The following is a 119,085-nucleotide window of genomic DNA, read 5'->3' as shown; positions in this document are numbered from 1 at the left end:
TAAATACATGTTAATCAGCATCTTGTATGGTATAATCAAAATAAATTATTAAATATAAATAAAATAACATTTTGTTAAAAATAATAATTAAGATATGAGTTGTGATTTTGCATCCAGTTTGTTATTTATGAAATGTTCTGTATAAAATAATAGAAATGCTTGTAAGATGCTAAAACCGACCAAAATAGGATTCATGTGCCTTCTAGTGTATGATATAAGCTAAATTGTTCATATACAGATACGCAAGTCACATATTTAACATTAAATTTAGAGATATTCTATTTTTACTGTAAATCTGATATAATTTTTTTAAGATCTTACTTTTTTCAAATGACTATTTCATAAATATCTTAAATTTATAATGAAAAAACTAAAGTTACTCTCATAAATTAATTACTGTTGTTTAAGAACCATATTTAAAATTGTATAAACTCAACTTCACCCTATAAATACTAAAAAGGAAAAATAATTAGTACACCCTAAACCCAAATATTATAATATTTTCCCTTGAAAATAATATAAAAAGTGGTATATAAATTATGGTAATGCAAGTAAATTTTCAATGAACTTGATATTATTTTTTAATTTGTTTTTAATTTTGTATTAAGTTTCTTAAGATATTCTGTATATATAAATTTTACTAATTTGGTCAGAATATTTACAAAAATTTCATGGTTTTGTTTTCTGTAAGTTTGGAACATAAAAATATTTTCCCTCATCTACATACAATTTGTGTTATGATAAAATCTTTATAATTCTGAATTAACGTACTGAAGATAGGGAATGTGGTTTTTTGACCAAAGGAGAATGGAGTTTGGTCTTCTACGTTGTTGTATTCGGTTTACCTCTTATGGAAGTAAATTTTTTTGATGGTGTTTTTAGCACACTAATTTTCCTGCATTGTTTTAAATTAGTTTTTAGGATATGTTATATAATTTTAATGAGTATTGAACTTCTATATATTAGAGATTGATGAATGTGATTAACATGGTTATTATCGGGCTTAACTGCTCAATAATTGTCTAAATACAGTTTTTATTCATCTCGTATTTAAAAAATGATCAAAGCTTCATTATCACTGTATGTATATATTTTTAGTTTTAAGTGTTTGTTCGCTTAGATGTATATTCATTAAAGAAATCAAAATCACATACCATGTGAATAGCTTGGAAATAATTTCAGTTTGTTTTTATTCAATTTATTTTGTTGTATTAGCTTGTTTAAGCTTTATTTTAAGTGTAATTATATTTTTTTTACTATTAATGTAAGACCATCTCTAATGACTCTTTTTTTTCTTCTTCAAAATATAATAAGTCTATAATAGAATTGGCTTCTACTTCAAATAGAGTGGAAAAACATTCTCTAAACACTCAACTACTTCTCATCTGTAACACATGTATTCATTAACAAATGATGAATCTAAGAAATAGGTCAGTGCCTAACCATGATATGTCAGTCAACACAAATGCATGCAACTACTAATTCAAGAAACGGGTCTGTAATAGACACCACAAAATTTGCAAGAGAATGCTACTACTCCTCTCTCAAATCATAATCTAAAATATATGACATTTACTTAAATTTATCTCTCACTGCAAGTGTAATCGCTGGAGTCTTTGTAAATCCCTCCAGGAAACTTCTACGATGTCGCTGCATACTAGCACATTTTTTTTAAAACATCATCAGCTCATGTAGATTTGTATAGAAGAACCTTTCATGATTAAGGAAGAAGAAACTAACCTCAGATGGGGAAATACGACCTTGAAATTTTTTGATAAGTTCATGCTTTCCAGATGTGAAAGTAGAATAAATAAATAAATAAAAAGGTAGATGAAACAAACTGAGTCATAAGAAAGAACAGACAGGTGTTGATCTCAAATATCGTTTCTCACACCTTAAGATTCTACCCATTTGAGTTGCAAGTTGTTGCAGTTTTGAGGAAAGTGCTAAACAGACACATGTGAGACATGCTCACAGATCAATTACTCGAAACAGCTTCTGGATCCGGTTTAGCAAGAAGTCCCCTTGCTTGATTGTTGCCTTGTAAAGTGCATTCTTTGCATCAGGACGATTTGTCTCCAAAACACCGGCAACCTTGCCTATCTTGCAGTGAAGCTTCCCAGCTGCAATGAAGCGTGACAGCTCCCTGGATTATAAAAGAAGGAAACATGTCAAGTCAGGTTCTAACTTTGTATGATCATATATATTCTTACAGAATGTAATTGAGCGTTTTTTAGTATGCTTACTGATCGATGAAATCCACGGAAACACCAAAGGCATTTGCCATCGCATCCACCATTACGCTCTTGTAAGACTCCACAAACTGAGAGTACACCACCGTTCTCACTTCTCTCATGTAGAACCGGAAATGTGGGTTCAAATAACGGTCAAACTTAATCTGCTCCGCCATTCCAGCTTTGAAAATAGAAAAACAATGAATCTATTATTAACACATAGACAAAGCAAGCAAAACGCATACACAATTAACAAAGTTCAGTAAGCTAATTAGGTCACTATATTGAACTCACCAAATGCTGAGAAAAACGCCTTGTACTGGCACTCGTATAGTGAGTTCAGGAACTCGGAAAGGAATGGTATCTTCCCAAGCACGGTTAAGATCTCAGGTGCGTCAACAACCTGTCAAATTAGTAGTATAGCACTTTAGCATTTTATTCAAAAAGATTCACATCCTCATGGAGGAACTACACCCAAAAAAACAGATTCACATCACTTTAGTACTGACCAAACAAACTGAATGTTATCATCCGTGACGGGATTTAGAACACTCAAAAGTAGAGGACCTGGGAGATCGACAAATACCTTTTGCTTAAGAGAAACTCTATCCAGAGTTATGATGCTGCTAAGCACGGTGTAGAAAATGAAGGTCTCGTAGAGAAGGATCTCATACATCGTGAAGGTCGATATAGAATCCACAAATAAGCTGGCAGCCTTCTTAAAATTTCTGGTGGAGAATGTGAACGTGTACACCCTCTCCATGGACAGAAAAATCAAAATCTCACCTCTCTGCTTTGCGACTGTTAAGTTTGGATTTCGAAGCAGATGATGATTCGGAACATTTGTAGTACTTCATCTTCCCCATATTTCTACAAAGATATATATGATCAATCTCTGTATTATGATACTGAAACACTAAATCAAAAAAATAAACATTAGTGCACATGGAACTTGAATCTCAAGAGTCAAACTTTTCTCTTCTTATTCCTCTGTTTCTGAACAGAGAATTTTCAAAATTGAAAACTTTACTCACCAGAAGCGGAGTCTAAGAAGTTCCCATCCTGTAAGAAACTTGAACCGACAGGCTTATGATTTCTCCAGCTGCAGAGGAGGTTCAAATCTCCATACGATATCTTACGTCCATTGTAACATTGTCAAAAAAATCATAGCTAAGCAGAGAAGGAAAACACACATTAAACAGGGTAATGACTTTTTTGATTAGTTAAGAATCTAAAGTATGCTCGCTGAGTCATAAGTAAAAAGACACTATTAAGCTCACACTTGCGTAATCTGTAGTATGTCAGCAATTTTCAAATTACACATCAACAATGAAAATGATCTACGACACATAGAACATAAATTTTCAATCTTTGTGAACTAAATATGAAAACAAACGACTAAGGAGATCCATACCTCTAGGGGAAGCGTTGATTTCCTGGTATGATATTTGCCGGTGGAGAGTTGAGTTTTCCGGTCGATTTTACGGCCACGGCGATAGCTGCTGAAAATCAGGTTTTTGATTTAGGTGTACATAGATTTTTATATAAATGAAGGATTAAGGGGGGAGTAGCAACAAAACATTAAATAATAGCTTTAACATCATCATTGATTGAGAAGATAACGGAAAAAAGCAGAAACTGAAGAAGATGAAGTGGAAGAGTCAACTGCGGGAGGGGGGGAGAGGAGGGACTCTCGACGCGTGAAGATAAAAATGAATTATTTCTCGCCATGGGTTCTTGTGGGCCGACTGATAATTGAATTGAGCCCATACGAAACTTCACTCTATTTCAGCTATGGTGACGTGTCAAAAAGAAAGTGTCTTATTGGCCTGAATTAATTTGCTGAGGTGGACACTCTCGTTGTTGAGATTATCTCCCTTTTAGTATAGTATATATATACTAGGTGATACCCGCGCCCTGCGCGGTGCGAATGGACTATAAAAATTATAACTTTTACTCTATAGATATTAGAAAACTAAAAATATAGTAACAAATATTAACTTTTTCATATATTATAAGATTATATTTATATGTTTAGACAAATGATATATGTTAATATAATATTATCCTGACAAAAAAACAACTAACAAAAAGAACATGTATAAATAAGATTATATATGTGTTTAGAAAAATGATATATATATATATATATATATTAAAAACCATCAAGTAACAAAATTTTCTAAGTCATTCAATGTAAAAAAAAAAAAAAACAAAATTTTCTAATTGTATATCGTAATGAAAATGATACCATTTGTTATAAGTAACAAATACCCTTAATTCTAAACCCGTAGATTTCAAATGTTACATATACTATAATCATTATCTTGTTTTATTGTCCAAGTAAGTAATGAAAATTTGGTTATAAACACATGAAGTAAATGTTTCTTTCAAAAAGGTCTCCTCAAATAATAAAAAAAAAGATACCAGCTTCAACACCTTCAAATTTAAAATTAGTACAATACATTATCTACTCTCTAATTAATTTCCATTGTAACACACATAGTATAACATATGTATCTAAGCATATTACATTAAACATAGCTAAAATTGTAGAAACTCACATTAGAATCAACGAAAACCATTTCAATGATGATTTGAGAAGTAGAGAGTGTGGTGTGGAGATGTTCTTTCGGCACCGTATTTATATACGTCATGGAAGAAAGTTTAGGGTTAATCAGCTTCGTGAAATCGCCATAATTTTTTGTTTAAAAATTAATATTACATAACTTGCGCTCTAATTTTTGGCTAAAACTTGCCTAAACTATCGAATGCTAATAAACCAAGGCAAACGAAAATAAATTCCCAATGTACCTTTCTTTTTATATGAACCTAATTGACAAAAATTACTTGATACATTTAAAAATCAATAAATGAAGATTATGAATTGATTCAAAAATTGACACCTAAATTGATTCCACAATTTAATACCTGAATTTATTACCAAGATTTCAAATTGATTCAGAAAATCAATCAACCACTAATCAATCAAATTTTTTGACTCCATGTAATAATCATTTGTTGTTTACGGCCAAATGTAAACATATGATATAGTTTCGTATGTAATATAGAAAATATATACATAGGCATAGATATAGATTTCTGAAGGCAAAATTTTTAGCAAACAACAAATATATTTCATGTTTGAATATACAAACATTTATTTCAATGACGAAAACATATTCTAAAAATTTTGACTCCATAAAATAATCAATTTTTTCGTTCTCTATTAATGTTAACTCCAAAAAAATATTATATCAAGGATGTTTATGTTTGTTCTCTAATAATGTTGCAGTAAAATAAAAAACCGAAACACATTTTTCTTTGTTATTTTGTTCTTCACAGAACCTAAGTAATCATGAAATCTCAAATTAATATGCTTGGAACATATGTGATAAACAAAAAAAAATCGTTTTATATTGTAAACACAATTATAAGAAAACCAGATGGGATATATGCTGTTTTATTACAATAACAAAATCATTTATAATATATGTTTTATCATATTATGTTGACGGGATGTATATGTAATTAGGGAGCATTTAGTTTTGTTATCTAATAATTAGAAAGCATATATTATATTATGTGAAGCTACAATTTAATGATCAATGGCACTATATGTAATTAGTCTAGTAAAAAGATGGTTTTTAATAAAAGGGTGTGAGAATGATTATGGTGTTGCCACATAGGAAATGACACACTTGTAATAAACACATGAACTAAAGGTTTCTTCTAAAATGGTCTCCTCAAATAATAGAAAGAAGATATATTGATTACCGGATAACAATAATATTGTTAACCTTTTAAGTGTTTGTGTATGTGTTGAGTCTAATAGCATATTGCAATTATTTGTAGTTGTAACCGGACAACAATATTGGTAACCTGTTAAGTGTTTGTGTCTGTGGAGTGGGATTGCCTCGATTACACCCAACAAGTCCACCAGGAAAATTCACGTGAAGAGTTGGAAAATGTCATGATGTTTTGGGATGCTGTTATTGAAGAAGGTTTCGAAACTAATGGAGAATTCCAGATTAATAATCAAGGTGTGAATGTTCTTGGAGCATCACCTATAAAAGAGGTAAAGATTACTACGACTCACACTTTCAGCTAATGTTGTTGGTGTTGGACATGAGGGAGGGGGAAGGGGTCATCTACAGGGAGTAACACTGTATAAAGCTCACTCTTAGATCATGAAGTGGACTTCTTTGGGAATGTGTAAGTGTCAAGGCAGTGGGGTGCAAGTTTTTTTTGGGATGTTAAACTTTTTTGTAACCGTGTATGGAAAAGTTTATCCATCTATACTATTATTTGCGAAGTGATTTTTTGCGATGGAGCTCTCACGTTAAAAGTTAGAGCGGTTAATGTCGTTGTTACCCTTAATGATTTTATATATAATTTATTATATAATTAAAAACGAAATTTACATTAATAATATTATATTTATATGTTATATTAGATTATAACTTAATATTTTCAAAAATATAAAGATAATTCTTATATATATTGCGTTGTTATCTGAAAATAATATTTCTTAAATTATAAATGTTAAAAATTAAAATATAAAACAATTTACAGTTAGATATTATACAATCAAAAACATTTGTATAAATTTATTTTCTACAGTATCTATACTATTATTTGCGAAGTGATTTTTCGCGACGGAGCTCTTACGTTAAAAGTTAGACTGACTAATATCGATGCTACCCTTAATGAATAAAATCTATAAATTACTTAAAACATATAAATACGAATTTAAATGATTTTATTAGATAAATGATCAAAATTGATAATTAATAATAAGAATTATCCAAAATCTAAAATATATTTTTTAAATAAAACGTAATGATCATATATAAATATTGTGATTATCCGAAAGATATCTTTTAATAAAAACTTAAAAATTAAAAAACAGAAATCCGTAACTAAATAATAATCAATTAATATTATTATTTTTTATACTGTAATTGAAAAGATAATATTGAGTGATTTCTAATTTATTTATTAATAATGAATATAGTATATATAAGAATTTTCAAGAAAAAAATAAAATTATTATTTTTATTTAATTGAAAAATAATATTGAGTGGTTTCTAAAATTTATTTATTAATAATGAATATAATATACATAATAATTTCCAAGAAAAAAAAATCATAATACATAAGAAGATTCAAATGAAAAAATACGGATTTACCATTATAATCTTTTAATTAATAAATTATGTATTAATAAGTAACTATAAAATGTAAATGCCCGCATATGCAGCTAAACAGCTAGTATACTATTATTTGCGAAGTAATTTTTCGCAACGGAGCTCTCACGTTAAAAGTTAGAGTGGTTAATATCAATACTACCCTTAATAAATATTATATAAAATCTGTTATTATATAATTTTTAAGAGCCATATTAACAACATAATTTTATATATGTATTATTAGATATTATACACGAGAACAAATCAAAGTATCAGGTTTTTGGTTCTCCACATACGTATTCAGGTAATGTTTATACAATAAACTATAGTTTATCAAATATATTTTATTAGATATGATAAGCTATTGCTATTGTAGTTATCGTATTTATACCTTATACATGTAACTTTGCTTATGAAAACTAAAAACAGACTTAAACGTATAATAAAACTTTGTAAATATTTCTATAAGTAATTAAATTTATTTACTACATTAGATTATTAATTATAATATAATATAATAAAATTTATCCAAAAATAGAAACGAGTATAAAACTTATTACATCAGAATATCATATAATTCATTAAAACTGATATAGTAAAAATGTATTTTAAAATAAAAAGATAATTCCTATATATATTGTGTTATTATCCAAAAATATTTTTAATGTATTTAAAAATAATTTATTTATATATATTTTTGTTATCCAAAAGAATATATTTTATTAATAAAAACACAAAAATAGAAACAGAAAACACATAATTAAAATATCTATTATACATGAGAGTTTTCAAAAAATATTAACACAGTAATGAGCATATTCATATATATTGATGATTAATTTTTTATATATAAATAATTTGATATACGGTACAAAACTTTTCAAAAACATAAATAATAACTTATCAAAATATTTTTTGAATTAGCAATACATGTATTGATAAATCATTGTAAAACGATTATGCATGTTGGCAATACACATTTGTAAAGTTATTTTTCTCAACGGAGCTCTCACATTAAAAGTAAGAGCGGTTAAAATCGTTTATACTTTAATCAATAAAATATTAAAATTATACACAAAATAAAAATAAATTTTAGTTTTCGTTAGATAATTTCTTAAAATTCATAATAGTTAGAATTATTGAAAATATAAAATATATATTAACATAAAAATATATTTATGTATTATTGTGTTGTTATCTGAAAAAATATTTTAATAAATAGCTAAAATTTAAAAAAAAACATATTTTAAAATAAAAATATAATTCCTAAATATATCGTAGTGTACAAAGAAAATTTTTTAAAAAATTATTAGACATAAGAATTTTATACTATTATTTGAGAAGTATATTTGCTTATGTGTCATGCTCTCCATAGTTTTAGGTTATTTCACTTATTAGTCAACTTTTCCATAAATAATTTTATTAATTTATTTGATAATTTATCATTATCATTTTTAAATAATTTTGGTGATTTATCTGATAATTTATTATTATCTCAAAATAAATATAAAATTTAACGATAATATCAAATTTATATTTATATTATATTTAATTAAGAATTATATATGTATTTGTTTTATATTTGGTTTAATAATATTAAACCAAATTTATTTTATATATATCTATACTATTTGATAAGTAATTTTGCTTATGTGTCACTGTCATGCTTTCCATAGTTTTAGGTTATTTTACTTATTAGTCAAATTCTCCATAAATAATTTTAGTAATTTATTTGATAATTTATCATTATCATCTTTAAATAATTTTAGTGATTTATCTGATAATTTATTATTATCTCAAAAAAAAAAAAAACGATAATTTCAAATTTATATTTATATTATATTTAATTAAATATTATATGTGTATTTATTTTATATTTGGTTTAATAATATTAAACCAAATTTATTTTAAATATATATTTATATCACATAATTAGATCGAATAGTCTATATTTTAAAATAAATTTCTTAAAACAATCAAAATCTCTCTCATCTATACTATTATTTGAAAAGTAAATTTGCTTACGTCTAATGCTCTCCATAGTTTAGGTTATTTTGCTTATTAGTCAAATTCTACATAAATAATTTTAGTAAGTTAGTTGATAATTTACCATTATCATCTTTAAATAATTTAGTGATTTATCTGTTAATTTATTATTATCTAAAAATAAATAAAAAAGTTTAACGATAATATCAAATTTATATTATATTTAATTAAGTAATATTAAAATATTATATATGTATTTATTTATATTTTTAAAATAATATCAAACCAAATTTATTATATATATATATATCACATAATTAGATCGAGTCATCTATATTTTAAAATAAATTTCTTAAAACAATCAAAATCACTCTCATCTATACTGTTATTTGAGAAGTAAATTTGCTTATGTGTCATACTCTCCATAGTTTTAAGTTATTTTGCTTATTAGTCAAATTCTCCATAAATAATTTTAGTAATTTTTTGATAATTTGTCATTATCATCATTAGTCAAATTCTCCATAAATAATTTTAGTTATTTTTTGATAATTTGTCATTATCATCTTTAAATAACTTAAGTTATTTATCTGATAATTTATTATTATTTCAAAATGAATAAAAGAATTTAACCATAATATAAAATTTATATTTATATTATATTTAGTTAAGTAATATTAAAATATTATATATGTATTTATTTATATTTGGTTTAATAACAGCAAACCAAAATTATTTTAAATGTATATATATATATATATATACACTCGAATTATCTATTTTAATATTAATTATATGGACAGCAAATTATCTTATTGTAAACCAACAAAATATTGTCATTATCTCAGTTTGTTTTAAAAACGGTTTTCCCATTTTGTGTGTTTTAGTGTTTTTTGGTAGTTTAATATATGCTTCTGGTTCAAAAATACAAAGTAGATTAAGAGAGACCGAAATTTCACATTTTACTTTACTCTATTGTGTGAAATATTTTTGTTATGTAATTATGCTCTCATGATCTCATTGTTTTATAGTATTTGTTTGTGTTAAGAAGATGTAGACCGAAAAAAACTAAAATGATTAAGAATATAAAAAATAAGTTGTCATGATATTTAAATCATAATACATATGTTAATAAGTATTAGTAAAATTATTAAGCCCGCGGGTGCGGGCAAAACACCTAGTAATTGTTATATTTCTGGGGCGTCAAACTTTTTTATAACCGTATATGTTATCTTGAGTATTGTAATGGAGGTTTTTTTAAGTGGTTATATGATAGTTTATCTAAGGGCTAAGGTCTTGTTAAACTAATTTGTAACCGTTGATGTAATATAAAAGTTTCTTAATTAGGAAATGATTTTGTCAAAATATTATTCACTAACCGTTGATGATAATTTAAAATCGCCAGCCCTAAATTCTTACCAAATCATACCTTAAACCCTAAACCAAAATCGTATAATCCTTAAACCCTAAACAAATCATAAATCCTAATCAAATAATAAACCCTAACCCCTAAGCTCTACCCTAAACCCTGAACACTATACCTAAAATCGTAAACCTTAAATCCTAACCCTAACCAAATCATAAACCCTAACCCCTAAGCTCTACCCTAAACCTTAAAGCTTAAGCACTAAACACAAAATCTTAAATCTTAAAAATCATAAACCCCAACCAAATAATAAACCCTAACTCCTAAGCCATAAACTCTAAACCCTAAATCAATACCATAATCCTTAAACCCAATAGCAACATATTAGACCCTAAACCACTGATCATAATTGACACTATAATATGATACACAATTAAACCGATACACAATTAGAGCCTAAAATGTATATACACTTTCATTAAGCGTAATACCTGATAGATGGAGAGGAAATATAAATCAATTATTAGGTGTTTATTTTTCTTTGTGGATAGCTACCAAAGTTTTTGGATGGCTAACAAAATTTATGAATAGGTCAATAATAAGATTAGCTATAAGTTATCATATCCTTACAATCTATAGTTTTCACCATAAATTGAAACCCCTGAACCCTAGACTGTCCATGATGTAAGATTTCTTGTTAAGTTTGTAGTTGGATGTGTAACTAGTTTGATAGCTTGTTAACAGTAATGAGAAACCGAATTTTCAATTATCCAAAGGTCATTGTTATGGTACACTAAGCGCATCACAGAACCAGAGCAGTCTCGACGGTCTTCACATAGGGGCCGTCTTTCAAATCTGAGAGGAGAAGGCGAGAGGTGTCTATTGAAGATTCGAGGGTTCAAAGGTAAATCAGGAAATGGAATCATGCGACAGTATTTATAGTTGTAGGATATCTCCGTTACCATGGAAGTGTAGTAGAGCTATTGAATGCGGAGTTGTGGGGGTAATGGTAAAAACGATGTCAATGCGATCACTATAGGGGCAATTTAATGATAGCGCAAGGCGTTACTTAGTCGTGCTCTGTTAAGACATGTGGTGTAACTCTACAGTCACGGTGGCTGCTTTGTTCCGGCCACAACAATGTAGAAGAAAGGAATATGACCGATATGTTAACAGATGGGCTTCTATATTCAATTTATTTACACGTAAGCCCAACCAAGTCTAATAATCAAACATCCAATTTTGTTGTGGATCCATTCAAACGTATATTGTCAAAGGGTCAGATAAAGCCTGCTCGTAATAACTCGCGCATATTAATTGATTTAGTTTATGTTTTATAATAATTGTAAGTTTTTGAAATAGAAATTTTTTATATAAATATTTTTGTGAAGATATGTTTAAAATGTGATTTCTTAATTTTTAGTTTATGTTTGTTTATCAAATTATGCCTTTTAAAATAATTACGCATTAGCTATTTATTGTTTGAATTAACAATGTATAAATTATATTTATAAATGTATTATAATGTTTATAATGTTTCTAACTATTATATTTTTTAATATTATGTAAATTTCTCAATGCATAAAAACTGGTAATACACTATTGTAAATATTTTTATCATACATTTTACCTATCATGTTGCTCAATTAATATAACCGCAAGTGTAGTTGCTTTTTATCATACATTTTATTATTTTTATCATACATTTTAATCAAACATTTAAATTACCTATCATGATACTTGATTAATATCGATAAAATGTACGGTTAAAAATTATCAATACATTGTTGAATTTATTATTGTGTATTATAATATAAATGACAATATTTACATAAAATAATTATACATTTTACATATCTTTTTATTTGATAAATTGATTATCATCTCTATATATTATATTATTATATTGATAAATACATATTCACCATTATTCCTATTGTTTTTAAATTTTCATTTCATACTTGAATCTCTTGTTGGTATTCTATATAAATTTTATCTAAAATGGATCTAACTTATTAACGTGTGTCTTTAGACATTTAAAAAATATATATATATATATATATTATAAACATTATTCTCTAAATATATTTATTCAACAGAACTCGTATAAGATCATTTTAGTTTTATGTATTATATGATTTTATCCGTGAATCGGGTTATAGATTTATAAGAAGTTATGTTTGTTTTTTTATTTTAACGACCTTAATATTTTTAAAAAGTGAAAAATAATATTTTCTATGTTTGTTTACAATATTTGATAATATTTTTTTTCTTTTCAAAATATTGTTTGGAAATTTTTATATTTTAAAATTATAGATTTTTTGATATTAAGTAGCTTCAAATTTTAAGATATATGTGTTTAAATTTAATAGCTTTGATTTTTTAATTTTTATTGTTTTAAAAAATATTATTTATATGTTAAATTTCAAAATTAGTATATATTAAGTTGATACTTTTAATGAGTTCTTACATTATTTTAATTTTTATGGAATTCTTTTATTTTGAAGTAACAATTTTTGGAAATTTTGACGTTTTAGAAAAATAGTCAAATTTTGTAATGATTGGTCATTTGACTCGTGGTTTTAAATATCTTGTGGAAACTTCTATGTACCTTTTAATATTACTAGATTTTTTAACCGCGCTACGCGCGGTTTATGTATTCTAAATTATAAGTATGAAATTTTTTTTTGAAAACTAAGTTTTATTTAATTTTATTGAAAACTACACGTTAATTTACATTTATGTAAATTGACTAAACTATAAATATGATTATCTAAATTATAATAATATATTGTCATGTAGTTTTTTAAATATTTAAAAGCTAAATGAAAATAAGCTTTTATTTATTTACGTTTTATAACAATACCATTGATATGTATACATAATATATTACTAATAGATGTCTTACTCATAAAAAATAAAACACGAAGCATTTCTATTTCGTCCTATCTTTCATTGTTCTCAACTTTTTTATATCTACTTGTTCCTCTAATTTTGTTTTCTGGTTAATTTTCTTCTAACTAAATATACACTGGTTTTAGATTCCTTTGCTTCCTAAACCATAAAGCTACTGATAAAATAGTCAGAATATATAATGATAGCAAAAGGAAAACAATAAAAGTTGCACAGTAAAAAAAAATCAAAATCAAGTCTCTTCATAATCTAAATCAGAGTATAACAAAATTAAATTATAAGATATTGACTTGAGATAGAAGGCTAGATAGATCATATGAATGAGGAGTAGAATTATGCTTGCAAGGTGTGTAAATTCTCTGTTTATATAGATTTCGTAACTTTGTAAAAAATGGGGATTAAAAACGTTTTAGATCTAAGCCATATTTTCAAATATGTAGAGTTCATGGAATATTGGTAGAAATTATTTTCAATTGATAAACATGAATAGAAGTAGAAATATATTTGTGGTGTAATAGAGAAAACTCCAAAAAAAATTAAAATTATTTGTCTCGTTTTTGACTTATTTTAGGTTGACGTACAGTTGTGGGTTTTGCTGGTAAATTTATTTTCTGAGACTTAATATCCAACTTTAGGCTTCCGTTTACGGAAATTTGTGTTTGCAGATTTTAATTTTTTTTGTTGGTCTTAATTCCTAAGTAGAGCTTTAGGATCTTTGGAATCCTAATAATAAATTTAGATGTCAAATGATTTGAACATGCATAAATCCCCATTAATTATAACGTCAATTTTTAACACCAAATTTGGCTACAATTTTACTTATGCACACCTTGTCATATGATTTTTTTGTAACTTGGCATCACCTTGTCATATGATTGATACACACATTCGTTTTTATTTGTCAACATACACACATTCGTTTAAACCTGGATATCAGACCAGTTTGAAATTTAATCAGGCAACACGAGTGCAGGTTCTTATATTTCAAGAACTAATTTTTGACATACATTTGAAGAACTAATTTTTTTTTTGATTAAACAAAAAAAGAACTATTTTTATACATACATTTCCTTTGGATGTTTTAGTTCCTTAAAACCTATATAAATGACTTTGGTTTGCAGTGTTGATATATCCAGCTAATAATATAATGGTAATGTACTCTCACGTATTGATTTTAGAATACGATAGTTACCTAATAATATAAGCAAATTATTTTTTGATGTGAACAATAAATAGATTTTAGTATATTACATTACAGGTACTGCTGTGGGATAGAGTTAGAGTAAATTAAAGTAGGTGACAATTATTTTTAGTTTATTTACTCTAATTTCAGCCCATCAAATAAAAAATTATTCTGTCTCATTTATTCTAAAATTGAGAAAACAATAAAAACAGAGTACATCTATTTTTTTGTCAACAAAACAGAGTATATAAATCAAATTTAATGAAATGAATTTATTTTTCCAAATTTATTTATATTATCCCTCTCATTTTCACCATATTTTCCACCGTTTTGCTCCGTTATCTAACCACACTGTACAAATGTTCTGAAATCTATATTGTACTGTTTTCACATGGAAACTGATGACTTCTTGTGTTTATTTATTGCTTTTATCTGACTCCGATAACAACATCAACATAGAAAACATAGTTAACAATCTTATCTTTATTATCTGAATTTCTCTGTCGCAATTGAACATGTTAGATGACATCATAATTTGTTTACATGGTTTTGACCAACTCATGTTTACAGAAAACCGGTATCACTAAAGTTTATTAAATATTTGGCAAACAACGCATTTGTGTATTTACCATTATTGCACTTCAAAAACCGCTGCATCTTACACTTAAAGGAGTGATGGAACCAGCATGTATTCTAATGAAAAGAAACATTACCTGAAACAAAGTAACATCCTTCTGAGTGTTACCTTGAGAGGGAGTAGAAGTAAAAACGTCTCAATGAGTTACTGCAGTGTAACAAAATCTCCTAAGAGGGTCTTAGAAACATTACATGGAACTGCTTACTAATGGTTAATAAGCCGAGCTATAATCCCTTTATTTGTAGCATCAACGACTGCTTCCTCACTGATATTGAACAGCTGCAACACAAATCCTTCAATTGGTTAGAAGAGAGAAATACATAACAGTGGAGATAAATGGGAAATAGTCTCAACTCATATAGCATTCTTTCCTTCTCTCAGGTCTGCAATAGTAAGTCTCACCTATTCCAGTCTGTATTTAAGAATCTGAAACAAAATATTGTTTCTCATCATTCTCTCTCTATAAAAAACAGACAAAACCCACATTCATAGATAATTCTTCCTGCAGAAAGGCCCCATCCATGTATTCCAGATCTACAAAAGAAGACCCGATAAATTTCTGTTCTCTGTGGCATGAAAATACATGTAGATTGAAATCTCTTTAAAACATCAGAGAATACTTGCCTGCAGTGTATACTTGGAGAGAGAGCTTATTCTTGTTTTGGTAACTTGAGTGTGGGAAACCATGTTCATTGCTGCAAGTTTCAGTCAAATGAAACCGACCAACCCGGTTGCTTGTCCCTTGGATTGAAGAGGCAGGAAACCGAGCAAGAATTAGATAGCAGAGAAGGAAGAAAATATAAGAAAAGCAACGCAGCTCTTAAGACAGGGTGAGATTCATTTCATGGCATGGAATAAAAGACAACAACCTCGGTGCTATGAAGGCTGTACCATGTGGTCTTGCTTGAGAGCTTGTTGCAGCTTTAGTACCTCGTACTGTTGTTATGGCACAAGGATAACTACTTGCTGGAGCAATGTTGGACAGAACATCCGGGTAGAGAAGTGCCTAGAGAAAAGATAATCAAACACGGAGGAAATATAATAGATTTAATTAAGCTTCTAAATTATATGATCAATCTGAAGAGAAGCACTTTGAACAAATTGAAGAGACTAATCCTAGACAAAACACAGACATAGAAAATATTGTATTGATATTACTATATCAAGTATACTTCTTCCTAATTGTCAGAAGTATTTTAAACTAATTAGGTCCACAGATAACAGAAGGAGATGCCATGGTGATTTACGCCATAGACTTTTGTCAAGAGAACTAATAAAGAGCTTATCTCTGCCTTAGGTGAAACCGTGAAAGTCTAGTGATCTCGTGCAACAAATTCCTGTTACCATCAAATTCTCTGCAAGACAATATAAATATGTCAATCGTCAGTTAACGTGCTGGAATAAAAAAAAAAAGGCCGAGGTCGTCATAAGCTGGAGATCTAACAGGAGTAAGCCTGCATATATATATATATATATATATATATCCAAATAGTATAATTTAGTAGGTAAGATCAGAAAATTCAAACCTGTGATAGCGCATCCTACACCAAAATCAATAACTGAGCCAACGAATTTTCATTTTATCTGAGTTACAACCAATAAGTCTTTTTTAAACAACAAATCAGTCTTTTTGTGGTCTTAATAATCACAAGTTAACAAAAAAAAATTAAAAATCATTCTTTGATCCATAAAGCACACAACTTTTTTATGTACAGAACAACCAAAAATAGTAGAGAGTAACATTACCAAAGTCATCGAGCATAGAAGGTAACACCAGCCTCTCCCAAAATCTCTGTTCAAGAACAAAATTAAAAAAAAAAGTTTATTTTTGAAACATGAGTTGCAAACTTGGCAGATAGAACACAAATAATGTCGGAAAAAAATAAGAACACAAATAAATGAAAGCGCGACATTAAGATTTATATGTAGTAGTGGTGGAGGTGATGGAAAAAAGAAGCCAAGGAGGAACCTAGATCATGGGTTTGCCGATGATTTGCATGTACGTTGCTTATGAATCGAGAGGAAGCGTAACAGAGAGTGATGTTTCCAATGAATCAGGCTCCGGATTTTCTTGGATCGAGTCAAGTATGTAGTTGCGTAAATCAAAGCGGCATTAGACGAAGAACTTCGTCCTCTGAGGATGAAAAGAACACACAAATTAATCGGCCTTTTCAATTTTTTTTTCAGATGACGCTTGAGAGAGAGAGAGAGAGAAAGAGTGTACCAGTGACATTGAGAACATCCAAAATGATAATAATCAAAATTCTCTTCTCAGATACACTATCCCGATTCCTTTGGAATATGAAAGGAACTATATCAGTTTCAACTCTCTGGAGTAGAGATAGGTTCAATCTAATTATTTGCTTCTGAGTTCCATGATCTATTTGATTCCTGGTGGTAGCTTTAAAGCTACATCAGTACCGGGTGAAAGAGGAGAAGTCGAAGAGGAAATCATTAGGTTATTTTTGTTGTTACGAAGAGGAGAATAATAGCTGCAGTTAGTGTCTGATCAAGCAAGCATATTAATGGAAAAAGAAGAGACGACAACTATAAAACTGGAGGAAATAATAGCTGGGCCAAGATAGCAAAGTAATTTAAACCCAAACGTAAAGCCCACCTTTCATCATTATCGATATTAGCTAAACAGACGTGGCAAAAAAGCTCTCTACCATTGGTCGATTTAATTAAATGACGTGGACATGCTGAGACTTGATCTTATTTAGCTTTTAGTATAGTATAGATGTAGTTTCAAATTTTAAGAAAAATACCTGTTTAGAATACTAATAGCACTAAAGTTTATTAATATTTTAATTTAATGTTAAATTTTAAAATTAGTATATATATTTATCAATTTAATTTATTTTTAATCGGTTTTCTTATTTTATTTTACTTAAATTATATGTAATTCTATTTCATTTTGAAAGAATTGTTTCTAGAAATTTTGACATCTCGGAAAATAGTAAAAAAAAAATTAATGATTTGACATTTGTAAATTTTGAGATTTTAAAAAATATTAAACATTTTGAAATGTTTGATATTTGGAAATTTTGTAAAATATTTTTTTGTATTAATTGGACATGTTTTGATTGGTGGTTTTATATATAATAAATTATTTATAGTCACACAAATACTTTATGTAATTTAAATGATATTAGGAACTTTCTTGTTTTATACATTTAATTGTTTTTATATGTTTTTCTTTTTAACTATTTTAAAATTAATTTACTATTTTATTTTTGGCATAAAATGTATTTTGAATTTATTATACGAAATCTCGAATGTTGTAATATTTTTTTAATATTACTATTTTTTTGTCAAATGTCCATCTATGCTAGATCAAGTGGAGGATAGACGAGCAGATTCTCGGATGAGCATTTCCATCTGTCCGGATATGATCTATATGGGAAAATGTGTAGCTTCTGATTCTTACTTCTTTTGCTAAAGCGTCTGCTCGACTATTCCCACTCTAAAGAATATAAAACATGCTCAGATTTTTTTAATATTATACTCACTCTATATCATTATAAGTGGTTTTTAAGGTTTTTGCACATAGATTAGGGAAATACAAACTTCTATACAATTTATCTTGATTATATAAAAAATCATTAAATAAAACTATTTTGACCAATAATAAAAAAACACAGTATTTTATAATTGGTTGAAAAATTCAAATGTTATTAAATTCTACCTAGAACATCGAGAACATCAACTATTTTGGAACAAAAAAATTCCTCTAAACACCTCTTAATGTGATACGGAGGGAGTACTATTTTGCTTTTAAATTTTTCTGTTTTATTATAAAAGTTACAATTTTTAAGTAACTTGTCAAATGATAATACTTATTTTATTAGTTTAATGATATATAATATACTAATTTCTTTTTTATTAATAACATTTTTAAAATAACAAATTTCATATTTTGATTGGTCAATTTAGTTCATATGTGGAGGTTATCAATGGCTTATACTATCAACTTTTATATAGTATTGATATAACATAGAAATGGAAATTTTGACATGTTTTGATTGATGATTTTTAATCAATATGTAGACAAACTAAATGGCTTATATATTATAAATTATTTAATGATATTATAAAATTTTGACAATTACTTATAATCACACTAATAACTTATGTAATTTAAACGATATTAGTTTTTTTCATACATTGTAAATGTTTTCAGATGTTTTTGTTACTTTAACTATTTTAACATTGATTTGCTGTTTTATTTTGGCATAAAATGTACTTTGGATTTATTATACTAAATAGCTAATGTAATATTTTTGTTAATATTAATATTTTTATTTTTATTTTATTTTATTATAAATTTAGTATTTTTTAAGAAACTTTTATAATGTTAATATTTATTTTAGTTTAATTATATATAACATTAATTTCGTTTTAGTTTTAATTTTATGGAAATATTAATATTTTGAAAAATAATAAAATTATAATGATGAATTGTCATATTTTAATTGGTTTATTAATTAGTTTAATATTAATTCCACTTTAATAATTTATTAGTTTGTCTTATTTGATGTTGAATTCCATTTTGTATGGAATAATATTTTTTTTTTTGTAAAATTGCAGTCTAAACATTTATATAGAATATATATTGGATTTGGAAATCAATTTTTCTAGACTTTTATATTTAGTGATGTTAAAAATTATTGATATAAATCTACAACAATAGTGTCTATAATTATTGAAATAATATGTTGAAATCCTACCACAAAGTTGGATCTTTAGTTTAGCCAAACATTATTTTTTTTTGTACGGAGTTTCAATATCAGATCAAGAATTAGAAAATTCGCAAAACAGATAGACAATAGAATTCATATACCGAGTGAAGAAATCACATTATTTTCCATCCAAGTCTAATATTTTTTCACTCGATTGTATAGTGTTTTATTTTAATTACCAAATTTTTTATGATAAATTACACATTATTGGTTATGCACTACATCAATTTTGCAACATTTCCAACAATATTGACACGACGCCAAACCATTTTTATTGGTACTCTTAAAATATGGTCCAATAATTATGTATGTTAAATAAGCCCATAATATTTATTTTACATTTATTTTGTTTTGCTTTATATTAGTAGAAGAGCTTAGATAGATATAGAAGTTTAATTACAGTATTTTAGATACCAAAAATATCTAAATTACAATTATATACTTAAATATATTAATTATTTTAAATTTTATATCTATTAGATATTTGAAAATATGAAAATATCTAAAAATGGTCAATATAGTCACAAATAAATATCTTAAAATAACAGAAAATGTTCAAAATACAGAAAATGTTTTTTTCCATCCAAATATTTAAATTAAAATAATTTTTATGTTAATTTAAATATTTAGTCTTACAATATTCAAAAATTTATGTTTTATATTAGTTTATTATCGTATTTGAAGGATCCGAACTTGAATCCGAACCGAACCCGCAATGTCTGAACCAAATCAAAACCAAAATTTATAAATATCTAAATAATATTTAAATTTCTAACTCTAAAAATTCCGAGTAGATCAACTAAATTTGATCGGATACATGAATGTTCGTCCATAACAAAAAGCTATACGATAAGTACAATATACAATAAATTATTTAATAAACTATTTCATTCCGCGCACAAACGCTGATTACTATCTAGTATTATATAAAAACCTCACAATGTAAGATGTACTGGGGAAATTGATCATCTACCTAATTAGTGTTTTTTCACCGTTATACATCCCAATTTTCCTTAAGTTAAAATGTAAATCACTTTTTACAAGAAACACAAAATTTGCATTTTTCATCAGACATAAATAACAAACTGGGGACACAACTGAAAGTTTTTTTTTTCTTTTTAAAACAAAATAAAAACAATAGTTTAACAAATAAACAATTATGTAAAAGCAAACAAAACAAACGATCAAACTAGTATCCTCTATTTTAATTTTATCATTCAGTATTATAACCATATTTTTTTGTAAGCACTGTCACAACTTGTTTGCTTCAACTGGATCATAAAATAACAAAGCTAGAAAAATATTTAAAAGTTCGACAAATAATGAGATCCAATTTGATTTGATTGACATATTTTGCTAGAAACTGCAAAAGCAGTCGAATGGTTTTTGTTGTTATCAATGGTGTCTTGGCTGAGTCCTACCTGAACAGTTTTTAATAATATTTCATGAGGTTCAAATTCGAATTTCGTGGTAGCTAAAGATACTGTTTACAATTTCAAGTCCACTTCTATTACAAGGAGAACTAAGGAACAATCCAAAATAAAGAAAAGAAGAAAGAAATTAGAGGTAGGTCCACATTTATATGAAGTATAGTTGTTTTATGGTGTGCTTAAGTTTTGACTGAGAGGCTTCACAAATCACAACTCAACTCCATTAACACATTAGTGAGATATAAATTAACTGCGGATTAATTACCGTTTGACTCAACTTAATATGCATGTCACTGTCATTATCGTTTGCTAATTTATTCATAGCTTGGGATATTTTGGAAGTTGAAAGCGTATACATATGTTCAATCTCAGAATGCTGAAACTTTAGTTTCCTGGTAAACATTTACTTTCATGGGTGTTTCAATGATTGAAACAGAAAAGAAGTCACTCAGCTTTTTAAGTACTTCAGCTGTGTACGACAGAGTTCCCACTCCCGTTCTCTGGAGCACAAAACTAATACATGATTTGTACGAAATCACCAACTAAATAGTACAACTAACTAATGATCGAATTTATAAATAAGACGTACAAAATGCATAAAATTAATTTTATCTTATTTCTAATTACTTGATAGAAAAGGGACAGTATAGTATTAATACCTAATCGCGTACATGTGATTGTTTAATGAATAAAGAAAGTAGAAAGCGAAATGACTTGAGAAAATAGAATTCGCCTGTGGGGATGAAAGGTGCTATGTCCACTTACTCATACAGCCTGCAACAATTATTACCCTTTATAGATTAAAATTCTAACTTTTTGAGACGTAGAAACAAGCTAGAGGTGTGCATTTGAAACAAAAACAATTGTGATTTTTCTTTATAAAAGATTGCGACTTTTGTCAGCTACCATTTGTGCTCATTTACCATTCACGTGACAGTTGTTATTGTGGCCAATGATACACGCGGGAAGGATAGAGAAGATTTTATTTTCTTTGAAGTATGGCTATGATTTTAAACACCTAACTTTTATAATCTTTTTTTTTTGTAACACAACTTTTATAATCTTAACATGTCTATGATCGTGGGTTTTGTGGTGCGGAGTGATTTTTTTTTGTTTGATAAAGGAAAAAGATTTTTACATGGACCTATCCTAAATAGAACCCAATATTTTTAGTGGTGAATATTTGAATATGGGGAACCATTGAAGTTAGTATTCAACCTTTTCATGGTTTCTGGAATTTAGGTTTAGAGTGAAGTATCAGTGTTTATAGGTAAGTAAACTAAATCTATTTTTTATAATTAAACAGTCATCTTGTTAAGTACTGTTTCAGCAATTCCCACATTTTTTGGGTCAGATCTTTTATATAGTAAGTTAGATCTACACCCAAGTATATATCTTAGATACATTGTTGGAATATTAGGTTTAGTATTGTGAATCATGATGGACAGTTTAGTATTCGAGTTGAAAACCAAACATTGGTTTTAGTGAAGTTAGTACTTAGTAGCAACATGTGTGTTTGTCGAAAAGGAGAGAATCGAAAAACAGTTTGAGGTTGTAAAGGGGCAAAAAGAGTACGAGGAATGAGAACAAAATCTATTGAGGACTTCAAAATAGATCAACAAACTCATTTGTCGATTTTTTTATTTTTTTTGTTTCATCCTCGCTAGTTCCGATCAAATGCATTTTTAACGGATTATTCTTTCTTAAAAAAAATATTTATATACAATTACTGAAATTATATATATAAAAACACATTCCATGAACAAGAATAACGGACAAATTATGAAAAGACAATAAACTTTAAAAGTGTTGTTGCCTTCACCAATCACCACTTTCTTGATTATCTTCTTGTTGAGCTCAACATGTACGTCATGTGAATTTTCACCATATTATTTAATAGTTATGGATGGATCCCTTTTAAAAAAATTGTGTTTTGTCATAAACTAGGTATTTAAGTTTTTTTCTTAAATCGGGTATTTAAGATATTACTATGGCTGTAACTAGTAGACTAATATAGAATTAGTGGAATAAAAATAAATGAAATAGGATAAATACAACAAAAAAATAGAATATAATTCTTTACATATAGAATAGTTCTCTTTGGTTGCAATTAAATTTCCCTATTTGAAATATGCTGAATAATAGGAATGATTTTTGTGGAATAGAAAAAAAAAGAATGATGGATGAAGTTAAAAAAAACTGACATTACTAAATTCCATGTATTTCATTGATCCAGGATGGTTTCAACTCCTGAACGAAAGGAATAAGTCTTACAAAAGATTTTTTTTATTTCATTCCAAAAATAGAATATGTGAAATTACATTTAACAATCTTTCATTGTAATTGGTGATTTTTTTTGTTTTGAAATTCTATGAAATCATACACTCCAAATAGATTTGTATTTTATCTATTTATTTGTAGAATTGATGAAATGATTCTATTTCATTCATAATAAGTGGTAAAAAATATATGTGGAAATAATGAAATCAACTATTTCACATTATTTTATTCCAAAAATTTATAATCTAGTAGTACTCCAAAATCTGTTTTTTTTTTGTATGAAACTCTCAAAATTTTAGGTTTTGGTCAATAGTTTTTTCTTGGTATTCGGGAGGAACCATCTAGACACTCTCAGATAGACAACTACCATTAAACTACCATGACACCACTTAGTGTATTAAAACTTTAAACTTCCATTTTTAGTATTCTGATAAATTGGGAGTTCGATGAGTATGGAAAATTACATTTATCTTAACTGAAAGTTAATGCTAAAAAAAGGTTAATGCTTAATTTATATTAATACTTAAATTCATATATTAATCAGAAGTTATAGATTCGTCCCCATTCTGCTTTTTACTATTTTTACTCTATTGTAGATCCTACCAATAATACATGTAGACTTGCAGAATAACTTAATAATCAATATATATATATATATATAACTTAATAATCAATATATATAATGCTTAATGTGTTCTCTTTAATTAATAAATTAGATTTTAATTAACGTTTCCAAAACATAAAATTATTTTCTTTTGAAAAATTTGATAAATTTGGAAAATTATATGTTTCCATAAGAAAAAAAAATTGTAAATAATATTATTTACTTTTTCTCTCAACGGTAAAAACTTGTGTAAATAATATTATTTACTTTTCCCTCAACGGTAAAGTTCGAAGATAAAATGATTAAAATGTTTGGATGTATTACAAATCTTTACTTTTCTGCATAATTAAAGTATACAAAAAAAATCAAATGCTATAAAACTGAGAAAAAGTAATAGTAGTAGACACATAGGCATTTATTTATTTTAAAAAATGAAATTAAAAAGGAAGAAATAAAAATTGTTTTTGTGCAAAGGAAGAAATAATAATAAAATGAAAGAAATGTCACTTTAAAAGATGCTCTTTCCCTCCTCACAACCTCCCATGAGCTCTCTCAGTTCTCTTACCACACAAAGAGAGAGAAAGATTCAGTTTTTTTTTTCAGACACATTTACACAGTTACATATATAGTTAATGGATTTGCATGAAACTGGATCAAGAACACAAGTTATGACCAAAGATTGCGATGATGATGATTACATAGACTTGGAGATCAATCTCTCTTCTTCTTCATATTCTTCTACATCTCACTCCTCAAGCTTCATCAGCTTCGACGTCACCTCCTCGCCACCGCAAAGCAGAGAGTTCGAGTTTCAAATGTGCTCCTCCGCCGTAGCTTCCGGCGAATCCACCACGTGTCCTGCCGACGATCTCTTTTACAAAGGTCAACTCCTCCCTCTCCACCTCCCTCCTCGTCTCCAAATGGTCCAAAAGCTACTCGCGTCCTCCTCCTCCTCCACCGCTGCAAAAGCCACTCCGGCTTCCCCACGCGCCGCCGCATTTTTGCCGGGGAGATTCAGTAGCAGCGAGATCGAAGTAAGAGTCCAAGACGAGCTCAACGAGAATCTTGGAAATAGCAAAAAGATCAAACAGTCATCATCGATAACTCAAAAGCTCAAGGCCTCACGTGCTTACATAAGATCTCTTTTCTCTAGACAAGATTCATCAGAGATGGGCATGAAGAACTCTAAAACCTCGAAAAACAAGAACCCATTAGGGAAACAAGAAGCCTCTCCATTGAGTCACAGGAGATCGTTCTCTGGTGTAATACAGAGGCATTCTCCAGCAAAGTGTTCTTCCTTGTCTTCTTCCTCGAGGTCGTCTCTTTCGTCTTCGTTTAGTTTTGGATCAAACGGGTCTTTGGATCTGCAGACGCTGATGAGAAGCAGCAATGCGAGCTTGGAGGTTGACAACTCCATCGAAGGAGCTATTAAGCATTGTAAGCAATGTGGCTGAATCTGAGCTCTCTTCTTCAACAACGTCTGTTTCTACTTGCGGCGACATTGGGAAAGGTTGAGACTTTCCGACCGATCTGTTATGCTCTCTCATTCTTATTTCCGAACAAACAAAAAAAATGACATAAAGTTAAAAAAAAAAAAAAAAACTTGTTTTTTCTTCTTCTCTTGTTTTTCTTTTTGTATTTTAGATTGTTTTATGTTTTTTTTTTTTGAAGTTTCTGAATTTGAGGCTTCTTTCTGTGTTACAATTACTAATTAGTTTTCCTTGAGATAAATCATGTAATAAATATGTATATATATGAAAAATGAATAGTTACAATTACAGGTTTATTTATTTTCTTTTAAGCATTCTATTCGAAGAAAGCATTTAAATATACATAATTTGTTTTGACTTTTTCCTAGTATAGATTTTATTCCGTCAATGCCTTTATGGCACATGACATATAGTGGAAGCTATTAGTAAACGTCAATCAACATACAATACATGGTTTGTATCATCTATATTATTAAAAAAGAAGTACTCATATAAAATAACTCTTAGTTTTCAGTTTTATTTACACTTCCATGCCACTGACATTAAATATTATTTTCTATTTTAATTCTGTCTTTTCCACTTTGATTAATGTGTTTTCCAAAATTAAATTTGAATTAAATACACAATTAAATAATACTTCCTATTTTAATGCTTTGTCTTTTCCACTTACATTAATGTGTTTTTTTAAATTAAATTTGAATTAAATACACTTCATATTAAATCAGTGTCAAATTCAAAAAAAAATATTTTTATTGGACAAACAACTCATGGAAATTATAATATCAACTCTTCATTGAACAAATCTAAACGAAAAAAATATTACCAAATTTGAACCGAAACTAGATAATATCCAAACAGATTTACCATTTTTGTATCTAGAGAACCATAACTAAACCTTATCCGAACGAAATATTTCAGATATTCGAATGTATTTAAATCATATTTATATACTTCAATATGTTAGCTATTTTTCGAGTTAATATCCAAAATATAAGCTATTTTAAGCTGTTTAAAATATTTGAAATATAAAAATAGTCAAAAGTAAACATCTAAAGTAGATAAACAATAATCAAAACACCAAAAAAACTTAAAATATATATTTATTCTTCATCCAAATATTCAAGTTAAACCTATTTTAACTTTTAATTTACGTACTTTAGCTTACATTACTCAAATTTACATGTTATATATTTTTTTAGATTTAACGATATTTAAATATATATAAATTTAAAAAATTTAAAAATAGTTTAAACGGGTTATCAAACCCGCAAAGATCCAAATCAGATCGGAACCAAAGCTTATACATACCCGAATAGAGCTAGAGTTTTTAAACTCAAAAATCTCAAACCCGAATAGATTTTAACCGAATTCGAGTAGATACATAAATACTCATCCCTAGCTTAGTCAATATAAAATGATCAAATATTATAAATATACTATTTAGTATAAATAAATAAAAACTAAAACTGAAAATTAATACCCGTGCGGTCGCACGGATCAAGATCTAGTTATCATTATTATACCACCATCATAATTTAAAATTGGTAAGATAAATATTGTTGACTGAAACAAAAACAGTCACCAAAGTAATTTGTCTATATGTATGTATGTATGTAACTATACATTTACAACCAATTGATGATATTAGTCATGTGCAACTGGCCATAAAATTTGCAAATTTGGTAAATTAACTTATAAGATCATCTCCAATAAATTTCCTTATTTTTCTTCTGTAATAGAAAAACTCTATAATAGAGTTGAGTTTTTCTCCAATATATTATTCTATTTCTTCCTCTAAAAATAAATATTCTTAAAAGATTATATTATTATTTTACAACTAATATCTTCTATTTATACATGTTGAAAATTCACCCAATCATTGTAATTTTTTATTTTTCATAAAATTGCAATTTTATTTAAAATAAACATTGTATTACAAAAAGCTATCATATATAATAAAATAAGACAAAATAGACATTATCTAACCATCAATATTACCATATTTTAACAGAAATTATTTGTTAATGCATTTCGAAATGAGAAATGAGTATTCATTAATATTAGGTTGAGCTTAAATATTTTTATTAATATGTTAAAGCTATGTAAAAAATTTAATAGTTAAATTTTAGTTTTAGTTTTTAGTTGAATATAAAACATTAACTATCATTTGTTTACTTTTTAATTTTGAATAAATTAATAGTATTTTATTTATGATTATTTATAATTGTGAAAATTTTAAAACTATTATGTAAACAAAAACAGTGATATTATATGTAAAAGGAATTATATTTGTCCATAACATGTATTTTAATTATAATCTCAAAAATAAAAAACCATTTTGCAAATAAAAAAGTATGTCTCTATTATAAAGAAATGCTATTTTTTTTTCTTAAATATAGTGGTAAAAATAGTAATCTCTATTTTAAGAGAAAAAATAAAGATAAGTTAGAGTAGATTTTACTTTATTATAAAGTATAGAAGCAAATATAGCATAGGATTGAAGATGCTCTAATATATCAAATTTGCAATTTAAGATGATCAGTGATAATAACTATATAGTTATATATGTATATATATAGTTATTATCACTGATCATCTTAAATTGCAAATTTGCTATCTTATAAGTTAATTTATATGTTATTTCAGTCACTGCTCAAACATTTCAAACAAGTTTTATTTCCCACCCCCCAAAATCTTACGTACTATCAAATTTATGGCTTTGAATCTATCAAATGGATCAATGGGACCATATCACTTGTAGTGATAAACTTCAAGTAGCTCACAATCATTGAAATCTTTATATAGTATATTTTGCTGGATAAATCTTTATAATTGGAAATAAATTTATTAAAAGATACTTTGAACTATTCCTTTTCTTGTGGGGTTACATTTAAGATTTATATGAATGTAAAGTTGGACCCGAAAAAATGGGCCTCCTTCTATCTGTACTGTACGTGGCAGACAATTTTAAACAAAAGATTATATTATATGATAATGTCTAGACATATATAGATATATAGAGTGAAACCTTTATAAACTAATAATATTGGAATTATACTAAAACTATATTTTTTAGTAATTTATAGAAATTATTATTTATCGATATACTAATTGAACCAAAAATTTAATTTAAAACTATAAATTATATTATTTTATAGAGGTTTTTAGAAAGATTTTTGTATATATTAATTTATAGAGTATTAATTTAAATAGGTTATATGCTACTATTTATTTTGCGTGGTATCTTTATGATTTATGATTACAACAAATTTACTGCGAAATATATGCATTTTTTTAGGGTTGACATCAAATAATACAACCTTTTCTGGCCAAATCAAATACAACAGCCTATATTTTTTAAAAGATATATGTAAAGAAACACCTCAGAGAGAGATGCTAAGATAGAGAGAGGATCCTCAGTGTTTGCTGTAAAGTCACTTTTATTCAGTTTGCTTCCTCCTTTTCCTTCGGAGTCCACTGAAAATTCCTATAGATTAATCCAAAATAAAAATAAAATCTCATCCAGCTCAACGTTAAAATTTTGATGTAATTTGTTATATAATGACGTTTTATCATTATTAGAGTAAAGGATATTTTAAATTTCAATAGTGCCGACTATAAGACCTTTTATGATATGGTTTTTTGGTTAGCCAGAGCTTTCTGTGCCGTTTAAGGACAAGATTTGGGTTCACCTTTTATGGGTGAACCTTCAAATTCATCACCTTCTTAATAACCAATTAAAGTGTCAGTTAGATTAATGATTAAAAATATTAAATATTTTTTTCAAAAATCAAAAAGAAAAAAAAATATTGTCAATTTTAATAATGGTAATGTCACTATCTAATCCATAAACTCAAACTCTATACCCTAAATCTAAATTCTAAACTCTAAATTCTAAATTATAAATCCAAACTCTATACCCTAAACCCAAATTCTATATCCTAAACCCAAACCATAAATCATAAACCCAAAAATTTGAACTCTAAACCCAAACCTATACCCTAAATCTAAATCCTAGACTCTAAACCCAAAACGTAAATACAAAACCCAAACCCTATACCCTAAATATTTGGATTAATATTGATGTTGTTCTTTTGAAATTGGTTAAGAATTAAATTTTGGATTTAGAGTTCATGGTTTGGGTTACGATCTAGGGTTTGGGTTTATGGTCTACGGTTTGGGTTTAGGGTTTATGGTTTGGTTTTAGAGTATAGGATTTGGGTTTAGGGTCTATGGTTTGAGTTTAGGGTATAATTTTGGGTTTAAAGTTTAGATTTCTTGGTTTATAATTTATGGTTTGGGTTTAGGGTTAAGATCTGGGTTTAGGGTATAGAGTTTGGGTTTAGAGTATAGAGTTTGAGTTTATAATTTAAAACTAGATCTTGACCCGTGCGACCGCACGGGTATTAGTTTTCAATTTTAGTTTCTATTTATATATACTAAATGATGTATTTGTAATACTTGATCATTTTACATTGACTACGTTAGGAATGTGTATTTGGATACTCATTGTTCGGTTAAAATCTATTGGGTTTGAGATTCTCGAGTTTAAAGATTTCAGCAACATTCAAATATTTATAAATTTTGGTTTCAGTTTGATTCGAGTATTTGCGGGTTCGGTACGGATACAGATAACCCGTTTGAATTATTTTAAAATTTTCAAAATTTATATATACTTTAAATTTCTCAAAACATATAAATTTCAGTAATGTAAGCCAAAATACCTAAATTAAAAATTAAAAAACAGGTTGAACTTCAATATTTGGATGGAGAATAAATATATATTTTAAATATTTTTGGTGTTTGATTATTGTTTATCTAATTTATATGTTTACTTTTGACTATTTTTTTTTTTAAATAGTTTAGACAACTTTAAATTGACAAAAAGACAACTTTAAAATATCATTAATTGTTGAAGAATAAAAAAATACTTTAATCTAACTAAAAAGACAAACATTAAAATATGAAAGAAAAAACACATTAATTTAACTGAAAAAGACAATCATTAAAATAAGAAAGAAAAAGAAACACATTAATCTAACTGAAAAAGACAAGTATTTAAATAGGAAACTCAATTTAATTATCAGTGGCATGAAAGTGTAATTAAATTTGAAAATTAAAAGTATTTATATATGTGTACTTCTGTTTTAATAAGATAGATTTAGGGTTTAGAATTTGGATTTAGGGTATATATTTTGAGTTTAATGATTAAATAGTGGCATTAGCATTATTAAAGTGATATTATTTATTTTTTTAATTATTTTATCATTAGTCTAGTTGACACTTTGATTGATTATTAGAGTGGTGGTGAATTTGAAGGTTCACCATAGGGGGTGAACCCAAGTCTTATCTCTTTTAATGGTAAAATGTAATAATTAGATTTTTAACTTAAACGACTGATATAGTGAAGTATCTTGAAAACATCAATGATTTATTCTGAAAGCTCAGTATTATCTTATTCAGTTCATTGAATTCACAACATAAAATTGTTTTCCATCTCTTTCAAACTGTCACGTGTTTTGGTATTTGTTTTGGTTCACAAAGTTACTTCTCAGTTTATTTCTACTACTATTTATTCAAATTCAACTTTAATAAGAAACAATATAAACAAGATTGCAACTAAATATTTAACATGTTTAGAGAAACTTACAACATTAATAAATGGAAACTAGCCGAGAGACTAAATGTTACAACGAAAATTACTAGGTGCCAAGTTACAAACAAAAAAATTACTAGGTGCCGGATTGTAAACTGTTGTTCTACACTTTGTCCAATGCTAATAAGGTTAATTTTCTAATATCCTTCAGTTTCACTCGATTACTAGAGATAACTTTGTCCAATGCTACACTAGAAGGAGCAATTTTTGAGACTAACCTTTGGTTTGTAAGTTATTTACGGGTGTGCCATGCTGGCGTGTCGGCACCATATTCATTATCAGCCCATTTGTATATTCATCCTCAATTCACTAGAATAATTACATACGTCTGCCATTGTGATACATGTAAATAATCAACTTATATAATATGCTTTCATTCTCGAACATAACCGAGTTATTGGCATTAAATTTCCGATGCATCCTATTATAGCAAGCTTAATATACTGCCTTTAATTTCGTCTATGTCTTAAATGCCTTTAATTTATTGTGTTTAGTTTCGTGACTATATATATAGGAAACTCTGGTGAGCGATTTTAATGTGATGTCAATTTTGGGACATAACTATGATTGGCAATTATGATCTTTCCATAATGATTAAACCATCATTCCTTTAATTCATTCATTTAGTTTCACAAAAGGTAATTATGATGTCATTCTACGATTTGCAATTATGAGTTCAACATGTCGGGTATTAATTGTGGCGAACTATCGAAAAAAAAACTTTGTGCCCAAGATTATAAACCTTTATATAATGATTATGGTCATTCCGAACATTATGAATATTTTAGAGCAAATGTAAGTGTGATTATATAAGTTTTCCATTATTTTCAATGTCTTATAATTCGTTTACATGTTGCTTTTTTATTATCTGAAACATATTCGTTGCTTGGTTTCCAAAGTTTTAAAAGGAATGATTTCAAGGAGCAATTGGAAACGTCGTGGAGTTCTAACTTTCTAATTCACTGGTTTTACTAGGCGTATGGTTTTGAATGAACTGTTGACCAAGCAACGACATTATGAATATTTTAGAGAAAATGTAAGTGTGATTATCTAAGTTTTCCATTACTTCCAATGCCTTATAATACGAGGATATGTTGTTTTTTTATTGTCTGAAACATCTGTTGCTTGGTTTCCAGGGTTTTTATTTTCAAGCGAGAGACTAGGAATCGTCGTGGAGTCCTAATTCACAGGTTTGCTAGGCGTATGGTTTACTTTTGTAAGTCGATAGTTATTTTTTCAAAATAGGCCACAAGTAGCTTTCCTTATTTCAGTGTATGTTCACTTTTAAGAATATTATACATTCTCTTATATAATTACGGTTAATGCATAGATTTAATTTTCGACTTATCAGTTGTTTATTGGTTATTAGCTAAAACATTATGTATCCAAAACTGATTTTAAAATCCTTTACCCATTTTAAAGTGATATATCTCGGAGGTGATCATCGTAAAGTGATATGGCAATATATATGTCCGTTATATATATTGACAAGTTTTGGCAATAACTTTATTAGAGTAAAAAGATTCGCCACCTTTGATGATAATAAGATTTTCTTGGGTTGTTAGCTATATAAACTATTAGCTAAAACAATATATTCCACCTTTGTTAATAAAAAGATGCGCCACCTTTACCCATTTTATTAGGTTAGTACTTGAGCAAATATTGTCAAAACATGTATATGTTATTAGCTATTTCCGAAGTGATCATCCTAAAGTGATATGGCAATATCCTTTTTTTATTAATAGAGAAGCAAATTTTAAGAATAACTTTGGATTGATATTTTAATTACAAGCATGCCATGCTGATGTGTCATCTCTACATTAACTTTCAACCTATTTTTATAAACACCCTCTTTTAACTAGATTAATTACTCATTATGCCATCGGTACCACTAATATTTTACTTTCAATATTTTACTCTTAATGCATAGTAACTGATTGTATTCATATAAAAACTTCCGACTGTCGTTTGGACCTCTCCACCAATTAAAATATTGTTGTAAACATTTTAAAACCTGCCAACAAAAAAGGAAAATGAGTTGTTGTATTATAAAAATGAGGTCATCTTCAAATATGGTCGTGAGTTTTCATATATATAAAAATGTCTTGCTTTAACATAGGAACACAATTAATTTAAAATCACAATTTCAATTCACAAGGACATCTCAATACCCTTACAAGCTTAATGAAATGTCGTGAGTGCTTATGCAAAACAAAAAATGATTTGCTTAACATAGCACACAAAAAAAAAATTAAATCAAATTTTTTTTTTGGTAACAGGCTTAATTAAATCACAATTTTAATTCATAAGGCATCTTAATACACAATTATAAAATAAACTAACAGAGGATATGCTATCAATTTTTCTTCATTCTATGTATATTTAATATTCATAAGATTTTTCTCACAATATGCATATAAGGTTTTTGGCTTAGCATAGAAAATTGACACATTAAAATCACATCTTTTGCAAGTTAACAAAGAGATTTAAAATATAATCATATCAAAATTCTGTGTGAAAATTATATATCGTAACCCACATTTCAAATACAAAATTTATAACATTATCTTTAATGATTATTAGTTATTTTTTGGCAAAGCGAAATTGGGGGCTGTTTAAGGTTGGTATAGAGGAAATTTCAGTGCGTAATGTTTCAGATACTAAATTAGAATCGATCTTGAATGATTGGTAGTTACTGTTTTCAATATTTTCATTATGCAATTGTTCCCATATTGAAGTTATGTTATTACACAGTTTCCATATTCATTACCTAATATAATTCGAAACTTGGGTAGTCATTCACGCAATTAACAACTTGTTATCTTGTGTTGCAATGTAAATAACTCAATAAGATTTAAAATTGATTCTATTTAATTATGAGTAATTATTAGGTTCACTCCCAAGAGTGAACTTCTAAGTTTACCCACCAATAAAATTTCATCATTTTATATTCAATATAAGGAAATAAAATATTCTCAAGTTATATTATATTTTTTAAAAAATAAAAGATAAAAGCTCAAGAACTAAAATAAAATATAATAATAGTTACAAAAAAAAATATTTTGAAAAAAAACTTTTAATACCATCAGAAAAATGCTAAACCTTAAACCTTAAATCTTAAACCCTAAACTATTGGGTAAACTTTAAACCCTTGGACAAATTCTAAATCATTGATTTTTTAAAGTACTTTCAGTACCGTCAGCAAAACACTAAACCCTAAACCCTAAATACTATACCCTAAACCTTGGGTAAATCTTCAACCCTTGGATATATCCTAAATACTATAAGATTTATGATTTATCCAAGGGTTTAAGATTTACCCAAGGATTTTTTAGGTATATCATTTAGAGTTTAGGGTTTAGTATTAAGATTTAGTGTTTTGTCGATAGCATTAAAATTATTTTATTAAAGTTATTTTTGTTTCCAACTAATATTATTTTTTATTTATTCTTATCTTTTAATTTTAAAAATATGACAATATTTTATTTTATTTTCTAAAAGATATTAAATACAAAATGGTGAAATCTTATTGGTGGATGAACATATATGTTCACCCTAGGGAGTGAACCCAAAAATTACTCATTAATTATCCTCTATATATTGAAGGAGAAACATTTAAAAAGTTATAACCTTTAGTTTGTAGTAATTAAAGAAGTGTCTTACTGAGTTGTCAAATTATTGAAATGCTAATTTTGATTACTTAGCGGCTTGAGAATCAATTGAGAATTTTGTTGGTCCAAAATAAAATTGATAGAGAATTTTTCAAAACGAGTATAAATTACTAAAATTGTTAAAAATCTCACATAAACTTTTGTGATCAAGATTTTTTTTAATATAATAAGATACAATGATTATAAAATCATATCAATAAATAATTTTATTTAATATGTTTTTATATTAATATATTTTTTTGTGCAACTTGAAAATACATACTTATATTTGATATTTTCATTGAACATATATTGAAAAAATTAATATTTTTTAATTTTTGAAATCTTCATTGTTTTTTAAATGATTATAAATTATTGAAACCACTAAACATCTCACATTAAAAATAATTTGTTGGTGTAAAATTTTGTTACACAATATGAAAATAATCATAAAATCATATGAGTAGAAATCTCATTTAATAAATATCCATATTAAAAGTATACTATATATCTATGTTAATATCATTTAAATTTAATTATACATCATATACATAAATAAAATTGATTGTTTTGATATATTTATCCCCAAAATGATTTTCGAACCAAAAAAGTGATCGTTTAATTTATATGTCCACGCCAATTTATATCATTTTATTATTTCATAATATGCAACAACATAAAATAAGTAATAAATATAAAATATTTATTCTGCAAAGACGCATATCTTAACCTAAGTATGTACGTCTTTAATAATTTTAAATCTTAAATATTTCTAAATCTCAAGCCAAAACAAAAGAACAAAATGAGAATAAACTTCATGATCAATATTTATATCGAGCAATAACCAACATGAAAAAGGCATAAAAAGAGAAAAATATTGAAGATAGATAGAATTTGCACGTAAACGTAAACTTCTTATAACTATATTTAATTTTTAAAGTGCTAAATCATGATGTAAAACTGAGCTGACATATTTTCATTGTAACCAAATAGTATGTCTGAGATTCTTTGGTCTAAACGTTAGGTTCTTATGCGATAAGTGATTTTTTGACCTAAAATATTTTTAAAATGGGATCAGCTCACCAGTATACAAATTATGTAATTAACAATAAAGAGTTCTTAAAAAATTGTTTAAGAGCCATTAAAACAACAAAGAGTTTTTTTAAAAAATTGTTTAAGAGTCAAAAATATTAATTTGATTAAGAATGTAAATTTTATTTTTCATATAATATTTCTTAAATAATTTTCATATATATTCACCTTGCGCAAGGCGCAGGTCTTATCCTAGTTATTTGTTTATTTGTCTCGACAAGAGAAATCTGCTTTTGGTACGTATATAATGTTTATATAGCCTTAAAGGTCGAAATAAAGTTAAATTATATGTTTTAAAATAACCCAAATTTTTCAAACCCAAAGTCATTCCACTGGTATAATATTTTTTAGGGAAAATTGTAAATATGGAACATAAAAACAACTACATTGTCCCTATGCCATATATTAAACACCACATTGTCCCAATGCAATAATATTTTGTGTTTATCCAATTAAACCCCCAATATAATTCCAACGCAATATTTTATATTTGTTTTCTTTAAATAAAAAATTAATTTTCGATAAAAAAAATTTAATTAAGAAATAAAACAAAACACACATCCCCTGACACCATTTTATCCCCAAATTGAACACATGAACCCTAATCAAAACTCTCTCCTTTGTTACGTGTAGAGAGAAAATCGGAGAGACTTGAACACTCGACGACGCTGCTTCACTTCGCCGGCTCCAGTGTCCCTTATTCGCCGGCTCCGATATTCCTTTTCCCCTCTTCGGCTCCGCCGGTGTTTCTTCTTAAACAAAGGCGCCTACTCCTCCTCCTGGTCGTCGGTGTTCATCTTCCTTCTCCTTACAAGAGAATCTGGGAGTTTCGATTTAATCTCTCTCTTCTCCCGACAGAAACAAAGTGAATCACTTTACCGGAATCTCGAACCCGCGCCTTACCGTCTCAAACAGAGATACACTTCATCTTTATTCCTTGACCTAATCGATTTTAAGTAAGTTCTTCGGTTCTCTTTCGTTTGTACTTTGGATTGTTATGATTAAGGGAAATATGAACTTTTGATTCTTACAATTTAGGGAGCTGCAAGGGAGAAGATCCCTGATTTCATTACAGAGTGTGGAGCTTCACATTTGGTTACTGACTTCTCTCCTTTACGGGAAATTAGAAGCTGTAGAGGCGAGGTTGTGAAGAGAATGAGTGATTCATTAGCAATACATGAAATTTTAATATTTATTTAGCTAATATAGAATGAAGAACTACAAATAGACGACGATGGCTGATTGAATAACCCATTTTGTGTTTTTCTTTTCATGGGATATACAGAAAAGGTTGTAAAAATGGTTCTGTTTCTTTTCAAGTTCCACCTCCGGGTAAATGTTCCTTATGTAATAGACTGTTCCTAACAGGAACTGAAGCTCTTCTTGGTCTTGCGCCTGCACCAGAATACACTTTCCTAGCTTATCTATGTTTCTCGTGTCGGAAACTACTTCAAGGTTGTTCAAGCTCGAATAGTGGATACTTAGTGAGAGTTGTTATGACTTTGGATTTAGTTACTGTTAATCGTTATATATGTGTTACGTGTTGTACTCGGATTCTCATAAACAATAGTAAATGTGTTTTAGTTGTGAGGTTTCACTCTATTCTCATGATTTTCTCTCACAAGAGCCATTCTAAGCAAACTATACTCATTTTCTTATAAATCACAATGATGAACAGCTATTTAATGATGAAGATATTATATGTATTTAATAACCATTACACCGAACATGTTATTTCACTAAGATTTACAAATATAGTTCACACTACAAGTAGGGTTTAAACCCTAAACCCTTAATCACATAGGGTTCAAACCCTAAAGCCTAAATCAAATAAATGGTGATTGTGAATTTAGTGTTTATAAGTTAAAGTTTAGTGTGTATAGAAATTAGAGTTTAATATACTTGTTGGTTTCATAAATAATTGATAAAAACACAAAAAAATTGGAAAGATTTTAGGAAAATATACATTTCGAACTTGGTAGAGTATACATTCTACTGCCATAGAAAGTAGATAAAACAGTAGGTTGCATAACCCAGCAACGGTAGAATATAATATTTTGGTAGAAAATACCAAGTAAACATACGTAGATATATTAAGAAATATAGTTATTGAAATCAACTGTAATCCAGAAATAAGCGAAATGGCAGCTGAATAAATCTACCATCGTAGAAATGTATTTATTGGCAGCTGAATAATTCTACGACGGTAGAGAAGTATATAATGGTAGATATGATAGTTCTACCATATGTAGATAACTAAATTATTAACCGAATATACAATCTACGGCCCGTAACTAGTAGATTAAGTTTTCTGCCGTCCGTAGATCAAAATATGAAAATTTGATATACTAATATTTAGTCTATAAAAATATTTTTCATAGTATAGTTTTTTGTTTATGTACATTTTGAAAAAAAAAAATATATTTTTCTGACTGTTAAAATAATTGATATGAATTTTTAAAGTTATTCAGGGGTATCTGAGTCCAGAACGGACCAAAAAATGATTTATGGCAAAGGGACAATGTAGTTGTTTTTATGTTCCCTTTTGGCAATTTTTTCTATTTTTTATTATATCCAAACCTTACTTTACTGCCATTTTCTAACACACTATGAGCTTTTGATATAATTTTATGATTGACTCCACCTTTGTACGATCTTTTTCTTTAACCTAGTAATTTGAATTGTAGGTCGACTAGTCTAGAGATAGCCAAGTTCATTATCTACGAGCATTTACTATATAAAACATTCGGACCGTGGTCTATAGCCGTACGTTTAACCTTGCGCAACAAAAATGTTTCAGACGGAAATCAAGAATAGTTGAGTTTATACCTTCTTTCCAAATTCAACTGCCACTCTCTCTTCACCATTTGGATGTTATAGGATGATTTGCTATTCAATTTTTTAATTATATATGTGAATTTTAATTTCACATAGAAAATACACGAATTTCAAGATTAACAAAAAGTCATATACTATATCCCGATTAATTAAAATATAATAATATTAATCCTCGTGGAGAAAAATCTCTTTGTTAATCTTAAGAGTCCATGGGAAGCATGATGAGTGTCAGCTGCATGAAAGTGTGTAGCTTTCGTTTTCCATGCATGAAAGTTAAGCTTATAAAATGTCACTGAAACGATTAAAGTATCTTGTAATTATCAAAAGCACAAGCTTTATTTGCTAGTAAAGTGCGACTAATTATTAAAACCAAACGAAAGAACACTAATACACCAAAAAAATACTGATGATCTTTCTACCGATGCTCGAAAGCTTTGTAACTATTCCTTTTTGTAGTCTCTGTAGAGAGTTTCCCGTCCTTCTACATTCTGCTACTAGACATTAGGTCTCAGATGGTGTTTTCGACTTACTTTTGGGACGAATTAGAAAATCAGTGGCACTGGCACATCACACATTTGACAAGTTCAAATAGTGTAAGACATGTTTGAATTAATTGTGCCAATATAACTTGTAAGTTCTGAAAGTATACTCAACAAAAACAATCATATACTACAGTGCAATACTTTTTTGGGTTAAACTATAACGCAATACTATTACACCGTTCTAATAATATTATGAAATTCAACTTTATAATAATAATAATATAATAAAGTACATTCAAACCCCTGAACATCAGCAAACTGTTTCCCTCGTAGTAGAGTCCAAAAATCCACGTGATCTACAACAGGAACCAGAAGATGAAGTGTGCCTTTCCACAGTTTTGAGTTATGACCCATTCAAAGTTTCAGTTGACGACTAAATCTTGTCAGTCTATTAGTACGATCAATAGAAAAATACAAGATTCAGAAAATGTGACACAAACTCGTAGAAACTACAACATATAAAATCAATTATTATCTATTTTGGGGCAATTCAGAAAAGGTAAGACTCGAATAGTTATCCTGTGTCTCTAAACTAAAATGGAAGTGAAGCAAGAAAAACAATTATGTCTGTCTGTACATGGAACCCACTTCACTTATCATGTAACTGGTTTCAACTGTTTAATACACTTATCAACTCTCTAATTAGTAAACGCTAACTACTAAAATCCATCTCACTTGTACAAAAAGAAAAAAAACTCTCCGTTTACTGCTTCTCAATCATCCATGCATGCATGCACCTAATAAGATTGAACCTAGCTCTTTGATCATTTACGAGCCACATTCTCGTGAATGGTTTGGATTTTGGAATTATTGTTTATGATGTGATACTATGTGATGTGCAATGAGAGACAAGTGAATTAGAAGCAAATAGACAGAGAGACAATGACAAAATGAGAGAGCATTTTCATAATCACAAGCTAGTATGAGTTTTCGGACTACTTAACTTGTATGTGGAAGGATTAGCTTTGTCTTCTTCCATAACCCGGGAAGCTTTTTGTCACTCTAATGGATTCCACCGTTTGTTACTGTATACACGTAGCATTTGTCAAGAGTCCTGACCCAACACATACCTAACTAAAAAAGAGCATTGAATATGGATTGAAATCATTAGATTTCCCTTTACATTCTTATCCTCCAAGCTGGATTGTGAAGGAACCCTTGAATATCCCAATTAGATAGAATCAATTTACTCTAATATATTTCGAGAAATATTAAAGATAACATCTCTAAAGTTAGTCAAATCCTTTGATCAGATATGATTGTTTTTGTTGAGTATATTTTCAAAACTTATAAATTTATATTGTACAAATAATTCAAACACGTATTACACTATTTGAACTTGTCGAATGCATGTGCCACTAATTTTCTAAGTCGCCGCAAAAGTAAGTCGGAAACACCATCTGAGACCTAATGTCCAGTAGAAGAACGGTAACATGTAGTGAGGATTGCTATGATTAACTTAGCTTTGATCACATATAGTCTTCCAATAATGCAATGGCAATATTCATTCATCGTCTGCAAGAAAACATACCTCGACAAGATTTACAAAAGCAGAAACCAAATGTCTAACAAAACGATTTTGCATTTGTATGTTTCAAAGTTCAAACAAGTTGAAAAAAGTTAAAAGGGAACAGAAGAGTCAACTATATTCAAAGTAACACGATGATTAACGTCACATCAGTTTGTTATTCTTCTTACAAAAGTATGTTCATGCACCAGTAGGCTGTCCAGAGAAGGACAGAACAAACTACGTGAATATAGGAGTTGATTGAAATGTTTGCCTAACTTTCTGTTATAGTGACAAGCAAAACTGGTGCTTTGTGAGCTGTTTCGTAGTAGGTCAAAGGAAACATGCTTCTGCTTCAGCTAAAACATATTGCAGGGAGCATTTGTGCTTCCATTTTCAAAACCTCAAAATTATTCTTCAAAACCAACAAGATCAAGACGGTTAAGAAGAGCTCGTCTGTTCTCTCTTACCTAGTGTTTCTGAATATAAGTCAGGCCTTGCAGTGATAGTTACAGGTCAAACTCTGATCATAGAACATCGGTTAATGCTGCAAGCACGCGTAACCATACCAAACTTCAGCTCTCAAAGCACTTGAAACCGAAACATAACTGGTGAAGCGCTTTACGAATTCAAACACCATACAATGAAACTTGGCCTTGATAAATGCATATTTATACAAAGAGACTCATACTTAAAGGACAGATTTGGCCAAGCGGAGGAGAGTAAACTCCGGCTGATGTTATTGAGCTGGCTGTGTCTTCGTATCAAGAGAATACATTTTTTAAAAAAATCAATAACTAAACCGGCCGGTACAATTGGTAGTGACATTACCACACATTTCTTTTGCTTCTAAACCGCTAATTAGACTAACAACACTATGAATCTTCATGTCTTTTGTGTCTCTAGAGACTAATAGGCAGCAGACCCGATGCTACTACTACTGCTGTCCCAAGCAAGATGAAGATCTTGCAATTAAGATTATAACTAAGAAGAGAAGAGGTAACTTGTTTACGTTCAGAGAAGAATCAAACAATGTAATGAATGATCAGATTGCTATCATTTCACCACTTTCCTCCTCTTACACCTAAACAATTCTTAAAGAGGTACCAAATCGACCGCAAAGAGTGATCAATGTCCAAACGGAAGCTGACAAAACCACATGCAAGACGGATGCGGCTTGGGATAAGACATCGAAGTCGGTGGGTTTGGGATGGATCTTCTCTGGTGGCTCTCTGACGGCCGCAATCACTGGATCGATAGGACATCGATCGGTAGCTTCCCCTCTCACTGCAGAAGCACTCGCCATGCGCGAAGCTCTCAACCAGGCGATCTCCTTAGGGCTCCACTCCCTCGAGGCTTTCACCGACAACTCAATGCTCGTTAGAGCAAACAACGGCAACGCCCAGTATAAAGAAATCATCGGAATCATTGCATATCCGATCGATCTCCTCTGGCTTTGCATCTTTCTCTATCTCTCATCTCCCTAGATCACAAAATGTTATCGCAGACGGTTTAGCTAACCAGGCCTTACAGGCTTTTTCTTCTTCTTTGTATTGAACTCCCAAGGTTGGGCCAGTTTTGGGCCTTCCCCTTTTTCTCTCCTTTAATGGACTTTCAGTGACAAAAAAAAAAAAAAGAGGTACCAAATCATGTAGACTCATACACATCTCAAAAGAAACACTGCAAAAGATTTAAACTCTCATAGTCTCGAGTTTGAATATTCAACCAATGCAATCAATTCATGCTCTCAACTACCATATTACAACAATCTAAATCATCAACAAAAGCCTCAACACGACACCCAAAACACCATTCAAGTCTACCAATCATTTTGTGATACAATGATGACAAGCTCCTTGTACAGCTTCAACGCCTTGTTACGATTCCCTTCAAGAACCCATATCTGTGCCACAAGCAGCTTAAAATCCCTAAGGTCCTTAACAAACATTCTTCTCCTTCTTGCACCTCTCCATTGCTTCTTGAATCCTCTTCTCAATTACATTCGAATCATCACCTGCCTCTGAGTAAGCCAAAGCTAAGCCGTGATAAGCCTCCACCACTCGGAGAGGAACCTTGGCTAGAGTCACTTCGAACACGCTTTTGGCTGATTCTAAATCTCCAATTTGAGTAAAGATGTTAGATTTCAAGATTTGGCCCATTCCTTCTCCTCTGGTTTTAACTCTATCAATCAGTTGATGATCTCTATCGCTTCTTTAAGCTTACGAGATTTGATCTTTACCTCCATTAACGACCTTAGAGGAGCCACGTCTTCAGGGTTTTCGAGCGATCTCTCTTCTTTCTTCCAACGAAATGGTGACGTCATCATGTTGTTTTTATCTTTGACAAATATGTTTCACTGATATGAATTGAATTATCTGTTGTTAAAGTATCTCCAATGTACTATTTTGTTTATTAATCCTACTTACTCCATTATCAAGTCAAAAATGAAACAGAATTATAAATATCTTTTTGTTACAAAATCTTCAAACTGCAATATCAGATTTTGCAAAGAATCATGATTCTGCAAAAGTCTTAATATGTATAGACTAAGATTTTGTCCAAAAGTTGTTCATTTTCTAACTGTTTGATGAGGCTTTCGAGAGCTAACAGTACCAACTACTTGCTCTGTCAGAGCAAAATTGACAGTGTTTGAGTTATATGATTAAAAAAAAAAAACTCTCGACTCTATGACCAATGTGACACTTCAATCTTTGGACCAGATGAATTCATTTAAGCTCATCGGATTTACAATGAAACTCCAAAACTATATTATTTAAAAGCCAAGGATAGTTGTGAGACATAACTTAGAGAAAAGTGACACCGAGTGCTCATTGTTCCAAGAACAATGATAAGACGACGGTAAAATATAAAAAGACTGTTAAAAGTATCCACCAGCAGACAAGCTTTACTTGTACTCAAATGAAGGCACAGGAGGCGCATCAAAACTCTCCAACACCTTGGTCTCACTTCCGCTACTCGTTTGCTGCGTCTCCTCATTCTTCTTACCAAAAAGACCTCCAAACCACGACGAAGAAGCATTCTCCGGTGGTGGTGGTGGTGGTATCATCTGCCCCTGATTCGGCACCTGCCCCATCTGCATCCCCGGAGGCATCCCAGCCATCATCCCCTCCTCCATCTGCATATGCTGAGGCTCAGCCATCATCTTATTCAACGCAATCCCCGCTCCTTCAATCAACGCCAGCAAAACCCCACCGACAAGCGCCGACCTCACAGCCGCGTTAGGCCCCTGCCGCATCGACAGGAACCCGCCGGTCGCAGCCCCGGCGATGATGGAGTTCCAGGGATCCTCCTTCTGCCTTAGGTACACCATTGAGCAATCGAAAGTGGAGAAGAGACCTCCCCAGACGGCGAAACTGCCTCCCACTCGAGGCGCGTTCATGACCACCGCTTGCTTGCCGCCGAGAAAGCGGCTGCCTTTGGGGGAGTTGTACGTTCCCTTGAGGAAATGGAAGGCGGATCCTCCGACCGCGCCCATACCGAAGGCCCCGCCGATGTCGTCGAGGATACGGTCGGGGCACGGCTCTCGTGATGACTCTGGAGTTCCCATCTGATGAAAATCGAAACCTGTAATAATAAGATAAGATGAAAATTGATTTGATTGAAATTAGGGTTTCTAAAATCAAGACACAGAACACATTAACCTTACGAAAGGTTGAGACAAACAATCGATCGAACGGAGGCGAGACGGAGGCGATTAGGGTTTGTCAAATCTTACGAAAGTCGTAGACTTGCGAATGTAATTGAAGCCAAGAGGAAAAATATAAACGTACCTGGAAATCGAAATCGAAATCGATAGGATGGGTGAGTTTTTGAGAGATCAGAGAGGAAGAATGAACTATGAAGCGCGACGGAGAGCGAAGAAGAAACGACAAGGCTTTTTTTTTTTAATTAGGGTTGGGCCGACAAGCAAAAATATGATTCAGAGGCGGTCGAAACTTGGTTTGCCTTTTATATGTGTATTTTTTCCCCCTCATTTTACCGTAGGTTTTTCTTGATGCTGTAAATGGTAAACATAGGAAAGAATGAAGGTTGAAACAAAATTCAAATGATTGAAGGTAATAAAATTCAATAGAATCAAAATAATAAATTCATAATTTTAAATCACAATTTAGATTATATTTATTTTTGAAAATGTCTTCGGATAACACTAATACAATTTTTTATTTAAAATTACATAAAGACAAGCTTCACAAAATAACATCTATTAATGATTAAATGATAGAAATATATAAATTATAAATTATAAAATAAATATGTATTTTAGTTTATAATTTTAATGATTAGAATTTACTGTTAATATGCAGAAGTAAATATTTAATATGTAGCGTCTTTTTAAGATATGGTGATCAACAACAACAAATGAAAAAAGTTTATATTTTTTTGTTCTTTAATATATTTTTTGACAATAACCTTTATTGAGTTATATCGAAGTCAAAATGTTGAAATCATATTATTTACTCTGTCCCATTTTAAGTGGTGTTTTAGGATTTTTATTTTGTCCCATTTTAAGTGATGTTCTCACTAATCTAGGTAGAATTTAATATGATTTGAATCTTATGACAAATTATAAAATACTATACTTTTTATTATTGGTTAAACTAGTTTTATTTAATGTATTTTTATGTTACCAAGATAAACTACGTAAAAATATGTGTTTTTTTAATCTATGTGCAATAACCTAAAACATCAGATAAAGCGGGGGAGAGAGAGTATATGACAATGTGTTAATGCCAAATTAATGACCCTACAAGTAAGTTGAAGATAACTAGATGTGACTTGCGAGAATTTAAGTCAGAGGATCTCGTCTCCTTTGATCTGCTGTGAAATGGATGTGAACTCATTGATTTTTTTAAAAAAATTGTTGATATAGATACGAATCAAGTTTACTTTTTACTGACTGGATGAGGATCGATATGATTTAAACTACGAGTATATGCCAATCTGTAATTTATAAAAAAAAATTACTTTTAAAAGAAAAAACTTAAAAACTATTAAAATTACAATATTTAATTATAAAATTTAAAATATTTTAATTCTTATAATTAAAATATAATTGAGATAATTACTTTAATTTTAGTTAAAATTATCTGTGTATTATCAGCAAATTTCAACATAACGGGTGTGACTTAAATATTTTTATTTGCAAATTTTGCATGTAAGATATTTGAACAAAAAATTATTCAATCCACAACAGTAGACGACGGATCAAGGGGTCTGGTTTGACATGTTTCCCCGCACTAATGAGAACCCAAGTTGATTTATGTCTGGTATATATTTTTTTGACTACACTATCTTTTCATCAGAAGTAGAAGTTTCTAAGAACTAGTGTGATACAACTCTTTAAAAGATGCTCCGACCCTTGCCGTCCAACCCGTATGGTATGCGTTGCGTCCAGCGGTCAAATGTATATTCTTTGTATTAATATTGATTTTTTATTTATAAAAATGTACTTATTTATTTTATTTTAGAGAAAATAGGCTTGTTGGTTTATGATCATCGTTTAAATATAATATATATATATAACTTTAAGAAAATCTATATAGTTTAAGAATCACTTGGATAAGAAAAGTATAGAGTTTGAGCAATATGTAGTGCATGAGACTACGGCGGAGGGATCTGAATAGAAGTACGTAGAATATAAGAAGAAATCGAAAAAGACGCCATCGGTGATTGTTACATCCAGTAAAGAAAGTTGAAGGGAGGAGATACGGTGATGATTGTGGTGGATGGGAGGAGGTTACGAGAATGGATGATGATACCTTAGTGGACGATTACAATACCAGATGCGTTAAGAGGCCAGTGTATGAGAAGCTACGGTGGCAACATGAACAGAGCAAAATTATAGATGCTATGATTCTGTGTATTTATGTTTTTTTTTTATTTACAGCGAATAAAAACTATTTTTTTTTTAAAATGAATACAGTTTAACATGCAATATTAATGGTTTTGTAGAAACGCTTTCTGTGAGTATAAAAATTTAAAAGGTGACAATCTTTTAATTTTGTCAAAAACATCTTTTTTTTAAGAAAAAATAACACTACAATAGAAAATAAAAAATAATCTGGAAAACTTGTAGAACGATGATTAGTAGAATGAATTGAACCATAAACAATAGAGTAATCTTAAAAAAGTATATTTATACGTGAAGGTAAATCCACACATTTATGAAGATAACTAAACCCAAAATGGATAGTATTTTTATGATTACATATATGTAAGCAAACGTCAAAAAGTGGAGACATCCGCTTTCAAATAACATCAAAATATGCTTTATTGTTTAATTTTAACTACATTAATTTCTGAATAACTCTTAAAATTCTATTTTCGTTTTATCATGCTAAAAATCTTTCCAACTTTCTTGGTTGTGAAACGATATTTGATCAGTGCAGGATTTTTTTAGTTTTAAAAACTGTTAATTTGAACATATATAAAACTATCCTTATTCAGATTATGGTTCAAACTATATAATTTTTGTATTGTTACTAATCATATATTTTGATTAAATAAAAGCAGAATAGGCAACAACAAATGTTGGCATACAATCTAATGCACAATAAAGACATCTATTAAGTTATCTTCTCATCCAAATATTATATCCCGTCATTAAATAATAATCTAGTCGTAACATGGAAAACAAAAAAAAGGATTACACTTATTGTTATTAAATATGCATATTGTATCACTGTTATCCGTTATGGTATAAAATATTTATTGATTTAAATAATATCCTTTCGAAGAGTATCAACAGTGACTATCTCCAATAACAATTGACCAAAAATACACGATTTGTTTCTCTTGACGTAGATATTAATTTAGACTAAAATATCCAGTGCCAATCGAACAATCATATGTTAACATGAGATCAATAACAAAGCGTCCTTGAAAAATTCAACAACAAGATCTACACATCATTGCTAATGCCCGTACTTGCAATCCCCGATAAATCAAATATGTACAATGCAACAAACGAGTTAACGAAACATATTACTCACATGGTTGTCTTCTTCAAAAATGGAAATCGTCTAAATAAATAACTATGCGCTTGTGCGAGGTCGAGCCCCTAATTAATATTTAATAAGATTCTTTTGTTGTTAATGGTGTAGCAATAGTATCTATCTTATTAAAATAGAAATATTGTGTTGGATCTAATATTTATTTTGTAAGTTTGTAATTAAATACATCTATCTATTTTATAATTAAACATATATTAAACTATTTATATTTACTTTTTTATATTACTATCTATGTCTCCAAATAATATTTTTATACTATTATTTATGTTTCCAAACAAAACTATAATTAATCTTGTGTCTAAACAATATAAAATATTTGATTTCATATTTTTAATAGTTTCTACCAATTTTCTTTCAAATTATTTAGATAAATTAAATAGTTCAAAAAAATATATAAAATAACGTAAATAAATAGAAACATCATAATTTCATAAAATTACACTGTAAATTACTCAAAATAATTATAATAAATGAATTAAGCTATATAAAAAAGGAGTAATATGATCAAGGCGTATTTATAGTTCTAACTTCTTAGTTACTTCATATCTATCATTTTTTCATAAAATTGCAAAAAAATTAAAAGTTGGATTAAAATGTGACAATTATGATAATATAACAATTTAAATCAAATTAGATTACATATCGGTCATCCATTGGTTCAATCGGTTAGTTTCAGATTTTAGTTAATTTTTAAAATATAAATGTTTTTAAAAACCTAAATCAAGTTATAGGATCACCGAATTAACCGGTTTGACCGCGATTTCAGATAAAATTTAAAAACACTGATTTAAATATAAAAATATTTAAAATATACAATTTCTTACAAATTTACAAAACATTTGTTGTGTTATTAGTGAAATTTTTTATCATAAAATATTTCGTGCTTACAAAACATGCATACAAATCTTATTATATACTAGATCTTTTTCCGCGCTACGCGTGGATTACACTTTTAAATGTATATTATCAATATTTTTACTTTTATTTTTTATTTCAAAATAAAATATGTCAATACATAGATTATAATTTTTTAGTTACACCCATATTTTCATAGATTTTTTCTGTTGTTTTGGTAAGTATAGAATTTATATTTGAAAAAATACATTATACAATATACATACACATATGCATATGTAGAAGACATATCAAAGTTAATATTATTCCAATATCACTTATAAGTTTATATCTTTTAATACTCTAAATAAATTAATTTATTATGTTATATATTCATTATAAATTTAGATTTAATAAGTATTGCAATTTTTGTGGGAAGTCATGTTTTGATTTAGCCTAAATTTACAATAAGGAACATATAACATTTTTAATGTATAGGTAAATAGCAGTAGAAAAAATATGATTCCATAAAAAATACTCCCTCCGTTTCAATTTACTTGTCGTTTTAGGTTCATGCACACGGATTAAGAAAACATTTAATTTTGTACATTTTCAAAATAAAAACATCATTATCCATACACCTAACCATATTTCGACCAATAGAAAAATAAATAGAAGAATCTTTTTAATAAATTTTGCATAGATATAATAAAACGACATTTATTTTGAAACGAAAATTTTCTCCTACAACGACAACTAATCTGAAACGGAGGGAGTATCATTCAGCAAGTAGATAAGACTTTATTTAGATATATAAAGTTTTACGATGATGAAATTTAAAGTGTTCACAAACTTAAAAAAAACTTTACAACCAAAGAAAATTAATTTGGAGTATTTGGATGATATAATATGGAAGATGATATGGCCCCACCTTTTAACCTGGTAGAGAGAGCAAAGAAAACTAATTTGGAGTATTTGGACATGTGCTCGAGAACATCAGATCATGAAGACTGAAGAGCATAGAACTCAAGCCCCGCAAGATTGCACATCGAAATCTTTGTCTCCTCGTCAATAAATGTCATTATCATCTTACCAACTATTTGAACAGCTTGCTCCATGAGATTCATCGAAGTATGTTAAATCGGAAGAATATAAACTTTGCATTATAGAGTTGCCGAGGGTTGTCTTGCATATGCATTGTCTTGTCCGCGTAAGGAAGCTTTGATGGTCTTTGTCGTTGTTACTGTCATATCCATGAGTGAATCACTCCACGCTTCAGCCATCTTCTTACCAATGTACCCGGCTTCTGATTAATATCATTTTCTTTCCTTGACTCTTGAAGCAGAGTCCTCTCTAAATCAGTTTCCTCAAGAGATGGATGAATCTACATTGTCTCTATGATTGCCTCCAATACTCTATCACCTCTTACCCCCTTGCAGCCTTGTTATGAAAACCTTCTTAAAGACACGTTCTTCTGCAATGTCTTGAAGATTTGTACGAAATCAGCAATTACCAGACACATGTCGTTATGGGTTCCAAAATGAACCACAATCTCATTTGTTTGTTACCATGTTCAAAATAGCGGTTAGTCCATCTCTTCCAATCTGTGTCTTAGACCTCCAAACACGACTGACTTGAGTGTGATCTTGGCTTGAAATTGCAGAGCAGAGAATTTACTCAGTAAACATAATAAATCTCTACGCAACACACATCGATACCTCTCTCTGTACGAACATCCTCAATCAACATGGAGGTGTTCAAGAATGATGGCATAACAGAGGAGAATTTACATACCATTCTTGCAAAATCTATGTGTAATGAAAGTTTTTGTTGGTCCATCTACAATTTTTCAAAGAAGGGATGTATTAGAACGCGAGTCAGGTAGAATCTAGAATGTACACTTAAGAGAATTTCACGTTAAACCTGATTTTTTTCCACATAAGCCTTACTTGCAGCATCATTGACAATTACAGCAACAGAAAAGTCTCTGATATAACTGAGTATTAGACTGCGAAATCTCTCATGTCCTGCAGTATCCTTGTGGCTATAAAGTCAGACGCTTACTGTAAAGCACATATCAAACACCATAAACTATTTTCATAAATCATTTCTAAAAGGATGAAAATTCCATATCAAACGTCCTTTGATAACTCTACGAAGGACAAACCATAAATTGGCGTTTGAAACATTGGAGGCCCCGCATCTATAAGTTCACTACTCTAAAATACGTGTGCAAGGAACTAAAAAGGAAGATGATATACCATAGTTGGAAACAAAGAGTCATATCCTCAAGGTACATTGTCTTGGACAGAAAATCAATCCCAATGGTTGCCTGCAAAACGAAGACCAGCCAACAAATTTTAAAGAGGTCTATCCATTGGCCAAATTCTGAACAGCATTATCTATGCCAAATTATCCTTAGTAACATATTATCGCATATATGTTTGTTTCTTCTTCTTACATGGGCTAGCTGAGCAGAATCATCAGACTCAAGATGGAGAAGTAACTGCAACAACACAAATGAGCATCTTGTAAGCATCCATACTTGTTTGTTTCTTTGGTAAAAAAAAAATACAAAAAAAAATCTACTGACCAAGAATTCAAACCTGTTTCTTAGTGAATAAAGGAAGCAATCCAAATATAGTAGATGACCGAGGTGAGAGCTGTGTAGAAATCTTATTAGCAGTTACACCCTGCATAAGGATCCTGCATCACAAAATTCAGAGTAGACCTGAGATATAATACTAAAAACAACATCCAGTATTGAGAAAGAAGAAAATAGCTACAAATGATGAATACATATGTTTTTTAACACATTAAATACACTAGATTCGATCTCCGCGCTACGCGCGGATAAGTATTGAAATTGTTAAGTTTTAGATCATAATTTTTGGATTTTTTCTGGGATTGGAATATTCTGTTTCACACAATTATTTGAAATTTAGTAGTTATTAAGTGCATATAACCAAAAAAGAGAATAAAAGGTTTGCATATAATAACGTAAATAATATAAGAAAAAGTCTAAATATTGAAAAATAAAGTATGTGATGTGGTCCATAGTAAAGAAATTATTATACGCTCGAGTTTATTTCATAAATTTTTAATTCATTTTAAAATATTATTTATATTTAAATATGTAATATATATTGGAAACTCTGGAAAATATAAATTATTAAAATGAAGTTTCACATCTTATAATTTAAAAACGTAAATAATAATAAAAGCACATATTACATTATTTAAAATATTATTACAGTAAATTTAGTTAAAACTCCAGTAATTTAAATTTTTGATTTCTTAACTATTTTGTTCATTCTATCTGATTTGTATTGTAAAATTAGTGACTAAGAGTTAAGTTATTCCCAACAAAATCAATCTCTCTATAAACACACATGAAAAAAATAAAATTGTTGAATTTTCTTACAATTTCAAAAGTGTTGGATCTAATAATTTTATCACCTTGATAAAAGGTAAACAGTTGATTTATTGAACATTTTCAGAAATTTCATAAATGTTGTTAGAGGTAACTGGTAAGTGCTCTGAGTATTTTTACTGTTCTTTTTATTTTTACAATCATTTTGTTTTATCAATTACTTTTTAAGAAAATAATTTAAAACTACAGCCCAAAAGTTAAATTAGGAAATATATTAGTTTTGGAAATCATTTTTAAAATATATATACATATAGTATTTTGAAAATAATTAATATAAATTTACATCAATCTAATCTAAAATCACAGAAAAAAGAACTTACAACATACATTCTAAATCAAAATAACTAAAGTCACATCCTCTGCCATTCTGACATAGATGTTACTCTACTTAGAAGTGTTCCGGTAAAACGGAACCGAAATAGAAAAAAATGATTTGAATTTGGTAATACCTAATAAACCGAATGGATGTTAATTTAAGAAATAATGGTATCTGAATATGGTTCGGCATAAAACCAGATAAAACCTAATAAATCAAAGAAACCAATTAAATAAAATATGTTGGTATACTACTATACTTATATACGAAATTTATAATAAAATTAATAATATATACATGAAAACACTGATTTTATTAATTCTTTTATTTGTTCTAAGTTAAAAAATCTCATTTTCATTAAATTAAATATAATATATTTTCATTGGTACATATTTATGCTAAAATATAGTTATTTAATACTATTATGATATTAATAGTTTTCTTATTTATATTTTTAATAGTAAAAATGAAAACAATATAAAACCGAATAAACCGAAAATCGTTAGTATATAAACCAAACTAAACCGAATTAGATATGATATTAATATGGTAGCTTATTTTTATAAACCGAAATACCAAAAACCAAAAAAAAACGAACCGAAACGTCAATTGAACACCGTTACTCTATCTAAATGAATGTATGTAAGCCGTGTTTGTGATTTTTTCTTTTGTTGTGGTAATTGATTTCGAAGATTTGTATTGTAGAAAGATGATGAACTTTGCTTTAGAAACCAATCACAATTAATAGGAAAAACATCGAAGGATTGACTAATCGCCAAAAGCTAAAGTGAGACAAACGTGGGTGGCCTAACTGGCCAACACCTTAATTACATAGTATAAAGTTAAAGAAATGATATTAACTAAATGAAAGGTTTGAATCTTTCACATAAACATTTGAAAATGGAGTAAGAAACTCTGAACCTTTACCACTGATTTGATTCATAACAAATCAGATAAAGTGAATACAAATACTCCGGAATAACCCTTAAAAATGATGATGGAGGTGGTACCGCTCTGAGCTGAGTATTTTTGACCTTTGAGAAACAACCCACTACTTGTAAGGGACTGATGTCTCCAGCCACACACCTTTGAAGGAAAATTAATTTTGAATGACGTCACACCTAAGTGTTTGCCAAATACAATTATAAATTACCTTAAACCCATTCACAATGACATGTATATGTTGTGTAGATATCATGTTGAAAGAAAAGAAAAAAAAAGAGCTGTTGATAAGAAGAGATTGACCTTCATTCTAGATAGATGTTTCTTCCCTTTGCTTCACAGCCTACATGGACAGTGAAGACACGCTAAGAACAACCACCTGTTTTTCCAATACAAACACACAACAAAATCTACTTCACATTATTTACTTTCGAGCATTTTTAAACAAATAATAATTTAAAATTTTAGGTTGTTGACCATCTTCTCTCAATCACAATTTGAGAAAAAAAAACTCATCAACTGCTGTATATCGTCGTTCTCAAGCGTTTCATTACTTCTAGCCCTTATCTCTTCCTCTGATAAAAACCCATCACCTCCTCTATTGCCAGCATTGGACCAATCATTAAAAGGCTGAACCAAGTGTTGGTTTTACAAAAGTCTTATCTAATGTCTCAGTATCTAAGCCAAAGTCAAATGTTTTTCATCTTTCAATCTTTTTGTTCCAGTAAAATTAAAATACATAAAAACCAAACCTGGTTTTCTCAAAATAAATGTTCTGCTGACTGGCTTTTTGCTTTTGCTTGAAGGCATCACACCATTGCAAAGAGACTGCATTGACGTTAAGCAACACATAAACTTTATCTGTTGACAGCAGATTGTAAACCACAAAACACATAGAAAAATGTTGCTAGTATCTCCATTGGCGAGTAACTTACTAATGTGTGGAACTATAATAGGCTCTGTAAAAAATAAGGGGATTAAGAGTAAATGTAACCTACCTCCCTGTACCTCGCAAGGTACAGCTTTAAGGGTTCCAAGTAATTCTCGAAATCTAATGTTGACATTGCCCACAACTTATCCTCACCATTCACAGTTTTCCATTTCTCTTTCTGGCACTTGTCACTGGCTCTGAATTAATCAGAAATTCAAAACTTGAAAATCAAATAAAAAGGTAAAGACTTTCTAAGCTACAAATTAACCTACTAATCTAAATTCCAAAGAAAAAAAAATATGTGTTACAGAAGCAATTAAAGAGAAGAAACAACATGCTCCCTGGTAATGAAGCTGATGAACTCAGAGACACATTTTTGGACTGGAACTTAGATTATTAACTATGTTTATAAAAAAATTGTAACAGATCAAACACAACCACTGAGTCAAAATTCATGCTTTCACAATTTTGTTCTTTAATTCCCAAGCAGAAGAGACCAAACAGTCCATGAAAGTGAAAACGCTTAATACTTTACCTGTGACATCAAAGATTTAGTCGCATGTATGGTATTTAACGTCTGTTTCTCCATCTTCTTGTTGCGGCCTAGATCCGCCATTGTTGATGGTATGCTTCGTACGTCAGCATCACGAGCCTGAGATCAAAGCAAACATGTGAAATAGAGTGGCGGCTGTTGAATATATGACAGAAGAGCCAACGATAAATCAAGGCACGTACTCTGTAGTGACAAAAAAAAAGAAACAGTCTTTAGTATCAATCTCACCTTAACTGTCTCTCTCTCTCTTCAGTTCCTCTCTCCTTTGTCCTTCAGCAGCTTCAAGCGACAGAGAGTGAATGAAATTACAGTCATTAGCCAACAGGGAAAAGCGACATGTGTTTACAAAAGGTTTCCATGGCATGCTCTGCCTCTCCAAGCTCTCTGTCTCTTCTCTCGTCCTCTGATTCACTTCATATTCTGGCATACGCGGCGATGCTATGGCGTCTATCTTCTCTTCATTTCCTTATCTGGAATGGTATTCACTCACACTCGAGGTTTAGAATGTCTATCTCCTGCTCTGCCTCTCCAAGCTCTTTGTCTCTTCTCGCATCCTCCGATTCTCTTTGGTTGGGCACACAAATCTGGAGAGTCTTCATCTCTCTTTATATAAAAAATGGACAAAAAAGTTGTGCTAAGAGATAATTAACGTGGCCATCTTGATAGATCTGAAGGGATGGATGCAATGATGAAACTTAATGGCGTAGGTTGAATAATGATCGAAAACTTACTCGGCCGTTCTTGGAGAGGCTCACCAACTTTCTTCAGATTCTTCCCAGAATCGCAGAATCTATTCTTACAAAATCCGTCCTTCAAATCGGAAAAGTGGAGCTGGTTATCGCCATCTGTGAACCTCCTACCTTTGCGTTCAGATGCTTGAATACTTCCAGATCTCATCGATTTTTGAAAGAACAACTGATGATTTCCCGTATGATAGATTCGTAAACGGAGGAAAGAAGAAGATGAATAGGAACCCAATCGACAATCGTTTCGACAATCGTTAGATGAGTTGAGTTGCGGTTGAAGCCCATCAGATGTAAAAGAAGGATCCGACGTGGACGATTGCTATTCTCCTATTGGCTGGAATTAAATTGCTGATGTGGAGGCCTTCTCCTTTGATCTTATTAGCCTTTTAGTATAGTATAGATATGTCTACAATATCAAATCATCACCTTTAACAGTGAGTAGGCTTCAAGTACACTTTCTATGATCCTTTTGAGAATGAGGATGAGAATGACTCCATGAATCTTGTTTGGTGCTTGTAAAAAAAGGTATATGACTTTCTAAATCTTTCATATTATAGTTTCGTTAATGAGACTTTGTCTTGCTCCTGCTCGTACTGCATGATAAACATGTTTACAAATCTCCAAAATTGTGAGCTTAGACGCTGCAACTTCCTCCCCAAGTATCACCTGAGAGAACGCATCACATATAAATCAAGCAAGTTCATAAGCTGCTTCAGTCACACCTGATTATGCTCTATACCTCGGCTCTCAAAAGTATTGTGTGTGCATATATACCTTTTTCTTCAATTGATAAACGAAAGCTGCCGTCATCACCACCTCCGACCATCTCACTTTTCCATCAAATCTTATCTGCGCCACAGACACAACCGTGCCGTCTGAGATCCTTCGCCACTGCCATGTGATTGATTTACCAATATGGTTCATGATATGATATTTACCTTTATTAATGTGTGAGGACGACAACCATGTTCTTCTCCAGAATATTATTCTTCTTGCTTAAGTGTTCCTTCCCGATATAATTCTCCTCTTTTGTCTTTGTTGTCATATATGAAACTTATTTTTGAAATATCTGATACGTAGTTGTTCATAGAATAGATGAGCTGATTTGAGGGATAAAATAATTCTTCAAAGAATTTGAAGAGAACAAAGAACAGAGGAACTGGTTTGAGGGACAAATAAATGGTTGAAAGAATTTGAAGAGATCAACTGAAGAGGTTTGATAACTTTGAGAAAATAAAACTGAGATGAAGAGAATAGAGAACAAGGCTATTCACTTGGAGATCTTTGGCATCCTTCACGACATCTATCTGCTCTCTCAACTTTTTAGCTCAATCAAGTTTAATTTTATCTCTAGAGCTGCTAATGATATGGCAGACTCTATAGCCAAACAGGCTTTGTACTCCTTAAACCCGGTTTGATTAATGTTAATATTCGTGAAAGAGTCCAATAGCACTTTATGTTGGGTGTGTAGAAAGGGCTTTTCAAATTGGAATCTTTCTTCTCGAAGATTGAAATCTGTGATGACTTTTTATTTTTGTTAATTATTTTACACAGACAATTTGCTCTGAGAACCTGAAAAATTGTTCGTTTATAAATAACGCTGCAGTTTTCCTCTTTCTAACCTTCAACTAATTATGGTTCCACTGATATCGAAAGTCCTAAATTTAACGAACACTTTACTAACATTAGATGTATTCAATTATGTGAATAATTTATGACTCGAGTTTTTTTCTTTTCTTTTTTTTGGTAAAAGGCTGGGAAGTTGAAGGAAAGTTGTGTAGCAAAGCTGGTTCGATGTGTTACAAAAAAAAAAAAACAAATCTGATTCGATATTTCTTTGTATTTGTAAAGCAAAAACTGCCGATTGCACATTAATTTGAACTGTTTTTGTAATACCCCGATTTTCTAAAATAATATAATAAATAATAATCTCATAAAAGTCTCCATTTATTACTTCTCAAAAGTCAAACTCAACACCATAATCCAATAATAGCATAAATAAAATAAATCCCGGAAAATATCGATAAAGGCATAAAACCGAAGTCTGAAAATAAGAAGTAAAACTCCCAAAGCACCAATCCAAAAGCAATCACTCCTGCTGATCAGCCTCACCTGAAAGGGAAAGAAAGGAGGAATGAGTAACAGGGGAGTCACTCAGTGAGGCATGGGATACTAATCCGCAAACCACTGACTTGAGTAAATAGAACTCCCGCTATGGAAGTCTAGCTCTAACATGAACACACACGATGTCTAAAGCATCACACAAACACAAACAATGCGATGATAGCACACAGCTAATCCATACACCCCGCATTTCCTCATAAGGATATAATACATACTCTGCGTCGCTAGTACAGTATGTCTCTGCACCCCCGCACACCATAATCTGCGTAGATATGCAAACGTCTCTGCACCCCGCCCACACACAAATCTGCGTCGCTAGCTCAGACGTCTCTGGGCCCCCGCACACCATATCTGCGTCGCTAGCTCAGGCATCCCCGAACCCCCGCACACCACATCTGGTCGATAGCTCAGACATCTCTGAACCCGCACAACACATAGTCCCTACTATATAACTATGTACTTATATATATATATATATATCTTAACATTTATCATCAAACATCCAAACAATAGTTGAATCCTCTAGACCCCTAATTCCGGTTTACAATGAATAAACTATCTATCAATCACGACTCAAACAGACTCAATTCATGTTTCGGAATCTAAACTACGATAGAAGAATTCTATACTGGTACGGAGTTTATGGGATAGATCCTCACCTTAGCAAAAGTGGAAAAGTAGCAGCTATGAACTCCAACTGCTCAAACAGACTCCAAATCTGAAATCAGGGCGAAAAATCGAGTCAGAACGCCCTTCGAACGGTTAAAAACGGATAACTAGGAATCTGGTTAAAAAGTCAACCCGCTGGTCAAAGGGTCAACCCGGTCAACTCTGACCCAAGCCGGTCAACCCTTGACCAAATTGAAATCGAATTAGACCAATCGGTTTTTCTTAACCGGATTCGATTTCAATTAAACCAGATTCCAATCGATTGCCAACCGGTTTAATATTAACCAAAAATCAATTTCCAATAACCAATCGAATTAACTAAACCGGAAATCAATTATGGCAAACCGAAATCAACCAACCGGTTTGACCAGTCACCGAGTTGACTCGCTGAGTCAACACGGCCGAGTCGCCGAGTCAACCGGCGAGTCACCGGCGACCGGTCACCGGCGGCGACCAAACACGGCGGTGGCTTACCGGAAAATCACCAGCGGCGGCGGAGGCGCGGCGGCGATGCGGCGGCGGACTCCCGGCGGCGAACGGACGGTGGTCGGCTGCGGTGGCTCCGGCGAACGTCCGGCGGAGGCGGCGGCGCGTGATCTTCACGCGCGTAACTTCTCTCTGCGCGTGTGGGCGCGTCGCGGCGGTTCTCCGTCTGATTTTCGGGCTCCGGACTCCTCTCGACGTCACGAACACGGTGGTGGTCTTGGATTTGCGAAATACCACACGGTTAGAGAGATACGATCGATTTTCTAAACGGCCAAAACTTAAACAATCGGACAAGGCGGTTTCCGGTTACCTGCGGCGATTATTGGCGGTTCACTAGGCAATCTCGACGGTGACGGCTGAGATCGTGGCTGGTCGGACTCAGATCTACTCGACGGATCAAAAACTGCAGAGATTCGACGCCTTAGACTTTTCTGAATAAAATAATGAGGCCACCACTCTTTAAATAGTGACTTACCTAGGGTTTCCTGCGATGGGCCTGAGTCTTGATGTGTCAAATTTATTGGGCCTGGAAATGGGTCGTTACAATTCTCCCCCACTACGAAAGAATTCGACCCCGAATTCGGCTCTTGAACCGACTGTCCAATACCATCCTGAAAAAGCTCTGGATAATCAACCCTCATCTGAGCCTCGACCTCCCAAGTCTCCTCCTGGATCCCATCTCTTTCCCAACGGACCTTGACCATACTGGTCATCACTCCCTGAACAGCTTTCACTTGACGCTCAACAATCTCAACTGGCAGACAAAGTGCAGACAAATTTTTACCAAGATCCCTTGGCGGCTGAGGCAATATGAGCTCTGGCTCTCTCACAACTTTCCTCAAAACAGACACGTGGAACACATCATGAAAGCCTGTCAACTCATCTGATAACTTCAGTTTGTATGCAACTGCTCCAATCCGTTCCAAAATCGGGTACGGTCCCATATATCTCGGTTTAAGCTTCTTTAACTTTCGAGTCTTAGATCCTCCCTGAAATGTCCTCATTTTCAGGTATACCAAGTCTCCCACCTGAAACTCCAAATCCTTACGGCGCTTATCTGCATAACTCTTCTGACGATCATGGGCTTCCTTAAGCCGAGTCTTGAGCATCTCAACTTGCTCTACCGTCTCCTGAACCATTGCTGGTTCTAAGTCTCGTCTCTCCCCCACTTCTGTCCAACAAAGGGGTGTACGACAAGGCCTACCATACAGTGCCTCGTATGGTGCCATCCCAATACTCGAATGATAACTGTTGTTGTAGGCAAACTCTACTAGAGGTAAGTACTTTCCCCAGCTACCTTCCCAATCTAGGACGCAAGCCCTAAGCATGTCCTCCAATGTCTGAATAGTCCTCTCTGACTGTCCGTCTGTCTGTGGGTGATAGGCTGTACTCATATGGACTTTTGTCCCAAGTGCTTTCTGAAAGGCTTCCCAAAAAGCTGATGAGAACTTTGGATCTCGATCAGAAACAATACTAACAGGAACACCATGCAACCTCACAATCTCATCAATATATATGTGCGCCAACTGCGTAGCTCCATCTGTCTTCTTAATCGGCAGAAAATGAGCAGACTTGGTGAGTTTGTCTACAATCACCCAAATAGCATTCTTCCCACCGGTGGTTATCGGTAGTCCAGAAACAAAATCCATGGTCACCATGTCCCATTTCCATTCTGGCAATGGCAGGTTCTGCAACAACCCGCTAGGTACCTGGTGCTCAGCCTTAACCATCTGACACGTCTGACACTGTGATACAAATGTAGCAACATCTTTCTTCATACCAGGCCAATGGTAATAACGCTTCAAATCTCTGTACATCTTAGTGTTACCCGGATGGATAGAAAATTTTGAGTTGTGTGCTTGCTGTAAGATTTCCTTTCTCAACAACTTATCATCAGGCACACAAACTCGGTTCCGGTACATGTACATCCCACTCAAAGCTGTATGATATCCAATGCTCTCAATCTCGATCTGCTTGACCAACGCCTCATCACTATCCTGAGCTCTGCGTATCCTCCACAATAAATCAGCCTGCTCCACAGCATCCAAACCAGATGTCTCTCCCTCTGCAGTAACAGCATACAGTCTGAGACTAGCAAGCGTCCCAGTCAGCTCCTGAACCTCCTTGGTTCCTGAAACATCGCTCTTGCGTCTACTCAACGCATCTGCCACAAGATTGACCTTACCCGGATGATAAGTAATATCCAAGTCATAATCTGCTAAAAGCTCCATCCATCGACGCTGCCTCAAATTCAGGTCAGCCTGAGTAAAAACATACTTCAAACTCTGGTGGTCCGTGAAAATCTGCGCCTTTTCTCCATACAAATACGATCTCCAGATTTTTAGCGCAAAGACAACTGCTGCCAACTCCAAATCATGAGTAGGGTAATTGACTTCGTGAGGCCTCAACTGACGTGATGCATAAGCAATAACATGACCCTCCTGCATCAATACACAACCCAAACCAGTACCTGACGCATCTGTATAAACCTGATATGGTATCCCCGGCCTCGGTAGTACCAAAACTGGTGTATTAGTCAGTCGCCTTTTCAGCTCTGTGAAACTTTCCGAACACTCATCTGACCAAACAAACCTAACATCCTTGCCTGTCAACTGAGTCATCGGTCTGGCGATACTGGAGAAATCCTTGACAAACTTCCTGTAGTAACCTGCTAGACCCAGAAAACTGCGGATCTCTGTAGCAGTCTTAGGTGTAGGCCACTCTGATATTGCAGTAATCTTCTCCTGATCTACTGCAACTCCTGCCTCAGAAACCACGTGACCCAAAAATCCAATCTTCCTCTGCCAGAAGCTACACTTACTCAGCTTACCAAACAACTTATATTCCCTGAGCTTATTCAACACGATCCGCAAATGCTCTGCATGCTCCTCTCTACTCCGAGAATAAATCAAGATATCATCGATGAAGACAATGACACACTTATCCAAATGCTCGCGAAACACATCATTCATAAGTTTCATGAACGCGGCAGGTGCATTCGTCAATCCAAATGGCATCACTACAAACTCATAATGTCCATAACGTGTACGGAAAGCTGTCTTCCGCACATCCTCATCAGCTATCGCAATCTGGTGGTAGCCTGATGCCAAATCAATCTTAGAAAACCATGAAGCTCCTTGCAATTGATCCAATAACTCATCGATACGCGGAAGCGGATACTTATTCTTGATGGTCACCTTGTTCAAACCTCTGTAGTCGATACAAAGCCTGAAACTCCCATCTTTCTTCTTCACAAACAATACCGGTGCTCCCCATGGTGAAGTACTAGGCCTGATGAAACCTTTACTTAATAATTCCTCCAATTGCAGTTTCAATTCCGCCATCTCTGCTGGTGCTAAACGGTATGGAGCCCGTGAAACCGGTGTAGTCCCTGGCTCCAACTCAATAGTGAGGACATCTCCTCTGGCTGGCGGTGGTCCTTTTAAGGCCTCAAATACATCCTGAAACTCTGCAACCACTGGAATATCCTTCAACTCGGGACGCTCATCACCCTTATCTATCGAAATAGTCGCCAAAAATCCCTCTGCTCCTCTTTCCAATAGATCATCAGCGTGCATCATGGAGATAATAGAGATTCCCTGATAGGCAGGAACACATTGGCATGTGATCTTTGCATCTCCTTTAGGGATGTGAACTCTTGCCCTAAGACAATCTATTACCACTCGATGCCGTGACAGCCAATCCATCCCAAGTACGACATCATAGTAGTCTAGCTCCATCTCTGCTAAGTCTCCACTGAAATTAATCCCACCAAGTAGAACCGGTACATCTCGATGAATGCCTGTGGTTTTCAATCTCTCTGCCCCAGCTGTGATAATTTGTTTTGTCTTCGGCTCGAAAACACCTCGGAAAGGCCAAGACTTAGCGAAACGCGAACTCACAAAGCTAATGGAAGCTCCAGTGTCGAATAGAGTGTGAGCCATCTCACCTCCAACAGAGACCGACCCTACACACAATTTTCATTTTCTAACTACCAAAATAGCACCAAAACACAATTACTCAAAACATACGAATATGAAAAGATACGTACCAGCTATCGGCTCAGCTCCATTGGCCTCTCCTAAGGCATACACACGCGGAGCAATGGCCTGACGCTTGGCCGCAGGCCCCGTGGTCGGGCAATGTCTGGAAATATGACCCTGCTGGCCACAACTGTAGCAAACTACGGCAGCTGCTGGTGCTGCTGGTGCTGTCTGTGCTGCTGCTACTGGTGCTACACCCTGGCCACCCAATGGTCTCGTCCGACAATTCCTATGAATATGTCCAGTCTTTCCACAACCATAGCACTTGAGGTTTGGATCCCCAGTCCTCCTCTGTGACTCTGAAGTCCTCCCGGTCCTAGGCTGAGTTGCCTTGGACTGTTTCTGCTCTTCAGCAAGACATGTCTCCTGCACAACAGCCTTCTCTACCATATCCTCCAAGCTGGTGTAATTAGCCATACTGCATCTGCCGCGGAGATCCACTCTCATCCCATTTAGGAACATCCTCATCAAGTCCTCCTCATCGAAATGGGTACCAGCAAACATGCGAAGCTCTCGGAACTCATGCTCATACTGCCTGACGGTCTTGCCACCCTGGGTCAAATGCTGGAACTCATTCCTCTTCTGGTGTAATGCCTCCTTGGGAAAGTATTTCTTGTCGAACGCAACGAGGAAATCAGCATAGGTCGGATAATCCTCCTCCTCGCGCATCGAACACACTCCCTCCCACCAAACTGCTGCATCCCCACGCAGATATAACTCTGTAATGTTAAGGCAAAGGTGGAGTGGACACTTGATAGTCCTCAAACACTTGGTCAGTCTGTACTTCCACTGGTAAGCTTCGGTAGCATTCACTGTCCCCCTAAATTTCTCCAAGTCCACGTGCCTCATCCGCCCCATCACTCTCATGAGGTCCTCATCAACTCCATGCTGCTCTCCCTGCGGTGGTGGAACTTGCGGGTTACCCTGAACCTGAACTGGGGCACCCTGCTGGACATGAATCTGCGGTCCCTGCTGCACCTGAATCTGTGGACCATGCGGCACCTGATGGGCATGTCCCTGCTGAGCTGCAGCCAACTGTCTGGCAACCTCCTGTGCAGCTATCCTGGCAGCCTCTTGGGCAGCCTGCTGAACTACCCCCTGAGCAGCTTGCTGTACCATCTGCATGATAGCAGCCTGATCGATCTGTGGAAATACCGGCGGTGGAGGCGGTGGGATCACTGGCGGTGGTGGCGGTGGTGGCACATTCTCACCTCCACCCTCTCGAGTAGCACTGGCGGCCGGGTTACGAACAACTCTCCTACGCGGCGGCATCTGAAACGAATAACACAAGAATTAATCACTGAGGAACTGGATACCAACGGTTTAAAGACATAAGGCCAAACAGGAAGGTGCTATTTATTTTTGTTTTAAAAAAAAACCCCCAATTCCCATAAATATTTTTTTTTTTTTCAAAATCGTCAAAACCCGATTAAAATCACGTCCCACAAATCGCCATCCCGGGTCAGAGCCGGGACGGAACCCCGCTCTGATACCAAATTGTAATACCCCGATTTTCTAAAATAATATAATAAATAATAATCTCATAAAAGTCTCCATTTATTACTTCTCAAAAGTCAAACTCAACACCATAATCCAATAATAGCATAAATAAAATAAATCCCGGAAAATATCGATAAAGGCATAAAACCGAAGTCTGAAAATAAGAAGTAAAACTCCCAAAGCACCAATCCAAAAGCAATCACTCCTGCTGATCAGCCTCACCTGAAAGGGAAAGAAAGGAGGAATGAGTAACAGGGGAGTCACTCAGTGAGGCATGGGATACTAATCCGCAAACCACTGACTTGAGTAAATAGAACTCCCGCTATGGAAGTCTAGCTCTAACATGAACACACACGATGCCTAAAGCATCACACAAACACAAACAATGCGATGATAGCACACAGCTAATCCATACACCCCGCATTTCCTCATAAGGATATAATACATACTCTGCGTCGCTAGTACAGTATGTCTCTGCACCCCCGCACACCATAATCTGCGTAGATATGCAAACGTCTCTGCACCCCGCCCACACACAAATCTGCGTCGCTAGCTCAGACGTCTCTGGGCCCCCGCACACCATATCTGCGTCGCTAGCTCAGGCATCCCCGAACCCCCGCACACCACATCTGGTCGATAGCTCAGACATCTCTGAACCCGCACAACACATAGTCCCTACTATATAACTATGTACTTACATATATATATATCTCAACATTTATCATCAAACATCCAAACAATAGTTGAATCCTCTAGACCCCTAATTCCGGTTTACAATGAATAAACTATCTATCAATCACGACTCAAACAGACTCAATTCATGTTTCGAAATCTAAACTACGATAGAAGAATTCTATACTGGTACGGAGTTTACGGGATAGATCCTCACCTTAGCAAAAGTGGAAAAGTAGCAGCTATGAACTCCAACTGCTCAAACAGACTCCAAATCTGAAATCAGGGCGAAAAATCGAGTCATAACGCCCTTCGAACGGTTAAAAACGGATAACTAGGAATCTGGTTAAAAAGTCAACCCGCTGGTCAAAGGGTCAACCCGGTCAACTCTGACCCAAGCCGGTCAACCCTTGACCAAATTGAAATCGAATTAGACCAATCGGTTTTTCTTAACCGGATTCGATTTCAATTAAACCAGATTCCAATCGATTGCCAACCGGTTTAATATTAACCAAAAATCAATTTCCAATAACCAGTCGAATTAACTAAACCGGAAATCAATTATGGCAAACCGAAATCAACCAACCGGTTTGACCAGTCACCGAGTTGACTCGCTGAGTCAACACGGCCGAGTCGCCGAGTCAACCGGCGAGTCACCGGCGACCGGTCACCGGCGGCGACCAAACACGGCGGTGGCTTACCGGAAAATCACCGGCGGAGGCGCGGCGGCGATACGGCGGCGGACTCCCGGCGGCGAACGGACGGTGGTCGGCTGCGGTGGCTCCGGCGAACGTCCGGCGGAGGCGGCGGCGCGTGATCTTCACGCGCGTAACTTCTCTCTGCGCGTGTGGGCGCGTCGCGGCGGCTCTCCGTCTGATTTTCGGGCTCCGGACTCCTCTCGACGTCACGAACACGGTGGTGGTCTTGGATTTGCGAAATACCACACGGTTAGAGAGATACGATCGATTTTCTAAACGGCCAAAACTTAAACAATCGGACAAGGCGGTTTCCGGTTACCTGCGGCGATTATTGGCGGTTCACTAGGCAATCTCGACGGTGACGGCTGAGATCGTGGCTGGTCGGACTCAGATCTACTCGACGGATCAAAAACTGCAGAGATTCGACGCCTTAGACTTTTCTGAATAAAATAATGAGGCCACCACTCTTTAAATAGTGACTTACCTAGGGTTTCCTGCGATGGGCCTGAGTCTTGATGTGTCGAATTTATTGGGCCTGGAAATGGGTCGTTACAGTTTTCCTACCACCCCAGAGAAACCATTTTGCTCTCCTTTTGATAAAATCATTAAAATGAAGATGTAAATCATATTTTCACTAATTAAAACAAATTTAATATTTGTTGATATTTGGAACTCCAAACTTTTATGGGACTCAAAATGTCACATGTTAACTTTGATCTCTGTTTTCATTATAGTTGTAAAAACACATACTGGATATATAGAACAACTGAACAGATGAGCTCATAATTCTTCGTAAGATTAGTTAATTTTCTTATTGTTAGAAAATACTAAAAGCTTGGGTAAAATCTCTTGATTGATTAAGGTTATGTAGAAGTGATTATATACAGAGAGTTGTTACAAAACAATATCGATCTCCATATATTATAGCAGTTTGGTATGCGGTCGTTACAAAACAAAATAAAAATAGTGGAATATTCTTTCACTCTTTCTCAGTCTGATCGTCGGAGCTTCGAATGGTTAGACTGGTGCCAAATGAGTTGAATAACGAGGATCACTCTTTCTCAGTCTGATCGTCGGAGTTTCGAATGGTTAGACTGGTGCCAAATGAGTTGAATAACGAGGATAGTAGCCCTTTTGTGAATATATCTGCATACTGGTACACAGCTGAAACATGTAGAACTTTGACTTGGCCAAGCCAACTTTCTCCCTGTCAAAATGTAGATCCAACTCAACATGTTTTGTACGTTGATGTTTGACAGGATTGGACGCCAAGTAACCTGAACTCACATTTTCACAGAATATCAGAGTTGCCTTTGTGATGGGAATGTGCAGTTCAAGCAATAAGTTCATGATCCCACATGTTTTGGCGACTGCATTTGCTACACCACGGTATTCTGCTTCCAAATTAAAAAAGCGAGACATTGTTTGCTGACGTTTTATAAACCATGAGACCAAGTTTTCTCCAAGGTAGACACAATATTTTGAGTATCAGGACAACTGGTCCAATCTGCATCGGAGAAAGTTGTGAGAGTGTCAATTTTCAATCGGTAAAGCTGAAGAATGTGGCCTTTAGTTCCTTGAACATATCTGAATCTGATGATGGTTTTTAATGTATTCATGTGAAGCTGGTGTGGATCATGCATAAACAACCACACCTGCTGGACAACATATGCTATGCTATGTTTGGGCTTGTGAATGTTAGATACTGTAGGGCTCTACTAAACTTATGTAGTGTTCAGGTTGTCTATTTTAGCTCGTCCTTCTGTAGACAACTTTGAATTCACATCAGCTGGTTTTGAAACCGACTTACTATCAGACAGGCTGCCTGAACGCTCAATGATCTTGGAAGCATAGTGCGTATGCGACAGAAATATGCCAGACTTGTGTAAATCCCTTTATTGATTAAGGTTACGTACAAGAGATAATATACATAGAGTTGTTACAAAACAATATCAACCTCCCTATAGTACAGCAGTATGAGGTAGTTACTAAACATAATAAGAATAGTGAAATATTCTTTCAAATACTACTAGTTGTTTTATTAGATTCAACTAAGCATATAATTAAATGTTCAGACGAAACCGTGGGCTTAATGTGAAACTTGTACTAATAAGTCAACACATAAGAGAAGAATCATGTGAGAAAGATGCGCGCGAAGGAGTTGACCGAAATTTATAAATCATTAGAAAAATAAAAGAGTGTAATTTATGTACTCCATACAAACTTAGAAAATGTGATTTATGCGACTCTCAGCCATTATTATTCATTTTGAACAAAGGCCTGACCGGTTGAGCAGTTGCGGTTGAGTTTGCGGATACGGATGATTACGATTTTAAGTGTTATTTGATATTTTGTATGATTGATATAATGTTTAAAAATTATTGCGTTTGTGGGATATTTATAACTGATTGACTATAAAATATTACAGCGATTTGATAATACATAACCAATATAAACATATTATAACTTTATAAATATAAAAAACATACTATTGTGGTAAAATATAATAATTATTAATATAATATGATTAGTAATAATATTATGTTATCTATCTAATTTTTAATTAGTTGAAAATTATTATTTTAATAAAAAAATTTGAAGATTTATATTAAAACTTTTAAAAGTATATTTTTCGTTTTATAAATGCGTATATCTTTATATATGTATATATATTAATTTTAAAAAAATTACTGAATAACTAGTTTAAAGTTTTTATAAAACAAATTATGATACTGCTTATGAATATATAAAATGTTTATATATATATATATATATATATTTATAATATTTTCATTTTAAATTTTAATAATTTTTTTTTAAATTAATACTTTTTAATCCACGTGCAACCGTCCGCAACCGCAAATGCTAACTGGAACCAACTTTTGATTTTATGAGTTTCTTAATTGCTTAAAGCGATTTGTAACTATTTGTATGATTGCATTTAAAAGTTGTAAACCTATACCAACCGTAAAAACTGCATTTACAGATGATAGTGAGAAATTAGTCAAGCCCTAAGTTCAGATCTGGAACTTACTAATGACCTTATATATGTGACTACAATATGACCAAGAATTTATATATCAAGACTTTGTAAGAACTCAATAAGTAGGTGTAAGTACACTAAGGACTACAACTTTAAATAGATTGTATTTTTCAAAAAAAAAAACTTTAAATAGATTGTAGAAAATATAACAAGGCTTATTCAATATTCATACACTATTAATCTCCCAAAACCAATTAATGGGTTTCCAAATCCTATTCAAAATTTCCGAGCTAGCTAGTGTAATTAGATCCATATTTTGAACCAATATGATCAGTGGATCAATCCTACATAGATTTCTAAATCCTTCAAGAGAGTCGCAACAAAAACGTAACACAACTTTTATAAATTCCATTCACAGGCCGGCCATTTGCACTCGTTCTTCTTCTTCTCCGCATGCCCCCACAAAAACGTAGCCCCACAAGTGCGCAACGTCTCACTTTCATCCTTCACATTTTTTCTCTCCCTAGCTCAATTTTCTCACAATTTCCTCTACTCAAAACAAAGAAAATAAAAATTAAGATTACAAAAGAAAAAACACCCAGATATAAACTGGCCCGTCTCCATTTTTGTTCACATAATCTCGATCGCTTTATACAGCATATACTCAATGTAAGTAATGGCTCTTTTTTCCAACTCTCCAATTATAACTGCCGCTTATAACTCTTTGTAGTTTGGGTTTTGTTAAATTATCATTACAGAATATTAGTATTACGTGAATATCTTCGTTATCTTTCATTAAGCTGTGTTTACTTATCCTCTTGTATATAGAACTATAGAATACTTCTAGATTATTACTTGTGGTTGCTTATAACTCTATGTAGTGTGGGATTTGTTCGCGTTGGCTAAGTCGTTTTGAGACGAACTTTTTACTGTCTAAACTCAACAATGTCCTCGCTTGAATTTTCAGCGCCCTTTTCGTCTACTTTACTTGCTCTGGGTTTTCTTCTCCATGATAGCTATGTTTCCTTATTTTCTCCTTTAACACCATACCACACAAAAGGAACTGTAATTTCAAAAGCCAAATTTACATCGCCCCCACCTTTTGTGGTCTAAATGTTAAAATACCATGTGTACTTTAAAAGGAAGAACATGGCTTCATCCGCTTCATGACATGTGGTGATTATATATTCAACATGCTTTAGTATAACTCTTCCTTAGTTAAGACTGTAATGAGATCTTGGATTTGATTATTTTTTCTAGTATTAATATATCTATCTTAGATTCTCCTGCAACTAGGTTTTTTCTATGTCCCGTTGAATTTCTATGTTAGTAGTATTACTTTTTGTTCAAATTTTGTCTGTGTTTTATTATTTTATGTTTTGATTTCTGTCCTTCTTGCTCTTTGATAGGACTCAAATTGCTCAATAAATAATATTCGTATTGTTTTAGTCATTATTTTTTTGATTAATTTCGCTTTCTTCTACGCGTACTAATATCTTGCTTGCTTCTTCATTACCAGATCCTCATCCTATATCATCCTCGTATTCTGGTTCTTGACTTTGCGCAAACAACGGTGGCGGAGAAAACGGCAGAGCGTTCTATTGCAGAAATATGGGGAAGATCTTGAAATCTAAGGTACGCTCTTAAACTATGTTTTGTCTCCTTTCCTTAACTCTTATTGTGTATCTCTTCTGCTCAAAACGGCAGCGTTTTACAGTCTTCTTGGCCAAGAACCGTCGTTAGGAAGTGGCTAAACTTACGTAGCAGCTCTAACGAGTTCCACTCCGATTACCAAGTCGAAGGTGGGAGATTGACTTGTGAAGTGATGGAGCCAACTCAGCCGAGGAGAAAAAGTTGCTCTGACGGTGATTACTATTTGATCGTACCGGGAAAGTTTCCAGGTGAAATGGTGATTAATAATAGTGATATGGCTCATGAGTTTTATTTTTATTCTATAGTTTTGGTGCATCGAAAATGGCGTCGTATCTATTGTCCGTAAATCATCATATTTGAACTGGGATAGTCTCCGTACACAGCTCTGAGTCTATTGCTAGCCGTAGGATTAGACATCTGTGTTAAAAACTACGGCAAATAAACGTTGAAAAGGATCAGAGATTTACCTTGAAAGTCGTGTTATAAATAAAGTAGGTAATAAAATGATGTTAAAAAAAAAGAGTAAGTTAATACTGTAAGATATATTTGTTGTGATATCTGTCTCCACGTTAGGGTGAGAGAGATTAGACTTTTTTTTTGTAAAATAGAGAGAGATTAGACTTTAAGTTTTTAAAACAAAGGTCTTCAACTTTAGGTGAACTTGCTATACTCAGTTCACCAGTTTCTGTTTCATATATACCTATATTTGTCTGATTCTAATTTAATAAAGACTAAATATTAATTTATTCAATTTTTACATAACTAATTCCTCATATTTTATGGTTGAAATAGGTTGGTTGGGCCAAACAAATGGGGATTTAGAACATGTGACACGTATTGATGACAAGCTTGATCTCAAGTAATACAAATTTTATTGACTAGTCTTAGTCTATATATATATTTATGTTTATAATTAGCTAAGTTATTAACTTTTTTTTTAAACTGAAAGTTATTAACTTTTTTTGCTCTTTTAACTGTTTTTTTTTTGATAAAATGCTCTTTTAACTGTTGATGATTAGAATGTTCGTCGGGACATGGAACGTGGGAGGGAAGTCGCCACATGATGGATTAGACTTAAAAGATTGGCTTAAATCTCCCGCCGATGCCGACATTTACGTGCTAGGGTATGCATTTAACCATATTAAGTAATCTTCTCACACTTTTAGTATATTGTTTGTGCTAAAATTACATCATTATTGATTTGTTTTGTTTAGGTTTCAAGAAATCGTGCCGCTAAATGCCGGTAACGTACTTGGAGCAGAGGACAATGGAAATGCGGCTAAGTGGTTGTCTCTTATCCGAGAAGCCTTGAACCACAACAACAACAAATTATCGCAAAATGACCTCGAACTTTCTAAAAATCACAGAAACTACTTGGAACTTGCTAAATCATCACAACAGCCTCGTCACAGCTTGTCCAGTCTCCCGGATGATAACCCATTTGCATGCAATTTGACTCCTCTTAAAAGCTATTCCCTTGCAGCGAGTAAACAGATGGTGGGGATATTTTTGTGTGTATGGGTAAGAGATGATCTCCGGAAAGGTATTAGCAACCTCAAGGTTTCATGCGTTGGTCGTGGCATCATGGGATATCTTGGAAACAAGGTTAGTCTGATATTTTTTTTTTTTTTTTTTTTTTTTACTCTAAAAATTCCGATACCATTTAGAAAAAGCCCAAAGGGAATGTTTACATCATTTGACAGAGAAGTCGGAGAGAATATAAAAGAAAAACTCATGTGAAACAATGATCTTTCAATGTTGAAATCTATCAAACCAAGTAGAGAGGTAGGACTGCGATGGATGGCGGGCAGGCTGAGTGGTGCGGGAATTTGATGCTGCGTCCCTATCAAGACTCAGAAGCTTTGCTCTAATCTGAAGCTGTACTTCTTTTGCAATTTGAACAACCGGCTTACGGGCTCCCGAGTGCAGGCGAGAGTTCCGTTCCTTCCATAAGAAGTAAACCAAAGCCTGAAACAATAGCTTGAGGATAACTCTGATCTTCTTCCTTACTGGAATATCAATCAACCAAGTGATTATCTGATGCAGAGACGAGGGGTAGATCATTCTACACCTCGACATCAAATAATTCCAGACCGAAACCGAGAACTGACAATCAAAAAACAGATGCTCCACCGTCTCTGCTGCATGACCACAAAGAAGGCACTCTGCGGGAACCACCAAACCCAAGATCTCATCCTATCTCGGGTTAACATTCTATTCTTCAAAACAAGCCAGGCAATGAAAGAATGCTTCGGAATTTTTTGAGGAAACCAGATAGCCTTGTACCAAGAAACCAAAGGTGGGAGTGGATTAATAGAAAGCCAGACTTTGGAAGCTGAAAAGGAGGATGGAGGGTCATCAACCGCGTTCCTCCATAAGTAATAGTCATCATCGAAAGAGGTAACGTCGGGAATTTGAGCTGGTAATGACTGACGAAGGTGCAGCAAAACAGGGTTACGACTACGAGACGATCTCCACGCTCCTGCAGTAACAGCCTCCGCCACCGAGCTCTCAATTGGAATACCAGATAGCAACGGTCCGAGAGGACCGATAATGTCAATAAGAGACCCTAACTCCGTCCAATTATCATGCCAAAAAGACGCAGTTGTTCCCGAGTTAACATGACAAAGAAGCCGGGGCTTCGCCAAGAATCTTAACTTCATTAACCGGCGCCATATCCAGCTGCCCACACTTGAAAAATCAGCTATCCAAAACAGTCTCTCCGCTATAACATGATTCCTAATCCAGGCAACCCACAAGGAATCTGTTCCAGCAAAAAAGAGCCAAATTAACTTCACTCCATATACCTCATTAAGACCCAGAAGTCGTTTAAGGCCCAAACCCCCGCACTGTTTCGGGGAACAGACAACCTCCCAGGAAATTAAAATCGTAATAGTAATTTTTGCATATTTGCATATTTGCATATAGTAATTTTTTGCATATTTGCATATTTGCATATTTGCATACCTCATTAGTCTGATATTTGCATATAGTAATTTTTTTTTCTTTTTGCATATAGTAAATTAAAATCGTTACGTTTGTAACGCTGAGTCTAGAATATTTGTTAAACTTGAATGCTTGAAAGCTAACGATGCAACCTTGTATAGGGCTCGATATCTATCAGCATGTCATTGCATGAGACGAGGCTATGTTTCGTTTGTACGCATCTAACGTCTGGAGAAAGAGAAGGTGATGAGGTCAGAAGGAACTTAGATGTGACCGAGATATTAAAGAGGACCAGATTTTCGCGTTCTTCTAAAGATTCTCAACCTGAAACAATAATGGACCATGAGTAAGTAAAGTCAGAAATAGTTTTTTTCTTTTTCATGTGACTCTCCATTATTAATTAGTTTATTGCGTAAGTGTGTTACAGTAAGGTAATATGGCTTGGAGATTTGAATTATCGGCTACGAACCAGCAGTGACGTGCATGTACAGCTTATGAATCATGATTGGAAAGCGCTTCTAGAAAAAGATCAGGTGAATAAGTTTAAAAATCATTGGGTTTTTTTTCTTTTTCATTGGTTATTTTATGATTACTCATTTAAGAGTAATTAAACTAAAACATAGTATTTCTTTTCTTTTTTCCTTTGCAGTTGAAGATAGAACAAAGAGCTGGTAGAGTTTTTCAAGGATGGGAAGAAGGAAAGATTTATTTCGCACCAACGTATAAGTATCGTGTTAACTCTGATAATTACGTTGTGCAAACCGAAAAATCAAAGGAAAAGCGCAGAACACCAGCTTGGTAAGCTTCCATTATCGAAATTAAAATACATGAATATGTAGCTTTTAAAAATAACTTGTTTTCCTAACATTATTTTTCTAACCATATATTTAAGGTGTGATCGAATATTATGGAAAGCTGACGGGATGACACAACTTTGGTACACGAGGGGAGAATCAAGATTCTCGGACCACAGACCGGTTCAATCACTATTTTCATTTCATATTGATTTAACTCAGAATCAATCAAACCGAAAAACTAGATCGATCCACCAAAACCATCGTCCCAACCCGGTCTTGTCTTACACATGCCATGGGAAAGTCCAGGCAGAGGAGATCTTGTTACTCACACGTGCACAAAGTTGTATAGACACACAACCTAGACTTATATCGTCTGCGTCATGATTCGTTAGTTTCTTTGTTTTTGTTATTTTTGGATGTTTTTATGTTGGCAAAGAAGATACGAACATGGATTCCTAGGATTGCAAAATGGAGCTTTATTGGTAAAAGCACGATTGTTAAATCATTTTAATATTAGCTAATTATGGTGTAAAATATATAAGAGTTTAATTTATAAAATTTGGAGGTTTGTTTTCGACTTTTGTGTAATAAAAAGTAAAATGGACTAATCTTATTACATTTTTTCTGTGTCAAAGAAAAAAGAAAAAGAAAGATAAACTTTATAATGGGCCTTAGCACTAAAGCCCAAATAAGTCGTTCTCTTATGTCTTGCTAGTTAAAAACGGTATCTCACTTCCGGAGGTTTCGAGTCTGATGGTTTGTTTTGGAAGTTTCTAATGTTCGGTTATGTGTTCATATGTTTGATCTTCAGGATTTGATTTTAATTCTGAAGGTTTACACTTGCTGCGGCAAAAGGTAGCTTTTCATTGTCAATAGATTTTATGTATAGGGAAACAATCTTGATTTAGCAAGTACAGTGTAATAATCATATTCATATTCCATAAAGCCAAATATTACATCATATTTCTCTCGCATCCTCAGACAATTATTCTCCTTTTCATGGTAGTTAGAAATTATATCCTACAGTTGTTCTGAAACATAGTGGACAACATATGAAATTGGTATACGCTCCGACTCCTCAACACAAAACATTTGTGTTTCATATTGTATAGTTAGACTGTTTCTACACTATCCTTCCCGTTTATGCATACTTCCACATTGGGTTGTGCTGATTTACCATCTATTTGCGGTGTGGAAGGATATTTATAATCTTTGCTTTTGCCCCATATCACAAGGTAGAGCCCTGCACATATAACAACTGCACCAAGAACCCTGCCAAAGAAAAAGTTCTTTTCAATAAGTTTAATTTAATGTTTGTTATGAAAACTTACGGCCCCATGTTGTTTGGTATCTTATTTACCTTCCCAGGTACATCTGCTCAGCAAAGATGATGGTCGACATAATCGCTACTATGATCATGCCTAGAGGACTAAAAGCTGTTACAAACACAGGACCTTTGGTTTTCATCACTATTCCTCCAACATAATAACCAATCCCAGAGCACACTATCCCCTGCATGCGTTTTAAGTTTTAATCTTTCACTTATTGACATAATTAACTTACAATACAGTCCATGAATCCCTGATTTAGTGCGACATGTATGAATCTTACACTATAGGTGGCTGTAAGAAGTTTAGCGTCCCAACCAATGGCCCATGCACCAGGGTTTCCTTTCTCCATCACTAATGCCACGACAGCTCCTTCAACAGTTCCCATTAGGCATATCCACGCAGTGAGTGAGAGTTCAGCTGGGTAAGTTCTCAACGTGACAGCCTGACAAAATTGATCCATCACCAAAATAAATCAATGAAGTAATATAATCGTTAAGAAAAATATCAATAATGTGTTTTGTTTTATTTTTTCAAAAAAAAAAATTGCCTTACTTGGAGAATCATGAAACATGCATAGCTGAAACAACCAATTGTGACCAAAACTGCGCCTTTGATAGCACTATGAATATCGGTCCCAGCTGTGTTCGGTGCAGAGGCTCCTTTGGTCCAGACGAGATCAAGAACTGGACCTTTTACAAGAGTCATTATCATGGCTCCTCCAACTGTAGCCAATGTCCCAATCACCTTACCTGCGCTCCTGATGCACCGTAGTTTCACTCTTTCTAGCCCGAATATATAGGCAAGGACGAAAGTGATTGCAGGTAAGACATTGTACATAGCGGTTGCAAATGTAGCAGTTGAATACTTCATCCCAAGATAGTATAAGTTTTGATCGATCACTGGCCTTTTATATTTCAAATACATGTAAGGAAAAATAGTTCAGATTCAACTACGAAAAGAAGAGACATTTGTGGGAGGAATGAAGATGAAAAAAAAAATTACTCAAGTAAACCAAGAAGTGTTATCTTGAAGAATATCATCAACGTCATCTTTGGTCTCACCTTCCTGTTTTTACATTATAACCAGTAAAAATACATTAGAAAGCTGGAAATTAATTTTAAACCATATAGACAATGTTCTCAACATAAACATCATAACCAGCAAGTTACTTTAGAATGCACAATTTATATGAAGCATAAAACAATATTCTCAACCATTTTAACAGAGTACATATCATTACTATCTTTTCTTTTAACAATGGACTCCTGCTTATATGAGAATCGTTTGTCAAAAAGTCTTATTCTAATATGTGTCAAATTTACCAAAGTACAATCATAATCACTGAATAATAACCACTTGTTGATTAACTAATACACGTTGAAGAGGGACACTAGAAGAAATGTGAAATATTCACATTCATTGCATGATAGTGACAAAAGCCTCAAAATCAGAGCTAAAACCGTTACAAGTGTTTTGTCTTTTAACATATGACCAACCTCTTCTTATTGTATAGTTACGTCACAAGCCTCATTCGTTCTTTTGCTAGTTTCATGCTTTCAACACACTATACGTCTATCCACAACCCACATAATTTTTTTTAAACAATATTTTAAAACTATCACAAAATTTCAGAACTTTAATAAAGAATCCGTTTTGCTAAATGCGGTCACAGCTTGTTACTTTATACTTGCGTGTGCCTTTTCCACTTATAATGATCAATAGATAGCATAACATGGAACACACACAAACGTAAAAACTTTAGTAATGCAGACTCAGTTTCCAACGTAAAAACAACTTCAAAAAAAAAAAGTAGATCAAACTATATGATACTATCATGGTCTTGAAACTACAAACCAAACTTTGAATTTTGTTTTGTCCAATAAGTTGATCTAAAGAAGGGAAAGTAGAGAGTACTTGTCGAAATAGAAGGCGAAAGGGGCCATAACCAGGGTAGCAACGGCGTGGCGGTAAACAACAAGGACATAGTTGCTCATGCCTTTGTTCAGGACGGCTTTTGAGAGAATGTCCATTCCTGCTAGCCCTACTTGCAACAATACAACTGAAATGAATGGCCTTGCCTTCTCCATACAGCCCCTCTTCTTTACTTCCTCCATCTTAGATAATAACTTAAAATCAACAGTCTTTCTATTTAGCTCTTTTGATTTATATCTAAAAGTAGTAGTAACGGAGATATGAGGAAGTATGTTTCAATTAAATGATGTGTTATGGTTGTCTTTGGTTGGTTATCTCTCCTTATATAGGGCCAAATCTAAAGGATGTGATGTGAGTTTTTTTGCTAAAAAAACATGTGTATAATGTTGTTTATTTTGTTTGTATATATTTAAAGGCAGGTTGTCATACCTTACTCTGAAAATAATGGGTCCTATATTCTACCTTATCAACTAGCTAGAACAAAAAAAAGGATGAACTAAAGATATAAAAATATGAGAATATGGATTTGATTCACGTTACCTAACTAAATAAACAAAATACTTTTCTTAATGTGGATTCCTATGCTTGATCAAACTCGAGCGCATGTTGTATCAATACTCTCTCGTTCTATTCATTTCCTGATCCGCTTAACAATGTATCTATGGAAGTAAACAACTAGTTCTTAACTATATCATGTCAATCGTCAAAAAAAATATGTTAAATAATATTTTTATAATGTATTTGCACATAAAATAATATTTTTTAAGTTTCAAAAAAAAAATTATGCGCATAAAATGCATTGTTAATTCTATCAACATAGAACCATTGTTGACATAAATGCAATTAACGTTAATACTTTAATCACTTTTACATCTTTATTTATTTAGTAAATTAAAGATGAAGAAAAAATTAATTGGTTACTTTATGGTTGAATTCACGTATATGATCTTTTGTACTAGATTAAAGATCTCCAAGACTGTGACCATCATTTTGTGTGAAGCGTGCATAGTTTTGATGATTTTGTAAAGAATTTTATAAGAATTATGCCTCTAATCCATAAATTTATGTATTGAATTTTTGGCGGAGTTTAGTGATATACAAGTTTTCACGAGTTTATTTTTTAAATAACATAAGTGATAGTATTGTTACAAGAAAATAATATCCCCTAGCTTTTTATTATAGCTCATAAATCATAATTTATGATATATCTATGGTAGCCTAACTCCAAGAGAGCTGTTGATGCATCTGAGTTCTTTCAAACATAAAGTATACACTATCTAAATGATTAATGAGTCACTATCTACCGATACTGTTCAGTAGAGTGATTATTGGTTCAACTTTTCTTTCTTTTTGCTTCTCTATAAAGTTATTTTCTAATTTATATATGTTCATCGCATATGTTCTGACGTAAGGGCGAATAGTTGCCAATATTTTAGGTTCATTGTATTGATTCCATTTTGCCATGGTTTCTGGTGGCCACTTTCATCCTTTTCTTTGAGTTTAATTTTGTTTCTGAAGAATATCCGTTTACAATGAAATTATGTTTTACTCCAACCAACGAGTAAAAAATGTAAAGTGTTGATTAAAAACTTGAATTACTAATACCATACTTCATTTAAGAATAAATTATTTCTATTTTTGAATGAGAAATGGAATGGAATTGGAAAAAAAAATTGTTTCAAAATTGAGTAGGAGAGATGCTAGACGAAGATGTGTGAGATATTGCCATATTGGAGAACAGAATCAACAGATCTAAATGAAGTAGATGGTGATTGGTGGAAACGTTACTTTGGAGTTTGGATTGTGTCTGAAAGAAAAAGATTGGTGTAAGTCGACTCAGATTTCAGTCCTATCACCACTTGGCTTTATTTCTTCGGTGCTTTCTTCATCAGATTTAACTAACATATGTGCCTCTTTGCGCTATCTATAACCAACACGCATTATCAATTTTCGATAAATAATTAATAGTCACGACACAAGAGATTCTTCGCATATTATGTTGTAGCACACTAATCATGAGAAAAGCTCATTCATATTTTCATCCAACTTTTTTAAAGAGATATAGATTCCAATGGGTCTTTTCGTATTTGATTATTTACATTTTGATAGAACATATTAAAAAAGTATATTATATGAAAGTGCACTATGCTAATAAAGATTTGGATTTGCTTTACTAATAGGTAGGACTAGATATTTTATCCGTTAAATTCGATTCAATTTGTTATCTGTTGCTATTTGATTCGAAAATTTAGGATATTTGTAAGCTTCCGAAGCAAAGCAAATACTAAAATTTAATATCTGTTAAAATCGAAGCAAATCACAAATATTAAAATTTTGGAAAGCGAATATCCGATCTGATCCGTCAATATATAAATACATGAATATTTTGATTATATTTAAAGTTTTAAATGTATAAAATTATATAATTATTATTCTAACATATGATTTGACAAATTCTATTCACATTATTACTTATATAAAAGTATTACATAAAAGGAAGATAAAATATTTATGACAATTATAATTTTTTTTCTTAAGTTTTGTGTTATTATAGTTGTTAACTAAGTTTAAAAATTTACAAAATATGTAAATTCACGATATCCTTTAATTTTTATCTTTTATATCATGCAAAAAAAAAAACTATTTTACAAAACAAATTTGTATCGAAATTTAAGATTATTGTATTAATCAAAACAAATGAGATATCCTTAAGTTTCCGCAAATATCTATTTATTTTCCGGATATCCGTTTTCCCGAATATCTGTATTTTTCCTAAACAAAGCAAATCGAAAAATTAAATATCTGTAACATTCGAAGAAAATCACAAATATCTTCAAAAATCCGAATATCCGATCCGTACCCAGACTTACTAGTAGGCATCACTTAATAAATGCATTGTGACCAGGGGTGGAGGGAGATAGAGTGGAAAGGGGGCAGGGCAGCTGCCTCTATGAAATATTGATTTTTTTTAATATTTCTATTGATTAAATAACATTTATATGAGTAAAATTTTATGTTACCCCCGATGTAATATCTCTCTGGTTCCGCCACTGATTGTGACACAAAGTAAAGGTTGAACCATATATCTGGAGACATGCAAATAAAATCCAATCACATACCAAAAGAAGTTTCAAGAGTCATTAATTAGTTACGGCTCTGAAAAAACATAGATATTGGACATATGTGTCAATCGGTCACATTCGATAAGAGAGTTGGTACGAAACTAGAGAAATAATGATGCTGATTTAAAGAAACGACAAAAGATACATCTTTTTCATTTCCGTAAAAAGCTATTCTAAAAGATAGTAAGAATAGTTGATATTCCAAGATATCCTGAGTAAAATTTCATTGAGCCTTAGGTGTACCGCATGATAAAGACAGATAATCTGCAAGTTCTTATTAAATAGCTTTAGCAATTGAAAAGAAAACATTCCCCACGTTCAAAATTCGTCGTCTTGGCACTCTGTAAGAGAAACACATCAACATCAGCCAATGAAATGGATCAACGTTTACGTAATTACGCATATTCCAAAACAACAATAGTAGGCGCCATGACATAGGGTCTCAAAATACTTTGATTCCATATTCATCTGCAAGAGCTTGCCCTTTGGGCTTCGACACAGCCTAAAAAGGAGACATAAAGTGATGTCTTGGAAAATTGCGTGGAAAATACCAAACATGGAGGGAGGGAAGAGGTAGAGATACTCTTTTGCTTTCGTCCATATCAGACTTGTTCCCCACTAGAATTTTATCGACATTAGGTGCTGCTCAACGTTACGAATCCAGTTCCTGATGTTTATTCAGAGTAAAACGAAAACATAGAAGATAAGCCTTTAAAAAAACATTAAAATCATAGTTAGTATAATCAATTAATCATAGTAGAAGTAAGGAAAGCATTAGAAAAGAATGAAGCAAAATGGATGTAAGGAGAAAATTTTATTTGTCGAGGTTAAATTTTAAGGAACTCATAAAACTCTTGTAGTACTAAACTTCCATTCAGACTAATTGCCACTGTAAACAATACAATATCAACGAGGACCAATATCAAGAACTACAAGCATACCAAAGTGTGTGAGTCGTGACCTAGTGATTGGTGCAAAGAGTTGATTCTACCGTACTCTAGAGGTTCAGCCCTTTTAGGATATACGTATGCCTATTATCAACCTAGCCTAGTTCTGGACCCATCAAAATATATAATGCGTGTAGGAACCTCCGCTTCAAACTTCGAAGTATAAGAAACTACAAGCATCAACAAAACCTAAGAAAAGTAATAGAAGTATAATCTGTTTTTTTTATAAAATTTTGCGTTTCTTTTTTATACGTTCTACGGACCGATGCCTGCTGCTTCATCTGGTAGAAAAGAATCATAGATATTGCTGTATTTATCCCAAAAAAAAAAAGAGTATAAATTGCTGAAAACTCGTCAAAACAGGAGTGGTGTAAAAGGGAAGCGTACAGCCCCAATCTAAGGAACGAGGGCGTCTGATGGTAAACGTCCTAGATAATCTCCACCATTCATTACTCTATGCCACGACATCACACATTTATTAATCATATATATACATATCAAAACATCCCCTAGACATTATTTGCGAAGTGATTTGCCACATGTCTTCTCTACAATCGTTTTCACAAAACAAATTATGACGTGGCTATTAAGATTGATGACATGTCATATGATTAAATATGACATGGACAATTACATTTAATGGTGATATATATTTTTGGAAATCTTTTTAGAATATGGCAATAACTCATATATTACATTTAATATTGATTTATATTTTTGGTAAACTTTGTAGAATATGGTAATAACTCATAAATCATCACTAAAATAAATATATTCAAATATGACATTTTGAATTTCGAAATATTATATAATTTTACTTTTATAATTATAAATTTTTATTATCTAAAATTTTCTAAAATTTCTGAATTAAAAAAAATTAAATCGTAATATCATTAGTTTCTTTTAGATATCTACAAATTATACAAATATTATTTAGTTTTAATGTTTGATAACTATACAATTTTATATGATTTTTAGTAATTTTGTACAAGTTGATTTAATACATTTAACCAAATGAAATAAATAATTTTTTATCTAAGATTTTAAATTTATATATATATATATATATATATATATATATACATATATATTCTTAAATATAATTTAAAAATATAATTTAAAATAAAAAAAAATTATCTTAATTTTATGCTTAATTAATGATATTTATATTAATTATTGGTCAAAATAATAAAATATACAATATTAATAAATTACATTTTAAAAATATAAAATTTAACTTCTAAAACACTCATCACTACATATGGTGAAGGAAAACACCTAGATTAATAATTGTGACATAGCTATTAAAATTGATGATATGTCTTATAGATTAATATGACATGGACAATTACATTTAATGTTAATTTATATTTTTGGTAATTTTTTTGAAATGTGGTAATAACTCATATATTACATTTATTGTCAATCATATTTTTGGATTTTTTAAAAATATGGTTATAACTCATAAATCATCATTAAAATAAATATATTCAATTATGGCATTTCAAATTTCGAAATATCATTTAAATTAAAAATATTTCAAAAATATATACATATTTTTAGAAATTTACAAAAATTAAATCATAAAATCAAATTAAATCGTAAATCATTAGTTTTTTATATATATCTACATATTTTATAAATATTTTTTAATTTTAATTTCTGAAATTATGCAATTTTACATATTTATTTAATATATTTAATTAAAATAAATAGATAGAAAAATCTACCTAAGATTATAATTTTAAATATATACATGCACATTCTTAAATATAATTTAAAATAAACAAAATTGTTTTATCTTAATTTTAATGTTCAGTTAAATCAAATTTATATTAAAATATTGATAAGAAAAAAGAAAATTTATAATATTAATAAAAAATTAAATATAATTTATATTTATCTATTGAAAAAAAATTAAAATTCTTTTACTGCACATGGTGCAGGAAAACACCTAGTTTATTAATTATATATAGATCAAAACATAATGGGGATTGGGGACACCTTGCATGAGGTGGGAAAAAAACCCGGTCTCTAACCAAACGAAACCGACAAGCCAAATCCAAAATCCAAACTAAACCAAAGTATATGTCATAACTATTTGATCAAATTTTTTATAATCTGAATAATTCGGTTTGGTTACCGGAAAAAAACGAAGTGTTTATTTAGTTACACTATAAATATATTAATCATATCTAAGATTTAAAATATTTAACATCTCAAATAAATAATCAAACATAATTTATACATTTTACTTCTAAATAAATAAAAGAAACACAACTAACAATAAAATAAAATAAAAATATTAATCTTATACACTATCATCAAAACTGAAAAACTACATATGATATTTATATTAGATTGAAAAATATTAATACAAATTATTATATTACATCTTCTATATTTTTATTGTCATGTTTGGTTTTATGTTTAAATATACAGAAATTAATAATTTAGTGTCAAATGAAATTTTGTTTTATGTTTCAAAATTAGATTTTAGTAATTAAATTAAAACAAAAATATTGTCAACTCAGTTGAACTAAACAAACTAAACCAAACCGTACATAAACTAAAGTTTTATTTTGATACAAACAAAATGAACCAAACCCAAACCACCCCAAATGTAAACCAAAACACCCCCCACCCTCCTAAAACCTGTCATCAGTTACTTCGTGTCAGCTGGATGGATCAACCTTTTTTTTGGCACAAAGCTGGATCAACCTAAGAGCATCTCTAACGGTTGTGCCGACGATGGATATGGCCTAAGAGCAGGTTTATCGCAGAACCGGAAATGAGGGGTTCTTTCTTTTTTTTCTTTTTTTTTCTTTTTTTTTAATCCGATTTGAAAAAAAAAAAAATAGGATAAACCAATCGTGTGCCGCCACGTGCAAGTGGGGCCCACGTTCAGGAAAAAACTCAACCAATTTCGTCTCTTCCTCAGGCGACTTTTTCCTTTGGTTTTGACAATTTCGTGGGGTCCACTCCTTCTCTCCTCCCTCAAGATACCTCCAATATCCTGCGATAAACCTGCTCTAACATACGGCTGATTAGGTAGAGTTTGCTGACATTTATTTCCTCGAAATAAATTATTCTCGGCCCATTAGAGAATAACGGAACCCATGATAAAAAATATCAAGGCCCAACAAAGAAAAGACTAAGTCAAAGAACACGTGTACAGTCACGATTTTATCTAACGTAGGCCGCCATATCAATGACCGTTGATATTTAAAGCGTCACCATTATTTTTTTCATCCCTCTCTCTCTCTTCGTCTTCTTCGTCGTCTTCTCAAATTAGCTATAGCTTCATTTCTTTATCTTCATCCTCACGCGCAGATTCCTTGTGGATATAACCCTCCTTGATATTTTTCTTGATTCCATGATTCCAATCTAGGCTTTCACGGCTCGTTTGGAGAATCATCACTCTCTCTCTCTCTCTCTTCCCGCATCAAAGTTTCTGAAGATCTCTGTTTTTTTATTTCCGAATCGAAATTAGAGAATTAGGGCTTTTACGTTGGGTTCTAGGGGTTTCGAAGAGCATAAGATAATAATGCCTTCGGTGCCCACTAAGCTTCTCCTCCTTCTCCTTTTGATTCCTTCGTTGACTCCTTATCATTCTGGTCTGTCTTCGCACCGTCTTAAACCTCTTGAAAAGTCTGATTGGCGTGGTAATCTTAGTTAACGTTTCCATCTCCTTCGACCCTTTTCTTCTCTCCTCTTCCTCGTCTTGTCCGTGAAATTTTCCTAGCTCGATCTTTGGTGTTTTTCACTTTTTTTTGGCGTTGCTTGATTTGCAAGTTACAACCCCCACAAAGGTATGAACTTTTAAGTCTCTGTTTTCGTTTTGTGATGCGAAAATCATTTATTTTTGTGATATAATAACTTTGGACTTTGTTTGCTTTTAGTTGGAATATGAGCTCTGTTTGTGGTAAGTTGGATTTCAAAGATGCAGACTTTGACATCTCCACTTCGAGTCCTCTCACGCATTCCTCTCAAGCTGGATCTGAAGAGTCTCAGGAGTCTGATGGAGATGAAACTGGTTATATAAACCAAACTGAGAATGAAGGATCAGTTACCAAGGATTTAGGCAAATCCAGTTTAGGTTCTTTACCTCCCAAGTCCTCAGATGATGAAGACAAGGATGAGAATGTTACTAGTGTAAGTTAACTAGGGATGTTATATAGGGTTGTGAGATTTAGGGCTGACCCAACCCATTCAATAATTTAAGAACCCTAACCCAAATGTATTATTCATAAAATGTTTAGGGCCATTTTAGAGCTGGGCTAAAGAAATAAAGGGTTTTCACAGGGTTAACCCTATTAGATATTTTTTTGTTATAGAACAATGTTTTGGTGTAGGGTCAAACCCTCAATTTTTTTTTTTGATTTTTCGTTAAAATTGCTAAAAATGTTTCTATAAAATTTCAGAAATGATTTTTTTCCGTCAAAATAAAAAAAAAATATTTTGCCAAATCGGTTTTTTCGCCAAAATCGGAAAAATCAAGTTTTTCCGAAAAACCACAAAATCGAGTTTTCCCACCAAAAACCACAAAATAGAGTTTTTCCGCATAAACCGTAAAACTGGTTTTTCCCGCCAAAATCGAATAATTAAGTTTTTCCACCAAAACCGAGAAACCCGAAAAATCGAGTTTTCAAGCCAAAATTGGGAAATCGAATTTTTCCGTCAAAACCAAGAAATCGAGAAATTGAGTTTTTCCGCCAAAAACGAGAAACCGGGGTTTCCCGCCAAAACCGAAAATTAGGGTTTCCGGCCAAAACAAGAAAACGAGTTATCCCGCTGAAACCGAGAAATCGAGTTTTCCCGAGAAATCAGGTTTTTTCAAGAAAACCGAGAAATCTTGTTTTGAGAGAAAACCGAAAAATCGGGTTTCCCGAGAAAAATGAGAAATCAGGGGTTTCCCGCCAAAACCGAGAAATCGGGTTTTTTCGAGAAAACCGAGAAATCGGGCTTTCCCAAGAAAACCGAAAAATCTAGTTTTCCCGAGAAAACCAAGAAATTGGGGTTTCCCGCTAAAACCGAGAAGTCGGGGTTTTTTGCCAAAACCGAGAAATCAAGTTTTCCCGAGAAAACCGACAAATCAAGTTTTCCGAGAAAAACGAGAAATTGGTTTTTTCCTAGAAAACCGAGAAATCGAGTTTTCCCGAGAAAACCGAGAAATCGAGGTTTCCCGCCAAAACCGGAAAATCGAATTTTCCAACCAAAACCGGGAAATCGAGTTTTCCGCTAAAACTGGGAATCAAATTTTTCCGTCAAAATTTAGAAATTTTTGTTTTCTGCCAAATCGAAAAATTGAGTTTTCTCGCCAATACCACAATAATGAGTTTTCCCGTCAAAACCAGAAAAATAAATTTTTCCACCAAAACCTGGAAATTGAATTTTTCTGTCCGAATCAAAAAATTAAGGTTTTCTGCCCAAAAACACAAAATTTTTTTTTTTTGTTGAATTTGCAAAATCTCATTTTCTGTCAAAATTCTCAAAATAACTAAACAGTGTTAATCATGTTAATATTATTTGCTTTTGTTTTAAAAGATTTTATAAAATGGGTAACCCTAACCCAACCCCTTCATGCATAGACTATTAGGGTTAATGTTGGGTTGGGTTAGAATAGGTTGGGTTTATATTTTATAGGGTTGGGTTGGGCTGGGTAACCCAATACAACATCCCTAAAGTTAACTATATATTCATATCTACAGAATGGATTGTCTCTGGCCTATTGGGTTTGTGCCTTATAACTTGTTGTATGCAAGACTGTTATCATTATTAACTGGTTATAGCAAGTCTACAAGTGCCTCTCCAAACAAAGGAGAATGCATTTGATTTAAGAAAACACTGTGTCTGGAGTTTTATAGTTTGGACTTTCGTTTGGGATTTGTCATTTCAATTCTTGTCATCTTTCTCAAACCAAGGCTGTATATTTTTCTAATTATCTCTCTTTCTCACCTTTTTGTTTACTACTCAACAGACACCAGTTGTTCTCATCCCAGCCATTAAAGGCAGCCGGGAGAAGCACGGGTTGACACTGAAGAAGTCTAATGTTTCATGGGCGGATGACGTGTATGACCCTCCTCCCTCCATAGCCTCGCACACAAGAAACAAGAAGCAGCAGCAGCAGAAGTCCAAGAGCAAAGACAACAACCACAAGAAGACCGGAAAGAAAGGTCAGAAGAACTCTTCCTCTCGTAGTGGCAAGGACAAGAAGCAATCTCCTCGCAAACACAGCCGCGAGAAGTTTGATTGGGTAACTCAGCTGCCTATAGTTGCAGCATCTTCTTGAATATAGCTCATTGGCTGGCTTATTACCAAAGCACATCCATGAGCTTGGCTCCCTCTCTGTCTAATAAATAATCAAATCACGTTTGTTTTGTGTGTTTCCTGTTTCAGTTTGACTTCAGCTTTTCCTTTGGGTAATGTTCAAATACTAAAACACTATTGTGAAGACTTAGTTGAAGTTTGGTTCTTGTTTTTTTTTCTTTTTGTAATTTAAGTTTCATCTTTGTGAAATAAAATGGAAACTTTGTTATTTGAAGTGGTCTCGTCTTATTTGAAGCAAAATTAGTTAATAATACACATTGTCAGAATCGTAAATCTTTTTTTTTCTAAACAAACGAAATAAGTAACGGTAAATAACAACTTCAAGCGGTAGTGGTAATGTGATAATGTAGTCTAGTGGTAGGTTATTGCATCTTTTCAAAAAAAAAAAACTTCAAGCGGTAACCAAAACGGCGATAAACTTGGTCGTTTTAGATTTTCCGCATACGTCGTTAAAATATCCAAAGAGAGCAGGTGAGATTTGGTTAACCTCTCTCTTCTTCTTCACCAAAGCTACTCCATCTCCATGGCGTAAGTCTTCTCCCTATAAACACACCCTCAGAGACGACCACGACGACTATGCGTTAAAGAAGTAACCTTCCAAAACTCCACCCGATGATTCGCCGTCTGTTCTCCTCTCTGACTCACCGGTTCCGCTGGCGGATTCCGATTTTCCTCTACGGCGCTACTTGGACGGCGTTTCTGACGATCACCGTCGCGATAATCTCGCTAGCACCGGAGTTCGCGTTCGTGTCGTCGATTTACCCGTCGTCTTCTTCGGTGGAGTTCTCTCGTCGGTGCGGCTCCGACGCAGCCGTTCTGGTGCCGTTGGATATTCCTACGGAGCTGTTTTGTTTGCCGGCGAATCTGTTCCGGAGGTCGAAGATTGACCTCGTTGTGCCGCCGGTTTTTGCAGCTATTGTGGTCGCTGTATCCGCCGTCGTTGTACGGACAATGGGCCTTTGGGAGGAAGAAGATGAAGAAGCCCTTTAACGGAAGGCCCATTATATAATATTATTAACATCGGAAAGACTTGCTATCCTCGTTATAAACCTTCTTATGTAATCTCTCTAATTTCATTTGGAGCAATAATTAACATACATACTCAGGAATATTATTACATTTAAATTTAGGCGACCACATCATATAGGCATATGCAAAACGTAAAGGTATCATATTATAAATCTTTGACTAGAACCGCTCGTTTTTCTAACAAAAGCTCGTCATTTAGTTTTTGCTGCAGCAAGTAACCCCTTCACTATGGAATGAACGTTTTAGAAGTCTAAATAAAATTAAAAAGTTTTGAAGAAAAAAACACTTTTTCTGTTCATCTCACTATAGATAGTTGCAAGGTTCTTTTAATCTTTAATAAAAACTAGATCTTGACCCGTGCGACCGCACGGGTATTTATTTTCTGTTTTTAGTTTTTTTGTATTAAATGATGTATTTGTAATATTTGATAATAAATTTATATCGAAAACTAATTTTTGCAGTTATAACAAAAATTAAAATTAAAATTTTAATAAAATATTCTTATATAAATTCAGTTATCCTAATTAAAATAGTATAGGTGTATGTGTAAGATATATAACAAACAAAGTTTTTAAATGATAAGTATGAAAATACAGAATATGGTTAGTATGCTATTAAACATGATACGTTACTTATAAAATTTGTAAGAATAAATAATTGTTAGACTTTTAACAAATTTGTGACATATAAAAATTAAGATTATAATTTGTAAGAAAATGAAATGTAATATAATATATATTCTGCTAATTCATTATAAATGGGCTTACGTGTTCAATAATTTTCAGATTGGATTTTGACAATTAGTTTTCATAATTACTGTAGACTAATGAGAAAATCAATGGAAAATAATTTTTTGAAAATAAGTGATTCAGTTTCTATATCTTGTAGTAGAGATGGGCGTTCGGATATTCATTCGGATTTGATTCAGGTCTCTTTGGGTTTTAGATTTTTGGGGTGAAAAGTTTTAGCCTCATTCGGTATTTATAATTTTGGTTCATATTCTGGTTCTGATAACTCATTTGAATTGTTTAAAAAATACTAAAATTTTTAAAATATAAAAGTAAAAATTTATATAACAAATAAATTTGAATAATGTATGGCAAAAACTTAAACTTAACATAAAAATTATTTTGGTTCGAATATTAAAAGATAGTGATCTCCTACCATATCATATGCGATTTTTATTATCATTAAATGTGGTAAATTTAGTATTAGGAAATGTATTTATTAAACTGAAAAGATAGCATTAATAAAATTATAAATAATTTCGAAATTGATTTAATAGAGAAAGAAAATTAAATTTTATATTAGGACAACACATTAACTCAACTGAAAAAGACAACATTAAAATAGGTAACTTAATTTATATTAGGACAACACATTAACTCAACTGGAAAAGACAAGCATTAAATTAGGTAGTTTAATTTAATTTTCAGTGGCATTTAGGCGTAAATATTGTGCAACTTGTAGGGTTAATCCATATGTGTACTTCTGTTTTAATAAAGTAGACGTTTTATTGTTGTTTCTATAATTTTGAGCTGAACAATATAGTATATTATTTATTCTGCAAATTAGCGGAACTTTTTGTATAATTCTTAATCACAATATAAATAGAACAATACTCATAAAACATTTTAGGTGGTGAAATAAAATCATTAAATACTAAAATGTAAAAATTCATAAAACATTTAAATTTATTGATTATAGAATCATCCGTCATGGTAAAATATCTGTGACTGAGAAAGAATAATAGAAAGGGGGGAAATGTTTTTGTGGTCATTACAGATTTTCAAAAAAAAAAAAAGGTTCGAATATCAAAAAAAAAAAAAGAGCTGAAGACCAACCTGCATAGGTTATAGTAAGCAGCCCTCTATAATGCTTGTACAAATATAATGACGATATAAAGAAACTATATTGTAGAAGAAACAAATAATGACACGATCATTAGTTCATGTAACCCCAAAGCAATCGATAATGTGAAAATGGTTGAGAAGACCGCACTCTCTGCTCTATCTCTTGGGACAGAGCAAGAAGACCACAAGGCTTTGCTTTGTCCTTAAGTGTACAACTTCATTCACCATTTACCCTGAAACACCTGTGGATTTAGAGGTCAGTGTTATAACAATTATGGTAATACTAATATGTTTGATTAGTTTGTTTACTTGATTAGTGCTTACCGTTAGAGAAAACCTCCACCGGTCCAAGCAGAGTCTGACTTCCCATTGTGACCAACAGATTTCTTATCTCCTGCAGCACTCTGATAATACCCATCATCATCATCTTTACCATCATTATCATCCCAACCAGCCCAACCATCATCATCATCATTAGAAGTCGACACCTTTGGTGCTGCTTCCTTTTTGGTGCTGTTCTTCTCTTCTCCCCAGTCATCCCAAGAACTCGAGTTACCATAACTGTTGTGGTGACCACTCTGTGACACTTTTGGTGCCGTTTCCTTTTTGGTATTGTTCTCCTCACCCCAGTCATCCCAAGAACTCGAGTTATGATTATTGTTTTGATAACTGGATGATGAATGTGACCCACCAAAAGATGAATTCGTTGCTGGTTTGTTCTGATAGTAACCGTTGCCCTCGTTTTTATTCTGTTGGTTCCAGGTTGATGCTTCTTCTTTGGTGAACTCTTCAACTTTTTGTGAAGCAATTGCCATTACTCCTTTCATGATCCCCCATGTCCTCTGTCCTATCTCGGTTGTCTTACTCGCAACAACATTAACTGTCTCACTCACCGTGTGATCTAAGCCACCTTCTTTGACCTGCCATGAACAAAAGGTTCTCATTTTAAATTTTACTTCACTCTATATAAGATTCTCGCTATTTAGCAAAGAAAATGCATAGAGATTTAGATATAATGAGAGTTTTAGTTGATCAAAATAGACGATCGTGCAGCTAAACAAGACACTAGTTTTTGTGTTACATAACATTGTCGAAAATAGAAGCATAGCCGCAATTAGATACCAAACATGAAAATGAGTATAGGAGAATACAGATTAGCTACTAAAAAGAAGAGTGTCTTGACTTTAAATTCAAATGTGGTTTTAAAGGGTAACTGGATACAACCTAGGCCAATTAAGCACATTACAGAGCAGAATGATAAAGGAGGTACCTTGGAAGTGAACTCCATGGTTCCTGTCTGAACAACATTGGCAGCCGATGCGGCAACAAGAGACAATCTTCCGAATCCCTATTGGCATATACGAGTAAAATGAACACAATCAAATAAACAGAGAACAAATCACTCGACTCAACATCTAATCTAATCTAATCACCATCAAAAGCATCAAGCTTTACCTCAGACACAGACAAAACATGACTCAACTCAACATCTAATCTAATCACTTTCAAAAGCATCAAACTCTACCTCAGACATAACAGAGGAAACATCACTCAACTCAGCATCTAATCTAGTATGATCACTATCAAAAGCATGAAGATTTACTTAGACACAACTGACATAAAAAGATATCAAATCATTCAACATCTAATCTAATCTGATCGCCATCAAAAGCATCAAGCTTTACCTCAGACATGACAAAGAAAACATGACTCAACTCAACATCTAACCTAAACTGATTAAAAGCACCAAACTTTACCTCAGACATGACAGAGAAAACGTCACCACCACCACCACCACCACCCTGATGATTACCTCTGGGAGCTGGACCAGGACTCGATCCAAACCCCACATACTTCCCTCCTTGAGAAGGAGGAAGCCCCTCAGGCTTACTCTCATTCTCCGCCATCCTCTTCGCGAAAAAACTCTCCTTATTCGCAGCAGAAGCCTCAAGCTGCGACCTCGAGTAAATATCCTCCGACGACTTCGACTTCGCCGGCCCCCCACCACGACCTCCCGACCCCTAAAATCACCCGCCGACTGGTTCCTCCTCATATCGCTCGACGATCTAAACGAATCATCACCCTCCCAATCATCCCACCCCCCATTGTTCCCTCCGTTCCCCTTCCCCGACGACAACGGAGGCTTCTTCATACCCACAGACTCCTTAACAACCGGCGGATCCCTCCACTGCCTCCCTTCAGCCAACGCCTGGATCCGATCCCTATACACCGACGCGGCGTTCGAGTTGTACTTTGCGACGATGTCCGTCTCCTTGGAGATCCCGTAGAGAGCGAGGAACCTGTTGAGCTTCTCGTTACCCCCCGCGTCCATTTTCTTGATCTGGATCTCGGACCACGAGTCCATCGTCACGGATCTGACGAAGGAGATGTGGACGCCTAGGCCTCGGTGCTTGCCTGAGCATTCAAGGCACATGAAGATGCCGTAGGAGACCGACGCCCATTGAGGATTCTTCTGGGAACAGTCGACGCATACCTTGTTCTCTGGCTGTGATTGGAGCAAGCGTAATTGCCTCGCTGCCGCCATCGTGCTCTGATCGTTGAGTGGTGCCCCGATCTGGTTTTGACCCCCCGGACCGACAGATCTGATGAGACGGACAGATGTGTGTTTCCTTGGCTTACTTGTTGGTAATAAACGGTGGTGACTGGCGTTAATACGTGTGAGTGTTTTTCGGCACGTGCGAAGTTCCGCCTCAGGAAACTAGTGATCAGCAAAACGACGTCGCCTCGTTATCTAGGCCCATATATATTGAAGCCCAACCCATAACCGGGTGCTAACTGTTAAGCTAAAAAATAACTATACAGACGTTTTTTTATTTCTGGACAACACTATACAGAGGTTTGTAGTTAGCAATTGAGCCTCCAATTTTCAGCGTTCATATTAAGTGTATTAAATTAAACTAGAAAAATACCCGCGCTACGCTGCGGGAAGTTTTATGAATATTTGTTAACAAAAAATGTTCATTATGATGATAGTTATTTGCAGTGTTTTGAAACCTTATCCAGATTCGCGGTTGAACCGGTAAACTTGGTAACTCAAAATAAATCCGATTTGTACTTTATGAAAAAAACTAATATTTAAAAATTCAATAAAACCTGCAAAAACTCACTAAAATCCGGAACACAGTTTCCGGTTGAATCAATAGTTAAATCAATAAATAATTTTTAATTATTATTTTTATAGTTTTTATTTGAAAAATAAAGTGAACAATGATAGTGAGAACCAAAATTAGTTGATTTAATTTTGTGTTAGCTTATTTTTGTTATTGATAATTTATTAATAATGTTTTACTTTTGTTTTATTTTAAATCTGAAGTTTAGTTTTATTATTAACATTAGACATTTAAATATTTATGAATTTTTAAGTCTTGACAATTTTTGTTAGATGTCAAAACTCTTAACTTCTTATAATTTTTTTTAAATAATCTAAATTATTTTTGACATTGTGTATGTTAAGTGAAGATAAAATATAAAAACTAAAATTAAGTAATTTCTAAATATCCAAACTATTATTCTATGTTTTACAAAATATTTAGAAATTAATTAAATCTAATTTCTGTATATTTATTTTCATATAGCTAATATATTATTATGTAATAAAAATAATTTATTTATTAATCTATGGTTCATCTGCGGTCGATCCGATGATCTGGTAATCCGGAATGTCATTCGTTTCAGTGTCCGAATCGGGTTTAAAAACATTGGTTATTTGCTTAAAGTTAATGTTATTTATCTTTTTAACTAAATTGTGATTAGTAGACATCAATATAATTTGATGTTGTATTTCAATTTTAGATATATATTTGTTAACTTTTTTGTCAAGATGATCTTTTTGTAATGTATTTTGTGTGTGTTATGTATTGCGACAATATTTCTTATGTTAAAACTTTGTTGTTTATGTGTTGAAATATAATGTGAAGATAATAAGAATTAACACTTATTAGTGATAATATTAAATTTTTTCTGTTGTGTTTTTTGGTCATATTTTTATTTTGTCAAATGTTTTTCTTCACATAATGAGGACATATAATCCGACATTTAAATCAATCGGCGAAGAAAAATACAATAACATTCACCTAGAGAAGAAGCAAAAATGGACCACGTCTTGGACCTATTTGGTCGCGTCCATAGACGGTATTCAAGTCATTGATGGCCTTCTTCTTACCTTTATAATTTAAACATGGGATAAATCAAGGCCAAAAAAACTGGTGGGAAATTTTTTTTACTTTAAGTCATACATATGAAAACAAGCAGGGACAATGTCAACTAAACAAAGAGGCAGAGATCCGTAAACGTTAAATCTCAAGTTTTTTGAAAATTCAGAACGCGTGTCATAACAAGCCAATAAGCAATACTGGTCTTAAAATAACATCAACGGATTTCATAGTAGTAAAAGGAGAAAACATGCGAAGTTGTCCTGTAAAAAGAAATAGGAATAAAAAAGGAAACATACAAGGAGATTGGATGAAAAAATGAGTAAAATGTTACCTTCATAATGTAGAGATGTTATGGAGAACCATAGAGGAGTTACAGTTTCTAGCTTCAGCTGAACATTTTGGCTGTGTTGTTATTTTGTGACCATTGGTCTCCAATTTATGTTTACATCTGTGGAATAAAAAATTATATATCCCATTTTATCAATCCTCTAGTTCGATGGTCTTGACCATTTATGCATCACCAACTTTCTAACGCACCACTTCTCTGTCATGCTACTTTATCAATCATGCTTGTTTCACGTGGTCTAACGAAACTTGAGGACTGACTCGTTCGTGGCGCTTGTTTATTCTGCCTGCAACATCACATTTTCACATAATATAACCCTGTTCTTTTACAAGACGCGGACGCAGCGGCTTGCGGAAAACTGAACATCAAAATAATAAAAAAATGGTGGAAAATTAATCAAACCGACGCCGCGATCATTTTCGCGAAGGTTTCCGGTGTCGGCTGTGATGCTGTTATAAGTAGCGGCAGGTGGATGGATGCTGCGAATATTTTTGATAGGCAAAAGCATCGCCGCCGGTATTACTCTCGAGATGAATGAAAAAAAACAGTTAATACATTTCGCCGGAAGCCGCTGACGCAGCGTCTTGTAAATGAACAGAGCTTATGTTAGAATCTGAACTCAAAAAATTCGAACTAAAACTCCTAAAATACTTGTTTGAGCCTCTAACATGGCCCCAATTGAGTGTCAAGCTTGATAAGAGTCACACGGGTTAATAACCTTAAACGACTACATATATGTGACTATGGTACAAAAAAAAAGAAACCTCCCTAGAATTCTGATATTACAAAGTAAACAATCACAGTCTATACAACACATTTGACGACACTTTTTTCTTGTAACGTGTTCAAGATCCAATGCAAGATATAAATAATATAGAAGAAGTCCACAAGCAATAGCTATGCATCGTGTTTCCTTGAAAATCAGCAACCTATTAAGAAAATGACATGGTTGTGGTTTCTAAAACTTAAAGAGATCATGAGGAAAACATACCTCCAAGGCTCCATTAAAGCTCCAGAAGACCATGGTCAGGTTATTCGTATCAACTTTACTCTTCTTCTCGTTTTGTAAGAAACTGATATGCATTGAACGAAAGAAACCAGATTCAGATGATAGAACTACGTTTGAATTGTTAGCACAAAGGCCGCCAATATGTGACATGTCAGGTAATTGGCTTCTGCTTATTAGCCCGTGAGATAATTGCATTAATTAAGAGCTTTTCATCCATGGACTTTGGACACATAAATGAGAATCCTCGTTCTAGATACATGGAAGTTAGGAGACTGAAGCTTTTTCATCTTGTTTTCATGCAATCTGCACAGAGCAACCACACATGTTCAACTATCTCTAATTCCTAGATAGTAACATGCATATATGAATGCCTTTAGTCAAAAAAAACATGCATATATAAGAAATTACAAAGAAAACGTCTACCTTCTTCGCATGTCCATATCTTCCGCAAACAGCAGGTGTATATTCAAGGATCTGCCCTTTCTGTGGACGTGAAAAAGAATCAATATTAATGAATCTTAAATATGATTTGTAAGAACTGAGAGAAGTGAGAACCTTATCACACCCAAAGAAGCTCCACCAAACAAGTACTACATACATTAATGATCAGAACTTCCTCAACAGCAACCATATCATATACACACAAGGAGAACCAACCATGAATCTAAAGGAACGTTATATCAGATCTCAACGACATCTCGATCTTCATCTTCTCCAACATCGTCTGCATCTCCAACAGATCTTTTTTTTTTCCAACAGATCTTTCTCAAACGACTTAGCTGATTTTCCTTTGGCGGAGACAGGAGAGGAGGAGATCTCTGCGATATCATTCATCTGCTTCAGTGGCTTTCTGTTGTTCTTCGGTTTCTTCGTCGGAGCTGTATTGCGATGGACGCCATCATGTGTGAAGTCGAACCACACAAAGATGAATAATAGGTCTGGCTCCAAGGACATGACGTGGAGAAACAAAATAATTTGATTGGAACTTCTAACTTTTTTCATTTAATGACATGTCACTTCTAAAATTGTTCTCAAATCCTATGTGGCAGAAGCTGGAGAAAGGCTAGCCTTATTACTGTGTGGATTTGGAACAAATTGTCACACAGGTTATATACAATGAGCAATGTTTCGTTCAGTTTACGAATGAATAAAGAAGTGATTTCAAACCAAGAATCCAACCGGAGATACAATAACCAATTCACACAATACCGGTTAATGAGGTACGAAGTTGTTTAATTTGTTCTTGACTAACACGAAGATTCAGCTTTAACAATACCGACAATTTTGCAGAAGCAAAATAGATAAAAAGAAGCGTTTCATTAAAATTCAAACCGGTGAAACATTCTAAAACCAAACCCTAAAAGCAGCTTAATAGAAATCAAACAAACCCTAAAGACCAAACGCGATTTACAAACGACAATCTCATCATCCCCTCAACCGCCGAATCCATACAAAGTCCGTCCCTGCCTCTTCAACGCGTAGACAACATCCATCGCCGTCACCGTCTTCCTACGAGCGTGCTCAGTGTAAGTAACAGCGTCACGGATCACATTCTCGAGAAAGATCTTGAGAACACCGCGAGTCTCCTCGTAGATCAAGCCGCTGATACGCTTGACGCCACCTCTTCTCGCTAAACGGCGAATCGCCGGCTTCGTGATGCCCTGGATGTTGTCACGGAGAACCTTCCTGTGCCTCTTGGCTCCTCCCTTTCCCAACCCTTTCCTCCCTTTCCTCGCCCAGACATTTTCTTTTCTCGGAAAGTTTTTAAAATTGAGATTCGCTTTGGTGTGTTTTCGATGTGTAGATCTGAGATGATGATGAGAGGTTTATATAGGAACATACATCTTTGTGTTTTCTTGTTTTTATTTCTCGGGGAGGATGTGATCCGTTGGATTGTGTTTTTAATCTACGGTTGTGAGTATCGATCCGCGTGATTTTAATTTTTGCTAGCGTGTGTGGTAGATAAGATAATGACCGTTGGATTGCTGTGTAATCGACGGTTTTCTATTATCGATCTGCGTGCTTTCATCTTATTGGCTAGCGTCTGTGACAAAACCAAATGGTATTAAGGAGGGGAAGAAAAACGGCGTCTTCGAGTTTTAACCGGGAAAGGTGGGAAAACGTGTTTGCAGTGAAAGAAAAAGCTTTCCTTTGACAAGTTGAAACTATGGATGTGACAAAGAGCATAATTTGATACGCTGAGGCTACCACGAACTCGTTAAGACCAAGAGCATGGCACTTCAAATTTTGAGAAATGATTCATTTTTATTGCTTGAAATTATATAGTTAATGGGATTTACACATTTGACTGGGAAGTTATAATCAGAACTCAAAACTCATGCAGTAGATTAGCACCATCTGCAACCACGGCAACGTTTCTTTCTTTGTTCAGACCCCGAGTTGAATCTATATCAATGGTTGAATCCAACACAACGTACACAAGATTGCAATGTGGTGAAAAATCCCATCACAACGTACACAAGATTATACGGTGCTTCTCTCCTGGATCAGAGCACCGTCCTCCCCCAAGCTTTCTCTGCTTCGAAAGTTAGCTACACAAACTGTGGTCTATCATCTTTGGAAGCAGAGAAACAACTTGATACATAACCAGATTTCCATCCAAGCTGGAACTGTGTTTCGAGGCATTGATAGGGAGCTAAGAAACATCATCTCAGCAAGGAGACACAGGAAACTCTTTCACTCACTCATGGCTATGTGGTTGAGATAAATATTTTCTTTCTTAGGAAGTTTGGGATCCATCTTATTTTTTGCCAAGATGGTTTCAGTGTTTTAGTTACTGCATTTGTAAGAACTCTTCTTTCATATATGATATTTACTGCTTTAGCAAAAAAAAAATACAGTACATATTTTTCTTAACAGTTATAATAATTTTTTCTTAAGAAGATATTATTACAACAAAAAATTATCATTCATTATAATTTTTCCTGTTTTAGAAAAAAAAATCCATTAGATTTGTAGTAAAATTTATTTTCATTTGCATTTCCCACTATAACTATAATGTGTAGTAAAATTATAATGTGAAATAATTTATAAAATGTATTTATAAAAATGAATAAGTAAATGATGTGAACAGTAACAGAATTTCAAATAAGAAAAAAATATAAATTATAGAAAACATATAAACTAATGTATTTGTATAAATGGGGCCTTAGATTTTGATGAAAAATGGGGGGGGGGGGGGGGGGGGGGAAGCGTCTGAGGCCACGGCTTTTTTCCATTGCCATAAGCACGCCTCTGACCTGGAGGCTGAATCTGTCAACTTCAACGTTCTGTTATGTCTGTTTAAGATAGATATATGTGATGTGCTGACACACGAAACTTTTATGATCATGTATGCGAGTCTGTTCCTCCACAAAACTTTAGCGATGTTCAAACTGAGGAAATGATGATTATGAAAGTCTTCTTCATACTCGTATATGCTTTTTGCAGCAGTAACAGGTCCGTAGACGTTTTCATGACCTCACTTAATTCATTTGACCAACTTGGTAGCTAGAAGGGGCATGTTAACAGTTAAGCTCTGAACCGTTGGGTCGCCTATCACTCGCAAATTGATGGTCAATCCGAAAAAATTATCAGAACATTGGAAGATATGTTGCACGCATGTGCTTTGGACTAGAATGACTCATGGGAAACACATTTTTTTGTGGTCTAGTTTGCCTACAACAATAGTTTCCACAGTAGAATTGGATGCCGCCATAATAAACCTTGTATAGACGACCATGTCGGACACCGTTATGTTGGACCCAAGTGTGGAACCGCAGCATAATAGGTCTGGATACAGTGGAAGAAACAGCTAAGAATATCAAATTCCAAAATGATAAGATGAACGAGACCTAAGATAGACAGAAAAACTATGCTGACAAGCACCAGAAGGATCTCCAGTTCACAGTATATGATCTGGTATATCTGAAGATGATAACCTTCAATGGCCGAGCAAAAGTTTCGAGAAGAAGAAAACTAGACCCGAGGTACTTAGGTCTGTTAAGGATCATGGAAAGGTTCGGTTTGGTTGCTTACAATTTGTACTTGCCAACTGCGATGGATGCATTGCACAATATGTTCCATGTATTCCAACTCCGGAAATGCCTTACGGACCAAGACGTGATAGTGTCTGAACTGCCTTCGAAGTTAAGAAGGAACCTCACATTGGAGAAAAGACCGGTTTGGATTATGGATATGATGAAAAAAGCTACAAGGAAGAAAGTGATCCAAACGATTAAAGTAACTTGGAAAAGGAAAGCAAAGATGAAGGCTGATTTCTCATAGTGGTTCAAGCAGTCTGAAGAGGAAGAAGTACTTGGTCTGTATTCGGGGTTGAATCCCTATCAAGTGGAAAAGACTTGTCGTATCTGAAAGGTAACTCAATTTCTTATGTTGTGTCAAACTATGAGGCTATGGGCTCCAAAGGATACCAGTGATAGTCTTTCATTCCAATCACTTTTTCAAATTGTCAATTATGTGAATTATCATTAGAAACTGATTCATGTTTGGTTTTATATAGTCACCCTCCATATCATAAACCTAAAGATGACACCCTACAAGAAATCATTCAATAACCATATATAGTATCTCGTAGATTCATAATGATGTAACACCGTGCTCAACATATAGTAACTGTCGTTAAAAAATATCACAACATCATATATGTGCCTCTCTCTGATTCACCTCCGGCGCGTGGCTTCTGTATTGCTGCCCCGGCATCTGTTTGAACTGATCCAGTATGGAGAGTACACCAGCTGAGCTGCCGTAGGAACAACCTCATTTGCTGCAAACCAAGCTTGACTCTCCCTCTCCGCAAATCATATCATTTCAAGTGGATCTCTATCGATACCTCTAAAGAGTATATTTGTTTCGGGAGCTGTTCATCATGGGACCAACAGAACGTGTTCATGAGATCAAGGGAGAGCCTCCAGATCAAAGTCGCGGCACAAATCTATTACAATGCAGGAAAATTTGTTTCGGTTGTAGTGATGACAATCTCTATAAGGAGATCCTTTGATGGTCAGAACTATATGGCACCATATGGTTACTCAACATTTCTATACCATGAAGATGTCGAGCCCCTAGATCGTGATGGACACAGTAATCGTTTGTTTTACGTTCGTCAACGAGATTGTATACAATCAAAGATGTTAATGAGAACTACATGAAAATTCTAGAAGTTGGAAACTGCAATGTGGCCACTTGGGAACCAGAGCTTCTGAGTTGTTCTTTAGTAGAAGCAGTGCTAATAAGAACTCCATCTCATGATCAAGGCAGAATAAAAGGATTCAAAGACTGTGATTCTGCTCTGGGTTTTGTCGACAATCATTTTCCTCTTTTTCAGAAAGTTAGGTTTGGAGGTTTGAACCAGTTATGTTTTATTCCTCATGAAAACAAACAAAGTCCACAAACACAGAATGGTGACCTCCAAACAGAGTTTGTACACTTTGTTCATCAGATTGGGCTGTCAACGAAGAGTCAATATCTGGTACAATTTGCAATGTTTATACAAGCTGAGGCCTCAGAACTGAAATCAAAACAACTTCAGAAAGATACGTCTTCTTTTCTAGAGAGGGAGCAAGAATCATGTGTCTTTCAATGGCATGTTTCATGTCTAATCCTTTTCCCAGAGATAACCGGTGTTGCTTGCATGAACGAGGTTAGTCCAACTGTTCAAAGCGTTCAGGTCAACTTTGTGGATACTGGTGGCTATCAACCGCTATTAGCTTCTCATACGGAAGAAAAGAAAAGAAAGATGTTCCTTTCTATAAAGACATGCGTCCCAAAGCATTTACATAATATAGTTCATCATTTAGTCCGCTTTGTTATGGGGAATATGGTCTACATTGCTTTCGAACTCCAGAAGTTTAGAAGTAAAATCTTGTGTGCATATCTATGGGTCATAATGGTAATTTTAATGCCATATTCTGCGCCTCTTTCAAAAGGATGGGTTGGACAATCTAGGCGCTATAATTCCTACGATGATCAAGGCACATATGTGATTCTTCAATATTTACATCAGGCTGCATCTCACAGGAAGCAACAAAACCTTGTGATTGTCATTGATAATAACCGTAGCTGTAAAAGGAATCTCAGGGTTAATTGCTTTCTTCCCCATGGCGGGAAATGGAAGCCCCATTCTCTGTTTTTCAGTAGTTTTACAGACGTGCTCCGCAATGTTCCATGTCTATCGAGGTTCCGTAAAGACATTGGCATGAGACAGCCATGTAGTTGTCGAACAGCTCTCGTTCCTCATGGTTTTTCAGTCCTCTGCCATCGCTTATCATTCAGTAAAAATGAATCTAAGAAGGGGGATATGTGAAATTTTGAATTCAGATTTAAATGTGGAGGCTGCATCTGACCAAGTACTGGCAATATGCATTCCTAAAGAATTTGAATTTGAGAGGCTGATACATTCACGGAAGCAAAAATTGCAGGAAGAACTCTGTTTTTCTTTACCAGCACAAACAGTATTGCTTGGCACCAATCAAGTATCTGCAAATCAGTTGCTTATGATTTCAGAGATTATCAACAAGAACATTAAAGACGGTGGACTCAATACAACAATTTTTTCTCTGGTGCTTTGAAGCATTTTGTGGACGAAGGTGGAACGTTTATAGATGCAGTTTTTTGTCGTATCCTTTCTCCTGCTACTTTTGGATTTAGTCTATATGCGGCAAGTCATCATGAGATGTGGAGTATGAGCAGTATTGGGGTAACAAAGCTCTCATCTATTCATAACAAAGTTGATTACAAAGAGACACCAAGCTCTGTTTTTAGTTATTGTCCCGAGAGTGTTACCATCTTTACTAGCGAAGCAAACTCCCGTCCAGAATGAGGTACATGAGGTACAAGTCACATCAGCAGCACATGTCTGTAGGAATTACAGTACTTGCGCATCAAGCAACCATTTTGGTTAGTTGTTTTTTGCTATGGGAGATGTGATGCAACACGACTGCAACAAATTTCCTTTGAGAAGAGTGGGATTTACATGGCGTGTCGTGAACCAGATTCAGGGAATATTTTATGTGGCACTTTATGGTGATTCAACTTTGGGTTTTTATGATGAAGACATGGGGCCAATAGATTGTGATCTTCCCCGCATCCGTTGCTTTGTAATTCATTGGCTTGATGGATTAACAAGCAAAGCTTCTACTGTCTTTTTTTTTTTTTTTTTTTGCTAAAGCAAAGCTTCTACTGTCCACATCAAAAATGCATCTGGTGTTAAGAGTTGTGTGGTTCCGTTTGAGTCTACAGATCTGGTGTGGTCTGACACAAATAATCTGTGTGCCTCCTTTATTGCAAACTTCAGGAGTTCCTAGTGACAGCTCATGCTTCCAACAAATTAAAGTGCAAAAGGATAGGAACGATTGTAAGTGTTAGTGTATATCTATTCCTAGACCATGCAACTACAACAGACATACACCTTCTTCACATGGCAAGCATTTTACGAGCAGGATTCGTGGGCGAATCCTTTCTCACCCGGAGGGACTGATGTAGCACAACATCGAGAGTATGGGCCTTCGTCATCAATGGGCCTTGCGTGTAAAGAGACGTTCCTTTTAATAATATAACTTGTTTTATTCGTATAGATAATTACTAATGATGTATATATTAGAACTATAGATTACGTAGAATCTTCTTTTCTTCCTTTTAAATAGCTATTTAGCATCGTTGTATTCTTGAACCTTGTTATCAATTTATAAAAACTTGCAATTGCAATCAAGAGCTTTCTAAGCCCTTAGAGGAGTACGCTAAACTTATTTTGCCTTGTTGAGAGTATCAACAATTCAAAAGACCTTCTTGTTCGAGTTGAGAGGATCAACAGTTCAAGGATTTATCAGTTTTATCAGTTCATTATCAAATCGCTAGTTACTAATGATAGAAGAAGAAAGTTTCTTATTATTCATCGTAACTGACTCTGTTACATCATCACTTTCATATATAGAAAGAGTCTCGGTTTAATACATAACCGAATAACAGAATTAAAATAGACTCGGTTTACATAAACCGGACTATACATATTTGAATATCTAATACCCCTCCTCAAGATGGCATATAGATATTGGACATTGCCATCTTGCGTACATGAGTAAGAAACAGAGCAGGATACAGAGGCTTCGTAAACATGTCGGCAATCTGATTATCGGTCCGTACATGTAGAGTCTTGATCAAGCCCTTCAAGATCTTCTCACGAACAATGTGACAGTCATTCTCAAGATGTTTGGTTCTCTCGTGAAACACAGCATTATTGGCGATATGAATGGCCGCTGTAGAATCACAGAAGAAAGCAACCGGTTGATGTTGAGGAACAAGAAACTCCGCAAGTAATTTGACAAGCCAAGCAACTTCACGAACTGCAAACTCCATTGCGCGATACTCGGATTCAGCAGATGAATGAGAGACCGTGTCTTGCTTCTTGGATTTCCAGGAAATGAGAGAAGGTCCAAGAAACATACAGAATCCCGATGTGGATCGGCGAGTGTCAGCACAAGAATTCCAGTCAGCATCCGTGAAGCATTTCAGAGTCAAATCAGAATGAGCAGAGTAAAAAATCCCTTTGCCAATTGTGCCTTTCAAGTATCGAAGTACTTTATAAGCAGCTTGAAGATGAGATTCCTTCGGAGCTGAGGCATACTGACAAAGACGATTAACAGCATATGTGATATCAGGACGAGTGATAGTGAGGTACATCATTTTGCCCACAAGACGTCGATACAGAGTTGAATCAGAAAGAACAGGTTCAGGACTATCTTGAACGAGCTTGGTACTTGGATCCATTGGAATAGAAGAAGGCTTGCAAGCCATGAGACCCGTCTCTTCAAGTAACTCCAGAACATATTTGTGTTGACAAATAGAAATCCCCTCCTTAGAACGAGCAATCTCAAGTCCCAAGAAATAACGCAAAGGTCCAAGATCACGCAGCTTGAAACACTTCTTGAGATTCTCTTTAAGTAATGTAACACTATCATCATCATTACTTGCAATCACAATGTCATCAACATACACAAGAACAGCAATGTATTTGCCATCTTTGTTGCTGATGAACAATGTATGATCAGAATGAGAAGTCTGAAATCCAAGAGCAATAAGAGTACTACTGAATTTCAGAAACCATTGTCGTGAAGCTTGACGTAATCCATATAAGGATTTGTTTAGTCGACACACCGGATTAGGAGGCAAGATAGTACCTTCTTTAGGAGTATAACCCGGTGGCAAAGACATATATATTTCTTCATGAAGATCACCGTTGAGAAATGCATTTGAAACATCCAACTGAGTGAGACTCCATTGTTTAACTGCTGCAACTGATAGCAGTGTTTTAACAGTAGTCATTTTAGCAACTGGAGAGAAAGTATCCACAAAATCAATCCCCTCCTGTTGTGTATATCCTTTGGCAACTAGACGGGTAACCAAGAAAGATACAAGCTTTAGCTCTTGGTTGAAATTTGTGTCGATTCTTGGAAGAAGTAGACACATAACAGAGGCAACCAAAAGAACGTAAGCCTGTATAGTCTGGTGGTTTAGAATTGAGCATCTGATAAGGAGACTTGTCATGAAGAAGAGGAGTAGGAAGTCGATTAATCAAGAACACGGCTGTAAGAACACAATCAGACCAGTATTCAAGAGATAACTTTGCCTGAAACATCAACGACCGAGCAACGTTTAAGATGTGTTGATGTTTTCTTTCAACGACTGAGTTCTGCTCCGGAGTCTCTGGACAAGAATGATAAGACTTGATTCCTTTAGCCTTATACAAGGCAGTGAATCGTAGCTCCGGGGCATTGTCAGATCGTACTCCTTTGACAGTAGTTTTATACTGTGTTTCGATCATCTAAATTAAGTGATTTTTAAGGCTTTTTTGACGTAAAGAATGCATCTTCATTACTCGTGAGTTGAGTTTTTATTTCTCTGTCTGAACGTTTATTTGTGGGTTTTACAACTTCGATTAAGTTTTTATCTATTTGGTTTTCTCATTAGCATTATTCCTATGAACAATCTATGAAGGTTGAATTTTTAAGTGCAGTGTAGGTGATTTGTTAGCCAGTTTTGTTCATGTCACAATTATTTGTTTGTATCAGATTTATATTCGCAGAATGATTGTTCTAATAAAAATATTTATTTGTTGCAGCAATGTTGGTTGAGACTGTGGCAGAGGCAGAGCCAGACGCAGTGGTTGTAAAAGACAAGAGTTATGGTAAGAAGAACATGAAGATTTTTTTGAGCAAAAAAGAACATGAAGATAAGTGACGTCATTCCAAAAGAAAAAGATCACAGACAAGCGGGTGGTTGGGTAAAGGACGAGGCGCCAAAATTTAAGAAAAAAGTTTTCATAGTTGACTAATCCATCTAGAGGACCACCGATTTGTAACATTTACCTAAGAAAGAGCATTTGATTAGTGGAAGGCTGTGCTTGGACATCTGAGGTGTCACGAGGACTGAACTCTATTTTTTCCTTTTTTGATTTCTTTTCTGGCTGAAGAGAAAGAAAAACATTAAGAGATTTTGACTGCAACAATATATGAATTTAAGATTTTTGTTTTTTATATATATTTATGTTTGCAACACTTTTTCACATATGTGATATACTTATAAAATGTGCAAAAGAATCTATATGTTTCAGTTGTTAGCGTCTTAAATAAACAAAGTTTGTATCTATTATCTGTTTATATAGTTATTTAAGTATTTTCAAATTGTATTTTTTTCCCATCAAATTATAATTGTTTTTATACTAGGAAAGTAAAAATAATACACAATATCTAATTATCTTTTATTTTAGTAAAATGAAATAAATTATTTTACCATTTTTGTTTTTAAAGTCATAATATTTTCTATATCTTTATACTTAGGTCAATTTTAAAACGAAAATTTCAAACCAAATTTTAAAATGTACATTGTAAAAGAATCGAATATCATTATTATTTATAAAATCATAGCTTCTAATACATCAAATAAAAAATTAATTAAAAATATAGTTATATATGTTAGTCTCAAGATAAGATTTGTTAAAATGAAATCAATATCAATGCTAACTTATTAGAAAGTGAACATCCAACAAGTCAAACAAAATTATAATAGAAATTGATCAGAAACCAAAATTATTCATTACCTCCACAAAGGTATGTCAAGTTTCACACTTTTAATCACTCATTTTGAATATGTGATTAACTGATATGAAATTTAATCGTCATATCTTGCATTGGTTAAGTATCCTCAGTTCCTCACTATTTCAAAAATAATTACTACATATAAAAATTTACTAGACAATATTACTACAAAATATTAAACGAACAATTAAAACAATAGGAGTACTGACTAGTTTCATAAAAGTTCACATATACCAACAAAAAAACTCAGTTCTATTAACTCAATGAATTCTACCAAAGAGGGCATGTTATGTTATGGAACCAAATTAATAAAAAAAATCAGAAATAGAAACTACAGACTTATTACTCATTCTTTGAATTTATTTTGCAACTTTCTAAAAGTTAAATAATATTTTACAGAAATAAATATAATAGTTAAGAGTACTAATCATTCTTTTCTTAAATTTTAAGTTAACTAAAATGCATATGATAGCTTCTTTTATATCTACACATTACTAAGATATTAAATATAATACTTATACATATAATTAATTAATCTTTTAGGAGACTTAAAATCAATATAGTAGACAATTTTTATCTTTAACAACTCTCAACTATAAAAATACTCTTACAAAGTTATAGCCAATGATAAAAATAAACCAAAACAATAAAATTTTAAAGATTAACAGAGCTACACTAAATAGTGAATACCTAAAACTTTATATTATTTGAATATATATAAATAAGGAACTTTCAATCAAGTAATGAAACAATACATCTATTACATTTTGAAAATTAACTATTACTAATATCAGTGGTTGTTTTTAAGAACCTTATATATGAAATCAAATTTTAAGGATTACTAAAAACACAAACTTACAACAAGGAGAAGTAGAAAACCTAAAAAAATTCTTTACCAAAAAATCACTCTTTCGTTATATCAAAACCATCATTCTTTCGTCATTTGTTCTCTTTATTTATCAATTAAAAATCTAAAGTATAATTTTAAGTTATAACAGTTTCATTTCTAATTGTTTGAAACAAAAAAAATTGAAGTGCGCGTGCCGCGGATGAAAACCTAGTTATTCTAAGGAAAAATCATAAGAAAGAAAATAAATGTCTTATAGTTACTTATTTATCTGTTTTGAGTAAAATAATATTCTCTCCAACCATATGTATTTTTTTCATTTCGGTTAGATGAAGGTTTTAGAAATAATTAAAAACTATTTTTATTATATAATTATAAAAAAATTGAATTTACTGAATTACGATTAATCCAGTTTAAATAATAGTAGGATTATATATATTTTAATAATAACAATAATGTTTTAATATATGTGATGCTATAAAATATTGCCTTCACGAAAATAATTTTTGATACATTAAAATTCTTCATATTTATATTGACATAGTCAATTATGATTTTATAATTTCTAAAATTAGCATAAATATCAAAATGTCTGACACGTTAATTTCGTTGACCTCGTTTTATTTTTCTATTTTGACAAGTTTAATAAAATAATTAAACTATTTTTATCTTATCAGTTTTGTATATATATTAAGAGCGTTAGGAATATATCTCTTTAACAAGAAGACAGATCATTGTTTATCCTATCTCTTAACAGATATTGAGCCATGAAATCTTCTATTCTATTCATTGTTTCTTGTGTTGTTTTGTTGCTCGTTTTGAGTTACCCTGAGGGTATATATTAATATTTGTTTTGTGAATAATAAATCAAAATCTTTTTAAAAATTTTCATATCATAAAAAGAAAACTAAATTTTGTTATTTATTATATAAAATTATTTTCTTTGTTGATTTAAAACAGGAGAAGCAAAAGCTGCTTCAAACAGATGTCACGCTAGAAGACATTTTCCTGGAAAATGCGGAAATAATGCACTACAGAGTTGCCTTAGGGATATCAAGAAAATAAACAAGATAAGCCACATTTATGATCAGTGTAGTAAATGTGAAGACCGTAAGAAACCTAGTGGTGTAGAAGACCATCTTTGCACTTGCAGTCACCCTTCCTCTTCCCCTTGTCTATAAATTTATGCAGGGGTCGATTATGGCATCCGACTCAAAAGAGCATTATTTTCATTTTATTTTCTTATTAATATTTATAGATAAATAAAGTTTATAAATTTTAAAATTATATTTGTTGGAAATTTTAAGTTTTGTAACTTTTAAGGTGTTTTTGTTTGAATCTGGAAACTTTATAAAAAATGTATTCAAGCATAATTAAAGATAACATTATCACCCCTGTAAAACTTACTGTAGTTGGAATGTTGATAATTGTCCTCATACTCTTTTTTTTTTAATATATATATATATATATTAATTATCATCCCAATCGGGCAAAACGGAGTCAGTTCGTTTAGTGGTCACGGCGTAACCTAAAAAAAACGCAGAGAGAGAAAGAGAGGGGAAGGCCGCCGCGTTTCATCCCTCCGGCCGATGGTGTGGGCTCCTTTAGCCACCGTCGGTCCGGTCGGTCATGCCATAGATTTCAGCTTCTTCCTTGTCATTTTTTCGTCTTTGGTTTGAGTGAGAGAGATCTCCTTTTCTTCTTTTTGGGGTGGACTTTAAAGTTAGGGTTTCATAAATCCGGGACACAGAGGCTCCGACAGCTCTGTTGTCGCCGTTAAAGTTACGGAGGATGGATGCTTATTCAGATCTGTCGCCGCCGTCTAAGCATCGGGGGTGGAAGTTTCTTCAGATCTGCGCCGCCAGCTCTGGGGTCTTTGGCTATGAAGACGACTCGTGTTTCTTCTGGCTCGGTGGAAGTAAGGGTGGTTGGTATGAGTCTCCGTCGTTTGGAGACGGTGGAGTTAGGGTTACCATGAGATGGAGGCGGTGGTTGGATGAGTGCTCGAGAAGAGTGATGATGCTCTCCGATGGGTCTGACGGTTCTCTGATGGGTTGATGTGGAGTAGCTTCATGGCGTTAAGGTTGAGGGACGAGATCTCGATTCTCTAGGATCGATTGAGGCTCTCCTCTGGAAGAAGAAGTTACGGTGAAGTAGTGGGATGCGGCGTAGGTGTACGCGCGCGGTGCGGCCGGTGAATCGACGGTTCTGCAACGGTGTAACCTTTCCCGGCGGAGGTCTCTTCGGCGGTCGCAGTTTCAAGGTGGTCTCGAGACTCGCGGCGTAAACGAGTATGGGCTGTCGGTGGGGTTTCATCCTTTTGGGCCTTGGCCCATTTATCTTGTATTTTGTTATTTTCATGGCTCTTGCTGTTTGGGCCTTTTATGTATGAATTTGGGCTTCGGCCAGTTTTAATATATTTCAATTTGGGAAAAAAAATCGGGCAAATCGGAGAAGTACAACGCATGTGAGTCGGAAAACAGTAATCTAGGTTACAGAAGCAAGACTGAAACACTTAAAAGACAAAGATCAACATGATGCCAAGAGAAATCAGTCAAGGGTGAAAAGACAGGAAACAGAGCTTCCGGCTCCGTTGAACACAGACGATTTCAAGGGCAGGATGTCGGGATTTCGCCATGCCGGTATGTCCAAGACCGGCAGAGGATCCATCACCAGTTACCGCCAAATCTGCCGCCCACGGAGTTGTCCCGCGGCCTTAAACGGTGGCTCCGAAACAGAGACCAACTCCAAAACCCTAACTTCCCGGATCTGCTAAGGCCTCCAATCGTCGCTTAGGTCCGAGAATCACAGATGTCGCACTCCCAAGACGGCGGGGAAGAAAAGCTGGACCGACGAGAAACAAACAAGAGAGAACCGCCATCCCTCACCGTAGATCCGTCGACACCATCTCCCTCCCCGACAATCAGACGAGCCTTCGCCGCCCCGATGACTGACCAGTCACCACCGTCAGTCTCCCAGTCGTCTTCAAACCGGGAGAGCACACCGTTGGAGAACGAGCCACCAGAGCTTTGAAGCCCTCCTATGAACCTCCGCACCAGAGATCTTTCAGATCCGCCAAGAGGGGAAGAGAGACAGCTTCAACGACACGAACGACCACTACTCCGTCATGATGTTCATAATCCGAGAGGGGAGGAGGTGACGAAGCTTTCCGGCGTGAGCCATAAATCTTGGCACCTCCAAAACCCTAGACAGCGCCGCACGAGAGGAGAGAGCTAGAGAGATGCGCGTGAGGTTACTTGCCACTCAAAAGCCTGTTAATTATAACTCATAATCTATACTATTAAAGCACGATCCTATTGACTTTTTACTATAAATACCCTTTTATTTGTTACCATTGCAAATTTCATTAAGGGTAATCAAGTAATATTAATAGCACATCTATAATGGGTCACTTTTTTTGGATCCAGCCCACTGCCACTCAAATCTCTTTTGGACCATTTGGGCTAATTAAGAAATCAGACTAATTCTTAGGGGGGTGTATTCAACTAAGGGTTTGAAGTGATTTGTATTAAAATGACAAATCCACTATTATTCAAACGTGGATTTTAAAAAACACTTTAAAATCCAGTGTTATTGAACTTGACATTTTATAAAATATTCTAAAATCCACTGTTATTGAACAAAATTTAAGTTAGAGATTTTAGAGTGCTTTAAGTGTTTCTAGAGTGTTTGAGAGAAGTTCCTTAGTTATAAAAATAAAAATACAAATCCCACTGTTTTAGATGAGATTCTAAGTGTTGTAACAAAAATCACACAAAATTCTCTAATTCTCCTACAATCATCTAAAAACTCATTAAAAATCAAATCACATCAACTCAAAAAGGCAAAACAAGAAGTGATTTAAGAATCGAATCAACTCAGCACGTGATTTAACAGGATAATCAAATCGAAACGAAAATAGAGCTAAAAGCCTAAAACGTAGGCTAAAACAGAACATGATTCAACAAGATAATATAGATAACATAGCAGAAACTTCAAAAGACAAAACAATACAGTTTATTTCTTTGAGAGAAAAGCTTGAATCTTTTAACAAAAGCATCATCATCATACAGATCAAACACAGCAGCAGCCAAAAAGGCTCAAACTTTCGTATCAATTCCACAAAAAGACTCAGACTTTCAATCTTACCCCCACTCAACATTGAGAGACTCGTAATCCCAATACTCTTTGGGACGGATCATGTTCACGTCGGTGTAGACACACGAGCCTTCGACATCACGGTGGGAAGAGATATCTCGTCGAGTGGATATGGATTGAGATGAGGATCGAAGCTGCTTCCTTTGGTGACGACGGTCGAAGGTGAGGTAGGAGAAACCGACTGATCAGTCGGGAAAGAAATGAGAGAGAGGAGAAAACTTCCATGTCTGATGCGTGTCCATAAGCAACGCTGCTTCTGCCTCCTAATTAAGCCACGGTGCTTCAAATAAAAGGTAATTTTCTTTTTTTTTTTAATTACAAAAAAACCTAAGCACTCCACTAAGCACTAGCGTTAATGCTGCTCTTAGCTACCATATTTTAACAATATCTAATTTGATTTCGTTCAGTTTATATACTATTTATTTCGGTTTTATACCAAAATATTATAACTATATTCCTTTTTGTAACAAATTCTAAATTACATGATTAGAAATTAGTTTTATTAAAAATAAAAATATATTTTTACTATAACTTTTAAATATAATATTTTCAATTTTATTTAAATATTATAAAAAGTGAAAAAACTTTCATATATTATTATATAACTATGTTTTTGAAAAAATATTTTCCAATAAAAAAATATGTTCTATTTAGTTTGATGAAAATAAGAAAAATAAAATAACCTTTTAACTTAAAACAAAATAAAATACTAAAATTAATATTTAATCATGCATATCATATTAATAAATAAATAAATTTTGTATATATTATTAATTTTATTATAAAATTTGTATACAAATATGCTTATATATTTTAATGAATATGTTTCATCGGTTTATTATTCGGTTTATATGCCCTAGGGCTGGGCATTCGGTGGACCATTCGGGTTTCGGATCGGGTGTAATCGGGTGTCGGGTTTTCGGTTCTCTAAAAAATAGCCCCATTCGGATCTTATAAAAGTTCGGATCGGTCTCGGTGTGGTTTTTGTCGGGTTCGGTTCGGATTTAGTACCATACCAAAGAACCGTTTATATCTGATATACTAGTCGGGTGTCGGATCTTAATCGGGTTTTGGGCTAAGAAACACTAAATTATACTTGGTTTGACACAAAGAGTGTCCTCTGAACCTGTAAGTCTTGTGCATCAAGACATAAATACACAGAAAAAGTAAACAATGAAACACAAACTCACAAAGGCACAAACTCACAAAGACACAAACGTAAAAACCAAACATATAACTTTATTGAATTCAAAACCAAACAAAAGCCAATATTATTCAATGAAATGAAAACCAAACAAGATTCATGATCCAAAACCAAACAAAAGCCAACATTATTCAATGAAAAGAAGAAAAATAAAACGTTAACACTTGAAACTTCAATCTTCAAGCATCAAACTTCAAAACCCAGACTTCAGTCACCAAGGTTGTGAGCCTCGAACTCTGACAAAAAAACAGTATACAAACGAATTAATAAGAGAACACATATACAAATTTTAATGAAGTGAGCTTATGTAGAAGAAACATACCTTTCTCAAGTTTATCAAGCTGTTCAACTTCAGCAAGAATTTGTTCATTTGTGATGATGCTACCGGTAAGTTTAATATCAGCCTGCAACCACTGCTCAGTACACAGAAGAACCTCTATCATAAAGTGAGTCAAGCAGCTTCTGTGCGGCTCTAATATCCTACCAGTTGTGCTAAAAGCACTCTCTGAAGCGACAGATGAAACCTGCATAGCAAGGAGATCTCTGGCCATTTCAGCAAGAACCGGGTACTTCATTTTGTGCACTTTCCACCATGACAGGATGTCAAACTCGCATCCCAGTAAGACTTTAGGAGTCTCCACAGCTTCCTTCAAGTAAACCTCAAGTTCATCTCTTGTGTCGTCACCTTTCTCAGCTACAAGTTCCTTGTACACAGCATCCATCCGTTCATAGCCAAAATCATCGACTACCAGTTCCATTCTTTCTGATGCTTGCTCCTGAGACTCTGGAACAGGAACACTAGACGCTTGAGGTGACTGTGTTGGTTGGCCAGAAGACTCTTTGTGTCGCACGTTGTACTCCTTGAACATGCTCTGGAGAAGATCAGTCACTGATCCTAGCATTTCCTTAGCCTCATAACTGTCTTTCCCATACAGTTTCTCAAAACAAAGCTTAGCAAAATGCATCTTATTCCTAGGATCAAACACTGTCGCTAGGATCAGCATTTTATTAACTCCCTTGATACCTTCCCAGTACTTCAAAAACTTCTTCAACATATCAGATGCTGTCAAATTCAACTCAGAATCTAAGCTATTAGCTAAACCAGTGAGATTTCTCTCGATTGTCACTATCTCACCATAGCATTTGTATGCATTTACCTTAGATGAGGCAGAAACAATCAGAGTGCTGTTGTAGAAGATGACCAAAAATCGAATCAGCTTCTCAACACTACTCCAGTCGCTAGCAGTAGGAGGACCACACCTTTTAACTCCATTTTCTACTTCCAAAAAGTAGTCATTGTACAGCCTATCCTCTGCTTCCATCTTATCAAATGCAACCTTAAACTGTAAAGCTCTAGATAGCATAAGAAAAGTTGAATTCCACCTAGTCTTTACATCCAAAGGCAAGCTACCACGAGTCATCTTACCAGTTGTGACTCTTTGATCAAAAGCATTTACCCTACTGGTAGAAGACCTAACATACTGAACAGCATTCCTGATAGCTAATACTTTATCCCCTAGATCACGCAAACCCTCCTTAGCAACCAAATTTATGATATGCGCAGCACACCTCATGTGTAGATAATTTCCATCTAAGACAAAAGCATCAGGAGAAATAGAGCTAAAGACCCTATGGAACCTCGCTAAAGCAGAAGTATTGGCAGTTGCATTATCTACCGTGATGCAGAACAACTTCTCAATTCCCCAGTCTTCTAAACAGGCTAAAAGAACATTAGCAATGGTCTGACCTTTGTGATCGACCACATACTTGAAGCCAATGATCAACTTGTTGAGCTGCCACGATTGGTCAATGAAATGTGCTGTGATAACCATGTAGCTTGCACCTGATATGCATGAAACACATAATTAAAATGTAAGTATGCATCGGCTGAAATATTAATTGTAATGATTTATGTATTACCTGTCACTTGAGCAGTCCAAATATCAGTGGTAAGGGAAACCCTTTGTTTGCTTGTTTGGAGTAAGTTCTTCAATGCAGCTTTCTTCTTGACAAACATCTCGACAATGTTCCTGGTCGCAGTCCTTCTTGAGTGAGGTTGATAGAGGTTAACCTTGCAATTTAAAAGAATAAAACTGTTAGTAATTTGAGATGAATTTAAAACGAGAATTACAAATAAAAATTTATACAACGTATACCTTATCACAGAAGTGTTTGAAAGCTTTACTTTCAATGAATGCAAGTGGCAACTCTGCCAATACCACCAATTCATTACACGCTTCTTTGAAAACCGTCTCTGAAACTCTAGATAGCTTCAGATTTCCTTCTTTACCAATCTTTTGTTGATTCTTTGTCTGACCAGACAACCATGATTGGTGTTCTTTGCAGATGTTCAGATGCTGCTTCAGGTTAGAAGTTCCCGACTTCGATGCACAAGAAAATATCTTGTGGCAGTGGTGACAAGTACACTTGTCTCGGGTCTCTTTGGTTCTGGTGAAATGCTCCCACACTTGCGACCTTGGCACAACCAGCTTCTTCCCTTTGTTCGCCTGAGAGGCTTCTCCCGATGTTACATTTGGATAAGCACTTGTCTCTTGGTACTCTTGGTCTTCACATTCCATTGCAACATCAGTTTGTTGGTTATTGAATGATGAGGATGCCATCTGCAAGAAAAAGAAGAATTGTTATTAGCTTGACAGACGCGATTGAAGAAAAAAGAAAACAAGCAACAACTAGAAGAAAGAAACAGTAGAAGAACTAAGCTCAAAGAACTAACATCACAGAGCTTAATAGTTAATACTCATTACACAAACTACAATAAGAAAATAACTTATTGATACTCAAAGAAAACTAAGAACATGCGTGTCTAAAATCAAAATTGAAACACTATAAGATTAAGACTAAAAAGCAAAAGTTTAAAACCCGATTCTACAATTGAAAAGCTAAGAAAACTAAGCACCTCGGATTGATTACTTTCGGCTTAAAGAGGTGGAATGGATTGTGAAACCTAACGATACACATATGTTTATATAAGAGATGGATTAAGGGTTTCATCGAAGATTTTGTATTTTCGGGTTATGGAAAGGATATACGGAAGTTGAGATTTGGGAAAGGTTGGGTTGTGATTTTTTGGAGAGGATCTTGGCAAATCGCGATGAAATCGAAAGAGGGAAACAAAAGGGGATTAGGGATTGTGTTATGTCTGCTCGATGATCTTCGGTGTCGGTTCCAATCAAATGGTGTTCGGTTTTCACCCGAACCGAACCGACAACCATCCCACCACCAAAACATAAACCGTATGATTAATTTAGAAGAACCGAGACCGAACCAAACCGGTTTTATCGGATCGGTTTCCATTCGGTTGTTCGGTTCTCGGGTTATTTGCCCAGGCCTAATATGCCCATTAGTGTACGACTCAATCTTGAAGAGTGCAGAGCCAAAAGTCACTGAATAAAGAATAATTAAAATAATCTTAGTGGCACCGACAACCTCCAAATTTTCCAACCACTACTCCCATGTACTCATAACAAAACACCAAAGAAAAGAAGATCCTCCTTCTTTCACTGTATAGAAATAGATAAATAAATTCCTCAACACATCAACAAAATTTTATATTGGTGGATTCAATTAAAGTTAATTCTCATACGTTTCAATATAAGATTAGTGTTTAGAAAAAGACAGTCTAGTAAAATTGTTGAGTTTTAGAACGGTTCTAATCGTTTCTTTTCTTTTTCTGAAACATGAACGGTTCTTATCATATTTCATGTTTATCAATTATTTTTTTATTTTTATATTTCCTAAAATTATAACTTTCTAAAAATTTTATTTGAAAAATTCAAATCTCATTGACACTGTTTTATATTCTCTCTGCAACTAAAAACCACAAACAAATAGTTTTATGAAAATTCACTTTTAGGTACTACTATAACTCTATGTATTTGTGGTTTTTAGATAGAGTTAAAACTTAATGAGAAATTATTTGAAATACTTTTTAAAAATATATGTGGTCAAAAATATTCTAACATTTAGGTTTTGAATTTAGTAATCATTGTTTAAAGTTTAGTATCTTGGAAATGAAGTTGATTTTTTATAAATAATTTAAATATTTATAAATGATTTAAAATACGAATTAGTTTTTCACCGCAAAATTTAAAATAGTTATAAAATAATTATTTTAAGAAAAATGGTAACAAATTATGGTAAAAGTACTATAATTAAACATATTTTTTACAAGGTCAGCTTTCCTGCCTAATTGTAACAACAAAGATGCTATCTTCTTAATTAAAACCATGTGTCTATTGAAATAGTTTATTTTTTACAAAGAAATGAAATATGTGCGAAAGTGATTGTCGCATTTGAAATGATCAAATTATAAAACATGCCGTAAATCATTTTTGTTTATTTCACATTAACAAATATATTTTTTTTGACTATACGCCGTTGGAACAGAAAGTGATTTGGAAAAAAACAAAACCAAACTTAGTTAGTAAGAAGTACTTTCCACTATTATCTTCCTTCACCACCAACTTCATTTCACAATAATAATGTTCAATAACACCACCACCTCCGGCGCCGGAGCCGTCGTCCCTACTCCCTCTTCTACAGTTCCCACCACCTTCTTCCCCGGCACCACCATCACTACAAATTCCACCTTCATCATCTTCGGACCTCCTCCACCGTTCCCGGCACCTCCTCGGAGCATCAACCTCACTCCTCTCATACTAATCTTCGCCGTCATAGCAATCATCGCCGTTCCCACTTTAGTATACGCTCTTTTCCCATGTTCTTCTCGCCGCCGCAGATCCTCTTCCTCCCGCCGTACCAGTTTCTCCGACGATCACGTCACGGTGGATATCACATCGCCGAACATGCCCGAGAGAGGCGCCTCAACCGCCGCCGCGCCTGATTCGGGCGTGAAATTCAAGAAAGATACTCATTCCAAGGAGATCGGGAACGAGTGCACCGTGTGTCTGTCTGTGTTCGCCGACGGCGAAGAGATCCGGCGACTGAGCGCGTGTCAGCACGCGTTCCACG

General features: G+C 33.3%; 11 protein-coding genes and 4 long non-coding RNA genes across 36 annotated transcripts in view; 6 read left to right on the top strand and 9 right to left on the bottom strand.

Annotated features, from left to right (window-relative positions):
- Nucleotides 1-1,794: 1,794 nt before the first annotated feature.
- Nucleotides 1,795-3,946, bottom strand: LOC130494698 (26S proteasome non-ATPase regulatory subunit 6 homolog). Of its 3 annotated transcripts, none has more exons than XM_057004697.1 (6): nucleotides 3,649-3,946; nucleotides 3,269-3,404; nucleotides 2,821-3,150; nucleotides 2,529-2,637; nucleotides 2,247-2,415; nucleotides 1,795-2,146 (listed from the first exon to the last, which is right to left on the bottom strand). In XM_057004697.1, the coding sequence occupies exons 3-6, from the start codon at nucleotides 2,995-2,997 to the stop codon at nucleotides 1,972-1,974; spliced, it is 630 nt and encodes a 209-aa protein (XP_056860677.1). In that variant the 5' UTR covers nucleotides 2,998-3,150; nucleotides 3,269-3,404; nucleotides 3,649-3,946; the 3' UTR covers nucleotides 1,795-1,971. The 3 variants fall into 3 exon arrangements, with proteins under 3 accessions (XP_056860677.1, XP_056860676.1, XP_056860678.1); XM_057004696.1 differs by having other exon boundaries at nucleotides 2,821-3,104; XM_057004698.1 differs by having other exon boundaries at nucleotides 2,821-3,104; nucleotides 3,269-3,336.
- Nucleotides 3,947-15,329: 11,383 nt separating this feature from the next.
- On the bottom strand, nucleotides 15,330-16,041 carry LOC130509028 (uncharacterized). The gene is made up of 3 exons (XR_008943178.1): nucleotides 15,863-16,041; nucleotides 15,700-15,787; nucleotides 15,330-15,584 (listed from the first exon to the last, which is right to left on the bottom strand). It is a non-coding gene; the product is annotated as an uncharacterized LOC130509028 (long non-coding RNA).
- Nucleotides 16,042-16,132: 91 nt separating this feature from the next.
- Nucleotides 16,133-18,037, bottom strand: LOC130509027 (uncharacterized). Its single transcript, XR_008943177.1, has 6 exons — nucleotides 17,733-18,037; nucleotides 17,478-17,642; nucleotides 17,255-17,300; nucleotides 17,035-17,092; nucleotides 16,378-16,863; nucleotides 16,133-16,249 (listed from the first exon to the last, which is right to left on the bottom strand). It is a non-coding gene; the product is annotated as an uncharacterized LOC130509027 (long non-coding RNA).
- A 7,066-nt stretch (nucleotides 18,038-25,103) lies between these two features.
- LOC108846530 (probable membrane-associated kinase regulator 3) lies at nucleotides 25,104-26,313 on the top strand. Its single transcript, XM_018619758.2, has one exon. It carries the CDS (start codon nucleotides 25,197-25,199, stop codon nucleotides 26,016-26,018), a length of 822 nt encoding a protein of 273 aa, XP_018475260.2. The 5' UTR covers nucleotides 25,104-25,196; the 3' UTR covers nucleotides 26,019-26,313.
- Nucleotides 26,314-36,810: 10,497 nt separating this feature from the next.
- On the top strand, nucleotides 36,811-38,054 carry LOC130509427 (uncharacterized). The gene is made up of 2 exons (XR_008943438.1): nucleotides 36,811-37,408; nucleotides 37,491-38,054. It is a non-coding gene; the product is annotated as an uncharacterized LOC130509427 (long non-coding RNA).
- Nucleotides 38,055-44,083: 6,029 nt separating this feature from the next.
- Nucleotides 44,084-45,275, bottom strand: LOC108844284 (mitochondrial import inner membrane translocase subunit TIM17-2). 4 transcript variants are annotated; one of them, XM_018617508.2, is made up of 2 exons: nucleotides 45,131-45,275; nucleotides 44,084-44,924 (listed from the first exon to the last, which is right to left on the bottom strand). In XM_018617508.2, the coding sequence occupies exon 2, from the start codon at nucleotides 44,905-44,907 to the stop codon at nucleotides 44,245-44,247; it is 663 nt and encodes a 220-aa protein (XP_018473010.1). In that variant the 5' UTR covers nucleotides 44,908-44,924; nucleotides 45,131-45,275; the 3' UTR covers nucleotides 44,084-44,244. The 4 variants fall into 4 exon arrangements, with proteins under 4 accessions (XP_018473010.1, XP_056860674.1, XP_018473011.1 ...); XM_057004694.1 differs by having other exon boundaries at nucleotides 44,084-44,907; XM_018617509.2 differs by having other exon boundaries at nucleotides 45,002-45,139.
- A 4,713-nt stretch (nucleotides 45,276-49,988) lies between these two features.
- Nucleotides 49,989-57,470, bottom strand: LOC108847921 (uncharacterized). 17 transcript variants are annotated; one of them, XR_008943239.1, is made up of 16 exons: nucleotides 57,067-57,469; nucleotides 56,903-56,977; nucleotides 56,114-56,794; nucleotides 55,611-55,985; nucleotides 55,365-55,481; nucleotides 54,897-55,026; nucleotides 54,376-54,726; nucleotides 54,202-54,277; nucleotides 53,967-54,077; nucleotides 51,814-51,913; nucleotides 51,669-51,713; nucleotides 51,469-51,539; nucleotides 51,131-51,270; nucleotides 51,002-51,046; nucleotides 50,776-50,857; nucleotides 49,989-50,690 (listed from the first exon to the last, which is right to left on the bottom strand). It is a non-coding gene; the product is annotated as an uncharacterized LOC108847921 (long non-coding RNA). The 17 variants fall into 17 exon arrangements; XR_008943238.1 differs by having other exon boundaries at nucleotides 54,202-54,496; nucleotides 54,651-54,726; XR_001949021.2 differs by having other exon boundaries at nucleotides 54,651-54,726.
- A 13,301-nt stretch (nucleotides 57,471-70,771) lies between these two features.
- Nucleotides 70,772-75,276, top strand: LOC108844344 (type I inositol polyphosphate 5-phosphatase 8-like). The gene is made up of 9 exons (XM_018617588.2): nucleotides 70,772-70,938; nucleotides 71,021-71,204; nucleotides 71,749-71,815; nucleotides 71,976-72,080; nucleotides 72,171-72,561; nucleotides 74,064-74,248; nucleotides 74,330-74,435; nucleotides 74,552-74,700; nucleotides 74,795-75,276. Exons 1-9 carry the CDS (start codon nucleotides 70,915-70,917, stop codon nucleotides 75,081-75,083), a joined length of 1,500 nt encoding a protein of 499 aa, XP_018473090.1. The 5' UTR covers nucleotides 70,772-70,914; the 3' UTR covers nucleotides 75,084-75,276.
- A 335-nt stretch (nucleotides 75,277-75,611) lies between these two features.
- LOC108844747 (WAT1-related protein At2g37460) lies at nucleotides 75,612-78,241 on the bottom strand. The gene is made up of 6 exons (XM_018618042.2): nucleotides 77,945-78,241; nucleotides 77,033-77,095; nucleotides 76,583-76,934; nucleotides 76,311-76,472; nucleotides 76,060-76,211; nucleotides 75,612-75,971 (listed from the first exon to the last, which is right to left on the bottom strand). Exons 1-6 carry the CDS (start codon nucleotides 78,142-78,144, stop codon nucleotides 75,812-75,814), a joined length of 1,089 nt encoding a protein of 362 aa, XP_018473544.1. The 5' UTR covers nucleotides 78,145-78,241; the 3' UTR covers nucleotides 75,612-75,811.
- A 7,046-nt stretch (nucleotides 78,242-85,287) lies between these two features.
- Nucleotides 85,288-88,569, top strand: LOC130509092 (uncharacterized). Its single transcript, XM_057004692.1, has 3 exons — nucleotides 85,288-85,843; nucleotides 85,934-86,186; nucleotides 88,012-88,569. Exons 2-3 carry the CDS (start codon nucleotides 85,941-85,943, stop codon nucleotides 88,321-88,323), a joined length of 558 nt encoding a protein of 185 aa, XP_056860672.1. The 5' UTR covers nucleotides 85,288-85,843; nucleotides 85,934-85,940; the 3' UTR covers nucleotides 88,324-88,569.
- Nucleotides 88,570-88,802: 233 nt separating this feature from the next.
- LOC130509093 (uncharacterized) lies at nucleotides 88,803-89,470 on the top strand. The gene has a single exon (XM_057004693.1). It carries the CDS (start codon nucleotides 88,974-88,976, stop codon nucleotides 89,349-89,351), a length of 378 nt encoding a protein of 125 aa, XP_056860673.1. The 5' UTR covers nucleotides 88,803-88,973; the 3' UTR covers nucleotides 89,352-89,470.
- Nucleotides 89,471-91,127: 1,657 nt separating this feature from the next.
- On the bottom strand, nucleotides 91,128-93,880 carry LOC108837400 (ADP-ribosylation factor GTPase-activating protein AGD7). Its single transcript, XM_018610452.2, is given in 5 exon segments — nucleotides 91,128-91,485; nucleotides 91,568-92,163; nucleotides 92,514-92,591; nucleotides 93,001-93,263; nucleotides 93,266-93,880. Coding segments are annotated over 4 exon segments (1,458 nt in total). The 5' UTR covers nucleotides 93,789-93,880; the 3' UTR covers nucleotides 91,128-91,485; nucleotides 91,568-91,569.
- A 4,191-nt stretch (nucleotides 93,881-98,071) lies between these two features.
- Nucleotides 98,072-98,532, bottom strand: LOC108837402 (histone H4). The gene is given in 2 exon segments (XM_018610453.2): nucleotides 98,072-98,487; nucleotides 98,490-98,532. Coding segments are annotated over 2 exon segments (309 nt in total). The 5' UTR covers nucleotides 98,518-98,532; the 3' UTR covers nucleotides 98,072-98,206.
- A 14,121-nt stretch (nucleotides 98,533-112,653) lies between these two features.
- The window catches only part of LOC108846192 (RING-H2 finger protein ATL33), a 6,687-nt gene continuing 255 nt past the window's right edge, over nucleotides 112,654-119,085 (top strand). Inside the window, exons 1-2 of the mRNA XM_018619416.2 lie at nucleotides 112,654-113,182; nucleotides 118,501-119,085. The exon at nucleotides 118,501-119,085 is cut by the window's right edge and continues 255 nt beyond it. Coding sequence (XP_018474918.1) covers nucleotides 118,596-119,085 — 490 coding nt within the window. The 5' untranslated portion in view covers nucleotides 112,654-113,182; nucleotides 118,501-118,595. The remainder of the gene's footprint in view (nucleotides 113,183-118,500) is intronic.
- LOC108843937 (putative AC transposase) lies at nucleotides 114,111-117,439 on the bottom strand. The gene is made up of 4 exons (XM_057004691.1): nucleotides 116,250-117,439; nucleotides 116,014-116,164; nucleotides 115,770-115,936; nucleotides 114,111-114,329 (listed from the first exon to the last, which is right to left on the bottom strand). Exons 1-4 carry the CDS (start codon nucleotides 116,712-116,714, stop codon nucleotides 114,273-114,275), a joined length of 840 nt encoding a protein of 279 aa, XP_056860671.1. The 5' UTR covers nucleotides 116,715-117,439; the 3' UTR covers nucleotides 114,111-114,272.

The sequence above is a fragment of the Raphanus sativus genome, chromosome 3 (assembly GCF_000801105.2).
Source record: "Raphanus sativus cultivar WK10039 chromosome 3, ASM80110v3, whole genome shotgun sequence".
Lineage (NCBI taxonomy): Eukaryota > Viridiplantae > Streptophyta > Magnoliopsida > Brassicales > Brassicaceae > Raphanus > Raphanus sativus.
Note: the sequence above shows the minus strand (reverse complement) of the source record. Positions and strands in the feature narration are given on the sequence as shown.

Coding starts and splice junctions, on each gene's coding strand:
- LOC130509092 (XM_057004692.1), top strand. CDS start 85,941: ATGAGCTCTGTTTGTGGTAAGTTGGATTTCAAAGATGCAGACTTTGAC. Junction 86,187..88,011: donor AGGATGAGAATGTTACTAGT/GTAAGTTAACTA, acceptor ACTACTCAACAG/ACACCAGTTGTTCTCATCCC.
- LOC130509093 (XM_057004693.1), top strand. CDS start 88,974: ATGATTCGCCGTCTGTTCTCCTCTCTGACTCACCGGTTCCGCTGGCGG.
- LOC130494698 (XM_057004697.1), bottom strand. CDS start 2,997: ATGGAGAGGGTGTACACGTTCACATTCTCCACCAGAAATTTTAAGAAG. Junction 2,638..2,820: donor GAGTTTCTCTTAAGCAAAAG/GTATTTGTCGAT, acceptor CTAATTTGACAG/GTTGTTGACGCACCTGAGAT. Junction 2,416..2,528: donor GGCGTTTTTCTCAGCATTTG/GTGAGTTCAATA, acceptor CTATTTTCAAAG/CTGGAATGGCGGAGCAGATT.
- LOC108843937 (XM_057004691.1), bottom strand. CDS start 116,714: ATGGCATCCTCATCATTCAATAACCAACAAACTGATGTTGCAATGGAA. Junction 116,165..116,249: donor TCAAACACTTCTGTGATAAG/GTATACGTTGTA, acceptor TTAAATTGCAAG/GTTAACCTCTATCAACCTCA. Junction 114,330..115,769: donor AGAAGTTGTTCTGCATCACG/GTAGATAATGCA, acceptor TTTTTTTGTCAG/AGTTCGAGGCTCACAACCTT.
- LOC108844284 (XM_018617508.2), bottom strand. CDS start 44,907: ATGGGAACTCCAGAGTCATCACGAGAGCCGTGCCCCGACCGTATCCTC.
- LOC108846530 (XM_018619758.2), top strand. CDS start 25,197: ATGGATTTGCATGAAACTGGATCAAGAACACAAGTTATGACCAAAGAT.
- LOC108844344 (XM_018617588.2), top strand. CDS start 70,915: ATGGGGAAGATCTTGAAATCTAAG. Junction 71,816..71,975: donor GATGACAAGCTTGATCTCAA/GTAATACAAATT, acceptor GTTGATGATTAG/AATGTTCGTCGGGACATGGA. Junction 74,249..74,329: donor GAAACAATAATGGACCATGA/GTAAGTAAAGTC, acceptor AGTGTGTTACAG/TAAGGTAATATGGCTTGGAG.
- LOC108844747 (XM_018618042.2), bottom strand. CDS start 78,144: ATGGAGGAAGTAAAGAAGAGGGGCTGTATGGAGAAGGCAAGGCCATTC. Junction 76,935..77,032: donor ACACTTCTTGGTTTACTTGA/GTAATTTTTTTT, acceptor GAAATATAAAAG/GCCAGTGATCGATCAAAACT. Junction 76,473..76,582: donor CATGTTTCATGATTCTCCAA/GTAAGGCAATTT, acceptor CAATTTTGTCAG/GCTGTCACGTTGAGAACTTA.